The sequence below is a fragment of the Podarcis tiliguerta genome (assembly GCF_965153285.1).
Source record: "Podarcis tiliguerta genome assembly, chromosome: 5".
NCBI lineage: Eukaryota > Metazoa > Chordata > Lepidosauria > Squamata > Lacertidae > Podarcis > Podarcis tiliguerta.
This window is the reverse complement of record NC_139538.1, coordinates 63,881,620-64,004,129: the sequence shown is the minus strand read 5'-3', so window position 1 is coordinate 64,004,129 and position 122,510 is coordinate 63,881,620. Positions and strand designations below refer to the sequence as shown.

Sequence of the window (122,510 nt, the reverse complement as noted above, 5' to 3'; positions counted from 1 at the left end):
ATACCACTGGTCTACATCTGCTAGACTACATCTGGAGGGCTACTCCTGGCTACTCCATATTACTCCACTAATAATGAAAACACTGGTTTAACTACAGTGGTCTTACTATTGTATGAAAATTGTCAGCCTTGCAGTTTGCAAATGGCAAGCTAATTTCAATTTAATATAGTTTATTATTATGTAATTTTGCACAGTCTTCAGTCTCTTTTGTTGACATTCCCGAAAAGAGAGTTGTGTGACTCATCTTGTCGTGTTCTGTAAAGTGGGTGGGGGAAAATGATGGGGGAGCTGTTACCAAACCAAACAAAAACTGGCTTGGAGGATTCTATTTCATCCCACTTGAGAGGCAAACAGTTCATTATAAAGCTCATACAGCTTTATTATTCCCGGACATTCCACTTTTACGGGACTTTAAATTTACACTGTGCTTTGCAAACACAGATTAAGATGTGTTCTTTACCCTGAAGAGCTTGCTATATAAATAGCTGCTGCTAAAGGTGACTTGTAAGAGAAAATCCTGAGTTGATACAATTTTGCCCCTAGCAGAGTTAATTTTTTTTAAAGGCAAGTATGTGTAGGAAGTCCCTACACTGTACATCTGATTTAATGTTTGTTCTACTGTTTCATGGTTTTGCACCTAATGTCCAGCACAGGCTGAGCTGTTGGATGATAATATATTTAAACTGAGACAAACATTAAGTAGGCCTAGAAATTAAAGCCATTTGCCTTTGTTAATGTGGGTACTGAGACAGATTTCAAGTGGCGAGCTATATAGCCCATTATAGGTCTCTGAAGTATTTGCTTTCTCGCTATACCTCAGTTTTCTTAACTATCAGTTAACGGTCTTCAGCTGCTGGTTTGGAACATGCTACCTAGCATGGCTTGCACTGGTAGCATTGTTCCATCATTTTTGTTTTGGGATTTAGTTTTTATATAGGGAAATAATTGGGAGGTAAAAAGCAGGGAAGACAGGTGTACATAGCAATAATTGGGTTACATATTTTGGCCTAACAGTGATTTTGAAAAGGCTGAAAGGCTGAAGCAAGCACTAGGAGGTTACTTAACTTTTACATCCTCACTGTAGATGTGCTGAGTTTTTGCAAAGAATGAAAAAAATGTAGCACTTACACAGATGAGCCAAGCACCTAGTGTAGGCCAGTTTCATTCTATTGCAGTAATCATATACAACCATTGAGGAGGATGTGGAGTGCATTCCACCTCCCTCTGAAACCAGCTGGTTGTTTGGAGCTAGTTATAAATGATGTCCCAGAACTGCCTTGCTTGAGCTGTGATGTCAACATGCTGTGTTACTGCAAAGAAAATCAGACAGTACGGCTGTGAGTAGGGGCTTCCCCTCTTCAAACACTTCAAAAATGTTTGTAGACAAAAATATGCAAACGGGACACCAGAGGCCTCATCTGTGACCAGCTTGTTCTGTTCTTGCCCCCTCCTTAGTTCCTGCCCCGTAACGATTCCTTGTTACCAAGGTGAAGCAATCTCCCCCTCCCAATCTTTTCTACCCTCGTGCAATCTGAGGCGTGCATTAAATGTGTCTCTAGAGGCTCCTAGATAGGAAATAACCTTGAAAATGCAAAACCATTTTTAATTAAAGCAGGTACAAATGATTTCAATGAATACACAATTGCTCTGCTGCTCCAGAGAAGCGGACACGGAGCAATGGATACAAACTACAAGAAAGAAGATTCCACCTAAACATTAGGAAGAACTTCCTGACAGTAAGAGCTGTTCGACAGTGGAATTTGCTGCCAAGGAGTGTGGTGGAGTCTCCTTCTTTGGAGGTCTTTAAGCAGAGGCTTGACAACCATATGTCAGGAGTGCTCTGATGGTGTTTCCTGCTTGGCAGGGGGTTGGACTCGATGACCCTTGTGGTCTCTTCCAACTCTATGATTCTATAATTCTCACAGTAAGCATCTGGAGGTAGAGAGGATGTAGGAGAACAATAGAGACCAAAGTATACCAACACCTCCCTAGGAATAGCTGAAGTTGCCTTAGAAAAAACAAAATGTATGTGAACATGCAATTATTTCCGAAATGCATGGTGATGAAGTTTCCAATTATGTTATGTACATGCCACAGTAATTTCACACGATATGTTCAAGGCACAGAAGTTGGAGTTGGATCTTCTCTTTGAACCTGTTATTACATGTAGCATCTACATGCAGTTCTCAAGAGCTTAAGTTTGTGGGCTTTCCCAAAAAATATTCTTAGAACTCTACTTACAAGTCCAATAAAGTTGGACTGTGAGCGAACTCAAATGTTATTGTCTAAACAATTCCTTTATAGCAATGATGTTTTGATGACAGTAGGAATGGACTTGGGGTATTAGTGCAATAATAAAGACTGGTGGACTGATACTCAGAATAGCTATTCTCCTCATGAGAGCATAATGCTATGAGTTTGTGGGTGCCAGACATCTATAATACATGGATCCAGGAAGTGTTAGAATTTAATCAGGGCTTGGGATGTTAAACTGGATGCCAGACCTTTTAAATCCCTGTATCCAAAAGTGCTAAAAATATAAACCAGGCAAGCTTCAGGCAATCTCCTAATGATGGGCCATTAAGAAAAGAGCAAAGGAAAAGTGATAGGCCATTAAGAGAGCAAAGGAGAGGGGGGACTCTGTGCTAGACACCAAATGAGTAGGGCCCTACCTCCAGCTTTTAAATAGCGAAAACAAACAGAGTTGAGAGTTGGCTGTAATGTGACCCAAAGGGAAAAAAGGTTACTGGCTGATGAAGGCAGAGAGCGCTGTGGCTGAATGCAAGGCTGCGGCTGTGGGAGAAACAAGACCCTTTTGAGGTGTTAATGCTGTGAACCCCTCCATTGCAGGCTTGGGCTGAATATATATGTAAATAAACCACATAACATAAAGACACCACAGTCTCCACTATGCCTCATTTCCAAAAGGAAACATGCACCCCGTGTAAGCATGGAACCTGGAATGCCTGGAATTCTGCACCGTTCGGGGATTGGAGTGGTGTGCAGCAATATTGTTGTCATACAAAGCAGTCTCATGGCATGGCATGGCATTCATAAATGGTGTAGCATCAACTTAAATACCTACTGTCCTAAAGGTTTCTCCTTCATTCTAAAGTGAAATAAGTCTGTGAAAGTAGTTACAATGAGATAGCTACTAATGTGCAAAATAAGGAAATAGATGCAATTCCACTTGTTTTATTTAGGAAACCACTGTGCTCTCCCCCTTTTATCGGAGCCCCAAGTGGAGTGGATTCCATAAGCAAACTATTAGCTGGTAGGAAGTTGCAACCATTATTATAAATGAATAAAATACATTTCTACATCTTTTGAAGAAAGGGGAGAAATTACAATCTTCATTACACTCTGATGTGAGTTTAGTAATAAAAATGGTAGGATAGTAATCAGGGTTTAAAAATAGTGCATGTTCTCTAGAGTGTTCTGTGAACCCTTTTAGAAGCACCTTAGCCTTTTTAAAATTCAAGTTAGTTTAAAAGCTTTTTGGGGATTTTTGATGAGGGAGTTCCTGGAAGGGAAGTAGGAAAACTAAAGTGTGCATATTAATGGTTCACAGCCACAGGTTATAACAGAATAACTAAAACGAGTAAAATCCAAGTGCTCATACTTTCTCATGATAGAAAGATACATTAAAATTCACTAAAGGCAGGAAAATTACCAAAGAACTAGCCAGGCCACCAGAGCACCAAGGCATGAGACAACCACTTAAGACAGGAACGTTGCAGAAAAGCTAATGAATTCTCCCCATCTGTCCTCACAAAGGGAGATGGTGAAGGACCATCAGCTGAAAAATGTTCATCAGCCTGAGGGGGGGGGGGGAGAGACTGTAAACTGATGCAAAGCAAAGTACTGTACAGTGCTGTAAAAGACACAAGATCTAGTTTGCTAAAAATTATCGCTTGGCAACCCTCAATCTGCAGCATGTGCAAGATAAAATTCCTCATAATACCATGGAATCCTAAGGAACTGATAAATATTTTAACGCCTTCTCTAGTCCACATAATGAAGAACATTTTTAAAGGTTGGGAAAGCAGAGGTGTGTGATCAGTTTTGCTTTTCGCTGTTGTTTGGCTTTGCGTATTTCCCCACCCCTTCGTGCAAGCACTGAAGCATAGCTTGGGTGCCCTAACAAGAGGTGGGTGGGGCCGACTGGGCCGGTGGCCCTGGGAATTTTGAGGAGCAGGACAGCGGCGGGGTGAGGGCGGGCGTTGTGTGCGCTCATTGCAACTGCGGTTTCCTCTTCCAAGGCAATAGGTGGCGCAGCAGCCCTGGCGACCGCTGCATCCGTTTCTTGCCATGCTTCGCTGTTAAAGACCAAGCTCAGACGGAAGCCATGGAGCTAAGGGTGGCTGCTGATAGTTCGCGCTGCGTTGCAGCCACCTGGGGGCCACCGCGTTCAGGGCTGCTCTTGGCACTTCCCTGTATTCGCCCCGCTGCTTTTGATCACTACTTGCTCTTGCACGATCGCCCCGACTGGCCTGGCCTGTCTCCTCTTTTCCTGCAGCCACTTGTGACCAGGGCGACTTTACTGTCAGTTTTTTGAGCGCCGAGTGACATCAGCAACTAGGCACGCAAAGCCACGAAAGGCAACCCTTCCCTGTTAAAAGTTTACAGGTGTCTACAGGACTGAGAAAGAACACTTTATTTTTTAAAGATCCAGCACCACGCAGGAGGATCCAATGCTCAGCTTTGCACATAATACGCCCCGGCTGAAAGGACGACGCAGCCACCCATTTCGCCCACCGCTTTCTATCGAATAATGCTGCTGAAGGAACCAGATTTCCAAGGCCCAATCTGTTAATTTTACCAACATTAAAGCACACACACGCACATAGCTGCAGACGTTATCAGGCGAAAACCGTTGCAAACTTGCACCTGCTGATTTCTACAAAAACCAAACTACTGCAAAAAGCGCAAGAGCAGGCGAGGTCAGGCTACCCCCCCCCCCCAGTCACTTTGGCTACCATATTTGCAAACGGCCCGGACTTCAGCGACAAGATTTGCAACGGCCAACATCTAATATCTCCAGTCCCTGTTACTAAAGTACAAAAAACCTGACCACTTAAGAAGAAGGAAAAAAGCCCCGTCGCTGCATAGGAGCGCGGTCGAGGCTGGCAGCAGCGGTGGTTAGGGAGACAGGGAAGCGGGAAGTCCCCCCGCTCCTAGCGCTCGTCACGTGACTCCGCAGGGAATTAGCTCGTCATTGAAATGAGGCAATAGTCTATTGTATCCTTCCGCCACTCAGTACGTGTGTGTGTGTGCGCGCGCGCTCTCCCTGTTCCTCCCGCCCTCCCCCCCCCCCTTTGATCGGTTATGTCTCGGCCAGACCCTTCCGTGTGAGAAGAGCCAAACCTCCTCTCGTTAGGCTCTATAAGGAACCCGGACGGCGGCGGTAGGGGGAGGGGGTTGTTACTTGGCCAGAGCGCGCAGCGAGCTCGCTGGAGCCGAGGAGGCGGTGATGTGGCGGTGGAGAACTAATTTTTTCGTACGCGGCGGCAGCAACGGCGGAAGGACCTAAGCGAGGAGTGGTGCCGTAGCTCCGATTCTCTTTCTCTCTCTCTGAGTCTCTCCCCCCCCCACCCGCTTCTTTCCCCCTCTCTCGTTGCCGTTCCCTCTTCTCCCTTCCCCCCTCCCTGCTTCCCTTCCCTCATTCTCCTCCTCCTCCACCCCCTCCTCTCGGAAACTGCAGCCATGATGGCAGTTTGAAGCTCAGGCGGTTGGCGCTGGGGCTCGGGAGCCACAGCCCAACGGCCGGGGAACGGTCGGACGAACTGACGGCAGTGACGCTCGTGGAAGCCGGGCGCGCGGCGGAGACGGCAGCAGCAGCGGCGACGACGACGACGCGGGAGCGGCGGTGTGAGGGAGGGGGGGGTGGCGCTCGCTCGCGGTGACAGAGATCTGGCGCTGAGGCGACGAGGGAGCGCGCTCGCCCCGATGGACTGAGGGAGAAGGAACTATAACGTCGGCAGCAGCAGAGAAAAGGAAAATGACACGGGGCAGCCTCCAGCCCCGCGCGCCCCTCAGGACCTGAGCTTGCTCTTTCCCTCTCCGCTTCCCTCCCTCCCTCCCTCCAGGCCCAGCCGCCTCCCCCTCCCTTTCCTTCCCCCCCTTTCCCCGCCTGCTGCCCCCCCCCCACCGGAGGTGCGAGCCAAAGGAGCACCGAAACTTTCAAGCCGGCCGCCTTACGCGGAAAAGCCTCAGCCTGCTCGCCTGCCCGCCCGCCCGGCCCCGGTTCACGCGGGGTGCGGTGCTCGGCGGGGGGCGCGGAGAGAAGGAAGCCAGCCGGGGGCCCAGAGCCCCTCCGCGGCCGCGGAGCTGCTGTCACCGTTTGTGCTGGAGCGCCGCCGTTCGAGCGAGAGGGAAAGGGAGCGCGGCGGCGGCGGCGGTTCCTCTTTCTCGCCCAGCAGCAGCAGCGCTAAGGAGACTCGGGGCCCCATTTCTCCCCCGCCGCCGCCGCGCTCAAGGTATAGCCTGCCTGAGCTGAGGGGAGCCGCGCCAGTGGCGGGAGCTGCAGCAGCGGCAGGAGGACTTTCCTTGCAGCAGCAGCAGCCGCCGCCGCCGCCTTCTGGCCAGGGCCCTTGTGCCGCTGCGGGGCCTTCGCCTGAACTGCCGCCGCAACCAGCAGCAGCGGGCCCTGTCCGCGGTGCCGCCGTCCTCGCAGCGCCCGAAGAAGGAGCAGCAGCAGCATCGCTTTCCAGCCGCCGCCGCGGCCGCCCTCTTCATCACCGGCGGCGGGGAGAGGTGGGGGAACAGCCTCCTCCGCCGAGGCTCCGAGCCATCTGCGCCCTGCAGCCGCCGCCGTGCCTATCCGCGCTGTTCCTGAGCGGCTCCCGGCTCCCAGACATGACCGCCATCATCAAAGAGATCGTCAGCAGGAACAAAAGGCGATACCAGGAGGATGGCTTCGATTTAGACCTGACCTGTATCCCAAATTTTGTGCAGGCCTAGCATGGCTGGGCCGGGGACGCTTTTCATTTTTTCTTCTTCCTTAAGGGAGGTGGAACCCATATGTCTTAAATTGCCCCCACCCTCCCTGTACTCCCCACCCCCACCCTCAGTCAAAGGGAGACCTGTGTCCCCCTGTCCCTCATCGCTTTCTCTCTCCCCATTAGGTAATACTTTCTTTCAAAAAAGCTGCTGTGATTCCCCCCTCGCCTCGCCTCCCCTCCCCCCCTCGCTGATTTGCAGCAGCTAGAATCTGGCAGGCTCAGGCCTAGGCCTGGCACTAAAAGGCAGAGATGAAATTCAAGTGGAAAGCAGTAGTGCACATACAGCTGTTGCATCAGAATTATGCAGCGATTATCTAGCATGTTTCTTTCAGTGTTTTTTGTATATTGCGATACATGGTGTAGTGCAGTCTAGGATTGCAGCTTCGTCTGTTTAAGACTTTACCAGTTACAGTGACAAAGATCTGGTTGGTTAGTTTGTAATGCCTTTTGTCTTCTGGAAAATGCTCCTTTTTGGAGTATATAAAATGCACACTAAGTCAATTTACAGTACTTAGTGTTGTTCCTTTTCTTGCTTGTAGAATGAGTAGATAGAGGGTTGTTCATAAGTTGCAATTTTTGTGTTTTATCATAGCTAGTAAAATAAGACGCCTAAATGATAATGCCACATAGATTAATGTTTTAAAGTATGATTGCAAAGAGTATTAGTGGTCATTTGGAATAAAATTATTGCGTGGCATTATCTAACATGCATTTAATGTGGGGTGTTACGTCCTACTTAAAAGTACCTACTAAGATTCAGACTATTACTGCAGTAACTATTTTCTGTTAAAGTGTTGGTGTGGTTGATGTACCCATGGTTGATGGCAGCATCACTTTAAATACATAGGGATGAGAAGACAATTTTCTGTAACAGTCCTAAAATACTGCATTGATAATATGACCCCAAAGCAGTTAGAACTGGGAAGTTGGTTCTTAACAAAACTTTCATCCAATAGTTTATGTTGCATCTTCAAATGCCTACATTGTTTAACATTGTGAATTCTTTCACCTCCCCCAATAGAAACAGCATGTTATAGGGAAGTGATTCTGTGTTAAATTGTAGCCTAGTAAATTTGAGAAACAATGAAAGTGGGAACACTTTTTCAGTACAGTATACCAGCATTAGGCTAATATATCTTCAGAAGGAATACTGATGAGATAGGTGGTTTTATGGGGTGGGAGGCTGTTAAATTTGTAAAGATTTTGTATTGAGAAGCTCTGTGGTCTTACTCTAGATTTCTCTAATTGGAATCTCAAGTGTTCAGAACTGCTTACCAAACGGTTTGTTTCATCTGCTTAACCCTTTGGTGGTCTTTCTAATCTTTTGAATGTTAGGTATTCTTAATTGGTGAAAGATACATATTCTTATAATAAAATACTTGTTTAAGGAACAAAACTTATTTTTTTTTTATTAGCTCAAATTACATTCCATCTTTCAATTAGTTTACCACATTTGCAGTACTTGTGTATGTTTCCTCAGAAGTACGGCTATGTTCAGTGGGCTTACTGCCAGGTAAATATGTATAGTATATTTGTGCTGCTGATATTGTAGCAAGCAATTCACACTGCATGAAAGTGATAACTTAATTATATCACTGATCATTTTAAATATATGAATAATAGAGCTGCTTTTACATGGTAAGATTTTTGATCATAGAGCAAGAAAATTCAAATTATCTTGCCACTGGTGTTTCTGCTAACAGCATTAAAAATATTTAAAAATGAAAACTAGTTAGTTCTTATTCCAATACATAATTGAAAGACAGCTCTTTTAACTCACAGTTGGACAGTGTGTGTGAAGTTGTAGCACGGAGAATCCAAAGGTTAAATATTTGATATTGGAACAGTAAAGTGTCACCAGTGTATTGGAGAATCCTCCAGACATTTAATAAGTTGAAATCTCTTCACACATCACAAGGTTAAAATGAATCTCTTAGGCCAGACACAGGCAGAAGTTAGATCAGAATCTACTGATAGATATTCTTGATCTACTGCAATAATCCAAAGATCTGAGTCTCAAATTGTTTAACAATAAGAACAACAAAGTGCCCCCCTCCCCAAATAAGTTGCTGACATAAGCAAACCTTTGGGTAACCAAGAATATATTTTTGTAGGAAGTAACTGAACTCATTTTTTGTTCTTTTGATCAGTAGCTGCTCAGAGACATCCTTTTCTTTAATTCTAAGTGAATGTCTTTTGTACCTGGCTCTAGTTGTTGGGTCTTGGAGTTAAGGTAAAAAATAAGTAGATTCTGCAAACCTGAGGTCTGCCCACCACTGTCTTAGGCTGCAATATTAGAGCTTGAGGTTGCAAACTTATCCCTGGGAATAAGCTTCGCTGAACACAGATTGCTTCCAAGGAAATATGTATAGTGTTATGTTGCATGTCCCATTGAACTTAGATGGGGTTATTTCTGAGAAAACATACCTATGGCTGTGCTGTTAGACAAACAAAAATAATCCAAACCATTTGTTAAGCCAATAGATTTTAAATTAAATCAAATCATATATAGAAATAACCTATTGGTAAGCATAGAAATATTGCACAAGGAATTTCTTAGTCATATATACAAAAAGCAATAAATGAAAATACCTATTTCAGAATTCCTCCTCTGGAATCAATTACCTAAGGATTGTAGTTGTGCTGTGGCATGGGTATTTCTTCCTCGGATGTAGCCTGGAAATATTTCACGTCTTCCATTTGTAGAAAATTGTACTTCCTACTTAACTTGATGAGACAAGTAATTATATGTCCTGTTCGCTAATATGAAAGACAGTGTACATGATCAAACAGAAGTTAGTTGCAGCTAATTGCAATCCTGTTCATACTTGGTTGAGCTTGTTTAAACTTGGGGAGACTTTACTTTTGAGTATACATGCTTAGAATTACGTATTGTAAATCCTCTTCCATTGCTTTCAGTGGAATGTAATAACTAATGTAATGGGGCTTACTCCCAGGTAAGTGGGCTTGGGAGACTTCAGTCCTAAACTCACGTACCTGTGAATAAGTCTCATTGAATTAAATGGAGCTTACTTCATAGTAGATATGATTAAGGCAGTGCTGTAGTTTGGATTTTGTAAATTTAGTTACCTAACTTTAATGAAAACAGAACGGGACGTCTTGATTTCTCAGACATAACTTCGTATATTTTAAATTCTGTCTCTGTAGTATATCTGTCTTTTCATCCTCTCTTTTTAGGAGGAGCATTGTTATCAAAATCTAAATTGCTGTACACTTCAAATACCCGATAAACGGAGTAATTGTGGATATTTTCATGGAAGTAAGATCTTCTGTGTTCAATGCAGTTTACATGTCCATGTGTTTAGGACTGCAGCCTAATATAGGTAGAATTTCTAATCTGAAAGATTGCATGCTTTTTAAAAATTAGCTGTTACTCTGTATATGATTACAATGTAAGTCATAGTATGTGAATAAGAGTGGATATTTGATCCTGAAAGAGGTAGTTTACCTTAATTTCCTTAAGATTTACATTTTATTTGCAAAAGGTGTAATTACTCTACTTTGCCAATTTGAAAGTCATTAAAATAGATAGTTAAGAGATTCTCTTATTGTGTGTACGTGTGAGATCATATAGTTTTGGTACATAGTGGTAAATTTAAATACCTGATTGATTCTTGTTGTAGTTCCTTTGAGTTTTCCTCGGTTCTTTCAAGTGATGTGGAATGGCATCCCCTTCAGCTGGAATTACTTAACTTGTGTTTTAGAAAGTTGTATATAGAATGTGCAGATTTGTAAAGTTATACAAGTTAAACATGAAGTTAACAATTAACAAGTGTTACTGTGTACACAGTTTAAGTCTCAACTTTTGGTCCTCTTTTCGTCAGTAATAGTTGTAGTACAAGCAGTACCTATATGATCTGTGTTTTAGTAGAAATTTTGAAATGGTGAGTAACCTATACATTAATTTGTACTGAAAATGGCATTGAATTTTTTCCTGATTGTGACTTTGTGAGTGTGTATAAGTTGGCCATTGCTCTGCCTAGATTAATATTGCTTGTTTGGACTGGCAGTGGCACCCCATGACCTCAGGAAGGTGTTTCTCAGCCTTACTGTTGAATGCACCTTTTAATTGGAGTTCTAGGTTTTGAACTTTGGGCCTTTATGAATGCAAAATGTGCTATATTCTGATGCTTGTGCATCCGTCTTTATAAACTTACTTCAAACTGCTTTTTAAAGTATCTCCTCCCATATTGAGGATAGATTAATCAGAGGCTTTATCTTAAGACGTAGGAGAAACAATGCATTTTTACAGCAATATTTTAAATCTCTTTAGATTCTGAACTGTGTTACAAATTACACATTTAATATCTGTAATTTACAAGTCAATCTGTGCACTCATAAGCATCTTCAGCATCTGTCAAGTAGCATGGAAAACAGCACTTTCTGTCCTTCCTGGTGGGTAAGGAGTACACTTCCCATGTCCCACTGAAAATAATTTTTTGGCATCTACAGTTTATTTTCACTAATTCTGACACAAAACCACTATTTCATAGTAATGATGCATATAATGGATACCTATAAATATCATGGTTTTCAGATATTGCATAGAAGTGCTTTAAAGGTGAGTCTACCCCAGGATTTCCCTATACCTATATTCCTAAGAGCTTAGGAATAAAATAAACATTTTAGTTTGCAAATGTCCAGATTATGGTGTGCAGAAAGTAGAATGGCTTACTCTGTCAGTAGTGTCCCTTGTTAACACAAGTGTTTCAAAGATGGAAAATTCGTAGAAATTCAGGGTGTTAACTGCACATTTTCATTTGCTGTCTTGGGTCTCAAATAATGTTTTACCTGCTTTGAGGTGAGCCAAGTACCACACAAAGTAGATGGTAATCTGCAATGGAGTGTACCTTGTCAGTTGGATTATATAACACAAACACATCATCTTTTCCATACTTTTTTAATTTAGTGAATATAATGCAGGCTTCTGGGAGACTGTTTCTCTATCTGGACTTCTTTCTGCCTCTGGGAATGCTCAGTGGCTTACTGTAGTTTTCCAGAGAGATGGAACTCCCTTGATTTTGTCTCTGTTTTTTCAGCGTAGGTTCAACAGGTAGTTACTCCCCCCCTCCAGTAGCAAAGCTTTCCATTTGAACTGACTGTTGGTCATGCAGTCTTGATAGGTGCATTTTGAGTGGTTGAGTGGTTGATTCTCATGTTTTTTTAGCCTTTAGAGACAGATCCTGCTTTTTGTCTTGGGAGTTTAGCTTCCCTCTGCATCATGAATGGTAAGGGTTTAGCTGGTTGCATCCTACCACAAAAGGCAAAATCAAAATGGCAACACTGCTGCTGTGCAGCTATGAACTGCTTTTTGGCTATAGTTGGCCAGCTGATTCAATAGGATTTTGTTTAACTTCAATAAGATTGTTTAACTTTTGTATTTGTGAAGATCATGAAATATTATTCTTAGTATGACAATTTTATCTTGCTTAAAGAATTCAAAATATTAAGGCCAATGATGAATGTAAATCAACCTATAAGTGTTGGTATTGTGGATTTAGGTTGGACCAGCCTAAAATGTAATTCCTGTGTAAAACGGATCCAGAAATAACCTGCCTTTTTATTGGACTGGCTAAATTGAATGCATGTTTCTGTCAATACTTGGCTATACTTTAGCAGTATAGAGTAGTATATAATCTGAGATAGATTAGGCTGAGAGAAAGACTTCCCCAAGGTCACCTAGTGACTTTTTTGAGTAAGAGATCTGAAGCTATGTCTTCTCTCCTGTAAGTCAAATATCCTTGCCACTAACTATACCACAATGACTTTTGTGATTGTAGTATGTCTTTTCTGACAGATAGGGTGCTATACAATCTGTTCCAGAATGAAAGGCAGGGTTTGAATGGAAGCAGTGTTTGGAAGACCTTTCCACTTTTGATGCTTATTTCCATGTATGCACTTGCACTTTCTTATGACAGGCACTTAAAATAGAAGACACAAGATTGCAGCATGGAGTGCTCCCATTCAGGGTGTCAGCCAAGCACCATGCTCTTTCTAGCCTACCGCTAGGATTTGTAACCCCCCCCCCCCCCCGCAACAATCAGTCTCTGCACTCTATAGCTGCTGAGCATGCTCAGTCGTTGTCCTGATTTTTGAGTACCCCCACCTTAGGGATTTCCTAATTTGCTTTTACTTCTACATAACTTGGTTCCCCCCCATGCCTGTTGATGCATCTCTCTGGAGTTTGTATGATCCTGTTTTTGCTATGTAAGGATATTCACTTTGAGAACTGGATTCATTCTGTGTTTGTTTGTGCTCACAGAGATAGACGCATACATATATGTCTTAAAACAAAATGCTTCAGATTGTAGATTTTTAGCTGCTCCATTTGTAAGATGTATCTAACTTAAAATACAGTCTCTCTCTCTCTCTCTCTCTCTCTCTCTCTCTCTCTCTCGGTGTGTGTGTGTGTGTATTACGCAAATATATGATGTAAATGAACAATATTGGTTCTGTAGATGAAGTTTCATCCAGAAGGGGTACACTGGTAAAGGCATTAGTTTTGTGGTGCCAAAGAAAATGGGGTGGGGAAGAAGAGTTCTGAATAGCAGAACCTTCCCATTTCTCCAGTGGTTGGGCAAACAAGGCTAAATAATGTTTCTAATCTGTACACTTCCTCTCAGAAAGGATGCGTCGTTTTCATAAAGTTCGACACTATGTACAATGTGCATTTACTCTTGGCAGCAAAGAAACCAGAAATAATTCTATTGTAAATCTGATATTTATCTGCATTTCCCACTAGTTCCTGAAAACTGCTGAATGCCTTTCCTATGGGCTTTGTGCTTAGCAACACTGGTCAGTGCAAATTAAGCACAGTTTCTCTTAATATTATGTGACTTGGCCCCCACTAACGCGGTTCTTGCAGAAGAATGTCATGTAGTCTTCTAACTCTAAGCTAACATAGCTTACAGAAGCATTGTGTCCCTTGGTATTCCTGCAGTGTATGGGTCCTTTGCTCACATTTTTTGTTGTATATTGTTACTAATACCTAAAAAGCAGTGGGGTTAAATACTTTAAAAAGGTACGGTAGTTTCAGTGCTATTTGAACAAAATTGTTTAGTTTGTCAGCAGCTGCACTTTGGAACTCCCTGCCTATTGAGATAAAGCAGGCACCTTCACCATACTCTTTGGCACCTGCTAATATCATTCCTGTTTAGACAAGGCTACTAAAATGCTTAGAAAGTTGAGATAATTTTAATCTGTTTTATTACTTTAACGTTTGTAGGTTTTAATGTAGGGTTGTAATTTTTTTCTTGATTTTACAGTTTTGTTTTCTGTAAAGCGCTTTGAGATTTTTTATAATCATACGTGTATAAATTTTTATGGAATGAATAAGTAAGTAAAATAAATAAATTGATTTCTTTGGTGCAATGAATACAGTCATCCCATGCCATATATTGGTATGTGAAAGCTGTTACTCATTTTTTATGCTTCTAATCCTCCTGGATTTTTATGAATTTGGTAATGTTCATATGACCCAATATAACAAGTTTCACGTAAAATGGGAATTTTATTCTTCTGCCATAGAAAAACCATTATGGGGGGCCCTGCTCCCTGGACAGGCTTTTTTGATGGGTAGATGCAGAATATGCATGAAATGTTTTTTCTGCTATGAAATAAATTAAGTCGGGTCATAAATGTTCTGAAAGTTGCGCCAGATGTTCATTGGGAAAAGAGCAGTGTTATAGTTTAAGACCATATATTTGACATCCTCAGTGGATTGTATTTTTTTGGATTAAAAAAATGCTTCTGTACCTATCTCAAGAACAATAATGATAGAATACAGTAATATTTTAATGCAGAAAAGTTTCCTTGTGGTAGTGCATATTTTTAGGGAAAGTAGTGATGACTCTGAAAAAAATATGCAAAAGGAATAATGAGTTATAAAATAGTTCTGGTTTGGCTTAAAAAGTGTATTTTTCCTGGCAGGCATTTTTTTTCTTTTTGCATGTGTGTGTTATGCACATATATATGAGTTATCAGTGGTTAATAACATCATACTGCTGCTTTGGTAAATATACAGTTCAGTAGCTTTAAGAAGACTTGATTGAAAATTCAGAGAAATGCCATTTTTGCAGTAAGAATCCATTACTATTTTGCTGTTTGTTTTAACAGGCCATTTGTGTGTTCCCCAACTAAATGAAAATGAGTCCTTAGTCTCTAGCAAATTTAAAATCCTTACATTGATAGGGCGACAGTAGAATAAAAACACATACAAGGGTGTTTTATTATGTCTTATTCACATGATGTATGCATAGAACTTTCCAACTGAGTGATTTTCAAAACAAGTAATGCCCAGAACTTTTTCCTCCCAGAAGTTGGTGTTTACATGCATGCACTAATGTTCTGGAATTTGATCTTTAAGGTTTTTAAGAATTTAGATTGAAATCTATACATGCACACTTGGGTATAAATATCAATGAACTCAGGGAGGTTTAGTGCCAAGTAAGTCTGCCATAAGATGTATTAGTTCAGTTAGAAAGTGGTGGTTCCTAACTAGTGCTGTCATTTTAAATTTGAATATAATGTAGGAGGGCCCACACTCTCCTACTTGCCTTTATCTCTTTACTTGGAAAATATTGCCATCAGAGTAAACTAATAAAGACTAGTTGCTGGGGGATGATGAACAGTAGGGGATGGCTGTTACCTGCATGACCTGGTAGTATGCTTTCTGGATGTATCTGACTAGGCAGTGTTAGAAGCAGGATGCTAAACTAGATTGATCTTTGTTCTCATCCAGCAAAGCTGTTCTTATTATATTATCAATCTTTTGCAGTTTATCTACATTGTTGTTGACTTCTGTTGCCCAGAATTGAACACAAATGAGATCTTCATCAGTGCTGAATAGAATGCTATGGTTATTCATTTGTATTTTAAAGACAGTATTGCTCTTAATGTGGTCTATAATGGCATTGCTATTTTGTTCCACTGCATCACATTGACTCATTCAGTTTATTCCCTATAAGCTGAAGTTTTTAGAAGTGCAGCTGTTCACCCAGTTAAATTTTTTCTCCCTCGTCTCCCCTGCCCACAGTATTGTATGTGTTTCTGTACAGTTCTTTGTTTTAAATATACAACTTTTTTGTTTTTATCATATTGCTGTTCACATTTTTCATAGATACATCTAACATTTTAGTGTTTGCAATCCCTTTATTTTGGATCCAACATGGTGTATGGTCATCTTCTGCTGTGTTGATTAAGAAATTGAAGAGAGAACTACCAGCACGGCTGGAAATCTCTTTACAATTTGATATTGATCTATTTTATTTCTTTGTGCAGTTTTTCAACAAATTATATCCCTCTTGCAATAGTTTGTTGTTTGTTTGCTACCCTCCCAAATAACTTTTCTGGTGTGGTTGTCATGAAGACGGAGATCAGAAGCCTCAGCATAGCTAAGATATATCAGTGGGTTATTCTCTACCTAATCCAGTCTGGCTTCTTAAAAAAGCAACTTCGTTTGGGTCAGTACAATTTATAACCATTGAATGCTAGTCACTCATATTCTTCTCTGTGCTTCGGTATGTGCTCCAATTTTAAAATGCAGAAGCCAGAATAATTTTTCTGCTTTCCTTTTAAAATAAAAAAGATGCACTTTACTTTTGCTCTGTAGCCTTTTGGGACCATGCCATTTTCCATGAGTTCACACACATAATTACTAGTGGTTCTGAGAGACCAGCGTAACTCCCATGGGATCCTTGAGTGAATGTCATCAGGACCTGCTGACTTGAATATGCTTACATTCTCCAATATTTCTTTGATTTCCTCTTTGGTTATTTATATACCATTTGATGGTAAAAAAACACCCTCAAAGCAGGGTGCAAAAAATAAAACAATAAAATTGAGAAAAATTCATAATCATACATAGAAAATTTAAAATACTAAAATAAATAAAAAATTACCTCACCTGTCTAAGTATCTCAGTAGGCTTGTCCAGCCAAGAGTGTTTTCAGCAGGTGACAAAAAGAGTATGGTGAAGAGTTATTTATTTATTTCATATATATCTATATATCTATATCTATCTATCTATCTATCTATCTATCTATCTATCATCTATCTATATATACACACTGCTTGATTGTTGAAAAAAAAATTCAAAGCAGTTTACAAAAAAGGTAAAACAATGACATTATTACTAAAAAATTATTATCATAATTTAAAACATACAAAAAGTTAAAAGCACAATAGAACAGACTAAAACAAATTAAAACTCATGATCTGTGACCTTTCCTCTCCCTTGGTCCCCCTCCCCATTGTGAAATACCCTATGATTTATTATTTTTTATAAATAGCTTTCCGTACATAATTAAGTCACATTGCACTGCATACCTTTTGCTTAATTCATATGACTTGGTACTTGGTTCTTTTGAAGCATTCCTTGGTACTTGGTTCTTTTGAATCATTCCTAGGCATTTGAGCAATGCTTTCTAGAAATTTGCTGCTGCTGGATGAGTTCTTTAGTAATTTGCATTCTACTAGAGAAGAAACAATATGGGGAAAACTAGGCTTTTGATTTTATCAAACCATGAGATACTAAGGAGGCAGGTTTTTAAATTAATGGCTGTACAGAGATGGCTGGTCTCCTTTCACAAGATACCTTTGAGGGGGGAAAGCTGTTCCTTGGCCTGCTCCTAGATCAGCATTCTCAGAGGTTAAGTGCACACTGATAATAAATCCTTTGGTGTCTTTTTCTGAAGAATTCTAGGAAGAAAATAGCATTGAATTCAATGGGAACTATTCTGAAATAGGTGTGGATAGGACACAAGTTTGTGTTTTCTGCAGGCCCTATGCTGTACTGTGTAGCTTCAACATAAGAGTATTGGTTTTGTATGTTTTACTTGGGACACCTCCAGCCAGAACGTAACTATATCTTGCTGTCAACTGCAGAGAGGTGGAGTAAGATCTCTCCTAAAATGCCAGGTATTTAAAAGTATGCAATGGCTGAGGCCTTTTACAAAGAGGTTTTTGCAGGGTTGATAAGTGCTGGAGAAAGAAATAGGGCATGTGACTAAGGGTGTGCACATATGATTTCTTCCTGGAGATTAATACTTGCATATTTAAGCTGGTCAGTCAGAACTTGTTGTTCCTGAAAGATGAGTTTATGTTTTCTGATGTCATGTTCCCCTCCTGCTCTGTTCATTGCTCTCCCATTCCATCACTTTGTACTAAAATGTTAGCAAAGAGGAATGCTGGACATCAGGTAGAATAGCAAAACCAAATTCACTGCCAATAGCTAATAAGCCATAAGTCTTCAACTATAGCTTGCTTCCATTTCTAAAACAGGCTTTTAACCTCTTTGCATTATAGCTATACAGCATAAAAAAAAATGTTAAGGCACACTGGGGTTATGCAGTGGCAATTATTTTTTCTTACTCTTCCAGGAGTGCTGATAAATTAATTATTTATTACATTAAACCTCCTAAAATTGATAGTAGTTTATTTGTAAATTGGAGATCAGTCCACATCTATAGGCTATATAAATCAGTGCTTCTCAAGCTATCTGATGTGGTGGACCTGTAAACCCTCCCCATTCAAATAAGCCAGGGACCAGTCCCTGAAGTGTCCCACCCAAACTGGGCTGTGGTAAGAGTCATCAGGGACCAGTAGCTGATGGCTTGCAAATCGACACCAGTCTGCAGTCCACCACATTGAGTAGGGCATGCATAAATGATATATAATATTTGGCAGTTGCTGATGTTTAGAGTCTAGGCATGGGGTTTCCAAACTATGGACCACCAATGGTCTGTGATCTTCATTCACGTGGTCTGGTATGTCCACCATTAAATATTCCTACTGATTTTTAATTGCAGTTTTATTGCTTCTTTTAAAAGAAACAAAAAAAAAATTATACAGTATATCTCATACACTCTCTACAACAGGCAGAAAAAAACATTAAACTGTCCACCAAGACCATCAGCTTTTTTCTAGTGTTCTTAGGGCGAGGGAGGTTGAAAACCACTGATTTAGACTTCTTATTGCAAAGGTAAGTCTCTGGTAGAAAAGTACAGTAGGTTGGAGTGATTCTTGGAAACCATCTAAATTTTAGCTGCTTCTTTTTTGGACCTTCCATTTTATACACAGCCCCACCTGGAGAAGAACAGCTGGGCAACTCTTGTGAGTGAAAAAACTGAAAAATCCTGCCTCCTGCCGTTGTTGCACTTCTATACACCCCCCCCCCCCCCCGGAAATCAGCAGTGACTAGATTTCTTGGACACTGGTTTGCTGCCATGATGTCTGGTTTGCTCCTTAGTCTATGTAAACATCTTAAGCAGCTTTGCAAATAATTACACAGGGAATGTTTGCCCGCCCTAACTAACCCTGTATACTTTGTGCTGCTGCTCCTTCATCCTTCCCCATCCTGCCTCTACTATTGTACCCCTACTATAAACGTGCCATCTTCTTGTTGCTGCGACACTTCACCATGAGCTTAAAAGTCAGGTTAATTGATAACTGGACTTTAGTATCAAATCTACATGGTTAGGATAGCTGGATTCGTAAGTCTTTAACACTTGTGGTTGAAAGAGATGGGTGATAGAATGTTGAGGTAGAACTGACAGGTAATAGAGCACTGTGCTGCAGTTTTTCCTAACTAGGTGAAACAGTATAGAACTGTGGTTGTTGGTATGTTTGCATGCCTGTGTTCTCTATTGCAGGCTTTTATATTAGTTGGCCCTTAAATATGAAAAAGGTAGAGAAGTGCAGCAATTAACTTTGACACCTGACTCCTAAAATAGCTTTTCAGGAATAGCAGCAATAGTGGATGGGTAGGGTGAGTAAGTATGATGCAACCTAAGACTGGGGACAGTGACTGGTTATCCCTTGCAAGTTGCAGACTGGATGGCTAGATAAAGTTTCTTTTGACTGTAGCCTTTGCTTATCTGTGCTTCCTTGTTAATGCAATTTAGTAAAATTGTTTCACTGGTCTTTCTCTTCATACCCACGGGTATTTGCAGTTGTCTCTCGAGGTCATAACTGCACTTTAGGTGTACCTATAGATAAAATATTTTTGAGTTCTAGTCTTCAGAAGTGTTTGTGCTACTCTTTCATGCATATACTCATTGGAAACTACAATGCTACTGTTAATCTTTCCTCCCACAATTTTTTGGAAAGCTTGATAAGTAGAAATTGGAATAATCTCTAGGAGTGTAATTTACGATAATAGATTTCACTGCTGAATATCTCATTGTGCAGAGGTGGTGAACACAAGGCATAGTGGGTTATGCTGCCCTCTTGTGCTGAAAGTCAGGAAACACATACCTTTGTCCATTAATAGCTCCCTTCCTCCTCTTGACCAGTCTGTTTCCTGTCTTGACCAGGAGCAGAGGTGTGTGTGTACTCCTCAGTTGCCTACTCCTCAGACTTGTGGTTAGTGTTTTAAATACATTTTGTCGGTGTGTGTGTGTGTGTGTGTGTGTGGGGCTGGTCTTTGTCTGATCTGTGTTTGTATTGCTTGCCAGAAGTCCCCCCTCCAGGTTTTACCTTACTGGTGTTTTCCGACAACATCATTTTTCTTCAGCTTTTATTATCTGACTTTCACCATCAGGTCCGAAGGGTGGGTTACAACAGTTTAAAATTCAACATTAAAACTGTTAAAACAAATGACACCTTTGATAGTACTTAGTTCTTGGTAGAATTTGAGTGACTTGGCTGAGGGTTTACACAGGGTGGTAGATGCAAGCTGAGATACTATGTATATATGGACAGTACAGTAATAAAGTAAGTATACTTTAAATGTAAGTTAAATTGGCTTTAATCGTTTCTTTGACAGATAGTCTTCTGGATAGTTTTTGAAGATGTCAGTACTTTAGAATCAAAGACAAATAGATGAGTCTTTCTATATTGTATAATTAAACCAAAAATAAGGTTTCTGGGTCTTATACTGCTCCTTTGTGTCCATTTAAATAGCAGTTTAAGATTAAGATTACTAGCACTGTGCAAGTTCTTATTGCATGACAATATTCTGCTATTGCCTGGAGGTTTGAGAAGATACTACTTTCTTTCACTGACTTTAAAGTGGGGCTTTGTTTCTGTTGCCCATTAGTGGTTCTCTTCCTCCTCTGATTGCAGGATGCTGAGCAGATATATCTATTCCAGTATTCTGGTTGTAGTTCAGGTACTGAGCCAGAAATGTTTTGGAGTATTTATTCCATTTTCTTTGTTTAAGTATGTAAACACATGTGAAGCCTCAAGATAATAATAGAGGCTGTCAAGGAAGGGAACTCCCCACAGTTCGTGGATTCCATGAAGTGTGTTGTCTTTTCCACCAATGCCAGAAGCTCCACAAGGAACTCTGATAGGCTTCTGAAGACAATTGCGCTAGAACATTACTTTCATTCAAGTGCTCAACTTTCAGAATTTCTTCCAGTGCTGATTGCTTATCTGACTCAAGACTTCACCTGTGCACTTTCACTTCTAGTTGCCTTAACAGTGCAGTTGGCTTATACTTTCAGTAGAATTCTGAAGTTTTCAGGTGACCCTGCAGTGCAGTGCTTAATGGGTTCTTCAGCAAGTAGTCAAATATCTGTCAGGTTCCATGCCTCTTTATCAGGGAGAGCTTAGTGCTGATTGCAAAGGAGTGAATCCTATACAGGTGACTCAACTTACACGGGGGTTACATTCCAGGGATAGTGCATAAAGCCAAAATCTCATATAGTCAAAACACATTTTGGGTTCAGTGGTAGGTGGGATTGCCAAAGTAATATTTTCCTGGACACCTGCCCTCTTTCTGCCTCCTTTTCAATTTTCTAAAAATAAAGAATTGCCTACTGTGTAAAGCTGAATGCGTGCAAGTTAAATGCACATAAGTTGTGAGTTACCTGTATAGTTAAGAAAACTTAACACTCTCTAGGCAGGCACCATTCTAGACCACTGCTCTGCACTCACCATAGGCATCAGGTCACCTTTTCACTTTTCCACCAATGCCACTATTGAGAAGAACATGTCTCAAGGTATACTTCTGCATTCCAATCTGCCTTGGCTGAATGTCTCTGCCTGGAAGTTGAATAGAAGGCTCCTAAAGGCCACCCACCTAAAGTGGTAGGTACTGTTCTGTCATCCAGGTATCCTTCCATGCTCTGCATTTATCATTCTGCATGATCAATCTTCCTAGACAGTGTAAAGAAGGTTAACTGCATTTAAAGAATCCTGGGATCACTGCAGCATCTTCATACTACCTTGTCAGCATTGCAGAAGTTGCCATCTGAGTTGTTAAAATCTGTGTCTTTGTTGTTTCTCAGATTGGTTTTTTTTAACCCCTAGTTGTCATCACTTCAGTCTGTCATGGTGGTTGTTCTTTGCACAAATTTGTCATTCATCTCATAAACATGCTTCCATTTTCAGCAGGAGCAGGAGCTTGTCCTTACAACCTGTTGCTTTCCAGCCTTGGAAAGGGCATGGTATTGTCTGGATGTGTGAAGAGCTTTGAGGTTTGCTTTGGGAACCAAACAGTTTAGGCAGTCAGAGGCTTTCTTTAACTTTTTTCAGCCAAAGTGGCAGGGGGAGCGTCCACCAGAGCAAGGTGAATAAAAGGCTATATTTTCCTTGCTTTCATATTCTCTGACATAGCCTTTCCCAACATTGAGTCCCCCAGATGTTGTGGGCTATGACTCCCATCAGCTTCATTCAGCATGGCTCAGTGGTCAGGGATGATGGGAATTGTAGTCTCAACAACATATGGGGACATAGGGTTGGGAAAGGTTACTCTAAATTACCTGTTCCATCTAACATTATGACTTACTCTGCAGATTGGTGGTAGTATCTGCAGTTTTTGCAAATAATACCCTACACAAAGTTTGTTGAATCTCCACATGGTCACATCCTAACCTTCTGAGAATGTTTGACAGTCTCTTGATGTGTGCAAGACTTTTTGATATTAATTTATTGTTCCTAACCTTTCAGACAATCTGATTTCTTGTTTGTTTCGTTTCACTCAGCTTCTCTGAAGAGAAAGTTGTTTAGCTGTACCCTGTCTCTCCTGCTTCTAGAGTTTAAGATGTATCAGCTCTCAGTAGCAAAAAATTCAGGCAGGGTGGTTCTAAGGACATGCCTAAAATAAATTCAATTTTGCAGCAACAAGAAGAATTGATATTGCCAAAGTTTTATCCCACTTCTCCATGAGTAGGCTTGGCATTCTTTAGATGCGTGAAGAGCTATTAGAGCATACGTTAATAGAACAAACTACTAAGGCAAACAAACTCTTTCCACCCTAACACCTTGGGATAGAAAGTAAGAAGCTACACCTTACTTAGTTAGGTGGATTAAAGTGTGCATCGCATTAGCTTATGAATCACTGAAGTTATTTGTGCCAGAACATCTCAGCATATTCAACCATGACAACTTCAGCAGCTTTTTTCAGCAAATGCGCTTTTTTGCAAGGTGTGCAGAGTGGCTATGCAGGCTACACCAACAGCATTCATTAGGCATTACAAAATTGATAAATGTTCTTCAGCAAAGGCAGCTTTGGGGAGGAAGTCCTCCAGCAGGTTATTTAATAGGCAACTGTCGCATGGTTCCCACTGAGAGGGTTTTAGCTTTAGTGCATCTCACCATACCATATATTAGCACCTCTAGAGAAGGAACCCTTGCTCTCACTTGAAAGGGGTTTCTCAGAGGCATTGAACACATGGTAGGTCCTTGAATTTTGGGGATGACTGGCAGGCTGTATAAATGCTTAATTCTGTGAACTGCCCTGAGATCTTATAATGAAGCGTGTTATATAAATTGAATGAATGAATGAATGTAGGGAGGATTGTTCTGCTTTCACAGTTGGAGGCAATATGCTTCTGAATACTAGTTGCTGGAACCTACAAAAGGGGAGAATATGCTTGTATTCAGGTCCAGCACAGGTTCTGGTCCCCCCCCCCCGGCAACTGATTGGCTACTGTTAGAACAGAATGCTGGATTAGATGGGCCATTGGCCTGATTCAGCAGACTCTTCTTATGTTCTTAGGTTTTCTCCTGTGCTGCATTGCTTTGGTGATTTGTTCTGTATATGAGTAATGAAAGAGACTGGTCAAGAGATGGAGGAGCAAGGAACAGAGAAAGGTCTGTGTTTTGTGTCTTTGGGCAAAAATGGGTAGCATAGCCCACCATGCCATCTGAGAAACGTATTTCAGGCAAAAAAAATGGTTCCTTTCCTTTGAGTAGGCTTAAGTGCTTATGCAAAGGTAATTTGATAGAGTACAGTATATCAGGCTAAATATATGATACTTTGCTTCTTTATTACAGTACTTACTGACAATCTAATGTTAACGTGAGGCTTCTATTTGTTTGCTGAATTTATGCTATTTCAATTCCTGGATGAGATGGCTATAAAAAGATCCAGTTTGAGAACATATCGAAAATTATCTGTAGTGTTACTTAAGAGGAATGTAGGCTGTGTGTAGCCTGTGATGGTTGAAATTATGCAAATGAGCCAGACTGGACTCTTGGCCTCATGTGCTTTCTCCACCCTCGCTTTATTTTTTAATATATATATACTAAAATAAAATTCTCAACATGGTTAAGTGTTGTAAAAAAACAACAACAACTTAAAAATTAGATCTTCTTTCCTAAATAGTAGGGCAAAGGAAGACCATATATTTGCTGGTTTGGATTAAATGGAACATCATGGCTACCTTACATCAGGAGGGCAGAGAGGGATCTCCCCTGTCAGCAAGGCTAAGGCCCAGGCATGTTAATGTCAGAACGTAGCTTACCATTATTTTTGAACTATACCTGTACTTAGATCATGTAAATTGCTTCAGTGGAATTAAGATTTCACTTTCTTTTATGTAAGTTCCCAATGAAGTGCAGAAATCAGCGAAAGACTGATTTAAAATCATATTATGTATAATCTGGTGAAAAGTGTAGAATAGAAGAACTTACTCTCTTTCTGGATGTCTTGCAAATTACTCCAACACAAAAGTTACTAGTGTACAAGATAGTGTACAGGTTGTTTTTTTTAAAGATAAAATCAGATAATTCTGCATTTACCTTGAAATGAATCTCATTTCTATCAAGCATACAATATGAAATTCTGTGTAGAAGATTTTTTTTTTAAAAAAAATTACTTCTGAGGACAAGGTGTTTGTGTATTTGTTTATTTACATAACACAGTTTGTGTGTGTCTATATGAATTATTGTTGCAAATTTTAAAAAATTAGCATGATCAACCAAACAACATGGATGCTTACCACTTGGATAAGTGCTATTTTGGTTTGTAATTACCTGTTTTGTTTACTTGCAGGTGCAAGTGAAGGTTTTTGCTTTTGTTTGGTTAGACTTGACTATGATATTGGGAAACAAGCCAACTTCAAAATATGGTTCACGATCCTGGCTTTGTTTCCTACCATGTATAATAATCACAATTCTCTGATTGGGTGAAATGAGTTGCTGTCATCAGTTTAAAATGAGTGGCATGCATGGAAAAGTGTTTTTGTTTTGTTACATTTATATCCTGCCTTTACACCAATGAGCTCAAGGTGTCCTACACAGGTCTCTCCCTTTCCATTTTATCTTTGCAACAGCCCTATGCTGTGGGTTAGGCTGTGAGGTAGGTGAGACCATAACTGGCCCAAGGTAATCCAGTGAGCATCATGGCTCAGTGGATATACTATACAGAAGGTTCTGGAGGTAACAGCTGGTATCTGTTGAGCAGGTACATTTTGCTGCAGATGATGGAAGGGCAAGTGTCAGTCTAGTTTGGTAGTTATGAACAATTATAACAATGAGAGTTTAACAAATTGTAAAACTTGGAGTACATAAAATAGTGTGAGCTGGATTTGAGTGCATTATTCTGGTGAGAGACAGGATGATGGCTTTTGGAGTAGAGACTAGATATTAACAAATCAGAACATTTTCTTTTTCCTGTGTTTATATTCAGATTTATATGTACCTTCACACATGTGTTGTGTGTGAGAGGCTTGGAGCCATATGATGCTGTGGTACAGGAACAGGAGATGTTCTATATCTCTTGGCAGCATATGCAGCTACCCAGTCTCTGAATACTCAGAGCTTGCCAAAGTAGCCCAAATGGACAGACTGCTTCTGTTTGTACTCCACAGATGGTCTGACTGGAGCAAGCTTGCAACTTGGGAGGTTCTGGTGAAGGGAAGGAAGCGCCCTGGATGTGGCGATTCTGTACCTCTTCAGTACAGTGGTGCCTCGCAAGACGAAATTAATTTGTTCTGCGAGTTTCTTCGTCTTGTGAATTTTTCGTCTTGCGAAGCACGGTTTCCCATAGGAAATGCATTGACGGTTTCCCATAGGAATGCATTGATGGTTTTAAGAAAAAGGCACAAGACGTTTTCGTCTTGCGAAGCAAGCCCATAGGGAAATTCGTCTTGCGAAGCAACTCAAAAAACTCTTTCGTCTTGCGAGTTTTTCGTCTTGCGAGGCATTCGTCTTGCGAGGTACCACTGTAATCTGATCCTTGCAAGGCTGTGTCTTGGCAGCTAGGAAACACTAGAGAGCAACTAAGTCAAACTTAGTGGTCAACTATGCATAAATCACTAGATCCATGGTGGCTGTTTTGATGATAGGGGCTGCACGGGTATGAAACAGTTTCTTGACCCTCAAGCTGAAGGGTAGACTAAATAAAATTGTGAGTTATATGACATGTAATACTGTTGTTACACTGCTTGATCTTTCAAAATGGTAGATATTAATTTCTCTCTATTGAAAACAAGAACATTCTGCTTCCAAGTAATTGTTAAGATTACATGTGAGCAATCCAAGGCCCTCAAAGACCTTCCCTATGGGTTGGCAAACCACTGCCTGTTGCCCCTCTGTACTCCCAGTCCTGTTCTTCTTAGCCTGCCAAACAGTTGTTTCCCTGATGGTGGAATATTAGAACCTTTTTCTCTATAGAAAGTGTCTGAAATGGTTGCTTAAATCCAGTCTCTATAGTTACTTGCTTGAAATATTTAACACTTTATGTACTATTTCACAATGTTACTCTGTAAATATTTCTCTTAACTTGACTATTCAGATATTTATCCAAATATAATTGCAATGGGTTTTCCTGCAGAAAGACTTGAAGGAGTATACAGAAACAATATTGATGACGTTGTGAGGTAAGAATTTGTGTCTGTACATCTTAATGTCATCTGGGAGTAAATGTATAAATATGAGATTTCTTGGGGACAAAATGTTACAAAATGTCTATGTTCCCTTCCACAGGGTTCCCCATTTCTGAGATTATCACATATTTTATTCAAATGAGAACTAAAACAATGTTTTAGTATCTTTTACAATGCAGTGTGTTTTTCTCTGCCAAATCTAAAACAAAAGCAAATATTAAGATTTGAAGTTTTAAGGTAATTAACTGAAGTATTACTTTTTTACATGACAATATATCGGCATTATGTTTAATCTAGCTAGTGCATTCATCGTTACTATTTTTATTTTTGTATAATTCTGCAGTTTGGTGTCAGTTCAGCAAATCTAGTACCTCTGAATTCATCTATGCACTTAATAGCCATATTGGGTAAGGCAGAAATTAGTTGACAAGTTTGGTTGTTAATTCTCCAGCTCTTCAGTGAATGTTTGCCTCTCTAATTTTAATCTCTGTTAGTATGTGAAGTCTGCGTATTAGGTGTAACATTAACAGATTCCAATCCCAATCCCATTCACTTTTTTTTCTAACCCCCTCCTTCCATGCCAGCCCACAGATAGCAGTTCAGACGCATACAATAGATGGAAGAAAGGGAGGGGGATGACAGAACAGGAATGACCTCATGATGATTTTATATAGTCTTGTTCCTTTTTTTGTAATTGTTTTGTGAAACTGTAATTCAAGTATTTGCCCTCCCAAAATTTTCCACTGTAAATGACTTCAAGGGTGACTATAACAATTTATTTTAGCATTATAATCTAAAAGCTGCAGAAAGGCAGCTACACAAAGTGCTGGTGATGGAGAAGTATCATATTTTAGTGCTGAAAGGTGAAACTCATCTAAAACCAGGGTAAATAAGATCAATGATTTAATAAAAACATTATTTTAAAAGAAAACCCACTTTTTTGGGGGGGGGGGAAATCATATTACATGTTAGACTAATATTAAATATGGATATAAGCATGTAAGTCCTATTACTAATCTTTAAGCTAAGTAGATGCTTCTATGAGATCAATTGAGTTAAAGGAGAATTTGATGATTTCTGAAATATGAAAGTCCATGCTCTATCTCCAACATAGGCATTTCATTTTCACCTGTTAAAAATGGGGGGGGGGGCAGTAGGAAAATGCAGTGCACTGGCATATGTATAAGCACTTGGAGCTCTTTGGATGTTGCAGTTGCATCTGTATATATAATTACAACCTTTCACGAAGTAGTTCAGGTGTTTCCACCTTCGTCTAATTTCTCATTACCTACCACAATCTCTAGCACATACCTCCTTCACATATCATATACACAAAATGTTCCTGGCCAATAAAGGTTAGGTGTTGATTGTGTGAGAAAAATGTATGGAGCAGAGCATCACGATAGCTTACTGAGCTTGCATGTCCTCATTGGTGGCTACTATGCAGTTCCCTAGATTTTTATTAGTTGTGGTTTGATATGCTGGTTATCTAATAGCTTTTCAATGGAGCACTTCTGTATATTTAGAAAGGAATAGCCACATATGAGTTAATTCTTTTTAAAAACTATTCTAAATTTTTTTTTACACAAAAAGTAAAGGTAAGAAAATTGCAAATATTAGCACAATACCCTTATTAACACCTTTAGTAGACCAACCAAAAAACAGCTCATATTAAAATATTTTGCAAGGTTTCAAGTTCTCCAGAACTCTTCATCAGACTACTTGGTGAAAGATGCAGTTGAGCAGGGGAGGGAGAAAATTTGGCTGCTATTGAAACCATAGAGTGAGTTTCTTGTCATATTTTTAACATGAAATGGTCAAGGAAATTGCAGATACTTAAGTGATATGCAGGTATCAGGGTTTTAAAAAAAGAGTTTTAGAGGTATTGATTCATAAAGGTAGGTGATGTTTTTGCAAGATGTATCTATCTAAATAAGTTGGTGAATTTTATCAGGGATGTTGGTTTCAGTGGCCTTTATTACCCCGTAAGTGAAAGAGCCATATCAAAAGTGGCATAGTGCCAATAACTGTAATGCTTTCTGCTTAAGGTTTGGACCAGGGGTCAGCAAACTTTTTCAGCAGGGGACAAGTCAACTGTCCCTCAGACCTTGTGGGGGCCGAACTATATTTTTTGGGGGGGAAATGAACAAATTCCTATGCCCCACAAATAAACCAGAGATGCATTTTAAATAAAAGCACACATTCTACTCATGTAGAAACACTAGCAGGCCCCACGAATAACCCAGAGATGCATTTTAAATAAAAAGACACATTCTACTCATGTAGAAACATGCTGATTCCCGGGCCATCCGCAGGCCGGAAGGCGATTGGGCCGTATCTGGCCCCCGGGCCTTAGTTTGCCTACCCATGGTTTGGACCCTTGCTAAATTCTTGTTTGCTTCCTCACTGTGACCTTGCTTTGTTCCCTGTTTTGTGAGAGCAGAGTACTGGGGAATTGTGCAAAAGTGAAAGTGTCCATAGAACAATAGGCAGTGTTTTTCATTGGTTATGCAATGAGTAGGGATTGATTATATGAGATTAAGGCTTGCACTTTCTCCGTTGCATTTATTTTGCAAGTTATTTGGAATTGGGCAATTAGTGTAGTTGTGATTAACTTTCATTTAGCTGCTTTAGTTTTCCTCATCTAAATTGAGGTTGAATCCCTTATTCTGAGGCAGATTCTATGAAATCTAAAATTAAATGCCAAAATTAAAGAGTACTAATTCTTACCCTTGCATAGAACAATAAGGCCATCTTTAGAACAACATCTGCTTCAGTTTCTCAATAAAAATGCTTTGAGGAGTAAACTGCAATTTTAATTTCACACACTTTCCCACATTAGTAATTGTGAGGAAATATTTGTGCAAATTAAGGACAGCAGCAATAGTAGGTACTACATACACATCAAAATTGATATCAACATTTAGTTTGAGATAGATATGTCTTATCGAGCAACTATGTAAAATAATGATGTCAAATATATGTTTGTGTGACTTGTGTGTGTTTTTCTTTAAGGTTTTTGGATTCAAAACATAAAAACCATTACAAGATATACAATCTGTAAGTATACTTCTTACATATACTGACCCAAATATTTCTAACAGAGGAAGTTAAGTTCCTTTTTATTTGAGAGGTAGATCTCAAAGATATTCAACAGACTTAAACATTAAAAAATGCTGAATGTAAGCATCGTGAACTTATTTTGTAAGGGTGGTGGTATGGTGCAGTTTAATGTTACTTGGGCTGTTTTAAATAACATGGTAGAATGTCTTCCTTGCAGCTTGTAACCTTATGATAAAGTGAAATTATTCAGGCAGCTTTTGTTGATTTGATGACATCGTCACATTGAAGCAAAATTGTTATGTGTTTCATTAAACTTTTTGTGGAAAGCCTTAGTTTGCTATTCTCAGGCTACATTTTATATATTGAATTCTTTCAGATTTTGCTATATAGTTAAATTTCATGTCAAGGATCCTAGGGCTTATAGTAAACTAGAAAGAAACAGATGTATGAGTAACATTTTTATCAATTAAAATATATATTTATATAAAGAAAAACATTGTATAAGAATGTCAACATCCACACTTGATACTTATGTTCCAAATTTGATTTTTAATCAACTGAACAGTTGATTTTTTAAAATCCAGAACAGTTTACTATTTTTAAAAAGTTATAATGTTTTTCAAGCTGTTAAATGTTTAGGATTTTTAATAAAAGAAATGATGTAACATTTCTTGATGTAACAGCTAGAGCAAAGAAAACCGATAAAAAGAGCAGCTGCCATCAGTTGCCCATTAAAAACAACAACATAAATTTACATTCATATGGGAGAAAGTGATCCCTGAAGTACCTAAGGTCAAAATCATTTGAATTGTGCCTGGGAACTCAGTAGGACCCAATAAAACTTTTTCAACCCAGATGTAATATGATCAGACCAACATGTCTCAGTCTTGTTCTAATAGTGTCAAGTGGTTTCCATTGAAACAGCTGGTAAAATAGAGGGGGGAAACTCAGTTTTAGCAGCAGTTTCAATGCAAACCACTCGGTGCTACAGAAGCAGCAAAGCTGCTTATGCTGCATTTCTCAGGTGCCTGACAAACAGCTGGCTGTCGGGCACTTGAGAAGTACTATCCAGCTACATTATGTGGGCATGACAACCTACCTGTCACCCATCTTTTGTCATAATGAGATCAGATTGACAGGTTGATTGTCATGCCCCTCCGTCAAAGTTAGCTGGCAGTTTGGGGTTAGCTAAAGAGCTGGCCCATTGGGCCAAAAAGGTTTTCCACCCTATGTTACAGGAATAAGCCTACACAAGCTTCAGACTTGTACTGTTCCTGTCTGTCTTCCTAGTTTCTGCATGCACAGAGAAAATTGAAAGCTTTCCCTCTAGAACTAATCACAGTGACATCCAAATTCTGCAAAATGATTGGTTTTAACTAAGAATATCAGTGGCAAAGCTTTCTTCCTTTTTTGTGTTACAGGTTCATGTTATTGTTCAAGTCTGTAATATCTGTTACTTCTCCAGAATGTAACTCATTAATAGTAATTCAATTTGGTGGAATAATCTGCTTGGTATTTTGATTTGCTGAGCTTCTTTTTGTTTTAACTTCACCTATTTCTACTGGCTTTAAATGTTTTACCTATGTGGTACTTAGGACTGTCACTTGGATACTGTACATGGTGAACTTTTAAATACCTTTTTAAAAACTCCGTGGTAGATTCAAAATGTTGCATTTCATAGGCTTCCTTAAATGTAATATATACAACTTGCAATGGAAGCATTTTTTACAACTCCAACCATATTAGCTTTAGAAGAAATTGCACACTTTTCAGTAACTGGCTTCATGACAGCTGTGGTATTGATCTAGCACAGGGATCAGCAACCCAGTAGGTGTCCCAGACTCAGAGCTTTCATTTTTTTAAAAAAAGTCTAGCCCTCCTAGAGGAAAAATTGTGGAGCAAAATGTGCAGGTATCTTTAAAGTAATTAGTGTGGCTACCTCAACACCCCCCCCCCCCGGTATTGAGAAATGCTCCCTGTTACTAAACAGTAACAGCATCTCTCTCTTTCTCTGTGTATGTGGTCTCCAGAATCAGAAATCAGGACCAGCAGCATATAGCTGACTTCCCGTGATGAGCATGTCAGGGGTGGTGTTGTCTCTCTAATGGGTTATGCGATGCTCCTTCCATGACTGCCATAATTGGTGCTCCCAGCACTCTCAAAAATGTGCCTTTCGCCAGGGCAGATTTCAATCTAAAATTCAGAAATAGCTTGCTGGCCAGTTGAGAATGTTACCATTATAGAGCAGTTTACCAGCAGCCTGTTGATTGCGGTTGGAGGACGGAATACAGCATTTAGTTTTTGGGGACCAAATATATACATTGGGTTTTGTAAACCTATGGGGTACTATTAAATTCACAGTACCATTTGAAGTGATCTTAAGGAAATTGAAAAAGTTGTCTAGAAAGTATTGTTTTTACCCTCTATGCTCCTCTTTTACAAGAAATTTAAAGAACTAGTTTTGTGCTGAGTATCTGTAGACATAATGAGTACCTAATACATAGCAGTCTGCAGGGTCACATAGACCCACAGGAACATCTGTGTATGGTTTCCAGTTTTCTCAGTCATTCCAGTAGGGATAGAATTGATCCCCAAAACTGTAGGAAAGAAAAAAAGGAACATTTCACTAAATAAAGGAGTATTCTAAAATATCATATGGCAATATAATAGAAAGGGAACCTCTATCTAAATCTGTCTTCATAACAACTTTTTGAAGTAGGCTTATTAGGCCAGGAGTTGGTGGTCTGACAGAGCATGAAGGTCACCCATTGAGCTTCATGAGAGCATGGAAATGTGGATTTGGTTCTCTCCGATCCAGGTCTGATGCCTCACTGTTACAGACTCACCCTCCGTTCCATATCTGTGGACTTACATGCACCACATATTTATTTACATGGCTTGAAGAACATCTGAAACTTCTGGTTAAACATATATATTAAGCTTAATGGAAGTGTTGTTTCTAATATGGATATAGTATTAGTTAAAAATGTATTTGAAAATGATAAATTTTCTCCCTGGTAAGTAGTTTTGTTGAACTTGTAGTTAATGTATTGCAACTTTTATTTCAGATGTGCTGAAAGACATTATGACACCGCCAAATTTAACTGCAGAGGTATGCCTGTTCTTTCATATTATTTCTCCTAAACTAAGAAGCAAAATGGATTGCAAGTGATTAGAGAGGAATGTTGCTAATATAGCAAGCCACAGATTTCCTATTAGTTTGATATCCAGTAATTTCTGTGTTGGCCCCAGACAGTAAATAATGATTAGGAAAGGAATTTATCTTTTCAGTGAATCAATTTTTCCTGTTCTATATCATTCAATATTTATTTGGAAGAGACTTGTACTTGGCAAGGACTGGCATTCATATGTATGGATACTAAGTACAATGTCTGTCATTTGCATAAAGCACTGTGTTTTCTCAGGTGTCAGTCACCTGATGTCATTATGACATCAAATGATTACTTGTGGGTCCTGCCCACCTGTCAAGTTGATCCGCGGAATGGAGGAAGATAAAAATCTGGCATACCCAGCCAAAAAGGAGCCCCACCCCACCCTGTGTTAAACGGTAGTGCAGACTTTTTGGATATAATAGTAAGGCTATAACAGGCTGCTCTACGTACTGCAGTCTCTTTATAAATTTTTTATAATATAAATTACTGATTTTTAGTTTGCTCTGTTTCATTCCACAACTAAATTATGACACACCAAACTCTGTGTAGGCCACGAACAGCATATATTAGCCCACGTGTGACTTAATTTTTTGCTGCCTTACTGGGATTTCCAAACACTTGGCAGGTCATAATAAATGCCTGATGGGCTGCATTTGCCATGGTATGTGACAAATTGCACAAGCCTGTATAGATGACTGCTTATGTAATTTGTATACTGTAAATCCTATAATGATTAAAACATCTAATATTGATATGTTAGATTTAACAGTAATCTGACTCTTGACTAATCAGTACACTCTGTTTTATAGTTGCACAGTATCCTTTTGAAGACCATAATCCGCCGCAGCTGGAGCTTATCAAACCTTTTTGTGAAGATCTTGACCAATGGCTTAGTGAAGATGGCAGTCATGTTGCAGCAATCCACTGTAAAGCTGGAAAGGGACGAACTGGTGTAATGATTTGTGCATATTTGTTACATCGAGGAAGATTTCAGAAGGCACAAGAAGCCCTAGATTTCTATGGGGAAGTAAGGACCAGAGATAAAAAGGTAAGAAACTTGATTTTACTTCATATTCATTATGCCTTTATTTGTAAATCACTGGTGGGTGTTTTTTTTGTTTGTTTGCTTTTTTGACATGCTTATGTTTATGCCATGAATGTACAGTAATTCTAAAAATGGTACCATTTTAAAAGATTTTTTTCTTCCACAAATGTAGTCAGCAATCTTTGCCAATAAAAAAATAAATGTTTTAGCTTCTACCTCCACCACAATAGTGCATAGTATGAAGAATGCAAAAAAAACTAACTGACTTAGACTTGTATCCTGCTGTGTCCTAGGCACTTAGCGATTTACCCAAAAGCACAGATACTTATTCCTTAAGACCCACAAGAGAGAGGAGGAATGCATGCCTCTTTGTAGAAGGCAACTGACACCCATACTTTTATAGGTACTTACATTCCAAATGCTTAAATTTTCAAAATAACTGCTACCCAATTTTTACACAGAACACTCAATCAAAATATCTTATTTGGCTAAATGTTGCATTCCTATTTGTAACAGTTTGTAATGCCATTATTTCAAATCCCCACTGTATGCTTGCGCAGTATTTTAAAAGAGAGTGTTCTCAGTTGCATTCAACTAACTTCAAATTGCCTTTCACTAACCTTTGCCAACTGTTTGTTAGAAATGCTACAGGGAGAGACTGGGGGAGAGGAAACTCAGTCTTAGGTATGGGCAAAATAAAAAAATTCCTTCCAGTAGCTCCACCGGGAGCCAATGCAGCTGGAAAAGCACTGGGTGAATATGTTCCCATGGCAGAGACCCTGTGAGGAGCCTCGCTGCAGCATTCTGCACCCGCTGGAGTTCCTGGGATAGCTTCAAGGGCAGCCCCACGTAGAGCGAATTACAGTAGTCAAGCCTGGAGGTGACCGTTGCATGGATCACTGTGGCCAGGTCGGGGCGGGAAAGGTAAGGGACCAACTGCTTGATGCGGCGAAGGTGGAAAAATGTCGCCTTGGCTGTTGCTGTAACTTGCGCCTCCATGGAAAGGGAGGCGTCAAGTATTTAGTTTCAATCTGCTCCCACGAAACCATCCAGCCACAGCTTCCAAACATCTGGTCAGTGTGTCAGGGATCGAGTATGGCCATCCATCAGCAGATAGAGCTGAGTGTCATCAGCATATTGGTGACAACCCAGCCCAAAGCTACAGATAAATCTGGGCAAGGGGGCGCATAAAGATGTTAAAAAGCATCGGGGAGAGGATTGCGCCCTGTGGCACTCCACACACCAAGGGGTGGTGCGACTGTTGGGATACTGCCAGGGAGACAATGTCCATCATGTCTCCACGTCATCTCCGTTGCGATCCATCGATCTCCCGTAGATACAGTATCAGCAATTAGCGACACGAGCTCCAGAAATAGCTTGCCACATTCCAGAGCTGATGCACGCTCTATCAGCAGAATTCACACAGCGAAAGATGCACACAGGAGAGCATTATTTACAAGTTTATTCAGCGTTGGTCAGAACAAAGAAAACATGACTGCCTGCTTTGGTGTCTCAGGCACAGAGAGAAAACGAAAGCAAAGACACAACAGAAACATCCTGTGAACAGGAAATACGCAGGCTGTGACACAAACATCCTGCTCCCTTTTAAGGTGGAACGGAAATATCCTAACAGCGACAACTCCCTTCCCAGTGCCACCCTCTGTCCCCGACCAGAGATAAAAGAGCACAGCCATTTATGGACTATGCCTGTATCCCCACATCGGCGAGGCGGTGGTACAAAAGATCATGATCGACCATGTCAAAGGCTGCTGACAAATCTAAAAGAATCAGCAGTCCTGACCCACCTTGATCCAGTTGTCTGCGGAGATAATCTGTTAGGGCGACCAGAGCCGTCTTGGTCCCAAAACCAGGACGGAATCTGGACTGAAATGGATCTAAAGCCGATGTTTTGTCCAGAAACCAACTGCTCTCTCAATTACCTTACCCAGATATGGGAGATTTGAAACTGGGCGGTAATTGGATAGATCTAAAGGATCTAGTGAAGTTTTCTTTAAGAGCGGACACACCATTGCTTCCTTCAGCTCCCCTGGGAATATCCCTGTGTCAAGGGACAAATTGATAATTTCAACTAGGGGGGTCCCCGCAATATTTGGGCACGCTCTAATCAGCCAAGACGGGCACGGATCGAGGAGGCACGCGGTGGGCCTACCAGCTTGGAGGAGTCTATCCACATCAGCAGGGAATATCCAATCGAAATGTTCTAACACTGGACCCGAAGACAGTTGAGGGGCCTCCAGTTCTGTCACTGTATCTAAATTGTCAGGGAGGTCACGGCGGAGCAACAGGACTTTCTCCACAAAAAAGCTCGCAAATGCCTCACAGCTGTGGTGTTTGAATCTCTTAGTTCACCTTTTCATCAACATAGTGGCTTTCATCTTGCTTCTGTAATAATTGAGACCTTACTTTAGAAATTTTTTATTAATTGTTTTCATCGTTTATACCCTGCCATTTAGCCAGAAGGGCTCTCAAAGCAACTTACAAAATCAGTTCTAAGACATGCTGCAAATGCAGTAGTAAATTCTCAGAGTCATTTACATGGCATCTGCTTGGGAGAGGATCCTGTTGTTGACACAAGTAAGAATGGTGAAACTCACCCAGAAAGCTTAACGTTTATTGGACAAATGCTTTTAGGCTATCATGTGGTCGCACTTTCTTTGTGTTCAAGACCCTCTCGCATTCTCTTCTGATGGACACTCATTCTGTGTTGTTCATGCAAGCTATAGGGTCCACTTCTTCAAAGACTTTTCATCTGTCCTCTAAGTTGTCATGCAAGCCTTCCACTTTTAAGATGATTAGCTTTAAATTTTTGGCATTGAGATATTTTACGTTTTATATCTTGGCATTGAGATATTTTTTTTCTAGATCTGAAGCTATAGAATCTTCCTTCTTTGTTATTTCTAATTCCATGGCCGCTAAATCTCCCTTGATAGCAAATACAAGGTTACTTTCAAATGCTTATGATTTGGGAAATGGCATCTGGCTCTACAGTAGTTGGTTGCATTGAGTTTGTAATTTCTTCTTTGAAGATATATCTCCTCGAATAAAAACAACTTTATTTCTGTCCTATCAGGAATTTATGTTGGAATTTATGATTCTCCTCCTCCACGTGTTATCCTTATGACTGAGACATAGGCTGATAGTGAGTAGCCCAAGGTCACCCAGGGAGCTTCATAGTTGTGTGGTGATTTTAACGCTGGTCTCCTACATCCTAGTCCATTTATTATCCTTCCATGTTCTAGAAAGGCAAAGAAGTGAATACATTGGGGTGGGGATTATATTATCAGTAGGGCTGAAAGTTTAGGGTGTGACCTTTTTTAGGGTGTGACCTTTGATAGAGGCACCTTTAAACAGTTTAGGCTCTGGTCCTATCTGGGAGCCATCCCCATGAAATTTAGTCGGTTTACTTCTGAGCAATGTATGGTTATTGTGACATTAACACACACTCAAAATTGTGACAGCAGGGATCCCTTCTAAATGAAGATTGGACACTTTTCAGTTTGGCTAGGCACTAAGTACCATATGTAACTGCAATGCTTTAGTGTCCACACCTTTGCAAAAGAGGATGGGATAAAACCAAATGGCCCTGCCCATGTGACCTTATTGGCGTCACCTACATCACCTCTTTGGTCATGTTATGTAACCATTGCAGTTAAACACTTCTCTTTCAAGTCCATTATTTTCAATACACCTCTCACTTCTTATTTCTCCACCTTTCATGTTTGGTGGAGGGGAGTGTGGATATACTTATTAATGCTTGAAAACTTTCCACCCACAAGGTTTGCTTATCTAAGTGCAAACTGCTCTTTCTCTCTGGATTTCTTGATTATTTTCCTCCTAGGGTGCCTCTATGTATAGTACTTAGTAGTGAATCAGATTGATCTTTGATCAAAGTACATGCACTGGCAGTTTGGGCTTCAGATTTGCCTCTGGACAAGATGCTGTGGTTGATATGCCATAGTGAAAAACTTTCTTGTCATATTTAATTTGAGTACCACACCTGGAGTTTGCTCTTCCATCAGTCATAAGTAAACTCTTGGAACCTATGGTTAAGATAGGGTACAAATTGTGACCCTACAATATTGTTGCTTTGGCACTTACTTCAGCCAGTCATATTAGTGAATTTTCAGCTTTGTATGTTAACTCGTAAAGGTAAAGGGACTCCTGACCATTAGGTCCAGTTGTTACTGACTCGGGGGTTGCAGCGCTCATCTCGCTTTATTGGTCGAGGGAGCCGGCATACAGCTTCCGGGTCATGTGGCCAGCATGACTAAGCCGCTTCTGGTGAACCAGAGCAGTGCACGGAAACGCCGTTTACCTTCCCGCCAGAGTGGTACCTAATTATCTACTTGCGCTTTGACGTGCTTTCGAACTGCTAGGTTGGGACGAGCAGGGACCGAGCAACGGATTCGAACAGCCGACTTTCCGATCAGCAAGTCGTAGCCTCTGTGGTTTAACCCACAGCGCCACCTGCATCCCATGTTAACTCTTACCTGCTTTTAATCCACTAATTCCATGATTTCCAGCAACAGTTACTCACAACGTTTTTCTTCCTCTAAGGTTTCTGGGGAAGAACATGCTGTTGTGCTTGAACTTGCAGAAAGTTTTAGCCATCAGTATTGATAGAATCAGATCCTCCCTTAAATTTCACTCCCTCTTTATTGCTTACGGCAATGGCAAAACTTAACACTTTTGATTGTAAATACTGTAGAGTTTGGAAACTAGCATATGTTCCTACATAGGGATATCAGCTCAATTTTAACATCCAAAACTGCTTGTGCCACTAACATGCCTAATTGCTTATATCTGAAATATCTTTCCACTTGTTATTATCTTTACTGGTTGATCAGCTTTATTTGGTTCTAGACAACATTTTTGCATCTTGATAGACCTGCCTGTACTGTATCTGATCAGTACAGAGGTAGTTGTAAGCATCTTTGAAGTTTGGGTGCTGCAGTACTTTGTTCTTAGAGTATAGAACTTGCATGGTTGCTTCTTGTATCAATTCGGTATTATTTGGACATGGTTACTTTCCATTAGCAAGTTGAGAGACCTAGGCTGGTAGGGCATGGTCTGGTGTGTGAAATAGCAGTGCTTGATCGTCATAGTATATCAATCTTTATAGAGCTGCTGAGAGGTGGAAAAGCAGTAACCCTATTCAGATTCACCTTGAAAAACATGAGGCATCATGGTGCTAGTGTTCTTGTACAAAGTCTTACATTAATTGCACTAGCATTATAAAATCCAAGGAGCCGTATTTAATTACCCATGATCTCTGAGCAAGCAAGGGCTTCCGGAGGTAACTGGAGTTCTTTAACTTTCTCTTCTTCCATAGCATTGCAGCCTATGAAGAATACGGGCTTCTCCACTGCAATATATTTCGGAGGATAACAGGGTTAATCCTCCAAGCTACCTTTCTTAATAGGATGCATACCTGGAAGCTCTTTAATTCTCTCCACCTTCCCATCCCCTGGTAGCTCTGAACTTCGCAACTATTTCTTTTCACATGGGGTCCAGTAACATTTTTATGCTTTCACTTAGGTCCCTGTTCTCTGTAGTGCTAGTTCAATACATTTCCTGTTGATCTTGCTCATGGGAGGGGAGGGGAGGAATAGGATATGTATGTATTTGGTATTGTGACATAAGGAATTTATTGTAAATACAGTTTTTTGCTTGGAGCCTTGAGGTTTTTGCAGAATTGAGCTGCTTTTTAAAGTGCCTAAAAAGGTTCAGAATTAATCTTGCTTTAGTAGGCTGAACATCAAAACAAATGGAAAATCTCTGAATGTTACAGGTATCAATATTTTTCTCTTCATTTGGAATGCAGAATTGAGGGTACCTTGCTGGAGTTGGATTGTGTATATACCCTCAGAAGTGGATGATTAAGTCAGTGTTATCAGAGTTGATTTGTCATTTTCAGTACATTAATGTACTGCTATTTAGTGGTTTTTTACAGGTGATATCCCTGGTTCAACATTCTGGCTTGAGGTTTTTTTTGTCTGAAGTTTTAGTGTTGCATTTATGTTTGGGGACAACAACAATGACTTACAGCTTGAAAAAGAAATCAGTTACATGTGAAGAAGAATCTGGAGGATAGAAATGTTACGAACTGTGGAAGTTAATGAGATAAATTTTCCAGTGATTTTTGTTTCATTTGGATGCAGTTTGGCAAGAGTGAGTCTGAACACTTTACGTAACTATACCTGAATGTATTGATGCTCAGCACTGGTTAAGGTCAAAATGATTTTCTAAACGTTTATTGAATATATGTAAAATAATTCTTTACAGCTGAAAACGCTGGCAGCATTAAGATAAATTCAACAGTGTAAATAAGTCTTGAAGGAAGCAATAATGGAATACTGATTGCTATAGTTTTTGTAAAATATGCAGGGATTTAAGATATGTAAAATGAACCGTGGAAAGAGAAGAACGGAAGTCACTTATATCTTAAGGATTTAAAATGCGCATTTGAAATTGTAAAACAGAAAATTTAATAAAAACAAACAACATGATTTTCTAGTTTCTAATCTCAATAAATACCTTGTTTCATTTTGGGCTGAATAGAATCAACATTTGTTTTGAGTTGTACCATGTAAATGGCTTACAGTATTGAACAAACATGGCATAGATTACGAGAACTACCCCTTGTTTAAAATAAATTGTTTTCAGTATACCAAAATATTTTGTATGTGCTGCAAAGTTCGGTCATTAAAATATTTAGCTATATTCCAAACTTCTGAAAAATGACTGGTGTGTTTAGAAACTGGAAAAGAACATGTCTGTGAATAGAAAATTCTGAAAAATAGTTACTTTATTATAGAAGAAAAAGCCTCCATAGTTTACAATGCAGATGCTTTCATGTGCATGCAGATCAAAGTATAGTGCAGAATGGAAAAATAATGGAAAAATAATGCACAGTCCTGGTTTTTACGATTCTCAGTATTGGTTTGCAAAGGAAAAGGATAGTGGTTATACTATAACTTTCAGCTCTCATGATCAGAATTGGACCTGTACAAATAATCCATCCTATTGTCTGTGTGGAATATATATGAATTTAGGCCTACATTCAGATAAACTATGACAACTCAGCTGTGATTTCCATGACTAAAACAGTTGACTGCACTTTTATTTGTTTTAAGGACTGGTACTTATTTCCATACAATAACAGGAGCATGATGACTAGTGATAGTTGGTGATGTGTAGTCTGTTTTGAACAACTGAACTGGAACTTAATCTTCTGTATTAGTATTTTTATACATGGTAAATTAGAGAAAAGCAGAAGATCAGTGGAGTCTAGTAGAATAAATTAGTGTTATCTTGATGCTTTCTGTGGATACTTCCTGCTACCATTTAAAATATCAGAACTACAGGGCCTGCTGAAATTTCTCCTTCTGACTGTTTCTTATATTTCTACTTCTTATAATGAACTACTTATGTATTTTTGCATGTAACTTTGCTGCAATGGAAGACAGGACCTGGATAATCCACTATTTAATTAACTCCACCCAATGGACTAGAATGTGGTCTAAATCTCCCTTTTAGTCCATCTCAGCCAAAAGAAGGGAACTCACCCTGAAACTCACCTACAGGTGGTACTTAACACTATGGAAACAGGCGCTGATATGCCCAGGAACCTCACCAAAATGTTGGAGAGATTGCAGCTCCACAGGCACATACCTCCACATGTGGTGGGAATGCCCCCAAATCCAACTCTTCTGGACAGCAGTCCTACAAGAAATATGCCAAATAACTAAACCAGTTTTAGAACTCAACCCAGAACTGGCACTACAGAACACCTTCCAAGACCATAATGACCACTCACATTATACAGAGCTTATAACCCGTCTACTCTCAGCAGCCAGAAGCCTCATAGCCAGACACTGGAGAGACCTGTCGGGGGGAACATGGACCAGTGGTACCAAATCATATGGGAAACAGCTTTGCTAGAAAAGCTAACCAATAAACTGGATCTGACACGGGGACAAATAGAAGAGGGCGCCTTCACCCCGATATGGCTCCACTTCATCGCATACATAGCCCAGCAAGACAACAAGAACCCACTAACAGCAATACAAATCAACCTGGCTTACTTGACCCAGCAAGCCACCCCCCATGCAAACACACCCCATTGCAACTAATCACAGACCCTGGGCCTCCAAGGTCTCTCACTACCAAGGAAAAGTAACAAGTGAATAGAAAGATAACCTATCTAGTTGATGCTGACACAAAACCCAGCACATACACTGTAAAAAAATATAAATTTCACCACCACCCCTCCTCTCTCCGCTCTTCTTCCTGACCTTATACTGTTCTCAACACTAATATCTCATAACAAAGGTAAATGATCTGTAGAAAAGACTGTACAACTTGTAAAAAGAGACAAGACATGTACTTTTGTAAACCAAGAAAATCTTTAATAATAATAAAAACTAACTATTGTAGGCAACCAGTCTTTTATGCAGCATCATGGAAGTGAGTGACAGAATATGGAATTAAACTGTTATAAAAGATGAAGTTCAAGAAACATTGAATATATATAGAAAACCATTCCAAGATTTAATGGGAAAGCATTTACTGATAGCTTTTTTCTTTTCTTTTTGGTTACATTTAATTTTATAACATGCTACAGGCTTGCCAATGTTTAAGTGCTCTCATACTGTCTTTGAAGTGTACATATTAAGGAGCATAGGAATTAATTGAGAGATAAGATTCATATTCAGAAATCTATGAAAGTCAAGTAACAAAGCGTGAAAAATGGCATACATGATTAGCATTCTTGATCTTATATTTATTTATTTATTTATTTATTTAGGGAGTAACTATTCCCAGTCAGAGGCGCTATGTATATTACTATAGCTACCTGTTAAAGAATCATCTGGATTACAGACCAGTGGCCCTCCTGTTTCATAAGATGATGTTTGAAACTATTCCGATGTTTAGTGGCGGCACTTGCAGTAAGTATCTTTTCAAACATTTTTACTGTGGGAGGTTGTCTTCTAAAATTTGTATTTACATCTGTTCACTGTTGCTCTCATTTCATAACCACTTTAATATTGGCAGAGTTAGCCATGTCTATAGACTAAGGGTCAGAGTCAACTAGCCTGGTGCACAGTGGCAGCTAGTGTAAGGACTCATACTAGCACAATAGGGCTTTCCTCCTCTGTGCCCCCCACCTCCCTCAGATTGTCTCTGGAGGGTCAGGAGACACCTAAAACAGCACATGGGAGGAGAGGGGAGGCCATTTGTCTGGCAAGTAAAAATGCTTGTGTTGATGGAACTATCGTATTAGTACAACGTTGAATTCCATTTTCTCTCTTCCCTCCCTGCCTGCTAAAGAAATTGGCTGGAGTATTCATTTGTTCACCTAAATGCTTCATTACATTTTTTTTCCTGTCGCTTCTCCTTTCAAGTTTAGTTTGTAATTCAGAATGAATTATGAAATTCCCACTCTACATTCCATGTAAGAGGCACGCAGCCTAATCATATGCATGTTTAAGCTGCTCGAAAATAAGTACCAATGAGTTGAATAGAGCTTATTCCCACATATGTATGCATAGGATTGTTGTCTTGGTCAGCAAGCTTATTTTGCTTTTGCTCAAATTCTTGGACAGGCAAGGTAAGACCTTTCCATACTAGCCTTTAGTTCAAGCCATAAATTCTCATTACTGTATTTTCTGGTTTTTTAAAAACTTAACATCATATGATAATATACATAATTGGTGAGTAGCTTTACAGGTGAGAAGATGGGCTCTCAAGAGAGAAGCTTGCAGCTGTTTTGTTACTCCCTGGTCCTTTTTGCTGCTGCACCAAGCCTGGAATTGGCCTATTCTGTCGTCTGACCCATGGCTTATAGTTAAACTCTGTCCTCAGTAAGCACAAGCTGTGTTAGAATGGGAAAAGGAATGAGCTCCCCCGCCATATGGATGCTTGGCAGCAAGAATACCTAATTTTTAAGACACTCAGTATCTTTACACATGTAATTTGACAATTTGACAAGAGCTTAATTTGTTTCAACTCTATTATATTAACTGTTTGCATTAATTAAAACTTGTATGTGATCAAGTATATTCAACAAACTTTCTTCCCAGTTTAGAAAAGCATATCTGATTCTTAACAATACTTTGCTGCTATGAGTCTGAAGTGAACAAACTAGTTTGGCCTTCATATTGTCCCAGTAAGCCATAGCTTTGCTTGCCATTATGCAAACCAGGCCATTATGTTAAATCTGTGGTTCTGTTGAGTAGTTCTGTTCCTTGGTTGGCTAGACGTGTTCTAGCTAATTCAGCTGATTAAATTGCCAGTCACTTGCGTTCTAGTTGAGGCTCACTGTATAAACATTCTTCTATAGAAGGCTCTTAAGTAATCCAGTGCTAGATTGATGTATGTATTGAAAATGTCACTGTTCACAACAGACTTGACTTGGAAATGGTTGACTGCTTAGTATAACAACATTCATATTGATAGTCATGACTCAAACGCTTTAAAAATACTTGCTTCAAGTAAGTGTCCTTCTAATTCTGGACTTTAAGTTAATTTTAAACTGCTTGGCTATTTTTATCATGCAGATCCTCAGTTTGTGGTCTACCAACTTAAGGTAAAGATATTCACCTCCTCTTCAGGACCCCCAAGACGTGAAGACAAATACATGTACTTCGAATTCCCTCAGCCATTGCCAGTGTGTGGTGATATCAAGGTGGAATTCTTCCATAAGCAAAACAAGATGTTGAAAAAGGTGTGTTGGTTTTAATCTGAGAAAATATTGATTCCAACCCCCCCCCATTACTTGCAGTTCAGTCTGCTATTGGTGGCTTTACGCATTCTACCAAAGTGATAAGGAAGGAGATATGACTCATTTATGCTTTTCTTATCATTGCTTCTGGATATTGTGTGAAAGGGGACAATGTATATATGCCATCTGCCCACTTAGTATTGTATCAAATGTTATAGGAAGTCAGTGCAGATGACTGATTTCTGCTTTGTTTTCCATGACTTTACCTTAGAGATGTGGACTACCACATTTTGCGCTATCTGAAGTTTCCAAACCATCAGTTGCTGAAGTCTTTAACTTATATATTCATGAATGGTGGTTGTTGAGCCCAAATCAGAAAGAATGGCAACTTGCTAATTAGGTGGTTAAATGTTTCTAAATGCTTCAGTGGACCCACAAGTGCTTCAAGTCTGAGGGTCAAATCGAATATTATGGCAGGCTGCTGCTCACATGTCTGCCCTACTTATGTGTAAAGAATTAGGGTAAGATAGGTCTAATCTTAGCATAAAAGGGAACATGTTGGTACAGTCTTATCTTCTTTTGCTGTTATCATCTGAACAACCTTTTGTGAAAAATGAGATTGCAGGGCTGAAGCCCAAACATTGCAAGTGGTACCAGTAGTACTGGGCTTGTAAACCGGGGTTTCCCAGCCTTTTCCCACAGCTACAGTCCATTCCCCTTGCCACAGAAAAGCTGTTCTTTGTAGTCAGAGGATATTGGCATGAGATATTGCAATTTTACAAGCTTCTCTGCAGTAATCTCAAGAGGGACTTTGTTAAAGGTCTTACTGAAATCAAGATACACTACATCCACAGTGTTCCCCTGATCCACCTAGCTTGTAAATTTATTATTATTAATAATAATAATAATAATAATAATAATAATAATAATGAGATTTGTCTGGCATGACTTGTTTTTGAGAAACTGATGCTGGGTCTTAGTAATCACAGCATCCTTTTCTAAGTGCTCACAGACTGACCATTTAATTATTTGTACTACAACATTTCCTAGTATTGATGTCAAGCTGACCGGTTGGTAGTTAGTTTTTCAAACTACCAGTCAGCATTTCTTAACAGAAATGAGCAAAAACACTGAAACATAATTTCGTAGGACAAGGTTGGCTCAACTATACCCAGTTTTTCAGCCTGTGCTAATTGAGCTGCTTTGAACAAAAGTAACTTTTATTTTTGAACTGGCTTCAGATGTATTGCATTAACAGAATGTGTTCTGGGATGGAAGCAGCCCAGTTGCACTAGGTCATTGGGAGCACTTTTGAACTGTGCTTTGGTACAGTCGTACCACCTGCAAAGGAAGCTTTCTTTGCTGCTGGTTTTTGCACGATGAGAGTATTTTTTAAAAAGATGTTTCTATAATCGGCTTCAGCACAAATAGAATACAATTTGCATTTCTAGTAAGTTTCATTCCTATTTTTAGCAACCTCTTGTATCCTATATACCAGAGTGTCCTCTGCCACTGTAATAATGAGATATAGTTGCAGCCAACATCTTTCACCCAGATCATCAACAGTTATCCAAATCAGTAATTCCTAAATAATTCTGGAATCTAGTTATGTTGGTCTGCCTTTAGAGATTTGTGGACTTGCCTGGCTTTATGCCCTGAAAGCACAGATGAGTGTGCATTTAAGACATTAGAAGGTTATGATCCTGACTATCACAATGGTGTCTTAATACACATAACTACTTGGAATGTAATCTGCCCTCTTGCGCACATGATTACCTTGTATATATACAGGTGAAACTCGGAAAATGAGAATATTGTGGAAAAGCTCATTTATTTCAGTAATTCAACTTAAAAGGTGAAACTAATATATGAGATAGATTCATGACATACAAAGCGAGATATGTCAAGCCTTTATTTGTTGTAATTGTGATGTTTATGGCGTACAGCTGATGAAAACCCCAAATTAACAATCTCAGAAAATTAGAATATTAAATGAAATCAGCCTGGACTTAATGAAGCACAGTGGACCAACACCAGCTGATGACATGGCTCCCCAAATCAACACAGACTGTGAAAACTTCACATTGGACCTCAAGCATCTGGCATTGTGTGCCTCCCCATTCTTCCTCCAGATTCTGGGTCCTTGGTTTCCAAATGAGATGCAAAAGGTGCTCTCATCAGAAAAGAGATTTAGGGAGTCTTGTCATCTGCTGGTGTTGGTCTACTGTGCTTCATTAAGTCCAGGGTCAACGTAGCCGTCTACCAGGAGATTTTGGAGCACTTCATGGTTCCTTCCGCAGATGAGCTTTATGGGGATGCTGATTTCATTTCCCAGCAGGACTTTGTCACCTGCCCACACTGCCAAAAGTAGCAAAACCTGGTTCAATGCCCATGGGATTACTGTGCTTGATTGGCCAGCAAACTCGCCTGACCTGAACTCCATAGAAAATCTATGGGGCATCGCCAAGAGAAAGTTGAGAGACATGAGACCGAGCAATGCAGAAGAGCTGAAGGCTGCTATTGAAGCTTCCTGGTCTTCCATAACACCTCAGCAGTGCCACAGGCTGATAGCATTCATGCCACGCCACATTGAGGCAGTAATTGATGCAAAAGGGGCCCAAACCAAGTACTGAGTACATGTGCATGCTTCTACTTCTCAGAGGTCCAGTATTGCTCTATTTGCAGTCCTTGTTTTGCTGATTTCATTTAATATTCTAATTTTCTGAGATTGTTAATTTGGGGTTTTCATCAGCTGTACGCCATAAACATCACAATTACAACAAATAAAGGCTTGACATATCTCGCTTTGTATGTCATGAATCTATCTCATATATTAGTTTCACCTTTTAAGTTGAATTACTGAAATAAATGAATTTTTCCACAATATTCTAATTTTCCGAGTTTCACCTGTAGAAAAGCAGTACAAAAGACTTCTAAATCTTGCAGACACAATTTATTGAGCAGTTGTAGGTTGAGTAGGTGCTCGGTTTAGCAGCCTTTTCATAGAATCCGCAGACCAGGAAAGTAAATATAGAAGTGTAGAATCATTTCTGTTTTTTCTATGAACCTTTCAGTATAGAACTATGAAACATCTGACTAAAACAATCAGCACAAACGTTTTGGGAGGGACAGGATGGCAATAGCTTTCTAGTAGAGTGTAAGGCAACATCTTGTTCTTTATCTTCTTTAACATTACTGTAACAGCAAAGTTACTCCTTATAGAAACAATGTTTCTTGAATATGGCAACTTGTTATGCTTTCCTTGCACTGATGAAAAGCAGGTTGTCTCCTTTTTCAACTTAAAAGGCAGAATATACATGTGAGAAAACGAACAGTTTCTTATAGGAAGTATATCATGGAAAACATTTCTTGAAGGGAATTTGACTGTAGCAATGGATAATTTCAGTATCCCCATTGTGGTTAATTTTATTCCTCGGTTAATGGGTACTTTCGTTTCTTACCAATTGCAGCTACCACTAGCAGTGTCTAATCTACCATACAGACTTTCATGGATGTTTAACATCAGTAGACACACTTATCAGAGGTTGTGAATGTTTTGTTTTGTACTAGGCCTGTTTTAATTGTACTTGTACAGAGTGGTGGTACTTAGTTGACGTGATCCTTAATTGTTGGGAAGGCCTCTAATGAATTGTATCTGATGCTGCCATATCTTGTAACCTCCAGGCATGGATTATGAACCCTGGTTTATAGTGCTCGCTTTTTAATAATAGGATGATCATTACAGTCACTGCATTCTTTTTTAGCTCATGGTTGAATATGAGTGAGAGAAGACCTCAAATCTTCCTCCTTCCCTTCCAACTGCCATCCATACCTTTTTCTGCACCTATCCATTCACTTGACGGTGGTGGCTGCTGCAGCAGTAGCAAAGGAAGATCTATCTCTTCCTGATCCTCCAGTGACACTGGTGTCATGCTGTACCAGTAAACTATGTACCAGCACTTGTATAAAGTGGATATACAGCTTACCTTCTGCTGGAAAAATGAGGGAAGCTGAGGATGATGTGACCCCATCACAACCTCAATGCAATCATCACAAGTTCAGCTTATAATTACTCCTGAAATATGTGAAGCCACTTCTCAATTTTTAAGGAAGTGGGAGAGAAGAGGAAGAAAAAGTTCAGTTCCCCAGGCCAATAAAGAGATGGGGTGGGGTGGGGTTGTGTTAAAATTCTTGCCATGGTAGTTACAGTTAGGGGGACAGCATGCTCCTAATTCACATGTTTCATCTCATGATTTCGGCTGACCAGATTTCAGGATGTAACAGCTGTGTATACAGGTATACATAAATTCAGAGTGGGAAGAGCATGCAGCGAATTCTAACACATACAGCCTTCTCCCCAAGATTGGAATTAGGGGTAACCTCCCCAATTTTTCATATCCATTGTGTCATCTGTCCTCTTCTCAGAGAAGGCCTTATACGCAGCACTGATCATCTGGTCTTTGTGTCAGTTAGAAAGCTACTTATTATTGCAGTCAATTTTCAAGCGGTAAAAAAGAGGAGAAAAGATTTTGAAATTAAGCACTCAACAAAATTTTAATGAATAATCATGCTAGGCATTGGGGCAGCTCTACCAGAAACGAGGGCAGTGGAGGTATATGTGTCAATGCAGAAATGAAGATGGGGGAAAACTCTCCCCACCATAAAACTTCTTGTGTATCTGTGTATGTATTCGTGTAGCCAAATTTCAATAGAATATATTCATATTGTGCCATGTTTATGTTATGTTAAAACAAGTTTTTTCTTTTTGTCTCTAGGACAAAATGTTTCATTTCTGGGTAAATACATTCTTCATACCAGGACCAGAAGAAAATTCTGACAAAGTAGAAAACGGAAGTCTTCTTGGAGATCAGGAACTTGATGGGATTTTCAGTACAGAGCGTTCAGATAACGATAAGGAATATCTAATACTTACACTAACAAAAAATGATTTGGACAAGGCAAATAAAGACAAGGCAAATCGTTACTTTTCTCCAAACTTTAAGGTAGGTATATTCAAAGGCATCAAAGAAACTTGAAGTGTACTCAGAGAGATTGAAAGTATGCCATGCATAGTAAATCCGGGGTCTTATTGTACAGTGGTACCTCTGGTTATGAACTTAATTGGTTGCCGAGATCCGTTCTTAACATGAGGCGCGCTTTCGCTAATGGGGTTTTCTGCTGCTGCCGCGCGACTTCCACTCACATCTTGGGGCAAAGTTCACAACCAGGAGCATCTAATTCTGGGTGAGCGGAGCTCGTTACCCGAAGCGTTCGTAAGGAAGACGGTACACATCCCAAGGTTCCACTGTATACCTTAAGGGTAAATGTGTGACAACCCAGCAATGAATTTATTTATTTAAAATACTTTTAGCCCACTCTTCATCACAAGTGATCCCAGGGTATGGTACAAAAACACAACTTAAAAATAACATCCACCTGCCCAATAAATATAAAATGAGAGTGGCAGCTTCAGAATCAGTATCATAAGATTTCCAGCGGACTGCACTGCTTCCGGGTCATCTTCCAGGGCACCCCCATGTAAAGCATATTATAGTAATCTAACTGGGAGTTACTAGAGCATGAATTGCTCTGGCAATCCTACCTCTGAATATCAATAACAGGAAGATGTTCAAATTTGAGAGAATTTTGTGTTAAACTGTTTTATTTGTATGTTAAAACTACTATTACACTGACTTGTTTTCCTCTTTCATTTGTGTTATCCGTACCTGCATACAAATACAGCAAGCGCTGATTTTGGCAGAACCCAAGCTGAATTCTGTTAATTGATGTTTGGACTATAGTATGTGAGGGGGAAAAATAGCTTCCTTTTACAATTCTATTTCAGAAGCACACATTAAATAAGTACTTTGTTAGGCTTTTCTTAAGGTTTCCGGGATCTTGCTAAAATCTTTTGATAGAGTAGTTAGTGACCAGATCCTGAGTAGAATAACTGTTAGAATAACTACGAAGAAGCTAAAAATATGGGGCTTTGCCATATTAATAGAAGATTGAATCAGTCACTCTAGAAGAAATGAAAAATGTAAGATACTAATAAGCCTTGAAATTACTGGTGCTGCCTTAAAGATCCCCAGTTAATCACATAAAGTACTTGCTATTTGGGTTTCTGTCTAGTATTAATGCCTAGGTTGCGATAATATTCTGCATTCACTGTTCTCGTTCATAACAGTGCTGTGCATAGATGACCACACAAAGAACTACAGATGCAGGGAGCAACCTATTCCTTCTTTTCCAAGCAAATATGGACTGATATCTTTTGTCTTTTTTTCTAGGTGAAGCTATTTTTCACAAAAACAGTAGAAGAGCCATCAAACCCAGAGGCTAGCAGCTCAACTTCAGTAACACCGGATGTTAGTGATAATGAACCTGATCATTATAGGTATTCTGACACCACTGACTCTGATCCAGAGAATGAACCTTTTGATGAAGATCAGCATACGCAAATTACAAAAGTCTGAATATTTTTTTTATTTGGGAAAAAATACCACAAAGAAGAAAACTTGAATAAACTGAATTATGGACCTTTTGAAATGGCAATAGGACATTGTGTCACAATTATCAGTTGTAGGAACAGTTCTTTTCCTGACCAATCTCATTTTGCCCTATGAAGTCTCTGGGCTTGACACTTCTTGTCCAGTTGAAAAAAAAGGTTACGTAGCTATGTTGTGTATATACCTTTTCGTGTCAAGAGAACATTTAAACTTCAATTAGGAAAACACAAAGATGGCACTTTCCCATTTGATTCCAGTTTTATAAAAGTGGAGACAGATCTGATGTGTATACGTAGGGAATTTTCCTTTTGTGTTCTGTCACCAATTGAAGTGGCTGTAAAGCTCTTTCTAATACACAGGTTCACATCCTGCCCCTTTCTTTGCACTTATGTGGCAACAGATAAGTCTGCAGTTGGCTTGGAGAAGTAACGGGTTTTACTACATTCAAATGCATGTAATATGGGTAGGAGAGTGGAAAGAGAAGCTCAGAAAGGATTGTTTTGTGCTGGACCCTGGACTGTGTACCATTTCCAGCTTACTTACATGCACCTCTTTAGCATGCTACAGTAATAAATCCTGGACATTTGAGGAATCGCCGCTGTCACTGCTTGTTTGTGCATTTTATTTTTTTTAAAGCATAATGGTGCTAGAAAAGGCAGCTAGAGGGAGTGGTTCTGTATTAGGGGTACAGGAATGAACCTTCTACAGCATCTTAAAAGATCCACAAATGAAGGGATATGAAAATTTGGTTACATGTGAGACACCGTAACAATGACTTAACCATACAAATGTGGAGGCTGTCTACCAGAAATGGGCTTACACAGTTGTTTGTGTGTTACAGTTGCCATGCCCCCAGCTGTGGATGATAAATGTTGAAGTAATATTTTTTCTAAAAAAAGAAAATAAAAAAAATCCTTGTCTTTCAAACATTTGGAACTGCTATTTCGAATTTCATGGTGTAAAATCCCATTGGTTTATTGGAGTTAAACTTGTTTATTATTGTCCCATTTGAGTAAAAGAATTTGGAATAATCCATTTCCCCTAGTCCGTTAGCATTGATAACAAGGGTATATATGGTAACTAGTCAAGGCAGAACTCAGGCTGAATACCGAACAAAGGGGCAGCATGCTGCTTCAACATTCATTGGTAAATTTGCTCCCTTTTCTAATCTGTGTAGTTGCGTGCCTATAACTTCATATTATTTTTAGTGGAACTTGCGTGTAACTGCACAGGATCATAGCTTCCATCTATTACGTAAACTTTTTTCAAAGCTAATGTTCAGATTTCCTCAGATTCGATGCAGTTCTACAATACCATAGATGGACCTTATTGGCGAGAGGTGACAACCGTGTCACCGTTGACTTTCTCCTGCAACTTACGTTGAGCCTGATTTATGTTAAGACAATTTGAAAGCCACATTAGCCAACTAAAAAGTTTGTGCTTTAAAATGTTTGGATGTTGACAGTGTTCGGTGTCTTGTACAGTTCTACTGTGTAACATGGGAGGGTTAGATTGGAAATATTTCAGTGGCCTTTTGCACTGTTCTTCCTTTGGAATGTGAAGGTCTGAATGAGGGTTTGGATTTTGAATGTGTCAGTGGTTCTGAGAAGCCTTGCTTACGTTTTTATGGTATAGTCATTGGAAAAGGAAAATGGTATTATATATATATTATATATATAATATATATTATGCATACTCTCCTATACTTTATTTCAGCTACCATCCCCATAGAACATGGCAAGAATTACTATGACTGAAAGGTTTGAGTCCTAATTAAAACTTTATTTATGACAGTATTCATCATTTAGCTTGAAAATGCATTCTTGTAGGTAATTTCTTGAGTTTCTGGACTGTGTGCTTAAATTCTTGGATGTGCAGCAGCTTACATGTCTGAAATTACTTGAAGGCATCACTTTGACAGGAGCTTACTCTTAGGCCCTGTGCCATCCCTCATCATCTGTAGCCCCATTTAAAATAGTTTGTCACAGTAGTTAAAGGGCAGTTGTATAAAATAGCACCAAGGTTATATGCTGTGGCACAAATTGTAAACTGAAGGGATGTTTACATGCAGCATCAGTTGTTTTCAGCTTTAAGGAAAAAGAGTTTGGGGTGCCAGTGTGCAGTTCCATGTTTAAAATTCTAGCAAACGTGCAATATGTTAACGATGCCTGTGGTTGCCACAAAGTGCCTCGTTTACCTTTTTAAAATACTGTTAAAATGTGTCATGCATGCAGATGGAAGGGGTGGAACTGTGCACTAAAAGGAGGCTTTAACTGCAATGTTTGGTAGAGCTGCCTCTTTACTCCGCCAGTTCAAAATTCTCAGTCTGTTTTCATATAGAATATTATATATATATACATATATATATACACTAAGAAAAAAAGCCTGTTAAGCAGCCTTATTCTGATTCAGCCTCTTCAGATACTATTGTGCTGTGCAACAGTGGCTCTGTGTGTAATGCTATGCACCGAGGATACACAAAACAAGAAAATGACATGTACAGGATAATGTCTCATACAAATCAGATGTCCGTTTGTTATTGTGTTTAACAGCCCTTTATCGTAGTGTTAAAACTCCACTTAAAACTGATTAAAGTCTCATTCTTGTCACTGTGTTGGGTGTATTATTATATGGAAGCACATGGAATAAAATCACTTATATTTCAGTAAAATAATGAAAAGCACATGTGATTAAAAGCCCGGTGATTGCTTAATAGAGACGAACACGTCTCTATACCCAAATTTCATTGGGAGGAAAAATTGGTGGGTTTTTGACAATTTGTGATTAGACTAGTGTAGGAATATGAATATGACTACATAATTTGGTTTTGTATTTTTGAACTTCAGTATGGTGAACTTCTTTTTTTCTGGTGCATGAAAGAGGGCATAGCTTAGTGGGGTAAAGCTCAAGCATTGCATAATAAAGTTCTAGGTTAATACGGAGCATATCCTCAATGGCTGTTTTTAGTACTGTAGTTGCAAGGACGAGAAAAACCTGTTTGAGACCTTAGTGCTAAGAAAGACAGTGCTCTGCTAAATAGGCCATTGGTCTAAAATGGTTATTTGGCAGCTCCTTTATATCTGTGCAGATCTAGAACAATTAAACTATTCCTGTTCATTCTAATATACATCTAGCACAGGACAATTTGCACACCTAGCTATTTTCATGGTAAACTGTCAGCATGAATACGTAAATGAAACTTGAACATCTGGGATGGGTTAATTTTGTAGCTTTAAAAATATTACCACCAGAAACAAGTATTTATATCAACCTGTTCCTATGTAAGAAATCAAATGCTTTGATGCATTGTTTCAGAGGTGACTGCTACTGAACAATCAATTTTTTCCCATTGGTCCAGAAGGGTTTTTGTTGTTAGTTCTTTGTATTTAATGTGCTCAAAAGATAGCCTATTCAGATCTTAAAGTGGACACTATATATTGCTTTACCATTTTTTATAAAGCGTGAAGAAAGAAAACTATATGCTTTTGTTAAATTAGGCAAGATTGTCTAATTTCTAGCGTTGCCATGTTAGTGTTCATTTAATACCTTAAGTTGTGAAAAGCTGTATGGGGCAGAGATTGCTCCTAATTGTCCTAGACCTTTGTACAATACTTTCAGAATAATACGAATGTATGTCTAAAACCACAGAATAGTGTTAATGGAGGCTCAGAGCAGCCTTGTACTGTAACCGTTCCATGTTTACATGAAATGAAAACTGAAAAGTTGAGCCTTATGATACACTTACATTTCAGATTTTCTCCATTTTGTGATGCATAGTCCCAAAATCATGTTGGAGTGCTTGCTTATCTGTTGGTTTAAAAATCCCTAACCTTTCAGTTCTTTCCTACAAGTAGTCAAGCTTTTGATAGTAACACTTGAAGAAGAGAGAAAAAAGACCCATGTGTTGCTCATTATATATTACCTGATTTCCCCTTTCATCATATGGAAACATACATTCTAAATTGAATGAGGACACAACTGTCCTTTTCAGACACTCTGTAAGTTCCACCTTTAAAGTCACACCTCTCCTGCTTCCACTTCCACTGTGATGAATGTAATTCCCAGAGTATGGTCTGAAAGTGCATGAGCCTACCTTCCTCTAAAGCAAAGCAGGCCTTAGTCTGGATGGGTGGCTGCCTGGAAGCCGCATTTGGTTTGAATTTCATGAAAGAAGAAGCGGGATATAAATGTAAGAAAAATTAACAACTGCAGAATGCTCTATCAAGGTTCTAAACCCTGTAAGGAGCCTCCATCAGAAAAGATCCCCTGCTGCAGAAAGTATGCTTAGCACGGTGATGGGAGCAGGAGGAGGAACACAATTCTGGGGGTCTGGGCTAAAAACTTTGCCATTTCCACCGTGGTTTTCCTTCTGCATGCACATAATGTGTGAAGAGGGCTACATTGATGACACATTTATCTGAAGTTCTTGCATACTTTAAAAAAATGTTTTTATTTGGTTTTCATGGTACAGGAAGTACATTTTGAGAAAAGAATTGTTGCAACAGTAAACAAATAACTTGCCCCGATAAAATTACAGACTTTTCAAGTATAAAATACCGGTATGCAAAATTTATGAAATTAACTGGTAGTTAACCCAGTGTTGCTTGGGAATGATAAGAAACCAAAACAACACAACAGCCTCCAAGATTTATTAATGGATTGTTTAATTTGTTGATTTCTGGGCTATACACAAAGCCCAGGTCCGGGGTGTTTCAGAGGGGAGGGATCATGGCAGACTGAAGGTTTCTCATCGGCTTCTTATTGATGGACATAGTGTAGCCTTTGATGATAGCCAGACACACATTTGTCAGTTTTCACTTAAGAAAAGAAGTTGAAACGAAGGAATGGAACTGTTGCTTTAAAAAAATTGTTCTTTGTGAGATAGGGAGATTGCAAATTTTCCTGCCTTGTGGGTTGAGTGACAGGAGGCCAAGGACTATCATCTTGCCCAAACCATGCTGCAGTCCTATTATGGACACTGACCGCAAACACGTCCCTTTCTTAATTATCTTCGGAACAAGATAATTTACAACTCGGAAGTGTTTCTGCGTCTGCCAGTGAAAATTGGTAGGTTAACTGCTTTCTGGAATAAAGGAGAAGGAAAAAGCTACTGCTTATAGCGTCAAGTAAAAGTGACGAAAAGCTGGATTTATGGCGTGGAATGACAAAGTTTTAACCTGACAAGGGGAATCTATGCAGCTTGAAGTGGATTATTCTTTATTATTATTTTGGCAAATGTGTGTTTAGGAAATTGAAAGTTACTTTGCCAGCTGACACTATTCCTGGGAATGGAATATGCTTCTTTCAAAACGAGGCAGGTGCAAGCTGTGAAATTGTAGTGATGGAAGCTGTTTAGAGACAGAAGTACTATACCGTACTTTTCCGTGTATAAGACTAGGGTTTTTTTTACTTTAAAATAAGGTTAAAAATCTGGGGGCGTCTTATACACGGATAGTGCATATGCCCGTTTTCTAAATTTGGGGTCCCCCAAAGTAGAGGGCATCTTATACATGGGGGTGTATTATACACGGAAAAATATGGGGTATATAAAAATGCAGGGAAAGCATTAAAATTCAGAATATCACAAGAATGAAAAGGAAAAAAGGAGGCAGAAGGAAAAACGGTGGAAGAAAGGAAATCTTCAGGGTCCCTTCTTACTGTGGATATTCTTAAGCAGATGCCGACAGAGCAAACAAACTCTCTTAATGCAAAAACGGAGGTTTTAGAGGGGGAAAATAGATACAAATTTGACAAGATTAGAAGGAACAGTCAATGAAATGAGCAATGAAACTAAACCGGAGATGAATGAAATGGAAAAAGGGATCAGAAATGTTATAGATGCTCTAGATGATAAAGAACAGGTAGGACTGAGGGATGAAACTGGCAAAGCTAGAAGGAGCAACTGATCAGGTGGAAGAACCCAGTATACAAATGTATGGAGAAATGAAACTAAATGATAAAGCTGAGATTCTGGAAAAGAAAAATGAAGTTAAAAATGGAGAGATATTTTGATAACATGACATCTATGGAATTGAGGGAGGAAGAGTTTTACCTACGACTTGGGAGTGATCCCAGGGGATAGAGCTATTAAATCCCTGGTATTCTTTTTGGAAAAAGAATGGAAGAAATGCATATGGAAACTGAAAAGAGAAGGCTGGAAAAACATGGTGAATACAACAGGAAGTGGAAATTGACGATACAGAACTGAGTGTGGCCCAATGGATATGGAATATTGTCTTGGATATGTTCACAGCAGAGAGACTTATCAGCGCAGAGCAGGAAAGATTTATCATAATTTAACATAGAGGCATGGTTGCAGAAATGGTTGGTGGCAAAATTGTTATGTTTAATTAGAAACTATTAGAGGGACATATCAATATTATTAATTGGGGACCCTTTTTGTGCAATATTTGGGTTTGAAGATTGGGAAAATACTTTTTTATGGAAAGTGCAATAGTTGGATGTTGTCATGGAGCAAATGTTTTGAATAATTTTTTTTAATGTAACTGACAGATGTAGAATTGGAAGTCCCTTTTCTTTTCTCCTTTTTTCTTCCCCCCTTTTTTATTTTGCTGTATCAAAAAAAAGCTTTAATAAAAATTAGCAAAGTAATAATAATAATAAAGCCCAGGTCCAGATCAGTTTGGGAATGGGGCTAATGTTTCATTAGGGATTGGGGGACAATGCAACTGCAGCTTGTTTCCCCACCTCATGATGAACCGCAGAGAGCATAATGGTTCAATCCTGCTGGATGCTGGTATGCTGGCATGTTCACTGCAGGAACACATCAGCAAAGCAGTCCACTGCAGCCAACAGTCCTGCATAATTGGTGGGTCTCTCCTGCACTGCTGCTGCATGAGCTTGGCTCTTATGTTAGGTCTGCTTCCCCTCCCCTCTCTGCAACTAAGGTAGTTTCTTCTGTCAACCACAATTTTAGCAAATGCTGCAGTCCTACCTCTGTCTTGAGTAAACTTCATAATTTACTGACGTTGGGAATGTTCCATCAGACCTAATGAGAGATGTTGAGTTAGATAAGATGTAGTGAGTGAGTTCTAATGCCATTATTGTTTTACAGATAGCATTATTTTACTATAGAATCCCTTCTGTCTCATCTTAAAAATTCCTTTCTTTAGGTAGGAGTCTTACCTTTATACAGTGAAATCCCACACATACCTCAGCATCTTTCAGCCAGGCAAGCAAGGGGCATTGCCACAGTTCAAGGACGCATTCCAGCCAGAAAAAAGCCCTTGAAGGTACAGAGTAGGACCATGAGGGGCAAAGTCTAGGGATAGAGGGCATGGCCTGGAAAGAGTCCAGAGGGACATACTTCTGGGCCAGAAGTTCCCCACCACTCTGGTAAATGATCAACCTGAGTTGCTGTGCCCTCAGTTGATGCATTCAGTTGCATATGGAGGAGGCCATCTTGCCTCTTAAGGATTATATAAGCTGCTTTTCTTTTCTGTCCTTTTATATCCCATTCAGCTCTTCTCAGGTCAGAGGAAAAGGAAAACTTAGGCATCCTACCATCAGCTTTAGCAGACAGCATGTTGGATGCTTTTCTTGTCTTTGTAGTTTTGCTTTATTCATATACTGTTCCTTTACTCCTGATAATTATTGTTGTTGGATTGGATAGTTTGTACAATCAGCTTTCATTATTCATTTTAGAGGTTCACCATAATTGACAGATATTTGGGTGTATCTCTTGAGCGAAAGAACTGTCCACTCCAAGGTCCATAAATTCAGTTTGATTCAGTTTACATACTTTCGCTCGCCTAGCTCTTGAATTTGACCCCAGCATTAAAAGGGTTGAACAAAGCTGCATGAAATTGACTTAAATTCCTCTCATAAGTTGCAAAATATTTAATATGGGGGCGGGGGAAGAATAGTGGAAAAAGAGACTAATGAGCTATGCAAAATGAAAGTGACACACAGACGTGAGCAGAACTCCTTTTACTGTCTTCAAAATCTTTACTAGCTATAGCCTTCACCTTCATAAAAGTGATTTCTGAAAACACAAAGTTAGGCCACTGCAGCAGACGTAGAAACCTATGTAAACACATTTATTGCTATCTACCAGTTGCAAACTAAGGCTATGTATACCTTGCTACTTATACAGCATGCTTCTGCCACTGGTGTTTGATGCAAGAAACACATGATGTACTTGGTCACAGTCCAAAGGTCATAGAACGGTAAAATTGGAAAGGACCCTGAGGCTCATCTACTCCCAACCCCCTGCAATGCAGGAATCTCAACTAAAGCATCCATGGCAGATGGCCATCCAACCTCTGCTTAAAAACCTCCAATGAAGGAGAGTCCACCACCTTCTGAGGGAGTCTGTTCCACTGTCAAACAGCTCTTCTTATCAGAAAGTTCTTCCTGGTGCTTAGTCAGAATCTGCTTTCTTGTCACTTGAAGCCATTGGGTTGAGTCCTACCCTCCAAAGCAGGAGAAAACAAGCTTGCTCCATCTTCCATGTGACAGCCCTATAGACATTTGAAGATGGCTATCACATCTCCTTTCAGCCTCCTCTTATCCAGGCTAAACATACCAAACTTCCTCAACCGTTCCTCATAAGGCTTGGTTTCCAGACCCTTGATCATCTTGGGCACACGTTCCAGCATGTCAATATCTTTAAACTGTGGGGCCCAGAATTACACACTCTGTTCCAGGTGATGTCTCACTAAGTCAGAATAGAACAGTACTATTACTTCCCTTGATTGGGACACTATACTTCTGTTGATGCAGCCAAGAATAGCATTTGGATTGTTTTTGCGTGTTTTTGCTGCTGTATCAGGTTGTAGGCTCATGTTAAGCTTGTGATCTACTAAGACCCCTAGATCTTTTACATGTGTACTACTGGCAAGTCAGGCTTCCCCCGTCTTATATTTGTGCAGCTGGTTCTTCCTGTATAAATGTAGAACCTTACATTTGCCCCTATTGAAATTCATTTGGTTAGTTGCGGGGGGGGGGGGGTCACTTCTCCAACCTGTTAAGGTCATATTGAATCCTGATTCCACATTCTGTGGCAGTAGCTACCCCTCCTGTTTCCTGTCGTCTAGCAATTGGATGAGCATTCCCCCAATTCCTTCATCCAAATTGTTTATAAAAGCGCTAAACAACAGGCCCAGGACAGACCCCCTACAGCACCTCACTGGACACTTTTCCCCAGGATGATTAGGAACCATTTGTGAACACTTGTCAGCCAATGAACCAGCTACAAAACCACCTAACAGTAACCTCATCCTGCCCACATTTTGCCAGCTTCTTCACACAAATACCATGGGGGACTTTGTCAAAAAGCCTTACTGAAATCAAGATACACTATGTCCACAGCATTCCGCTGAATTGGAGTTCAGTGAAGGAAATAAATCAGGGAATGGGCATTGAGTGAAGGCCTCCCCACCTATGCTCTGGTGTGAACATCAGCATAAAAATGCAACTTGAAATGCAACGGGTGCCTTCGCTGCAGTTCAAGCTGCTAATGTGTACATAGTCAAACTGTCTGAAGAATCTCTTTCACAGAGATGCTGTGGAGAGAACAATATAATGCATTGTGGAACAATCATTTCCAATCCTCTGACTGCAAATGCACAAATGCCAGCTTACAGGTATTTTAGCATATCTCCCCTGTGGGCATAGTTTGGAGTTTCAAAGCTGTAAATGCTTTCCCCACCACATAAGCAGATAATTCAGAAAAGTAATCTGAAAGACCATAATCGTATTTCTGAGAATAATAAAATGATGAAAATTGCATCGCTTGAAGATCACATCTAGTTAGCAAGAGATCCTACTCTTTAACCTTATTTTTAAATCACTGCTTTTGCTATAGGAGTTGCAACCTTAAGGAGGTTGGGAAACGGTCCATGCTGAGTTAAGAGGGTTTGACATTTATTAACCCAGCTTTGTGCACATCTATTAGCAATTTGCTCCAAATAGCGTTTTGGGGGGGGGGGGCAACTTTGTACCTTGCATATGCTGTAATTTCCAACCAGTACAAAAGCAAGGCAGTATAACTCCGGGCAATCTAGAAGAAACCTCAAATCTCATCATGGCACATGGTAGGTTCAAAAGCAGCCTCAAATAAATTTTGAATAGTTTCTTGCTTGGCAACATTAGTCCAGCCCCAAAAAGAGTGACGGTAGTGCTTTTTATTAGTGGCTAAACATGCTTTAAAAGGGACGCGGGTGGCGCTGTGGGTTAAACCACAGAGCCTAGGACTTGCCGATCAGAAGGTCAGTGGTTCGAATCCCCGTGATGGGGTGAGCTCCCATTGCTTGGTCCGTGCTCCTGCCAACCTAGCAGTTCAAAAGCACGTTAAAGTGCAAGTAGATAAATAGGTACCGCTATGGCGGGAAGGTAAACGGCGTTTCCGTGTGCTGCTCTGGTTTGCCAGGAGCGGCTTAGTCATGCTGGCCACATGGAGCAGATCATTAAGCAAACAGTCTGTGAGCACCTAGAAAGGAATGCTGTGATCACCAATAGTCAGCATGGATTTCTGAAAAATAAGTCGTGTCAGACTAACCTGATCTCATTTTTTTGACAGAATTACAAGCCTGGTAGATGAAGGGAACGCAGTGGATGTAGCCTACCTTGATTTCAGCAAGGCATTCGACAAGGTGCCCCATGATATTCTTGTAAAGAAGCTGGTAAAATGCGGTCTTGACTATGCTACCACTCAGTGGATTTGTAACTAGCTGACTGACCGAACCCAAAGGGTGCTCATCAATGGTTCCTCTTCATCCTGGAGAAGAGTGACTAGTGGGGTGCCACAGGGCTATGTCTTTGGCCCGGTCTTATTCAACATCTTTATCAACGACTTGGATGATGGACTCAAGGGCATCCTGATCAAATTTGCAGATGACACCAAACTGGGAGGGGTGGCTAACACCCCAGAGGACAGGATCACACTTCAAAACGACCTTGACAGATTAGAGAACTGGGCCAAAACAAACAAGATGAACTTTAACAGGGAGAAATGTAAAGTATTGCACTTGGGCAAAAAAAATGAGAGGCACAAATACAAGATGGGTGACACCTGGCTTGAGAGCAGTACATGTGAAAAGGATCTAGGAGTCTTGGTTGACCACAAACTTGACATGAGCCAACAGTGTGACGCGGCAGCTAAAAAAGCCAATGCAATTCTGGGCTGCATCAATAGGAGTATAGCATCTGGATCAAGGGAAGTAATAGTGCCACTGTATTCTGCTCTGGTCAGACCTCACCTGGAGTACTGTGTCCAGTTCTGGGCACCACAGTTCAAGAAGGACACTGACTGGAACGTGTCCAGAGGAGGGCAACCAAAATGGTCAAAGGCCTGGAAACGATGCCTTATGAGGAACGGCTAAGGGAGCTGGGCATGTTTAGCCTGGAGAAGAGGAGGTTAAGGGGTGATATGATAGCCATGTTCAAATATATAAAAGGATGTCATATAGAGGAGGGAGAAAGGTTGTTTTCTGCTGCTCCAGAGAAGCGGTCACGGAGCAATGGATCCAAACTACAAGAAAGAAGATTCCACCTAAACATTAGGAAGAACTTCCTGACAGTAAGAGCTGTTCGACAGTGGAATTTGCTGCCAAGGAGTGTGGTGGAGTCTCCTTCTTTGGAGGTTTTTAAGCAGAGGCTTGACAACCATATGTCAGGAGTGCTCTGATGGTGTTTCCTGCTTGGCAGGGGGTTGGACTCGATGGGCCTTGTGGTCTATTTCAACTCTATGATTCTATGATTCTATGACCTGGAAGCTGTATGCCGGCTCCCTCGGCCAATAAAGTGAGATAAGCACAGCAACCCCAGAGTCGGCCACGACTGGACCTAATGGTCAGGGGTCCCTTTACCTTTACCTTTAAACATGCTTTGGAAACTGAAAAGTGCTTTTATTTTACACTTCTCAAATGATTACATTGTCTCACAAGCTCTTATTATCAATTAGGAACATGCATAAGAAGTGATAAACTTCTGTTTGTGGAGAGACTTTCATTTTAAAATATTTGAGTAGCTTTTTGACAGCATCTAAAATGATTCACCAGCAACAAAGTAAATCACAAATCCATAAGAGGTACAGGAAGCCTAGGAAGCTATTCCAGAGTTGGGGTGCCATCCCTGAAAAGGCCCCTTCCCCACTTAACCTACAAAAGGGGAAGGCCTTAGTGCACTGGGTTATGCACTAGATGTGCTGCTCTTCAGACTGTATCACTTCAAGAAAACTGAGGTTGCATTTCCCCCATGTTGACAGGAGGGAGAGTTTTCTGAATAGCATGTGTTGATAGCTGATTTGGTTTTTGAGACAGGGCCAGCCCCTAACATTGGGCAGAGTAAAGTGCCATAAACTGGAGGGTGGGGATGCCAAAACCTATATGTACCCCATGGCCTTCCCTGTGCCCTGTAAGGTAGTGTCTCCCTTAGGTATGATGGATGGTGTCACTTCTACACCGCTAATGGAAAATTCAGCTGCCAATCCAGATGTAGAATGGGAAAGGTGACGTCTGTCCCTTTGCCTCAGGTGGTATAATGTATTTCTCTGAGGCCAAGTGTGTTGTGTTCAATACCACATATACATTTTCTTTCGGGTTACTTCTCACAAGAGAGGAAAGGCACTAACCCTTTGAGAATATTGATGTATTTTAGGATTCAGGCCGGTTTTATGCTTGAGTTACAAGGGTTTTTAAAAAATAATTAAAAAGCCAAGAAAAATGGCAATGGCGGTGACCCTGACCTAACCAACTCTAGTATCCCAGCTCACTCACTGAAGACACTTCATGGAATGCATCTGTTCCCAAGATCTTGCTTGTCCTTGTCCCTATTTTTGTTGTTGCTCAGAATAGATAATGTTCTGTTTCCTCAGTACTGCGAACTTGCTTGTCTGGCAAGAGGATTCAAGTATGGCAAGCTTTCCATAGTTTTAAATTAGCTGTTGTTTGTTTTGTTTTTTAAGTTGAAAGTGGTTATTTGAGATGGGCCTAGCGAATGTATGCAGGCAATTTCGGACAAGATATTAGAGTTACGACCTGTAAATTAGATTTAAGGGTGTGGGAGGGGGAAAGAGCAAAAATTGACTGGAATGAATGCTAGCAGGCAGGTTTTTATTGGAGGCAGATTGGGGTATGTGGGAAAATGCCTTTTTGACCAGGAAAGATGAAAACAAATGAATAAACAAAACAAATGCCTCAAAACCAAATAGTACACAGTAGATCAAAGGCAGAGTCATTTAGGAATGCAAGTGAGTCCTTACCCAGCCTTTAATGGAGAGAGAAGTGCTGGCTTGAGATTGGTCAGCATGGATTTCCCCCCATCTTCTTTGATGTTGTGCTTAGAGTGGGTTCAGTACTCCTAAGTCATTCTAAAACCATTCTTTATTATTAAGATATTGAGAAATATCCCCTTACTAGCCAACATATTTAAAGATCTCATTGATATGTACCAAGGGCAAATGTGCCTACATACACATACAGAGAAATCACAAATGCATGGAAATTAGATCAGAAAGATTAAAATATTTAAAAGCCAAGTAAATAAGGGGAAATAAAGTATACAGGTAGACATAATGATTTTGCTTCATCTATAAATGTGCTAAATTTCTCTATCAAGCTGTTTGTACATTGTGCATCTATTCTAAAATATGCAAGTTTATTTTAAAAAGACTCCAAGTATGCCCGTAGCAATATGAAGTATGAATAGTTCTGACTGATTTCCAGTGAGCACCAATAGACTGTCTAGTTGAGATTAGCAAATCTGTAAACAGTTCTAAACACTTCTGAGGGTGGGTCTTTTAAAAAGTCACATGAAGACAAGCCATTCTTGACCCTTGAAGAATTGGCCTTGTGTTTTGAGAACAGCATTGTTTGCTTTCAGGGTCCGCCAACCATTCTGGGCCCATGGGCCCATTTGCACTGTGGAGAAACATTTGGGCATACTTCACACACCACAAGCTACACTCATTGGCTACAACAGAATGTTTCTTTCAATTTCAGTAGGGGGAGGTACCCTTTGGGTGCCATGGAAGGCCTGCTGCATGTTGCAAACCTTGTATTAAAAGTAATGTCTCTACCTCAGTCACATGGGTTGGAACCTCAAACCTTATATGGTAGGGTTGCTACCTTGGCACTGGATGCAAATCTTCCATTCTCTCTTGAAGAGTGTTTGTGGCTCTTTCCAAACACCTCATCTCCTGGCCCAGAGGTTTTATCATTCCCACAACAGTATGCAGAAGGTCCCTTCTTCAATCCCTGGCATCTCCAGTTACAAGGATCAGTTAGTAGGTTTATGGACCAAACAGTCAAACCTGGTATAAGGCAGCTTCTGATGCACCTACAGAAGTGAGGGGAATGTTGAGTATCTGGTAGGGGGAGACCCATAGCTAGCTGGGCGCATTTGTCCACAATGGCTCACAAGTGGCATGCGTTGCCCTCTTTGGAAATATACCTCATCAACTAAAAATATCTAAAGGGCAGACTCGAATGACCTTTCATCCCCTTTTCCTTTTTTGCTTTATGGCATGATTTTCTCGTAAGAATATTGAGGCACAAGGTCTCTCAGTGTCACCATAATATTCAAACGCCTGGCTCATCCAAGACTTAATGGAACATTTGCTCTCAATAAAGATGTCACAGGTGGAGGATACTTTTATTTTTACATAATTTACTTGTAAAGGGAATCTTTCTATTAATCAGATTATTTCTTTGGAACTGCCCTGCACCTTTCTACTTTTGTCCTTCCAATAATTTTTTATTCTTTGTTTTTCTTATTTTTGTTATGTTTACACTTCTTAACAAAATCAATATAGTGTTAAGTGGAAAACACAGACACACAAGATTTGTGGGCATCCTTCACTGAGTACAGCAGCCATGCATATTGTTTTCGTTAGAAAAGTGAATTGCTAAGGATTCCTTGTGGGAAAGTACCTTGTAAGACACTGTGAAACTTGCACACGGGCAAGTAACGTGGTCTGATAAATTGTGGTGCCATTATTGGCAAGGCTGTGGTAGTGTGGTAAAAAGTAAAGAGTTTTGTTCTGCTGTCATGGAATCCAGAAGAGCTGACCGGCCGTTTGTCATGGCAGAAGTTTTTTGGAAACATACTATTTCCCCACCCCTGCTCAAGTAGGAGAGAAAAATAAAGGCAACTCTGCCTTAAAGGAATGGAGTTTTCTCTGTTTTTGTCATACTCTTAATATGTACTGTTCTTTGTCTAATATTCTAATTAACTAGACCCATGTTTTTATTACTACATTTTGAGTCTTCCCTTGGGTAATGACTTATGTTGAGTTCAGGCCTTGTGGGCTGCAGTAAAATGAGTTGTTAGGATTGCATAATAACACACTTTGCACACTGTGTGTTCAGATCAGTTTACGTGGGAGGTGAGGAGAGAAGAATGGAGGGGAAAGTGGTGGAGTGAGGGAGAGGAAATAAGGTGATGGAGATAAAGGGAACGGCCTCCTCCCTTTGGGCTTTGGCCCCACCTACTTTTGGGTGAGGCCTGACTCACACCAGCACACAGCACAATACCCCCAGAGAATGTGGGCCAGATGAGAAAAAAAGAAAGAAAGCCAAAAGAGAGTTTGCAAGAAGCAAAGTGAAGAAGCCATAAATGTGAGCAAAAGCAATTTTGTGGATTGAGATGCGTGCATATAAATAAATTCTGGGGTGGTGCTTGTTCACACCTCTGTTCAAGCCCAGCTATGGCCCTGTGTATTCCATTGAACTTCCCTAAGACTTCCTGCATTTTGGAACCAACCCATAGACCTTCTGGGCAAACCTGGGCTTTATAACAGTCATGTGGGGAAAACCATGACCTCAATCCACAGGATTATTGTATGGACAAATTTTCACACGTTGGAAGTATATTGTTTGAAATTAAATCCCATGGAAATGACTAAGATCTCCCAAATAACTTCTTTAGGATGGGAGTGTAAAGAGTGCCATAGCAATGGCTAGTAATGTATAGACGTGTGCTGGAGCAGAGATAGGGAACATGTGGCCCTCCAAATAGTGTTACACTCCATTGCCGATCAGGTCCAGCCGCCGTGACCAGTGATGGTTAGGGATAATGAGAGCTGCAGTCTAACAATAACAGGAGGGCTACCTGTTCCTCACCTCTGCGTTAGATGGATGGTGAATGCACAGGAGGTCCTCCTTCTTGGCCCACCAACCAAGGTGGCATTGTTGTGCTTGCACTACAACTTTTTGCAGTATGTCCACTGACATTAGAGCGCCGAGCCTTCCATTCTTTCTAGTCATCCTATCTGATCATGCTTCACATCAAAGGACTCCTTGTACAAAGTACTACTTTTTTAAAAAACAAAAACAAAACAAAGCAGGCTTCTCTGTTTTCTCCAAGCAGTTCTTGGCTCTTAGCCTGCCTAACTTTTGCAATGAGTTTAAGCAACATCTGCTCTGCCCATTAAAGTGATTTTTCCTTGCACTGGCCTCGAGCCTATGTCTTTGCTGCAACTCATTAACAGCAATTTCCTTCCCAAACCTAAGAGTTCACTGAACTCCAAATTGTATTGTAGTCCCACACATCTATATCATGAAATGCATGAGATTTCTGTATAACCAATCCCGGCTCCATGTTTCTATGTGCCTTGGCCAGCGGAGTATTAGGGGGCCCACATGACATGCCTGGCATTTGGCTAAGGCGCTGGTGCTTCAGAAGTGGTAGCAGGCAATTATGCAGCATGGACCTCTTCTCCTGTGGCACAGCTGGCATTAATTACCAGCGAAGGGACTGCCAGTCAGTGGGCTACATTTATGTTCTTCCATTTTAAAAAGGGTCATGTTTCTGGTACCATTTGAAAAGGCCAGTGGGGTAACAGAGTCATCTAAGAGTGACTGATCATAGTGATGAATCAGCAGAGAGATTTCAAAGTCCCTCTTGTTGCCATTGGCTTAGCTGCTCTGATGTCACAGATGCACGGTAAGCTAGGCTGGAACCAAGAGGCTTGCTCTCTGGAGGGTGTTTGACAGGGACAGATGTTTCCATGATTCTCCAAGTTAGTGTGTGCTGCATGCCAATTCCAGATTTAGGGCTAGTTTCCATGTGTGCATGCTTGGTGTCCTAATTTCTCTGACACTTCTGAGCCTATACTGGCTTAGGAGCTGTGTGTTAAAATAGCAGGAGTGGACAGAAGACTGGCCACTACCAATTATCCAAGCATAGTGCTGCCTGACACTTTAAACTATGGAGCTAGAACAACAAGTGCCCAGCCTGTGTCCTGAACTCAGAGATCATGGCAGCACCCCTAATTTAGAACCAGCCTTCAAGCTGTGGCTACCACACCACTGAATTTCCTGGTTTTGCTCATGCTGTCGTTATGTGCTGCTCACTTCCTATATTCTGGTATCTTAGGTTGATGGCACAGTCACAGAGGTGCAACTGGAATTTGGCAGCTACTGTAGGAGCAGATGAGTTTCTCTTAATAGTTTGCATGTGTGAGGCAGAACTCTACCCCAGGAGCTCATTTGCCTCTCAGTATTCCCCCCACCAACTGAATATCTGGCTCTGGAGCACAGTTTTTAACTTGAAGCATTCTATGTTAACATCTCTTATGTCTGGGGCAATTTTTTAGCATTGTGTCTCAATTGCTTGATCCTGGCGACAGCTCGTCCCGTGCTGACCACTTAAAAGTTCACTGAGAGGCAACTGGTATTGTAAGAGGAGCCAGTCATCAGCTGGAGGCTCCAGGCACAAAGTGGGTCAGATTTTACAAATTCCCCACTATCCTCCTTATCAGTTCATCAGTTTTACAGCTAACCACACGTGGTTGCAGTTACTTTGCAAGAAGCAACTGCAGGACAATGCTCACATGAAACTGCCTTATACTGAGTCAGAGTGTGCAGTCATTAACCATCTACTCTGACGGGGAGGAGGCCTGCTAAGTCTCCGGCCCTGCAATATGGGGCCTTTTAAGCAGAGATGCTGGATATGTAGACCAGATCCAGACGCTTTTGGAAGAAACTGATTTTCTGGATCCATTTCAATTGGGGTTTAGGTCCGGTTTTGGCACAGAAACTCCTTTGGTCGCCCTGTATGATGACTTCTGTTGAGAGAAGAAGAGTTTGGATTTGATATCCCGCCTTTCACTCCCTTTAAGGAGTCTCAAAGCGGCTAACATTCTCCTTTCCCTTCCTCCCCCACAACAAACACTCTGTGAGGTGAGAGGGGCTGAGAGACTTCAAAGAAGTGTGACTGGCCCAAAGTCACTCAGCAGCTGCATGTGGAGGAGCGGAGACGCAAACCCGGTTCCCCAGATTACGAGACTACCGCTCTTAACCACTACACCACACTGGCAAGAGACAAGAGAAACATTCTTCTCAACCCTGTTAATTCTCTGTACCATTGACCATGATATACTTCTGGAGTGGCTGTCCAAATTAGGGGTGGGTGGCAGCACTGGATGGTCATTCCCAGAGGGTGTTGCTTCGGGAATGCTTTTCAGCCCCGTGAAACCTTCAGTGTGGGGTCCCGCAGGGCTCAATCCTATCCCCTACATTGTGTAACATCTACATGAAACCGCTGGGTGGGGTTATCTGGAGGTTTGAAGTACAGTGGTGCCCCGCAAGACGAATGCCTCGCAAGACGGAAAACCCGCAAGACGAAAGGGTTTTCCGTTTTTCAATGCGCTTCGCAGGATGAATTTCTCTATGGGCTTGCTTCGCAAGACGAAAATGTCTTGCGATTCCTGGGGGGGTTTTTCCCGCTCCCCACCCCCTTTTTCTAAGGCACTAAGCTGCTAATAGCCTTTTAGCAGCTAATCCGCTAATTCCTTAAGCCTTTAATAGCCGCTAATAGCCGCTAAACCGCTAATAGCGCTAATCCGCTAATCCGCTAATGGGCTTGCTTCGCAAGACGAAAAAACCGCTAGACGAAGAGACTCACGGAACGGATTAATTTCGTCTTGCGAGGCACCATTGTATGTTGTCAGCAGTATGCTGATGACATTCAGCTCTATTTCCCCTTTACATCTGCAGGTGAGGCAGTGGAAGTGCTCGACAAGTGTCTTGACTTGGTAATGGACTGAATGAGAGCCAACAAACTGAATCCAGATAAGACTGAGGCACTGTTAGTGGGTGGGAGATCACCTGTTCTTGGTGGGGTTACACTTCCTCTGAAGGTGCATGTTCATAGCTTGGGGGTACTTCTAGATCCTTTGTTGTTGCTCGAGGCTCAGGTGGCCTCAGTGGCCTGGAGTGCCTTCCATCAGCTTCGGCTGGTGGCCCAGCTACGCCCCTATCTGGCCAGGGATAGCCTAACTACTGTTGTCTATGCTCTGGTAACCTCAAGGTTAGATTAATGCAATGTGTTATACATAGGGCTGCCTCTGAAGACAGTTCGGAATCTACAGCTAGTGCTGAATTCAGTGGGCAGGTTGCTCATCGGAGCAAGACGGTTTGAGCATATTACACCAATCCTGGTCTGACTGCACTGGCTATCAATTAGTTTCTGGGCCCAATTCAAAGTGCTGGTCTTGACCTATAAAGCATTAAACAGCTCCGGACCACAATACCTCAAGGACTGCCTTTTTCCATATGAACCCAACTGGACCCTGAGATCATCTTCTAAGGCCCTCCTTTGTGTGCCTCCTCCTTGAATGGTCAGGAGGGTGGTAACACGAGAATGGGCCTTCTCTGCAGTGACTCCTCATCTGTGGAATGCTATCCCCAGGGAAGTTCGCCTGCCGCCTTCATTATACACCTTTAGGTGCCAGGCAAAAACATTCCTTTTTAACCAGGCCTTTGGTTGATTTGATTGACATCCTATGGCCTTTTAAAATGTGGATTTTTTTTGGGGGGGTATTGGGTTGTTTTTATTTTGGTTATGTATTTTGTGGTTTTACATTTTGATTTTATTCTGTGAACTGCCCTGAGACCTCTGGTTGTAGGGTGGTATATAAATTCTAATAATAATAATAATAATAATAATAATAATAATAATAATAATAATAATAAGACCCTGAGCTTTCTGCATACAAAGCACATGCTTTTCTATTAGTATTTGAGTCATCTCTGTTTAGCAAGCAGTGAAAAGTGAATAAAGAGCTGCAGCCGACAAGCCCCAGGTGATGAATCTGTTGTTGGGCTCTATGAGGCTTCAACCCAATTTAAAGAAGTGTTAATCAATCAGAAGAGGTTTAGTTAATTAACCTATTGATTTAAATTTTGCATATGGGTATAAGTATTTCTGATGCATACTTCTTTCTTAGTTTGTAGCACCAGGTTATCTCAAAAGAGGCATTCTTTTGGTCTGTGAGAGATGTGCGAATAATGTCTCTTTCAACATGGTGTTGCGTTCTTGCCTTTGTACCTTTCAGGATCCAAAAAGGAGGCAAACCAACTGTAAAACCTTCTTAACTATTTACATTATTAATAAGTAGTCATTAATGAAGGTTAAAAATAGACAGGACTGCTGCAGGTTGTTGGACTAGATGACCCTCTGGGATCCCTTCCAACTCTAAGATTCTGTAATGTTTGATCACACAACTAAGAGGCTGCAAGTAAAATTACACAGCAGTACTATTTAGGCACAACCCTCTTAAAATGATAGTGTCTTCACAGAGGCTATTAATTAAAAAACAAACAAACCAATTCATGAGGGACACTTATTTTGTTAATTAAATGTTTTGGATCAACTGGATCTCAGCATTTAATTGATTAAGCTATGGTTCACCACCCTTTTTTTGGACAAGTGGATATATCTGGAATTTTGAGAAAGTGCTGTGGGTGCTGGTCACAAAAGGGCTGCCATGGGGATGAGCCACAACATAAAATGTCTGCCATGGTGTGTGTGTGTCATAACCCCAAATGTCTGCTATGGGGGACAGCAGAATAACACAAAATGGCCGCCACATTTCAAAAGAAAAGGAAAAAGAGCAGAGACACAAAAAAGTGTGAGTAATCGTGTCTTCTTCACGGAGGGCATGTGTTGCGGTGAGATCACTGAGACTGACCTCACTGTGTGGGTGGGATCATTTGGATAGCCACAACAACCCGATTGGGTCCCTCGATTGCTGGGGTAATTCTGGCCAATGGGGTTGAGAGAATTGGCAACCGGGGGACCTATTTATACCACTGCATGTTGTGTCGAGCTTTCTCTTTTCGCTTCGTGCATCGGATCACCCGCCCACCCTCCCTATATTTAGGGTTCATTATGACCTTGCTATGCCATTGTGGGTTGTCTGCTTTTGGGGCAGGGGCCCAGTAGGAATTTTCCCATTTGGCTGATTGGCTGGTGCCACTTGGGTTTCTCCTGCTGCGTAGCAAATCGTCACAACTTTGTAAGGTTTGGCGGTTAGGCATGGGTTCAAGGTATGGTGAGGGAAGGTTGTCACACCTGTCCCTCCCAGTGTGCGATAGGGTATTCCATTAAAGGAATCCAGGTGCTTGCCATGCTTTTGTCCGATCCCTTTCCAGGGGTTAGGGCCACGCCAGAGCACCTGGGAGCATTTTGAGGTGAGGTTGTGTCTGTGGTAGGACCAATGCTCCCCCAGTATGTTTACCCTTACTGACTTCTGCCAGTTGTCAGTGCTGCCCTGCCGGCAGTGTAGGTGCAGCTAGTCAAACCAATGCCTAACCCTAACCCTAACCCTAACCCTAACCACTCACATTCTGTAATCAATAAAGTTGTGGCCAAAATTATGCCAATAACCTTAAACTAATATTGATGTCAACTGTGTCTTTCTTTGCGACGTCTTGGGGGTCTTCATACGCAATGCATACACCCACCCATGTAAAAAAGGCATCTACATCAGTCATCCCTATGCTCACTTGCAGAAAGAAGTTCTTTGCAACTCTCCTCTGTTCAGAACAGCAGGGAGAGTACCTGTCAAGTCCTGGCATCCAGTGAAATGTGGACATGCTTAAGGAGCACGTTTAAGGAAAGAAAGGCCATGCCGGAACAAACAGGAAGTGAGCAGGAGGTGCAAACAGCCTCTCGTGCATGGCGAATTATTGAGGTGATAGTTACTGAGACCAGGGCTACGTTTCTAGGAAAAGAGGTGCCAGAAATCACCACGAACTCCTCCCTTAATGTCACGAACTGGCAGGACAATGGGGAGGAAGAAGAGAATCCCAGCCATGGGTGTAGCCAGGACTGGGACATGCCGGAGCAAGCTGGGGATGGGGAAGGAGAGGTTGGTGTAGGAAGTACAGGGTGATGGAGGACGATAATGGGATGGGGGGGGGGTGTCAGTGCACAGGAACTGGAGCAGCAGGACCCATCACAAGAGCCAGAGGGGCTCTGAGGCATAGGGAGCAGCAGACAGGGCACTCCAGTACATTGAGGCAGGCAAGGGCCCACAGCCCAGCTCCCTAGCTGGCCAGGTGGGTCTCACTAGCTCTGGGAGGAAGTGTGTGATTCCTCAGTTGGAGTAGGCTTGGAACAGGTGAGGGTCATATGCCTCGTCAAGCCCAGATGCTGCAATCAGCAGGCAAAGTGCAAAAGGGAAGCAGAGCTGAGGTGCTGTGTCTGCTCAATGGCCCATGTTGAAGGACTTCAGCTTGGGCGTGCCAGGATCTCTGCGGGACTTTGGACATGTGGATTTAACCCTGGACTGGACCTACTGACTTGCTGCCAGGTAGGCTAGAGGTTCTGGACACTTTTAGAATGGAAATGGTGCCTACCTGAGAGGTGGAAAAAGAAGCCCTTTTGTGGGCCAAATTCCAAGAGACTGCGATCTACTCACAAAATTAAAAACTGGCAGTGATCTACCCCTGTTTTTTAGGGGTTCAGGTCAAAGTTGTTGAGCTTTTTAGGGGGAGGGGAAAGCCCTGTTTTTAGGGGGTTCGGGAGGCATACATTCCTTAGCCAAACAATGTGGTCTGAGGCTTTGCCGTTTCATACTGAATGTGAAGGACAGGCAGTTTGGATGTTCTTACAAAACTAGCACGGTGGGGGAAGTTTCTAATGTAACCCTTTTCAGGCCATTGGGCAGAGTGAGACAGTTGCCTCAGGCATCAGGAGTGAGGACTTGTGGGATAGAGCAGTCTGTACCCCTTAATTCAGCCTGCATCCCTCAAATGCAATGGAGGAGGACAGTCTCCCAACACCAGATACAGGTGCCAAACTGGTCTCCTTCTAATAATAATAATAATAATAATAATATCTTTATTGTCATTGCCCCCTTCGGGGACAACGAAATTACTTGGTTGCTCCATAAAAACACTAATTAAAAAATATAGTAAAATACAGCAAAGGAGATTTGATGACTTTCAAAGTCCGGTCTTCCCATTCAGGGCCGAGATCGCTCTGGAGAAGAAGCTGTTCTTAAGACGGCTCGTTCTAGTCTTCATCGTCCTGTATCTCCGTCCCGACGGCAAGAGGTCGAAGAGACAGTGACCAGGATGCGATGGATCTTTTACTATGTCCAGTGCCTTCCTATGGCACCTTGTGGCATAAATCTGCTCTAAGGTGGAAAGTGGGCAGCCAACAATGCTCTCTGCTGCCTTCACAACCCTGCGTAACCCCATCCTGTCCTAGGTAGTACAGCTTCCGTACCACACACATAGGCCATAAGTAAGCACGCTCTCAATGGCACAGTGATAGAAGGCAAGCAGCAGTTTCTGCGGAAGATGGTTTTTCCTTAGTATTCTCAAAAAATACAGTCTCTGCTGCGCCTTCTTCACAAGCCCCCTTGTGTTGACACTCCAGGACAGATCCTCTTGTAATTCAATGCCCAAAAATCTGAACGTTGTTACCCTCTCCACACAGACAACGTTCTAAAGGGGAAGGAGGAGGATGCCATCCTGCCCTTCTCCCCAGGCATCTTGGGTGAGCCTAGGTGGAAAGGATTTATGTGGGGGACAATTTACACTTGATCCTCCACCAGTGGCAGCATAAAATGCCAAGAAATATAACATGAAGAAATATAACATGAAACATAACTCAGCCAAGAAATATAACATGAAGCCTTTGCTTCTCAGTTTTTAGATCATGGAGTCCACAAGAAACCCAAGGTGCACAGAAGTCCATGCTTTTTATCCTCCCTCCCCCTCTGTTCTATAAAATCTTTCACATGTTATTTTGTTCTGCCCACGCTTTGCTTGCGGACAGGGATGTTTTCAAGCCTATTATGTGTTAATGTTTACGAACCTTCCAGTGCTGTAAGCTTTTGGCATGGGTCTGATAACAGGAATAAAACTTTGTTAAAGTGACAGTGTTCATCTTAAACCTTTTGCCCCGAGTTTCTAAAGGGTTGTGCGTTTGCTCAACCATCTGCTGTTGAGATTCTTACTTTGCAGTTTGTTTTTGGGGGGTGGGTGGGTTGGGGGAATTCATAATTATGAATGAGCTGGCAAGTCACCGTTTTGGAAGGACAGATAAATGTTCTGAAGGCTCCTGCCATATTCACTGGAGAGGGTGGGGGGGGGGGAATGGGAAGGAATAGACAATTCAGTAGGGCACAATAATCTGGACTCTTGGTAAGCTTGTGGAAGCCCCATGGGTAGGGCTGAAGCCACCCCAGCAGCCAGCTGTGGAGCCAAACAACAAGCATGGGAAGATGCCAAACAGATGCTGCTTTCAGAAAAATGCATGCCAGAATCTGACATCTGTTTGTGGTCTTGGTGGCTTGCTCTTGCGCTAGAACAGACCCGGTGAGGAAAAATTGAGGGCAGAATGTTCCTCCCGACAGCTTATAAGGCACCGTTCACTGTCTTGAGTTGTGCCACTGGGTATTAGGGGCATACTTCTGTGGGGTTTGATGCCAGTTTTTGTTGGGAGCTGCTGGAGTGGTTAGAGAAACGCACACGTTCTCGCTGCCCTTTCTCCCTCTCTTTCTGGATGCGGTGTGTTGTTTTTAGCTTTTGCAAAAAGAGGAACAGGGAAGGGAGGGAAAGATACGCATGATATAAATTAGGTAGGCTTTAAGGAGTGACTGGGGACTACATAAAACTTTGCAAATACTGTGCTATCCATATCTTGGCCTAGTTGAGGAATAATCTTGCCAGCACACCTCGGCTGTGTGTTAAGGTCTCGGAGTCCTTTGCTGAACTTTCAAATGCTATCTTAAGCAATGAGTGTAAAAGAAATAAGAACAATGGGATTTTCACGCTGTGCAGTAGGGACCATGTATTTATCTAAGACGGCTGTGAATGTGATGCCAAAGCAACAACTATTACCTGGTTGCCCTCTGTATGGAGGTGGCAGTGGAATGTGCTGCTCTATGCTGGCCACGCAAGGTCACTTCTGCCATTAGACTATAAGGCACAGAGTGATTTACACACTCATCCACCATCCATAAAGGATTAGACTTGCACAAGCTGGATCTCCAAATGTGCTTTTTTTTATGTGTGTGTGTTTTATTATGTTTTTATTATCTTTGCTTGTCTGTCAAAATCTGTTTGCTCATTTGTTTTTTCCCTCCCCTCCCCCCTTTTTGGCTATAACTTGTACTTGGTTGACCAATAAACTTTGGAATTGAGATCTTCAAATGCACAGCTGTGCACATGGAGTCCTCACCTCCTCACATTTACTCTTTTTTAAAAAATAAAATAAAATAGAATGTACTAAAGAAAACTTAACAAGTAGGAAAATTCCCAGGAAATAGAAAATATAGACTGTAAGAAAGTATCTCCAATATTAAACAGATTTAGAGAAAAAGACTTATTTGCATATGTGAATCCAATTTATTCTTCACCTTTATAAAATGAATGGCATCCTGCAAAAAGTCTGTTTGCTTCTTACCATCTCTTAATAGCACAATCCTATATGTGTCTACTCAGAAGTAAGTCTTATTGAGTTCAGTAGGGCTTACTCCCAGGTAAGAAGGTATAGCATTGCCACATAAATGTGTATATTTTATTACTTTTTCTACATTTTGGCAATACACCGTGTTATGGCTGAGCAATGTTTCAACCAAGGAAGTTATTTTATGTCTTTTATTTCATTTAAAATACTCCTGAACTACCCCTTCATTAAAATATTCCAGAGCACAATACTTAAAAAGCTTCAAATAAACAAATCAGAATGTGCCTTTTTACTAGCTATGGTGACCTTTGTGACAAATTCCAGACCATTTTAAGATGCTTGGAATACACAGATCCATGCGTATTGTCCCGAGGAAAAAATAAAGGGTCTAGGACAGATAAATGGAACCTGTGGCCCTCCAGCTATTGTTGAACTACAAATCCCATCAGCCAGTAGTTAGGGATTATGAGAGTTGCAACTCAACTATATCTGGGGCGGGGGGGGGGGGGGTCAGAGGTTCCCAAACCTCCCCTGCTAGAAGCATTGCATTTCCTACCATTTGACTAACAATGAATAAAACCTTTCCCCCATCTGGATCATGTACACTAATGTGGAAAGTCTGTATTTGATCCACTGTCACTTACATTATTACTCTGATATTCATACATGGTGCTGGTTTTGGCTTCTTTTGTCAAAATGCACTGCCAAATACTTTTAGGGATTAATATCTCTAATATTTCCACTCCCCTCACCCCCACTCCGGCCACCATTTGACTGTGAAATAGTTGTTATTATGGAGATGAATACTCTGCCTCTGTATTTAAATGATCCCCAAGGCAGTTTAAGGCAGATTATGCCATTCAATATAAAGCTATTAACTTGTCTTGATGGAGGACAGTTAAGGGAGATGGTGAAGGAACATGACATTAAAACTCCCCCACCAACCTTCTGTTGTTCCTGGCCTTATGGAGCTTTCTACAAGTCCAGGGCAAATGCCCGCAAACACACCCCACCATAAAACAACTCGATGAATTAATCCCAAAGCACTGATATATGATGACAAGATATTTATATATTTTAGTGCACAGCCCCTTTCCTGTTTCTGTGTAAGATTCCAATTGTTTCAAAGCTGTTGGAGTCTCTTAAACACTTCACATGTAATATTATGCAAGTGTTGCCTATAAACTGTCAGCTCTTCAGCAGGGCTGGATTAACCACATTGCTGAATAAACTATAGCTGAGGGCCCAAGTCTTCAGGAAGAGGGACATAAATTAGTATCCCTGGGAATTTAGCATTTCACTTTGAGGCTTAAAAGAAAAAGAAAGAGAAAACCCTCTTCACAATCTTAAAAACTAAAGGCCGGATACTTTTAAAAGAAGGCTAGTATCCCCAGAAAGCGATGTCCAGCACTGGTTAGTGCACCTGTGAGGTGCAAGTGCAGAATTACAGACCCCACAACCACCTCAAGTGAGGATTGCTGTGGACAGCACAATTTCCCTTCTCACTCCTCATAATATGAACAACTAACTGCCAAAGCATATCCCACACCTTGCTTGTAACAATCATCCTGGCGGTCGCAATCCTCTCTTCGAATATTTATCTTTTCACAATTAAAACTGTGCTCCAGCATTCTTTCTCTAGTGTTCTCAAAGGTACACAGATCAGTACTTTCATCTGCGGCATGACTAGGGAGTGCCCTGTTGGGAGCATCTGTTTCCCCCCCCCAAAAAAAATAGTCACAGAGGTGGGGGGATTTGGACTGGGGCAATGGCATAAGGGAAAGGAGAGTCTAACTTTTATTCCCCACAGTCCAAACCTACCCCAAGTATTGCTATTAGCTGTGGAGGTGGGATGTATGAGCTGAAAAGCTGAAGGACAGTGCAAACAGCTGCACCTCCCATTTTTCACAATGAAGGAGCAGCCAATCATTACACACACACACACACACACACACACATTATCCCACCCCCCTTCTCATTTGTACATCACCCTGAGAACCCTAGTTATGGAACACCTCAGAAATGCCACAAATAAATAAGGAAGCTGCACAGTGTTTTGCATGAGACTGATGAAAAAAGGATAAGGTTGGGTAGTATCATCATCACACAATGGGAAACTCTCCCACAATTATGCCACAGCAGAAACTTGGATTGGGCTTGGGCCTTCCACTATAGCTTATTCAGCATTGTGGTTAATCCAACCCCTTTGAGGAGTAGACATTATGAAACACATCTTGCGTTTTCCTTAGCTGTGGGTTGCCAAGGCTCTAGTCACTACAAGCCCTAATCGCTTGGAACGGTCTACTTAATTATAATCAAGATCAAATGTAGCCCCTTCAAAATTACGTTTACTTACAGATTCAGTCATTTGGCAAGCATTTATTTGGTGTTAGATGAGCAGCGTGTGCGAATTGAACATGTTATTTGGGATAATAGATGCTGCATGGATGCAATAGACTAGGATTGTGTTTCTGCTGCAGCTATGTGCTTAGGCACGTAGTGTCTAAATTTACACTTGCAGAACTAGAGCCCAAATAAGCAATAAAATAAAATTTTCTGTTGTGGAAAGGAAACGGACATACTTGCGTAGATAATTCGAATGAAATCTGTGCTGTAATGGAGATGAATGGGCAATTTCAAACAGATGCAGAAGGATAGCAGAGGGTGGTTTTGTCTGTCATTGGCAACCAACTTATTCTGGATGACTCCTGCAGCTTTAGGATGAATGAATACCTTGTTTTGAAATGCTGATCCTAAAGCAGTGGCCATACACCTACGTATGCTCATGTTACACTAGAGGCAATTTCAGTTTGTCCCTAAGACAGTCTCACCTCTAGTGAATTACTGTAAGCCAGAGGTGTGTTCCAACAGCCACAATAGTCTTGGGTTGCAGTATTAAAGTAATTGAGTTGTGCCTTTTTCGACTAATTATTAATACAGCATCAGCTTTCATAGGTTATACTTTACCACTTCAGATGGAAAAGTTGAATAGCTGGCAGCAAATGGTACAGGGCAATTAAAGGGATGTTAACTCTGAATAATCCGATTTTTAAAAGAACATATAATGGTTCAGCAAGGCTGCAATCCCCTACACACTTACTTGGCACTTACTCAGTAGGACTTACTTCCGAGTAGACAGTCTGAGTTGGATGGTGCTGCAAGTCTTTTTTAATGGGAGGAAAAAATGCAGTCCCATTTCAAGCCTGCCTTACACAGTCAAAAGTGGTTTCTGAACTACTTCTGGAGGTACACACTGAAAGTGGAAGGAAAAGAATAGGGCACATGAAGAAAAAGACACAGAGATGAAGAGCAGGAGAAATAGGCAGAAAAGGGCAGTGTCACGAAAGCCTATTGGTGTGATTAATTTTTTAAAGAAGTTTTCAATATGTTGCTATTTACTTTCTAATAGCCTTTTGTTTCTCCTGACTTTGGAAATGATGGAGGATCAGGGCAAATGTCCTGTTCTCAGGGAGCACTTTAAACATACGCCAAGGAAGCCTGAGTATTACAGAGAACTTTGGTAAACACTGTAGGGCACACTCTGCAATTACACATGGCAGAAGCCAGAAAGCGATACTATTGCCATGAACTGAGAGTTCACTCTAAAAGGCACAACACATTCTCTCGTGACTGCGCATCCCTGAGGAGGACAAGTAATGACGGGCACTGGTCAAGCTGACGCTCAGGGCAGCTTTCTGCTGCTCTTGATCTTCTCCTCAGGGGAACCTGAATAAGGTTCAGTGGCGCCCCAATGTTCCCTGAACTACTGCTGTGCGCATGACTTGCCCTTCAAGTTCGTGTTTTGGACGGCTTGAAGCCTACAGTTATTCTTGGCCACGATCCCTCAAAAGACTGTCTACACTGTGTGTCTTTCAAATAGTAGACCGGATCTGCTTGTGAATGATACTTCCCTTGTGTTTGTTGACATTTGTGCCAGATTTAGGTTGTGGTATCATACTATGTTCTTCTCAAATCCCCTCCTGCCTATATAGGTCAGCCAAATTATTATTCCATCCAAGGCAAGGTCTGTTTTAGTTTTAAAGCTGCTTCTGCAGGTCATGGAAAGTTTGCAAAAAGATAAAAATAAGAATGATTTAAAATGTATTTTGATTTCCTTTGTGCTTTCATAGCACCTATTTTATTATGGCACTTCTCTTCCGTGTGCAGCTTTATATTATGGAATAGTATTGAAAACTTTAAAATCACTAGGCTGCTTATAATGCTGTCGAGCAAAGATGAATTTTCTGATTTGGTTTTCCATTTGGAAATATACATACGTTTATCATTTATCCTCATTTTTATCAGAGCAACTGATAAAGGTGAAAGCCAAAACGTTTTGCTATAAGATTTTAAAATTTGTTTGGTTAGTCACTGCAACAAATACATGGTTTTAGTGATCAACTGCATGATACCAAGATGCAGAACAAACTTGTCCGACGCTTTCATCACTATCTATGTAAGAAAAGGAGGGGAGGTGACAGCATGGGTTGTAGTCTGCCTAGTGAGAAGGACAGGAGGCAAGCTAGCCAGCTAACCCAGGAATATCCAATGTGGTGGTGCCCTACAGATGTTTTGAACTATATCTTCCACTGGTCCCACCCAGCATAGGCCATAGTCAGAGATTATGGGAGTTGTGGTCCACCACATCTAAAGAGCACCATGTTGGCTACTGTAGAGCTAACCTAGCACCATCTATGATTCTCACTGGATGTCACCAACTGGATGTTGCTAGTTCTTGCATGCCTCCACTAAAGTCAGGATGGGCAATAGGTTTCTATCTGCTAGCCTTCACTGGAAGGGAGGCACACCACCAGTGAATGGCTTCTTCTGCAGCAGACCCAAATGAGTGGTAAGCTTCCACTGGTGGTTCTCCCACTGGCAACAGAGTCCAGACAGTGTAGTCATTTGTAGCCCCACTAATTCTCCAAAGGGTTTGATCCTTGGGCCCCTTGGCTATGCTAGCCTGGAGCTGGCACAGCAGATATTTTCTTAAAAAAACAACAACACTGCCACTTTCCTCCCTGGCTGATAGATGCAGTGCTGGTTCTGTCATTTGGTCCCTCCCAGGCCCTCAGTTTGGATTGCTATGCTTCTGTATTAGTGTACTAAGACAATTAGGCTGAGGTGAAGAAAAAAAAAAGGCATCAGGCCAAGGGAAAACAAACCAAGTTTTTATTAAATATTTTGAAAAGCAGCAATTAAACTGATTACTATTAAAGTTGCAGTTAAGATATTTCTGGGTGGAGAAGTCAAAAGCAGTTCTAGCAATTAACCATAAGCACAGTTGGGATATGGAAAAATGCATCCCCTGAAACCTGGGCTAGTGTTTTCATATTTAAGCCAAGGTTTAGCAATGTCAGCCCATCCCACTCCACTGATATAGTGCAGCTTCCAGCTTCTTTTTGTTCCTGGAGTCCAGTTTTTCTGCAGCACTCACCATTTTGACATCTTCTGATTTCTAGTTCATTTTCTCTCCCGAATTCCCCAGCAACAGATTGGAGAACTGGGCCAAAACTAACGAAATGATTTCAGTAAGGACAAATGTTAGGTTCTGTACTCAAGCAGGAATAACTAGTTGCACAAATATAAGATGGGGGATACCTGGTTTTACCAGCAGTCCACATGAAAATGATACATATTGGTAAAATTATATATGACTTTATTACCAGCTGTCCATATGCACACTGCAGCAAGTAAATCGTAGCCTGGCTGAGAGGACAAGCTGACTTCTGTTCTGTCCAGGTTCTTCCTTCTGCCACAGAGAGAAGCAGCACAAAGAACCTGCTGCTGACTGTTTTCCTCCAGAGATTCTTTTCTCCAGTTGCTCATCTTTTACTTGACCTTTATTCTTTCTCTATCTTCCCTCCTTTTGAGTGTTTTAGTTGACCCTGTCCCTTCTCTCCTGTACATCTCTGGTGCCGTCTGTTGCTGCAATTTCTGTAATTCATTTTTGGGGATGGGTGGCAATTAAATGGATATAAAACTTTTATAAGTGTGTGGTGTAGATATGAGGTCTTGGATGTTCAGTCAGCGTAATGTTGTCTGTTCATCATAGCCACATGTACAGCTGCCTTCTCTCTCTTATCTCTTGTATTAAGATCCCACACACCTTGTCATCAAATCATGATGCTATTCAGTTGAACTTGCTTCCAAGTTAGAAAACCCCAAGACTGCGGACTTAATTGACAAACATTGATCTGATCTGTATCATAAACTTTAGCCAAACTAATTATTCTTGAGTTGGGGATTTAAAGCCAAATAGAAATAGGTACCATCAGAGGGACCATAAAGCAACCTTAATCAATTGAAGTAATGGTATAATCTGCATTATGGATGTTTTGAGTTTTGGCCTTGACTCCCTTTTTATTTTCCTTCTAATGTCCTAAAGCTCCCTAACCAGTAGTAGCTATAATCACATTTTCTACTGCTTACACCAGGGTTCCTACTGCTGCAGCTACTGCTCCCAAATCAGTGCCATTGGCCTCAGTCCCACCCGAAGGATGAAGGCAAGGCTCTTGAATCCTCTAGCTGCCTGATGTGAGAAAAGCCCTGCTGGATCAGACCAAAGGTCTATCTAGCCCACTATTCTGTTCTTGAAATGGCCAGCCAGGTGCCTACTGGAAGACAATAAGCGGCATATGAACACACTAATAACATAACAAGAGCCAATGGCCCATCTACTCCAGCATTCTGTTCTCACAGTGGTCAACTGGATGCTGGTGGGAAACCCATGAGCAGAATCTGAGCACAAGAGCCCTCTCTCCTTCTGTGTTCTCCAGCAACTGCTATTCAGAAGTATTACTGTCTCTACCTGTGAGGGCAGAGCGTAGCCCTTGTTGCCAGTAGTCCCCAATAGCTTTTTCCTCTCTGAATTTGTCCAATCCTCTTTTAAAGCCATCTAAGTTAGTGGCCACCATTGCCTCCCCTGGGAGCAAGAAATACTTCCCTGAGCAACTGGCATTCAGAGTCATACTACCACTGATTCTCATCATGACTAGTAGTCACTGACAGCTTTGTCCTCCATTTAATTTGTCTAATCCAGGCACAGGCAAACTCGGCCCTCCAGATGTTTGGGGACTACAACTCCCATGATCCCTAGCTAGCAGGACCAGTGGTCAGGGATGATGGGAGTTGTAGTCCCCAAACATCTGGAGGGCTGAGTTTGCCTATGACTGGTCTAATCCCTTTCAGGCTGACAAATAATGAGTGGTCCAAGGTCACTCAGTGAGTTTCATGGCTATGTGGATATTTTAACCCAGGCCAGTCTGCTCATAGCTTAACAAACTAGTCTGTAATTAAAGTAGTGCTGATGTTTTTTGTCCTTGCTACTTGCTAAAAAGTAGCACTAGAAAAGCTTTGGGAGCTGCCATGTCTGGTTTCAGCTTCTCTCCAGTGCTGACCAGTCATGTCTCTATGTCTCCAGCTGCATGTCTAGCAACTAGTAGGTGTCAAAGTCTACAGAGATGGCATTCTCTAGCCATTAATGCCCATCCTTAGTTATTACCTAAACAAGAGCCTGATGATCCACTCTTCACTTGGCACTATGCAACAGGATTATCTTTACAATACTTTGGTCCTAGTTCCAAGTACAGCTAAGGCTCTAGTTCAGAATTAATATGTAGTAGATGCATTGCTTCCAGAAGGAAAGCTGTTTTGCTTTAGGAGCATACAACAAGTTCTGTCATTGTAAGGATAAAAATTCTATAGATTATAGGAGTTGCATCTGTAGGGCTAATAACTTGAAACTTGGCAGACATGATCCACCTGTTCAAATCTAGAAAAGTGCTAATTTTCAATCCAAATCCAGCAAATCAAGTGCTGAAAATGACAGCCTCTCCCACCCCACCCCCAAGTTTTTAAGAAAGTATATTCTGCATTTCTTTTCAGTTTTGGTGAAAACTAATAATGCGCTTTATTCGGGCTTGAACCAACATGAGATAGTTTTAACTCCAATCTTAAACTAGGAGGTTGTTGTGGTTTTTTTAAAAAAAATAAACAAATAGAATATTCACACTTAATTTTTTTTTTAAAGTTTGCTATTTGGGTGTGTATAGTGAGCTGCTCTTTCCCTGGAAAAGTTTTAAATCCAAAGGCTTATAGGTAAGAGGTTTTTTACCCGATGCCTTCGCCCCACAGCCCTGCTCTGATCTTTCTCCATCACTTTGTTGGCTCTCTCTGTTGCAGTTCAGATATGCCCAAACAGAGATCTAGTTTGTGGCCGTGGCCGGGGTGGGGGCTGGATTCAGAAACAGCAATTCAGTTCTTTGATTTTAAAAACACTAAGGAAGTGCTGATTCTAAAACCCCCAAGATATCATATGCTCTAGCTTGTTTAAAGACCTGCCAGGATGCTCAAGGGAGAACCACATACACAATGCAGAGCATGCACACACCAATTAACTGCTTATCCAAGATACATCTGCATATACACTAAGGGCCCGGGCCCAGACTAGAATCTCTCACAGCTGCTTATGCAGAAGACAGGTTCGGTCTATTCTTTTTCCATTTGACAGTACATAATTTCTTGCGAGATTCCATCCAGCCGAGAACATTAGTGACTCCTTAGGCTATTTGAAAACCAATGTTTTGCATCAATGTTCAGATTGAGTTTGATGTTATCATTCCCACTGGATAGCTATGTACAACTCTTCATTTTTAAAACAGCTTGTCGCGATCAAATGCATGCAAAGGAAGGAGATGAAGAAACTGCAGTCTCCTCCCCTTCAAACAAAAATTAGCAGAAATGAAATATTAGTGCTTTAAAAGAAACTGCAGGATCTCCTGCAAAAAAAAAAGAGTATAAATGAAATATTAATGCTTTTAAAACTCTTAAATGTGTTCTTTCTCTCTCTTTCTCAATAAACTTCAACTTAAGTTACACTGCATTATAATACATTAAGAGACCAAAACAAGCTGCATGTTGTGTCTCAGACAAATATATAAGAACAGGCCAACACCACCTTGTCACTAGACAAGGTGTGGGGAACCACTGGCCCCCTAGATGTGTTGGATTCCAACACCCATCATCCCCAGCCAACAAGCCAGTGGACAGGATGATGGGAATTGCAGTCCAACTCCACGTGGAAGGCTTCCCATCGCTGCTCTAGAACAACAAAATTTATTCAGGCTTACTTTCTTTTCAACAGTATGGAGTAACTATTACCACTCTCTCTGGCATCCTGCAATTGGTATCTGGTATCCTACATTGTGTGTTCTAGATAGTACACAACAGATAGTATATATGATTAAATCAAGAAATATATTTCCCCCTTACTGAATTGTTTTGAACATCCAGCTTGCGGAACAGTTTTGTGTAACCTAAAAGCTCACATTCAGCATACTTTGACTTAAGAGCCAAAGCTGGAAACCCCCAATTTCAGTGAGGAAAGATGCGTCTCTCTCTCTCTCCCTTTGAAGCCAGTAGGAGCTAAATATGCTTATTTAACTTTATAATTAAAACACTGAACTTTGGGTTGTTCTAATAAATATATCATTTTACTATACCTTTTGTTGATCTGTATGAAAACTGAGACTTCTGGTGAACTGGAAATTTTCTTGAATGATAAAAGCACTTTAAAAACAACAACGAGTTAAGCAAAATAATTGATTTCAGTAGGATTATGCTGGATTAAACTGAAGCATCTCAGCTGAGTGTTTAGTTGGCTGGGCTGTGTCACACTTCAGTGTTAGGTTATCTTGACCTCTTCATTTTTGAATCTTAACTCTTAGGGCTTGATTATATATAAAAATAGCTAAATAGTGACTGGCGCCACAGTCCTGTGCAACTTCATTAGCAGATAGGCTTACAACCATCTGCTCGCAAGCTTGCAACGATGTCGTAATAACAAGGAAAGTTTCCAGAGCAGAGAAATCTCATATCAGTTGCAAATATTTTTAAAAAAACCATAATTTAGTGTTGTGTTTGTATCTATTTCTATTGCGGCTATATACATGTATTAAATTATTAGTATTACTAGTAGTATTCCCGCTTTCGGGACACAGGAAGCTAGCTTATACCAAATCAGTCCATTATTCCATCTAGCTCACTATTCCTCCCCCCCCCCACACACATTGACTGGCAGTGCCCCTCCAGGGCTGCAGTCAGGGTTCTCTCCTAACCTTGGCTGGAGATGCTAGGGGTTGACCCTGAGAGCTTTTCATGTAAAGCAGATATTTGGCCACTGAGCCAATGCCTTTCCTAAAGTGAAGTCAGTCATTTGCACTGCATACTGGTTTCATATTGTTCTCTCTCAACCACATGGGCTGAAGTGGCATACTCAAGTGTAGCATGGGGGTTCAGAGCCCATATATATATATATATATATATAAATAAAAGGTTGGTTCAGACCCTCAGCCTGCAAGGAATCTTACAGCAAAACAAAAGGGGCGGGTGCCTCTCGTCAGGGTAGGATGCTGTGGGTATTTTGCATGTACATCTACACATAAAAGGTAAAGGTAAAGGTACCCCTGCCTATACGGGCCCGTCTTGACAGACTCTAGGGTTGTGCGCTCATCTCATTCTAGAGGCCGGGAGCCAGCGCTGTCTGCAGACACTTCCGGGTCACGTGGCCAGTGTGACAAGCTGCATCTGGTGAGCCAGTGCAGCACACGGAACACCGTTTACCTTCCCGCTGGTAAGCAGTCCCTATTTATCTACTTGCACCCGCGGGTGCTTTCGAACTGCTAGGTTGGCAGGCGCTGGGACAAAGCGACGGGAGCGCACCCCGCCACGGGGATTCGAACTGCCGACCTTTTGGTCGGCAAGTCCTAGGCGCTGAGGCTTTTACCCACAGCGCCACCCGCGTCCCATACATCTACACATGAGTAGTGTCAATTCAGGCAATCCTCTCCATCATACAGGTGACTCTCAACTGATGCTGGGCTTACATTCTGGGAAGAGCGTGTAAAGCCAACATTGTGTATCGTCAAAACATATCTGGTTCAATGGTGGGTGGGATTGCCAAAGTCTGTTTTTTCTTGCACACACACACCTCCTTTCTGGACCCTTATTAATTGTTTATTTATTTATTATTTTTGCCAAGCGTGTAAAGCTGAATCCACACAAGTTGAATGTGTGTTAAGCTGCAAGTTACCTACGCTCCCAGAGTTTTGGTTCTTCCTGTGGAGGCATGGCTTTAGAGGCTCCATACAGGAATCCTAACTGATTCCAATATATAATTGGCTCAAAATAATTGAGTCTAACCTCCTGTTGAAATGTAAGGATATTTTGCACTTCAACAAGTGGAGCCTGCAGCAAAATGCTGCAGTGGGAATTGGCGTTCCAGCGTATTAGACAGTCCATCTACTCCAACATCCTAGAGTCCACCCCTTTTACTCCAAGGATCTGCTGAGAAATGGGCCACTTAATTTGACTTCTTAGCAAACCATAGCTCATGAGAAAGTCTGTTTAAGGAGGGTTCTTAAGGAGGGAAATGGTTAACTGACTAATCATGGTTGTTGTTTTACCACACAGAGCCTTTCAACACACTTGCAGGTAACATGTACTTAGTCCCTGAGTTAATATGGCCTCCAAATGAGCCTACCTGCTTACTCAGCTCCTCACTTAGCTTTATGCTCCCCTTCCTCTCATCTGATGTAAGGCAGGTGATCACACAGGCTAGGTAGGGACTTTTCGGTGATTGCTCCCACACAGCCATGAAACCAAAGATGTTCACTTAGGTATGTAGCATGAAGCTTCATATCTATCTGTTATCTGATAAGTGCCCTTGGAATGGAGAGAGGCATTGGCACTAATGGGGAATCCCACTGGCAAGGCTCCTAGTCTCATGGTATGTGTGAGAAATCTCCAGTTCCCTTGAAATAAGGCTTCACTCCTATATGCTGCCTTTCCAGTAAGTCACCCTCCGTGCCAGCAATTAAGTAACAGCACAAAACCTAGATATGTACTTACACGCTGCATATCTAAGAAATGTCTAGTTTGTCCCTAGAACTCCCTTTTCCTGGAAAGGTTGTCTGGCTCTGTGACTCATCACTTAGTTCTTGGGTCTTGATGTGTCATGAAGATAATTCTGCCCTGCTGCCCCCTGGGCATTTAGACTGAGTTATGAAGAACTGAAAATACCCTGATGCTGCTTGATTTAATTTGTCTGCTTATTTGAAGTACACACGCACCACTTTTCAGGTGCACAGCTTCCAAAACAGTCTAAAAACTGTGAAATGGTGTTGTCTCAAAGTACAACTAAACATAATTGCAACAGAAGACCATTTTAAAAGCCAGGTAAACCCATCTGTTGTAATAAATATTCTGGGAAAATGAAGGGTTTCAGCTTACTGCTGAAAAGATAACTGCATACCCTCTAACATCTCTCCAATGAACATAGGGACGCCTTAAGGAAAAGTGGGGCATTCCAGGATCAAATCAGAAACCAGGATGGCTTCTGTAAATCCAGGACTGTCCCTGGAAAATGGGGACACTTGGAGGTTCTGTAATCGAGGAGGTTCCAGTTGAACTTAGTTGGGGTGTAAGTTCCAAAGTTGGAGCCCCACATCAGAAAAGGCCTGACTTTGTATATAATTATCAAGATTTTGGCTGTATTTAGTATTACATTTGTGTTATGTTCTAGTTGTGGTGTTTCACTATATAGTAACCTTGAATATGTGTGTCTGTAAGCTTATATCCAGTTACCTGGAAATAACTTCATCAATATCAGTAGGACACACTTCTGAGTAGACGCATGTAGGCTTGCACTATAAGTGATCAAAACTAGGATATAAAATCGTAAACAAAAAGCAATGCAGGGTAGGGATTGGACGGGGGACAGGACAGGTAGCCTGCCTAGTTTCATTTCAAAGGGAAGTACAATCATCATGCCAGGGATGAAAGCTATTTGCAGAACACTTTTTACTTGACTGAAGTGAAGACATAGGATAAACATGAAGGCCAACAAGTGGGCGTACTAATCAAAGTGGAAAAGGGATCGGGATGAGAAATGGTAGGGGCTTACACACTTCAATTCTCTGAGCAGTGAAAACACCAGGGGTCCAGTGGGTGCTCAGGGTTTTGTTTCCCTTTGAAATAAGGTTGTGAAAAGTTTTTGGCATTTTATGATACAGGATTGATTTACACACAAATATAGGCAGGTTTCACAACATTAACCCCCCAACATGTACTGTTGCTCCATCAAATTTCTAGGGGAAATGCTAGCCCTGTCATATTGCTTACAGAGAGCAGCTCAGCTGTCTCTCTCCTTTCCTCTGCCTCAACTCAGTCTACCCCCCAAACAAGTGAAGGTTGCTTGCTTTGATCTTTCTCACAGGTATATCTCCTCTCCCTAGGACAGTGGGAAGGAGTTTTCTCCTTGTACCACCTATTTTGTATTCAGCTATTTTCTGGCTCTCTATAGTCTTTTGCAGGCCTTGAGAGGTATTGTCTTAGAGATACCCACACTGAAATCAGAGAGTTGGAAAGGATCCCAAGGTATCGCCTAGAACAATCTTTTATGAACAGATATATACAACAAAGGGTGAATTTTTGACATGCTCTGAAGCAAGAGGACTTGGCAATGATCTGGTTGTTGGATGAAAGGAAGGAGAAGGAACTGAAGAATCTGAGAAAGATGAAATCTCTAATGGTGTGAGGAAGAATATTTACAGACCTAAGAAGAAGGCTGCAATCTGATGCACATCTACTTGGGTATAAGCCCCACTGAAATCCCCTAAACAGGAGTAGAGATTTCTACTGGAGAGCTCCCAGCACCTCACAAACTCACAAACCACTCTTGGGGACAAAGCCACGACAAATAAAACATGTATACTGTTTGAAGTTTTTGAGGGGCCAAGGATCTCCTAAGCTTCTGGGTGCCAGATCTTCCTCATAATTCCTGGATTTAGTAAAAGTAGAATTAATCAAGCACTGAAATCCCGGGGCACTGTTTATGCTAATGAGCAGGCCAGCCTGGTAGAGCTTGCTGAACATGGATTGTTAGGAGGGCAAAAGAAGATGATGGTCAGTCATTAACCCATCAGTGAAAGCCATCAAGAAAGCAAGAGACTCTCGGACACAGAGCAGGGAGACCCTGTCCTGAGACCTGGGTAATTAGCAAAAGATAATACCAGAGTTGGGAGAGGGAAGTTTCCAGAACTGCAGTGGGTGATAAAGTAAACAAACAGGAAAAAAGAGCCCCTTTTGCAAGCTGGTGGGAGGTGGGCAGAGCACAAGGCAATCAGTCAGTTTTATGCTTCAGGGAGGGTCAGACATGATGTTTGGGGCCTCTTGGAATCTGAGGCTGCAGCAACAGGAGGAACAGGACCCTCTAGGGATGTGAATGCTCTGCACTCTCTCCATCTTGTTGTATATATGTGTAAATAAACCATATATCATAAAGAGACCAAAGTCTCTGCTGGACCCCTGGAATCTTGCACTGCTGTGGAAATAGGGGTGGCATGTAACAATACAATTAATGCCGCTTTGTAGTGCAGCTACAAATGAGCAATTTGGGTTCAGAGGAAAAGTTCAAAGCCCCACATAACCCCACACATCAAAGCTTATGTGGGAACCCGATCATTCATTACTTACGTTCAGATCCCCAAACTATTCATTCTGGAATAGCCCCACTGAGATCCAGCCTGTTTCTTTCTCCTGCCCCCCTACATTCCCTGCTTCTTTTGTTGAAAATATCTCTCACAAATGCAGCATTTGACTTCATTATGTCAAACTCGCTTTAATTTGGCCAGGGTGTAGGAGGCTGTAATGGTGGTTTTGGAAGGGCCAGGGGCGTTTTCCTTGCCATCTGTTATTTTTAATCCACTTGTTTATTATTGTCAGGCTCATCTTTCTCCCCCTCTCCTTCTTTTTGCCACCACTTTTCTTCCTTATTTTTCTGTTCCCTCATGTATAAACTTTTTAAATAAAAAAAACCCCCCTCACACCATTAAAATGCGTTAATCTCTCACATTCTGAACTGAACACAAGCATCTGAAAGATTCACATCTTGTATCCAAAGCCATGCCCCCCCCCATACTTTTCTCCAAAGCCCCTTGGCTAAACCTATCCTTGCAAAACCCAGAAAAGTGAAGAGGTTCCGTCAGAGCAAACTGCCTCTCGTGAGTTTGCAGAGCACTGTTCACATGCGGTTGTAGAAAAGTCATGTGACTGTGCAAAAGGAATTTACACTTTAACCTTCAGATTTCTAGCTGGCATGTTTCGCCCTGACTCGTAAGGCACAAGAGCGCTTTTGTTTACCATGAAATTTCATGGATCTGCTTTAGCCGAAAGAAGGATATCCCTATGTTTGGGAGGCTGCAGGAAAGGCCAAATTCTATGTATAAAAGTCTACTCCAGTTGGGCTGTTGGGGGCTTTAGAAGCCATTCTCATGACTCCAGAGGGCCATGCATTTAAATGCGCCGGGGGGGGGGGGATCTCCTGCAGGTATTTCATCTTGATTTATTTCTATTATTATTATTAGTATTGCATTTATATCTCAACTTCCCACAAGGGCGTGCATATGATTCTCTCCCTGCACCCTCATCATCACAACCACCCTGTGAGGCAACTGGCTACCCAACAAGCTACATGCCCTATGCTCTAACCACTGCACCACACTGGCTCTCTGTTTTGATCTCTCTTATACATTTGAACTGGCATACAGCCTTTTACCTCAATGTGCATTGCTGCCCTTTCCCTTGCTGCTGTGCCTGGGCAACAGAAGACATTCTGGACCACATGGGAACAGGGCCTCCTTATGCAGAAGCCACCTTTCACTAACTCGGGTTACCACTCGCTTCTGAAACGAGCAGCTTTGGATGTGACTTCAGGCACAAGAAGGTGCAGTACATACCCTCCAACATTTCTCTGATAAAAATAGGGATGTCCTAAGGAAACACGGGATATTCTGGGATCAAATCAGAAACCAGGCTGGCTTCTGTAAATCTGGGATTGTCCCTGGAAAATGGGGGCACTTGGAGGGTCTTGGCAGTGATGCTGCAACTCCTGTACACATGAAGTAACATATTTGAATCTGCAGTCACAATTCTCTTAGTAGATAATTACATTGCACCCGCAATTCTGTAGTAATTACCAGTTTCACATATTTGTGTTACGCAATTAAAGTACTCTGTTTTGAACCAATCATTCCTGATAATTGATCATGCTGGCTGGGGCTGATGGGAGTTGTAGTCCAACAACACCCGAGGACCTAAGGTTAGAAAAAGCTGTTCTGGGCTATGAATAGATGAGTCCAACCAGATCTTACAGAGAATTCTGTAAGGAAGAACACCAGTCTGCATGTATCTGTGAGCAAAGACAGTACTCTACAATAAACCTCTTCAGACAACAACCACAGCTTTAGTCCTGGTTCTTATTCCTAGGAGTCTACCCACTCACCCCAGGCCTCTAAACAGCACAGCAGCAGGTCCTCTTTTTCAATTTCAGGTACGATCATGGGGTTCATCTCTCAGTTTACACATTGTGTCCTTAGCACCACCGTCCATTTGGGTGATACTAGCAGCCTTTGGGCTTATTGTCCAGTTGGCTTGCCTCTCACCAGTTTGGATCTTGGTTTACTCAGGGGCCTTTGTAACGATAGAAGTGTATCTGTCGATGTTTGACATTCCAGAGAGGAAAATTCCCATGACCTTGAGGTTGCTGCCATATATCAAACTCACCCCTCCCTGATCCATAACAGGATTATTGTAAGACTCACTAGGGTAATGGATATAAAACACTTCTACTATGTAAGTGCTATGTATTATTAGTATCTGTTGCCTCTGCACTTGTAAACTAAGCCATGAGCTCAATAAACAAGCTCTTTGGGCTGGAACACTCCTTGTACTTTTCCTTTACCACCACATTTTCTGTAGTTCTAATGAGCTCGCTCGCCATACTCAGTCAAATCCATCATTCTCGCATTTTCTTTTTCAAGGAGTGTAACACTGAGAAGTTCTACACATCACGTTTTGTGTGTGTATCGGTTTCATTATGGACTCGCTCTGCACTCTTTAGATTTCCTTTGCTTTCCAAACCGCACTCATCGTGAGCCAGTACTCGCCAATCCCTGCCAAGACTTTTGATGGTGTCGACTGTGACTAATGTATCTTCCTGCTGTTCCATGTAGTATCTTCCTCAAAGCATTTGCAACCTGCTTCTGATAGGTTATCAGTCTGCTGCATAGATAACCACTTGTAACATGGACATTTCATCTACCTTCCTGACCCCTCTCATCATTATACCTGTGCGTGAGTGTGTCTACCTATCTTTCTATCACGGCAACTCCAGAAATTCTGGATGGGGATGGTTGCAGATAAGGGGAGTGAAAGGTTAGCAGATGCGGGGAGTAAGGATTTGCTCTGTACATTAAATATACATATGCCGTGACTCGCACCTGGGAGGGCAAATTGGGTAATGGGAAATATTTGGGGGGTGGAGGGCTCAGTAACCCCTTGTTACTTCTTGGTGTTCCCCCACTGATCTAAGTGCTGTTGAAGCCAATAATTACCTGCAGGATATCTGCAGGGTTGCCACTGCTCATAGAAATGTACATGCTCAGACCAACACCTGAGACCTTACTGTACCTGTGGCCCACCTCCCCAGGCCACTTATCATAACACGGGCGGACAATAGTGAGATGTCCTTTTCAGCTGCTGCTTTCAATGGGGAGGTCCATTTTGACCTTTTCACTTCTTGCACTTTTCACATTAGGCAGGCACCTTCAAAATACTGTTATAGATGCTTGTGGAAAACCTCTAGGTTTTAGCAGGCCTATCCAGACACATTTGGTTTCATCTGCTTTTACACTTGTTGTAATGTTTTATTGTTTGGAAATATTTTTAAGATTCTTTCAAATTCTTCCTAAATATGTGCTTACTGCCCTACACTACTTTGGGAGGCAGGGCAATACAGTCTCAAGGGGACTTCCATACAAATTATTTTTCTACAGAGGAGTAAGAAAACATGAATAAGAAATCAATAATTGGGCCTTCTTGGGGACTACCCATCTCAGGGAATATATTTTTCATGTCATAATCTTTTCTTTTCTTTTTGGGAAAAAAATATCCAATTGTTTTGAAAAATATCCAATTGTTTGCTGTTTGCGTGCTGACATCCCCACTTTCCAGTAGACCTTGCACTAATAAAATACTATGTACTGAATGCTGTTGCCTCACATTCTTTCCATTCTTTCTTTTTCTTTCTTTTTGGGAGTGAGTCAGAGTGCAAAGATTCTTGGACAAGCTGAAAAGAAAGAGATCTGTCTAATTTCCATGGGCACACAGAGTACCCGCATCTGGACAAAGTTAGCAGCAGGCAGAAACTGCATGCAGCATTTAAATATCAGCACATGAAGTCTCCATTTCTTGACCATATGAGGCCTTTGTGTCAGACCAAATTTTTAAAAAGTTCAACTTATTATTAAAAGAGGCTCCTTGGCCACTAAAAGTCTAGTCACCCTCAGAGAGATTGATAAAAGAAAAAGAAGAAAAGGGTGGAATCCATTCACCTGGCAATTACAGTAGCTGGAGTTTTCGTTGTCGTTAAACTGACTTGTTCACATCTGGGCAATGAAGCTTTGTCCAGTATATTCCAGGCCAGGTCTCCAGAAAGCAAGGAATTATTTCTCCCATTTTTTGAGAGAGACTCTTTGGATCTGAGTGATTTATACAATTATGTTATTTTTGGAAGTCCCGTATGGGACCGTTGCAAAGGGAAATGTATCACGGATGATCTTCAAGTTTTTCCTTGACAGGTCTTAGACTTCACTTTATGCAGCTAGATCAATAACATCCACCATTAAGAACCAGAACTGTGAGAAAGTGCCAGGTCCAGATGGATCCCCTGCAGAGAGGGATGAAAGATGTGGTTAAATTGTTATTCCGTGCTGCTCCTCAACATATGTTGAAGCCCTGGCATGTAAGCTCTTCCCACCTACACTTTATGAGGTCTACATGCCAATGAATCACACTGAAGACCTCCCAGCCCTGCTTCTTACAGATCAATGCCCCTCTAGAAAAAGAAGCTAATGAAAAGAAAGGCCATCTTATCTCTGGATGTTTCAAAACGGAGCAAGGGATCTTTAGGAATGGCCAGATTTGTGTTTCTATCACCCCTCACGCCATTTTTAAACTGGGTGCACCATATGGAGATACACCAGGTGCCAAAGAGCTCGAGGAATACACAGGATGTCATTGCTTCTGGTGGGGGAGAATGCTAAGGTATGAGGCAAAAGCATTGCCGAAATGCCATTTCCCTACCACACAAAGACACCATTTGATTCCCTGGCAGGAAGTCCAGCAGTACCTTTAAGCAACTGGGAGGAGGAAACTCAGGGAAGCAGAGAAATGTGCAGGAGGGAGGGAGCTGAAGCAGGGTTTGTATGAATGGGGAGGATGGAGCTCTGAACCCAATTTCCCACCCAATAGAATACTTCCTGCAGCGAGGAGAATTACAGTGGTACCTCGGGTTACGAACTTAATTCGTTCTGGATGTCCATTCTTAACTGAAACCGTTCTTAACCTGAGGTACCCCTTCAGCTAATGGGCCTCCCGCTGCCACTGTGCCCCCAGTGCGCGATTTCTGTTCTCATCCTGGGGCAAAGTTATTAATCCGAGGTACTACTTCCGGGTTAGCAGAGTCTGTAACCTGGAGTGTTTGTAACCCGAGGTACCGCTGTATCTCCTAGCAGTTGAACGGTAAGGGGAATTGTCTGTGGCAGCCAATCCATTCTTCCAAGTCAAATCCCCCCCATAAGAGACTTCTCAGAGCCCCTACAACTAGGAACTTCAGGTTTGAGTAGAGAAGGTATAGGACCAACCCAGATTGGTTTTTCTTTTCTTTTCCCGGGAGTGCAGCAGCATTGGCACAATCGTAGCACATTAGTGGTAAATTTATGCTGGACTGGCCACACCTCATTCCACTTTGAGTTGTCCTGTTATGCTTCCCCAGTGTTACTGCTTTATTGCCATCTGGAGGGGCACTCTTGCACTAAAACAGGGATATCTGTAGTGTACAAAGCTACAGGATTTCAGCAGGAGGTTATAGGACGTGCACCGACTGGAAACGAAGCAGCATCTCTGATACTTTTGCGCATACACAGAGTTTTGAAAGTGGAATCCCATATGACTGCCTGATTCTATGAAAGCACAAATAATAATGAATGCACCATAAAGATGACATCTGGGGCATGGTGGAGGACTGTATTGATTTATTCTTGGAGCTGGTATCACTGAGCCATGAGCTTGGCTTGGAGGGTGGAGTGGAAGGTTGGAAGTATGGGAAATGCCTTCCTCTTTGCCAACCAGTAGCATTTTGGCAGCTGCTTAACGCTTGCTACCATCATTGCCGAGAAGCATATTCCAGTTCCCCCACCCACCCAAGTAGTCACATGGGGATTTAACCAATGGTTTTTATTAATTGGCGCCTACTTTGCACCAGCAGAAATAAACTCAGGAAAAGCATTTGTATACATACACCAGGTCTTTTTTTTTTTAAGTGAAAAGAGTCAAAGTACGATTTGAGTAAACTCTCAAAGTGAAAGCCTATAGTCTTTGCTCCCATTAACTTCCATTTATGCAGCCGATTATCCTGTTTATAATAATGTATAAATAAAAAACCTCTTTGATTGCATTTCACTTTTCAAGCAGTATCAGAGGCAGGGATAGGCTTGAAAAGAGCCTAGTCCAGGTGGTTGAAAAGTTTTGTTTTGTTGCTTTAGTGGTTAAAACACATGCACACCCCAGCTCTTCACCAATGGATTAATAACTCCCGAGACCTGCTTTGCAGAAGAAAACTTCCTTAACCATCATTATTAGGATGTTAACATTTTGGATCAGCTTATGCAAGACATTTTTAACAGAGTTGGAGAGGAAGTTTATGTTAGATGTTTATAGTGGAGGCATACTATTAAGGACACCCAGTCATTAATGTTATTACTTAGGCACTGACATAGGGGTTCAGTGCCTTGATTGGTTTTCTAGCCTGATAGAAGATGACAAAATGGCTGCTATCCTTCACCAAATCCATGGCAGTCCAGGATCCTGGGCATAGCGGTCAAGTGTCCCTTATTTGAAGGGACAGTCCCTTATTCCAGCGCCATGTCCCGCTGCTGTCCCTTATTGATGGATGTCCCTTAAATGATGTCCCTTAAATTTCAAAGGAAGCAGCTCCTCTCCCTCCTTCCCTGCCGGCCAGGGAGGAGAGAGGTGCCAACTGTGTTGCTTGGCTGTGTTGCTCACCCAATAAGAAGTCTAATAACGACTGGGGGGTGGAGCTTGCATGCCTTGTGTGTGGCTAGTTAATGCAAGCTGAGTGGTTTTTTGAATGCTGGACGCCATTTTGTTGCACGTGCTGCTGCAAACTTTGCAGTGCAAAGCCAGGCCGGGGAGCCATCTTAAGTTGAGGCTGCATAGCCCTTGTGGTGCATGTGATTCAGATTCTACTCAGTTGAACCTCTGGTTACAAAGTTGGTTGGACAGTGTTCTCGAGCTACCAGCATGAGTTTGACCAGACTGCAGGAGGACAGGAAGACTGGAGTGCCTGGAACAGGTGAGGCTGCAGGTTCCTTATTTTGGCTGCTGGTCCCTTATTTTCAAGGCTGCTGGTCCCTTATTTTCAAGGCTGCTGGTCCCTTATTTTCAAATCTGTAAGTTGACAGCTATGATCCTGGGAAGGTCTTATTCAGTCTGCAGTCTCCATCTTGGAACTGAGTCTACAAGTTGACTTTGTGGCTACAACATTATGTTTCCTACCTTGAACTCCCCACCCCCCAATTTAATTAAATAAGAGTAATAAAGGGCTGGTTCTCTTCTGGAAAACCCACTGGAACTCCCAGTCCTCTTATAGATGGCTTCTTGAGCAAGGCTTCCCCTTCAGAGCAGGACTGCAGAGCTGCTTCTTAGCATTTGGGACACTTTACCATAAGCACTCGTGTAGGAGGCAAGGCAGAGAGTCCTCAAATGCATCCAGTCTTGTGAGATCCTAATCCGCTTCTCTGACTTTATCAGAACATTTTCTTGAGAGATACTTAACCTTTCTAAGAAACAGATCATAAAACGTCTGGTAAGTCTTGCTCAACTCTGCCTCTTTAAAATAGCCGTGGTACAAATCATAGCCTATAAAGAACACAGGAGATAAGAAGTGAACTGCAGAGGCTTCCAAGAAACTCAGCTGGTGAGATGTGAAAACACGAAGGGAGAATAGCTAAAGCAAGGGAATGAAAGATGTGTGTATTCAGAACAACCTTATTTTACCCTTTCGACCGTGCATTTAGTGCATGTCATGTTGGGACAGTGTCCGTTACCATTTGTGGAGCAGATTTGAGGTAGGATTAGCAGTACCCAGGAAGTGATTTGTAGAGCAGACTAATGAACATACAAGGAAAGAAGGGAGCCAAAGGAAGAAGGGGAAGCAGAGGGGAGAAAGAAACATCTTTGGCGTGATGTTCAGTATTGTTGCAGACCAGACTCAGGACATTAACATACAGCATCAAAATTGATTAGAATGCTGGGCTTAGGAGCCAATCAGGGCCTAGGTGAGCCCATAAAGGAAAGGGACACATAAAGAAAAGGTTGCAGTGCACCAGAATTTCTCCAATGGCCATTTGGAAGAGCAATGCAACCTCCATCCTTTATGCTGGCCTGTGGGAGGTAGGGTAGGGTAGTGGGGTCTCTTCACCCAACTGTGCTGGGCTCCACTGGCCTCCAGCTGGCTGCCAGCTATGATGTGATGTTTCCAGAAATGTTTCCAGCAGATCTTGACTGGTGGCATCCAGTAGAAAGCCCCACCACCACCACCAAAAAAACCCAGGCTTTCTGGGGCCAGGGAGGAGAAATGATTGAGCTGCCGTAGTTCTCACCGGATCCCAAATTTGCCCCACTGTCATCTATTCGGGCCTGATCACTGCACCAGCTCCAGTCTGGCACAAAGAGCTGCCTGTTCCCAACTTTTGTCCCAGTTGCCATGTGTGACGGGCCAGTGGCCTTGCCGCTTTGTAAAATCCCACCAAGCCGGTATGATAAATTAGGATTGCTCCCTCAAGCTCTACCACCATGAACCTACTTTCTCTGTATAAGCTTGCACCTGTCATTTTATTCTTTGGATAAAAAAATGGTCTTAAGCTGTCTCAATGGGAGCGGCTGGGACTGGTGGAAGCTAGAGCACTGTGTGCAACACATAGCCTGGCTGTGGTATCTAAGTAAGCCGCCTGCTCTCTGATGCTGTTGAAGATGCTTCACTAGTAGCAGTGGTGAAGTAAAACTGCTTGCCTGTCTAGTTGGCTTCTGTATGTAGAAATGGGAGGGGGCACCATGTTTGCTCTTCCTCTCCCTCACATGGCAAAATGCTTTCAGATGGCCACGGAGACCTAAGGTGCTGTGAGCTATTCAAGGAATTCAAAGTGTGAGAAACAAATAAATGAAGTTGATTTTACACATTATTTATCATTTCATTTATGCATCTCTTCCTATGAAGCACCTCAATGCAATTTTTGAACACACTTAACGCGTACAGAAAAACACTTAAAGCAATTACGTGCACACACATAGAAAACAAATCCAGCACATATCCTGCTTGGGACACAAAAAATAAAATAAAATATTGTTTTAGAAGACTTGTTGGAAGAGGTAAGTCTTCAGCAAATGCCAGAAAAAAATACAACAGACATGGGGCTTGTCTGATATGTAATGGGGAAGAGTTCAAAAGGGTTAGGTAATGCCACACTCAAGACCCAATTCTGAGATTGTGTGGGACGGACCTCTCGAGAAGGTGGAATCTGCAGGGCACAGAGATTTGTTTCATATTTAAGGGATAAGATAATACCATGTGGAACAAGTATAAGTTCAGCTCCTGAGCCACAATGTGAATGGAAGTCCTTAAAGTACAGTAATAATTCCACAAACACCCAGTAGAACAAGAGTTGAGAACTTCAGTTACACCCAGAGAAAGAATCTTCTGGTTCCTGCCTGGGCACAACTAACAACCACACTAACAAACAGGCTTGAAACTTAAACTGAACTAAAGCAATTGCTTTGCCCTAAGGGGCCGTGTCAAAATTCCAAACAGTACAGTTAAGGAATATCCCCAAATTCCAAATGCCAACAACAGATATTCCTCATGTTGTGATGCAAGCAATCCCTGAATGGTCTTTTCCAAGTGGTGGTGTTTATCCAGAGATGAATACTACAGGCTGCAGCCATTTGGCACAAGGTGCTCTCATTGACATGGGCTACTCTGAAAATCTGTGTCCAAAACAAGTTTATGAGTAAAATGCTCAAGCTGCTGCCAGATCCTTTGTAGCGTCAGCTGTTTGAAATATTGGGAAGGTGATGATGCCTTGCTTTATATGGTCCTATCCGCACTGTGCAATAGGAATACTGTATTGTAAGCAAATGCTCCGTTATCACTTAATGGTGCCTACAGATAAAATTATTTTAGTTGATTAATTGCCTGCCTTTTATTTCAGAGAATTGTTTCAAATCACATTTAAATAAATCACTGTACTATACAAATCTCAATATAGGTGATTTTTATGTAGAGTAAAGAAAGTATGAGATCCTAAGCCTCATTTATTAGAGGGAAAGGCAATCTTTAGTTTAAAATTTGACCTCACCAAATAAATAACAGCACAATCCTTTGCATGTTTATTTAGAAATAAGTTCCAGTGTATTCAGTGAGGTTGACTCCTAGGTAAGCATGATTAATCCAGCTTTACTTAATTATCTACCAATTCCAATTGATTAACATTTGGGATTTCAAACCCTCTTTATTAAACATTAACTGGGATGTAGAAGAACACAGTTTCTTTTACAAAGGAGGTATACATAGGAGGCAGATAGGAACCATCTCTACTGTTAGAGAGCTTTGTTTTTCAACAAGCCTTTAAACGGATTTCCCCTACCCCCCCATACAGTATTTGTATTGGATTTGAAATTGTTGGTGATTTTATTGTTAATTGCTTCAAGATGCTTTCATGGGAAACAATGTGTGCTTGTGTGCACACACGCGCGCGCATACACACACACACACACACACACACACACACACACATATACTGAAATCAAGCAACTCCCACAGGCTCAATAAAATATTTCACCAGATCTTTAACATTTTCATGAGAGGCCCTTCTCTACTTCCAGATATGGGGAGACATTTGTAATGTTATGAAACAAAAAGGGCCTCCTTTGTGGTGGCACCCCACTGTTTCTGAACTCCTTTCCCCTCTGTTGGCACTCGTTCTTTTTCCAGGTCGAGATACATTTATCTGCTCAGGTCTTTGAGGACTGTTAACCTATGGAAACTGGTGCAATTGTGTAGTGTTGTGGAAATGTTAGAGATTGTTTAATAAATGTTGTGTCAATGATGCTGTCACAGCCAGACCCTGAGTGAGCTTCCTGGCAACCCAGAAACCAATCAGGGCTGGGTGTAGTGTCATCCAATCAGAAGCTGGTAGGGAGTTAGTTCTTCTATCAAGTAGGGCTTATCGATCAGTGAGTGTTTTCCAAGTTAGGGCTGATGGGGATCAGTTTTGAACCTGGTTAGGGCTGAGTTAGGGCTTTGCTAGACTGGGCAACCCAGATTGTTTCTCTCAGGGGAAAGTAAAGACCCTAGAAGTGGCTGGGGGGTATTCTAATCGTGGTGTAAGACCAATAGCCATTATATGAGGAATTTGTCTAATTAGAGACAGGTTTCAAGTGTGAATTTTAAGAAAGTTATTAGCTATCTCTGTAAAGAGTGTTTGCTTGAAATGAAGTGTTGGAGTGTAAATAAGTGAAGTTGTTCTAGTTCTAGTTCTAGTTCTAGTTCTAGTTCTAGTTCTAGTTCCAAAAGTGCCAAAGCATAGCCTCTGAGTCAAGGATAAGTCGTCACAAGTTTCCCTTTCACACAATTGCCATACCTTGCTGCTGATTATCAAGAAATGCTACCACATACAGTTAATAACAGACTTCTCAAGTGTTCTGACAGGGAGAGTCCAATTTTTAAAAACCACACAAAAATCTATTACCTCACTCCCATCTGCGGATGCCGCAGAAGCTCCTGTCTGTTGTAACTGAGTTTTTTGTTTTATGTTGTGATTTCACGCTGTTAAGCCCATCCTGGGTTTGACAGCAATGAAGGGTAGGCTAGAAATTTATTAAATAACAAATAAATAAACACATAACAGCCATGTTAGAGCTATAGAGCAAAAGCAAGACCTCTTAATAATAGGAATGCAACATAACCACATGAATACACACTGGCAACAGAAATGTAGTTATAAAATGCCATTAAACAGGAGGCATGAAAGAAAGTCAAATGCAAATTAATTCCAGGCAGTCAAAACATTATTATATAACTTCATCCCAATAAGGTCTTGAGAATCCAAATGTGGAATGCATTATATCAAGAAAGGAAATACTCCAAATATAACTCCAAGAGCACTATCTAGCCAAAATTAGGCATTTTTAAAGTCCCATTGACTTTGGTGAGAGACTTAAGCATTGAACACAGTTGACATTTGATTGGCTTGTGGGGCAGATATGCCAGGATCACCCTCAGCATCAGGCACAGAAACACGTGCCCATATCAGGCACATAAAACAACAAGAAGAAATCCAGCAGGTGTCAAATACTAGCAAGTCATAGCTGAACATAATCCTTAAAACTTTCAGATGGCTGGTGACTTCTGACTCACACAAAATTAGTCAATTTTATCATCTCTACAATTTGCCAAATTCTTTTAAAGCAATCATAAAAATGATGGTATCATTTTACTTCTCTCTAGCTAGCTGAACTTGCCGTTCTGGTTGCACAACATAGTTCAGATCATGTCATTCCAGGACAGTAACCTGGTTGAGTAGAAACCAGCCAAAATTCTGTTTTTCATATGTATGTATTCTTGTTGATGTCTTCCCACCCCTAATTTCCCATTTATAAAATCATATTTCATGCTATATTGAAGTTTTCCATTTCTGACAGAAGCTCTTTCAAATACTTTTCAGGATGACACAAAAATTGCAGGTGACCCTGTGGTCCATTTAAGAAAAACAATAGCAATCTAAATGTGATGGAGGGTAATACCTTGATTATGACTATTCAAATATCTCAAATTAGCGAGCAAGCTCTTGGTATGTTTTCACCCAGCATGATTTAGTTAAGTTTGCATAACTCCTCTTGCATTCTAGCTTGAGATTGTTACAATTGTCCAAGAGGCTGATTCTGAAAAAGCTAGAAAGACAAAACAGGCTGAGATATGGATCGTTGGTCTCATGGGGGAGGAATTTGTTCACATTTAAATGCAAATGTATCTATTGTGCACATCCTGAAACCATATATGAACCAAAACATAGCTAGTCTCTCAAATCCACATTTTCCCCAATTTTGCACCAAAAATAAAAAAGTGTACAAAAAGTATGTTACAGAAAGGTCTGTACAAATATGCCCGTGTTAGTGAAAACAGCATGCAAAAATGCATTTTACTGGGGAAATTGCTTAAAAAATGTGTATATTAGAAGAAACGTACTCAAAAATACTTACACATTTTAATGCAAACTTTAAGAAAAGTTTTTAAACTGCCGAGGGCAAGCTGAACTTAAGGATGAAAAAGTTAGAAATGGAGAGGAACCAAAACTGACAATTTTTTTGTCAGGTCATAGCCCTTGCAGTCAATGAGATACTGATTTACATGAAACGGGAGAAACTAGCTATATCTGAAGATACTTGGCAGGGCTTTCTTGACCTCTTCAGGAATTAAGAGGGCGTGTTGGTCTTCTGCTTACACTGAGTGGCTAACTGAGAATATCAGACATTCCCTTCTCCCTTTTTTGGTGCTGTTACTATTATTTTATCATAATTATATTTCTCTCTTCCCTCTTGCTTCTCTTTCACTATTTGTTTGCTAATTTAGTCAGTTGTGCCTTTTGAGGCTTGAGCATTCTAGGGATAGGACTTTCAGAGGGTGGAAGAATACTTAAAGGTCTTTACCGGGATAGCCAACATGGTCTCCTCCAGACATTTTGAACTACAGCTTCCACCAACCTCTACTATTGGCCATGCTTGCTGAGGCTGATGGGAGTTGTAGTTCAAACATATGGAGGGCACCATGTTAGCTCTTCTCTAAAGAAGGCATGGGTGCACTTGGGGTGGGAAGAGTTGAAATTTCCATGTGGACCAAACACCTTTGGAATAGAAGTTATTTTATTGTACTGCCTCATTTCAGATAATAAAAAGGCCATAGTTGAAGGGAAGCTTCATGGGGAAAGATGTGGTCCTTAGATTTCCTGGCCCCAAGTTGTTTAACATCCAGCCTGAAGAAGCATTATGGGGAACTTCAAAACTTGCTCAGTACTTTAAGACATTTATTTGGCCCTGATAAATGTACTTTATTTATTCAGGTACCTTTGGATATGGACGTCATATGTTAACAAGTTTCTGCTAGTCCCAGGGAAATTATGCTTGGGCAGTGATGTTCAGTCAGATTGCGTGATACTTGAAATCCATATAGAAGCCAGGAGCTCTACTACTATCGGATTTGAAGTAGGTTGAATTATGCGTCTCCGCTAATTATCAACTGAAGCATCTTTATTTACATATTTTGCACACGTGGTCTGATTTCAACAAATCTTCCTTTTTAACATTTGTTTCTTGGAGGAAAATAAAAGTGGGTTTCCCTATGTTTGGTAAATAGGCCACATTTTAGTTAGCCCAATTATGTTAATCGCTTACGGGAAGCAATTCGTTTGAAGCTGTGGTTTGAAACTTGTAAGATTGCATTAGATAATATCAAATGCCCTTTAAAAAGCATGTGCCCTGCTTTGACTTGTAATCCTGAAGATGAGCAAGCAAACTCAACAGTGTGGGCATGAAATGCAAATAATAGGGTTGCTGCTTCCCTGCCAAAGGAGCTGGCTGGGAGTATGGTGCCTGCCAATCTGTGGCTCACAAACAACATGTAGCTTATGGTCCTTCTGATTCAACTTACACTCCCTTGACTTTGAATTTGAGCTGGTGCTCTTTGGAAATTGGTGCCAGTCCCATGGAGAAAGGACTAGTGGTTTTCTGAGTCTGCAAAGAGGCAAACTGGAAGAGGGCAATAGTTATTGTTTGTACTCAGATAGGAATGTGTGTTTGCTTTCTCAGTCCTAGGCAGTGCTTGGAAAGTTAATTTTAAAAAGGAAGTAGTTCCATTTCCAGTTCACCTTCTTCAAAAAGGAATTAGTTTCACTTTAATTCACCTCCTCCAAAAGGGAACTAGATAAATTCACAGTCTTGGTGCTTGGCAATCTTTGTCAGCCGTCAGAATTTTACAAATTGCCCTGCTAAAGTATAAAAAATACAGGAAGAAGAAGAAGATACCAACACACACAGTGTTAGGTGAATAATTGGGCCCCACAGTGGTTTAGGGGTATGTTGCTGAGTTTGGAATAAGAGGTATTGGTGGTGGCCAAATTTTCTTCCAGACTCCAGATACAGGCCACTAGTTATTTATTTGTGGTCTTTAAATCCCACCCTTTCCCTCCAAGGAGCTCAGGGTGGTGCATGTGGCTATCCCGTTCCATATTAAATCCCCACCACAACCCTGTGTGGGAGGTTAGGCTGAGCAGCAGTGACTGGGCCAAGACCCCCACTGAGCTCCATGGCCTTGTGGGGATTTGAACCCTGGTCTCCCAGGTCCTAGTCTGACACTCCAACCACTACACCATGATCTCTCCCTGCAACGGGTGGGTGGTTTGTGACCATTTGCTGCTGCTTGAACTCACTGGTGCACTGCCACTCTCTGCTCAGCTACAATTCCCACGCATGAAACAATAACAACAATAAAAAATTCCCACCCACATGGCATACAGGCACAGGCTTGCTGGCCTTGCCACCTACTGCTGATCAGTTGCCTCACCACCACATGTATCCTCCCTGCTGCTGCTGCTTCTGTGAGCTTCAAGTTGCTGCAGGCAGTAGATGCAATAGAATGCGCCTCCTTCAGGCATGGTGCTTATCTCGCCAATATCACTCCAAGTACTGGAGAACATTCCACCAACAGGGAGCCACTGCTGAAAAGGCCCATTTTCCCCATAGCTACCCTCTGCACTTCATTTGGAGGGACCATTCAGAGCAAGGCCTCCAAAGATCACCTAAGGACACAGTTAGAGATACATATGGGAAGAGGTGTTCCTTTGGATAGGAATGGCTACCTTATGGCACTCCAGATGTTGTTGAACTCCCATCTTCCCTGAATGTTGACTATGCTATCTGGGGCTGATGGGTGTTAGAAGAATAAGAGGGGATAACTGTTATTGTGGCTGGTTGCATCTCCAGTGACAATGATGGATCCACGAGCTGAAGACCCCCAGACCATGAACATGATTCTTTAAGGTGGGTGAACTAGATCCAACTGGCAGGTTGGATCTTTTTCTTGCCCTGCCCTAAATAGGTGAAGTTTGACAGATGGGTGGGGTCATCCACCTGTCAGTCACTGGTGTCACAATGACATGAGGTGACCTGTTTTTGGACATGTGGCCACTCAGCTGAAGCTGGTGGAGGAAGCAACTACCCCATCTGGGTGGAGGAGCCCCTCCTAACAGTGGCATTGTCTTATGTGGATTGAGCTTCAGTTTGCACTTCATGGCATCTAGGTACAAGATAAAAATTAAACAAATAGCCCCCCCCCAATTGAAAGAACTATTTAAACCATTTCTAGAGATTTACAGTGCTATGTCATAAATGGTTGGATCGCACCTTCGTCTAGTCCCGTGACCTCAGCCAGGCACTGGTCTAGCATTTTCTTCCACTTCACCAGAGCCAGATGAATAAGAGAAATAGAATTGCTTCCATGCCATCTGCATGCTGATGGCAAAGGGCTTCAAACCCCTGGAGAACCTCGCTCAGCAATTTCCAGTAGATATTGTACAGCATAGGGTAGAGCGTGCAACCCTACAGAATCCCAAAGCACAAATCCCACCTTCTCCTGACTATTCACAACAAAGAATAACAAGTCCACATTTTAAAGAGCTCTGTTATTCCTATTTTTAAAAATTCATTTAATAAAAAAAGCTTCTGTTAAACCTGAAAGACGTTCTCCTCTGCTTTGCATAAGCCCCCAGAATGACCCAGACCTTGCTTTCAAGTTGCCAGCATCACACTGAATTCTGACACCAGTTCCACCCAGTTGTGCAACAGCCCCCCTGTCTGTGTATGTGAAGTCAAAAGTGGCTTGGAAACATTCATGGGAAAGTCTATTGACTCTATATTTCAGAATAATGAATCCTTGGAGGCAACACCAAAAAAGAAGAAAGGAAAAAATCCCCAGCAGACTTCATGTCCTTGGCTACATGACTGCAAGCAAGCTGTAATAAAGCTAAACAAACAAACAATACTACATGGGATGATCCAAAGGCAGCGTTCTTGACTGAATGGCAGATTAGTAGTTGGCTTTTGGAACTCCTATTTGCGTTCTTATTGGATTAATTGCATTAGTGCTTCTTGAAATTCTTGCCTACCCAACCAATTACCCAGTTCGACAACTTTGCTCCCAAGGCTGGAACTAGATATTATGAGAGGCTTGTGGTGCTGATGCCAAAAGCAGCAGCCCTGCATCTCCTCCCTCTCTCCCACCATAAATAAACCTAATAAAAAAGATCTATGCATGACTCAATGTCATTGCACGGAGTTTCTTTGTTCCTGCAAGTGGCAGAGAATGGGTTGCTCACCAGTATCCTTTCAGCTGCCTTCTGGACCAGCTAAAGCTTCCAAGGATATTCTAAAAGTAGCCTAATGTAGAGCATGTGGCAACCAAGGCATGACCAAAGCTGACCTCAGGAATGGGTGCGGCAGGCTCACTAGCTTTAAGCACCCCTGACCCACAGCCACCACTGATCATGCGACTGTAAATCCGAGCCCAGTAGCAACACCCCCCACCCAATGGTGAAGCTGCTTCTTCATGGGGAGTTCTATGCCATTCAGAGCAGGTTACATTCCTACTCCAGGGTCCAAATGCTTTCTGACCAATGACGCTTATGTCTTGTCCTGAAGGATTAAGTTCGCCCATATCCAATCCATTACTGATTCCAAGCATTGATTCATAAGATTTGCAGCTTCCTTGATATTGTTTACTGTTTGCTTGTTTTGGCAATTGGTATATTGCTTAGCCACAGGAGATCAAACACAATAAAAACAAAAACAAGAGAAAACTATAAAATATGAATTCTGTTAAAAGGCCTTCTATATTATTATTACTTTTAATGTCTTCAGTTAAGTATCAGAAGTTCAGTTGAGAGGGGTCCTGTCTGACCTCAACTGGAAGGAAATTCCACAATTACAAAAGGAGAGAGATGTCCCTAATAAGAAGATGGAACACAGCACACCCCAAATCCCCAGATGATCTATCCCAGCAATTCCATGCAAATATTAAATAACATGGGGATGGGATTGAGCCCTGTGGGACACAAGAAGCCAATGGCCTTAGGCACTTGGGCCGGCCAGCCCATGAGGCAAGCTGAGGCAACCACCTTGGGTAGGAGGAACCACAGGGGTAGCAGATCCAGCCTCCAAGGAATGCGTCACCAGCAACAGCTGTGGCACTCTCCCTGGACGAAAGATTTGCTGCCTCCTCGGCAGCCCTCCCCCGAGTGCTGTCCCCACAATGGCCTCTCAGCAAATAGGGGATGCTGCTGATCTCCTCCCAACCCTAGGAAGGAAATGGCAGGGGATGCCTTCTGGGGTTCCCTGGGCTCTGTAATTTAGAGCACCTCCTTATTGGCTTTAGATTTCAGCTTCAACTGTCAGGTAATATTGAATTAAACCCTGATGTAGATCTTTGCTCATCCATTCTTCCCTGAGCAGGGAGGGCGCCATTTTGTGTTTTGCCTCAGGTATCAAAATGTCTTGGGCTGGCTCTGCTAGGGGGTGAGCAAGAAACCCACCCAACACTATATCCTGGAACCGACCCTCAAGAGAGGCCTGAAACTGTCAGAAAGCAGCTCCTTCTAACCCCATCCTTGTAAGATGGTCTGGAAAAATATCACAGTCAATGTTTTCTCTAATGCCCTTTACCCAACCAGGTGGGAGCCACCGGCTTGTGGTGGGATCCCATGCAGCTTTGGTAGTGTGTTTTTTCTTGATCGCAGGACAGAAACTCATTGAAGCATAGTGACGCTTACGCTACTTAATAGTGATGCTGTGAAGCTAAGCAAGAACCAGGAGTTATTTTGTTGTCAGACGAAGGACTCTGTGTGCATCTGTGTAGTCAGAACAGAATGTAAACTTCCAGCACCGCCACATGTTATGTATCATTTTGGGCAGTAATAGTATCTGAAATGAAGGAGCATGATAAAACACACACACACACATGGCTGGCCTTGGGAATGGTGATCTGTTCCATATGGTCACCACATATGAAAAGCTAAAAATAATACGGAAAACCTCACTGCTGACTCATCTGAATTATGCTCCATGAAGGATGGGAATCAGACAGAAGAGATAGCCTTGCTTGTGTAGCTCAGGGGGCAAAATGGGTGAAATGTTTGTTGTAAGCAGGTCCCTCCAACGAGGTCTAGTGAGTTGCCTCCTGACCCTCCTGACCAGCTGCAGGCAGACTCTTTAAGCTCCTGGCTGTGGATTTCCCCCAGCATTCTGAGTTACTTATGGTAGCCAACTGGGAGAATGGCTATGTAGGGAAAGTGACAAATCATGTTTGCTTTTTTCCAGCTAGCCTTTTAAATTGGGGGGTGTTTGTTTGCACAGCTTTAGTCTCCTGAGATCTCTGGGAAGAGGAAGTAAAGCTAAGAGATCATCTGCAGTAATGGGACAGGGGTAAGGGAGAAACAAAGAGATAATATTTTTCAGTGATAGCACACCAAAAAGAAATTTCTGACCTTTGAACAAGTTTTAGAAGCTGGGGGTGCTGGATTTCTTCCAGTAACACCCATGTTCTATAAACAGCTTCATCCAGAATTTTACTTTTTGAAGCAAAGCTAATTCAGAGAGATCAAATCCCACTTCCCTTTATGCCTCCTTCCAAAAGGGCTCTCATTAGGCTATAATATAATTTTCTGCTATTTGATTTTTTCAGCATCTGATTTTTTTAGGTGTCTCTTTTTGAAAGAAAACTAAGGCATCCCATTCTTGCCAAGGCATTGCACTCGTTCTGCACAGGTGACAATAAATATTTAAGGTGACACAAATGCAGCTTTATTTTTGGGGAGGAGGGGAGAGTCAATGCTGGTTTATTCTTCTCAGCAGACAGCTGAATGACAAAGCACACCTTCCCTTCTCCTTAATAACAAAATATCACATTGGTGAAATGACACGAACAAGTTGTGGGGTAAAGCAAAATGGTATCATCACATCCACATTCTGATGCCTGTTTCTTTGAAGAATTATGGTGTCTTGCTGTGGAACTCTGACCTTTTCCATTTGCAGACTGGCTAACACGGCTGTCCCTCTCCCACAAGGCTGACACAGCTAGAAATGCACCCAGAATAGAACAATCGTAACATTCTACTTGTTTTCTGTTAAGGGCCATATCAGCCATGGCTTTAGGTGGCTTGTGGAACCCGGGGCCTTGGTTTAATAGATTGTGGTGGGGTGATGCCTTCTATTTTTGTTGGTTGTCCTTGTTCATATCAAGGAAATATGACCAAGTATACATGTGGAAACAATCACTTTGCAGCTATCAGCTTGACCTTCCAAAACACCCCTCTTCCTGCTTTCTCTCTTTCTGAGAGGCCTTGTAAGACAAAGATATTTCAGTCCCAGAGGGGGCAGCAAGAAATGTTTGCTGTAGGTGGCTTCTGGACTAGATATAGGCTTGAAACTGATCCAAAAGAAGGATCCATAAATAGTAAAAAGAAGAAGTGTTTCTGTATTTGATGAAGCTGCTACTTCCAATATTTTTTGCTATTGGATATATATATATATATATATATATATATATGCAGGTTTTGGTGTCCTCGGGTGTCTTCCCGTGTAAAAGTTGGGGTGTCTAGGCGACGTTTCGACGAGGTCTCACTCGTCATCTTCAGGCTGGTGCTTTCGGCTTCTTGTTACTGGAACAGAGCAGGATCTCAGTGTTTGAGTTCCTATAAATACTGTTGAGGAGGTGTGGTGTATAGCCTCCAATGTTCTGGGCAGAGAGGAGGTTCCCAGGCTAGTGTGCCTTTTCTTCTTTTGTTCCTTAATTACTTGAGGGATATCTTGAGTGATTTCTTGAGTGATTTCCTGAATCCCACTTAGGTGGGTCATTAGGTGTGGATTAGTTGCTAAAGCCTTCGTGTCTTGAACTCTTGAACTTTGTGAAGAGTTTTTCTGAGAAGATGGCTGTACTGCACTTGGTTGTGCTCTGGCTTGGCTTCGTGTGTAGGGGCGAGCTGTGGTTTTGTGGCCTGTGCCAGCCAGATCTGTGTAGGGATTGCAGGGGGGTGCAGCATCCGGAGGTGCCACCCTGGTTTGGCTACTGGATGGTGTCTGTAATTTATCTGTGGAGAGGGTCTGGGTTTGGGTCTGGTGTGGTTGATTGGTGATGGCGTTCTGTGTGCCTCTGGATCTGGTGTCAGATTTTGTGGGGAGGGCTAATTTCCAGATGTCTGGCAAGCGGGATGTGTCGTCACGCTTGTTCATGTTGTGAGGGTGTTTCTCTATCTCGATGGCTTCCATGATTATTCTCTTGTGGTGATGTTCCATGTTAAAGAGCAATTTGGAATCTGCAAAATTAATTTCGTGTCCTGTTTCTTTCATGTGTTGGAAAAGAGAGGAAGTTTTTTCTTCTTTTTTGACGGCATTCTTGTGTTCTGCGATACGTGCATTTATTCGTCTGTTTGTTTGTCCAATGTACAAACAAACAGACGAATAAATGCACGTATCGCAGAACACAAGAATGCCGTCAAAAAAGAAGAAAAAACTTCCTCTCTTTTCCAACACATGAAAGAAACAGGACACGAAATTAATTTTGCAGATTCCAAATTGCTCTTTAACATGGAACATCACCACAAGAGAATAATCATGGAAGCCATCGAGATAGAGAAACACCCTCACAACATGAACAAGCGTGACGACACATCCCGCTTGCCAGACATCTGGAAATTAGCCCTCCCCACAAAATCTGACACCAGATCCAGAGGCACACAGAACGCCATCACCAATCAACCACACCAGACCCAAACCCAGACCCTCTCCACAGATAAATTACAGACACCATCCAGTAGCCAAACCAGGGTGGCACCTCCGGATGCTGCACCCCCCTGCAATCCCTACACAGATCTGGCTGGCACAGGCCACAAAACCACAGCTCGCCCCTACACACGAAGCCAAGCCAGAGCACAACCAAGTGCAGTACAGCCATCTTCTCAGAAAAACTCTTCACAAAGTTCAAGAGTTCAAGACACGAAGGCTTTAGCAACTAATCCACACCTAATGACCCACCTAAGTGGGATTCAGGAAATCACTCAAGAAATCACTCAAGATATCCCTCAAGTAATTAAGGAACAAAAGAAGAAAAGGCACACTAGCCTGGGAACCTCCTCTCTGCCCAGAACATTGGAGGCTATACACCACACCTCCTCAACAGTATTTATAGGAACTCAAACACTGAGATCCTGCTCTGTTCCAGTAACAAGAAGCCGAAAGCACCAGCCTGAAGATGACGAGTGAGACCTCGTCGAAACGTCGCCTAGACACCCCAACTTTTACACGGGAAGACACCCGAGGACACCAAAACCTGCATTCCTGTACCCGTGAAAATCTACGAAAGCATATATATATATATATATATGAGAGATACTCATTGGCAATCACTGCATCCAGACTTGTCTGCAGACCAACCATGCCTAATATCATACCATGTATATAGATATAAATGCATTATGCTGTGCTGCTAGGACATTTCTGAGACATTTCTGAGAGCCAAGTGTGGTGTAGTGGTTAGGAGCGGTAGTCTCGTAATCTGGGGAACCAGGTTCGCGTCTCTGCTCCTCCACATGCAGCTGCTGGGTGACCTTGGGCCAGTCACACTTTTCTGAAGTCTCTCAGCTCCACTCACCTCACAGAGTGTTTGTTGTGGGGGAGGAAGGGAAAGGAGAATGTTAGCCACTTTGAGACTCCTTAAAGGGAGTGAAAGGCGGGATATCAAATCCAAATTCTGCTTCTTCTTCTTCAGCCCTATGTTCTGCAGTGGCATATACTGGTGTCAGTGTTGGCCCACCTGAGGTCTTGTAGGAACATTTCTGATTTTGTAGGAAGATTTATGATAAAGGCATGTGTGTGCGCGTGCCAACAGTCATTTGACTCATCGCTGTATGCGAAAACATTTGAGAAAACGCTGACCCCTGTGTTAACTCCAGCCACGCCTGCAGCTCATGACAAGCTTGTCATGTGCACATTCCGCCACATGTGGGATTCCGTTTTTGTCATACCATTGCAAACCACCCTAAATGTGGGTTACCGGTAGCATGACCAAAGCTGAATCCTGAATACAGTTACAGGTTGGAAGTGGTTGAAATCATGTGGCAATTTTTATGAAACTGGGTCACCCACAGCACGCTCATAAAAGAATCCCATGGACTTGGGAAGCTGCCTTCTACAGCAAGAGCCACTAGCCGTTGTTTGTTTTAAACCAAGTTTGCACAAAGCCAAGATTCTTTGAAATGGAAAGTCCTCTGCAGGAGTCTGAGGTCTGATGTTTTTCCAAGGCAGCTTCCTATGTTCCTATCTTCCTCAGGCTGAAGACTGGGGGTGCAGCGATGCGGGGTGCACACGTGACATCACATGTGCACCATGAACCGTGTGCCTGTGATGTCACATCACGCAGCCTCGTCAGGGGAGGCGTGTCATTGGGAGGAGGCCTTGCAGCCATTGAAGCTGTGCGGCGCTGGGCAACTCCTCCTGTCTCATGCTCAAGAGCAGCCTGCCTTTGATGCTGTGCCGCACTAAGCTCAGTGGCTCAGCTTTCTCCACCCACTCAATATTGTGGGGGCTGGCGACACCTCTTCCCCCTAGAGTCGGCATATCTGTTGTGTATTTTGTGTTCTCATTTTGTATTTTTATGTTGTGAACTGCCCTGGGACCTTCGGATGAAGGGCAGTATGCAAGTTGTCTGTCTGTCTATCCATCTATTGTCGCCATCTATTATGACTGCTTTTTTGAAGTTTGTCTGTATCAGCTTAGACCCGTGGATTCCCTGCTTTCTCCTTGATGTAGCTGAGAAGAGATACAAGTGCAACATGCTAGACATGTGACTAGTCGGAGCATACCTAAAACTATTAAAAAGCATTACTGAGGAGGCAGTAAGGGAGGCGAGAGAAGCTTATGCTCTTAATAAGTTTGATTTTGTTTTTTAATGAACCATTTCTGGGAGGTAAAATGAATCGATCCTCTGTTAGCTGATTTAAAAGCTAGTTGTGGGGATGAGGACGAATGTGGACAAATTGACCTGGTTGCTGAAGAAATACACGGCTTCCGTTTACATGTAAAATCCATGACTTCTCCCTCTGCCTAAGTTTACTTCTAGTAAAGAGGAGGATGCACGGGCTCTTGATGGAGCCTGGATGCAGGACTTCTCATGCGTGGAGAGGCACACCCACTACCCCTTTGCACACCGGCCTCCAAGTGCAAATAAAAGGGCAAGGGGGATTCACTTTTTCAGTACTCTCTGGTGATGTCTAGAAACAAGTAATAAACACATAACAAAGGACAGATGATGGCACCACCACCTACTCATCACCACACTTGCTTTTTCGTGTCATGCTTTGATGGCACTTAGCACATTAATAAATCATAGCCATCTGTAAAACTGTTCTTGGGAAAGGAGGCTGCAGTTTTGTTCTAAGTTCAGTTTTGTTCTACGGTTTCTCTCTTGGGTTGGCAGGGCTGCAACTTCCTTTCTTCTTCCTGTTGCAGCACGCAAGTCACCTGAGAAATATGCCTTTTTGTGTTGGTTTTAAAAGTACTGTTCCTTCTCCAGCCTAGGAGTAGAGACTAGCAGCAGAAGCCGCCGAGAGAAGCCTGCTTTTCAGGCGTAGCAAAAGCAGAAATTTCCGAGGGCAAAGTGCCTTGCATTCTCTCTTTAGAATATAAGATGGGTTACACCTCAAAGCTGCAGGGCTGACTACAATTAGCAAGTCCATTCTCTAGGCTGGTGGTTTTGCCAGCCCTTTCTTAAGGAAGCCCTGGAACGCATTGTGATACCCTACAAAACCCCAGCCCTCTCTCCCTGTCCCAGACCCACCCCACAAGGTGAAAACGGATAACAAGTAATCTGGTTAACAATTGGATCAAAGGAACACAGGATGTGGCCTATACTGACAATATTGAGGTTGGCGAACCAGTGGCCTATACTGAGCTAGGCCACTGGTTCGCCAACCTCAGTATGTCTACAAGGACTGGCAGCAGTTCTCCAGGGCTGCAAGTCAACGGTCTCTCCCAGCCCGATGTGGAGATGCCAGAGATTGAACATGCAAAGCAGATGCTCAGCCACTGAGCCATGTGGCAGTTCCCCCAGAGCAATTTGCATAATGCAAAGTCAACATCGATAATTATATCTTGGGTATGCTTCCAATATCATGAACCAAACGTAAACTCAAAGCATGGTGGGCACTAACATTTTGGCCACTCCTGGGGGATGCTAGTGGAGCCCAGAAGCATAGCTGGAAAACATTGCTCTAGGCATAGAGAATACCTTGCTGGAAAAGTTGCCACATATACCAGTGTGGCTGGCAAGTCTTTGTAACTCCCCCTTCCAAATCCCCATTACTAGGCCATTACAGTATATAAACCATTAGACTAATGTATGCTGCCGTCATTGCCGTTCATGGAAAGTGAGAAAGGGCTCTTTATTGTATAGTTTTACTCAAGAAGGCTGCTGGATTGCTGGCATTTAAATTTGAGGAGAGAGAGAGAGAGAGGGATAGGGAACAATGAAGCTTTTTACAGAGTCAAGATTTATATGAATACAAGTAGACATTTAAGAAGTGCTCCAGATACGAGGTCTGCCTCCCTACCTCCTCCAACTGCATTTCTAGGCTGTTATCACAGACATGACACTTAAGAGCCTTGCGGACAATAGAAATTAACCCAAAAACAAACCTCCAATGTGGCAGAGTTAAGGTTGCTCTCTGCATTATCTTTCAGAACTGAGATGGATGATAAGCAAAATAAACCCAAGCTAAGTAAGGGGAAATGATTTGCATGATCATCCTTGCCACGGGTTGGAGATGTTCTTGTAAGTTTAATGCATGCTGATTGGTCTCCGAGTGCAGTGTTGCTTGGGATCTGCAACAGAGCCCCTGTTGACGCATAACAATTTAAGATGTGTTGAGATGGCAGCTTCTTGAGCTTGCTGCTTGGCGGTGCCATCAATAATTAGGCTAGGTATGCTGTGGTGTGGTGCAGTGATGGTTCAGTCCCCAATAAGGTAGAACTTGAGTGTAGCTACATAGCAGTTTCCTATGTTCTCAGTTCATGGGAGAATTTGTATAAAGCTATTCATACCCTGAAAAAGGAGGCACATTTCACAAACTGCCCACAAAGTTGTCGTCATCTGTACCTGTTGGGTCTAAGGGACTGGACTGAAGGGGGAAAGATTGAGGAATGGTGGAGGTTGCCTCCCCCTTCTCCTGGAGCTTCCTGAGGAGAGGAAGACAGCCTTGAACTACAGCAGTAGTTTGAGGAAGGTCACAGCTCAGAGACAGGTGAACAGAAGAGTTGGGAGGTGTTGGAAGAAGGGAGGGGGGAAGACAGAGACAGGGGAGAAAGAGACAGAGCAGTCAGCTGACAGGTTATCACTGGAGAGTATTTCTGACCCTCCTTCTCCCAGAACATTGAGGGCACAAGAGCAAAGGTCTCAGAGACAATTACCGTAAACAGAAGTGCTGTTGGTAGGAAGGGAGGCAGGAGGAGCTCAGTTGGAGCAACAACATCAAGGGAGGCAGCCTGCACTCTTTGTCTCCTGCTGTGATGATTGAATAAACTCATTAGTAAGAACTCTTTGTTTTTATCTGCTCCTTGCGGCCACCAGGGGAGGGAGAGAATTCCCCAGAGTCTGACACATATTTTAGGGGGTAAAGCAACAAGACAACCATCAAGGTATTAGGGGCATCGGCACTGTTTGCAATGCAGTTAGTTAGTGCAACCCTAGCTTTTGATAGCTAAGTCTGAGCCAACGTATCTATTTCACTTGATAAATATTAGAAAATATGCTTTATTTTCCTACTCATCACCAAATAAGTTCACCCTCTTACCAGCCCACTGTTACCACATACTCCTAATGAAGCCCTTTATCCTGGAACCTGTCATTTAAATGGCAGGTGCGTTTTGTTTCGGTACTCTTCGACTTCCTAGAATGCACAGCGCAAGTTCTCTCTGTCCCTTCTTTATTCTGCAGGTCTATTCTTGTTCCGTCCACTTTCCTCCCCACCGCACCTCTCCCACTCTCTTCACAGGACGGGAGCTGGAACTCCAATGGCAGCCACAGTTTAAATCTGTGGTGCTAGATCTTCCACCTAGCGGCATCTGACAAACTGCAGAGACGCCTGCGACACGAGAGCAATTATCGCACAAAAATACCCGTCTCTGCAGCGTCCACCCCTCTAGGCAAGTCTAGGCAAGACTGTTAATCAGTGAAGTTTTGGTAAATGTTAATTTGGCATTTTTCTCCTAATTGCAATGTTGTACCGAGAAATAATGCAACATCTGAAGCCTCTGTGGCGCTTGAGGAGCGCCCATCAACCCAACACCGCTTTTCACTCGGTTTTATTACAGCAGCTTGAGTCACCATCTGTCATCATGGCTGTTGGAAGTGTATATGTTGCTGTACTAACACAACCTGCTTATATACACAAATCGAGACCTGTGAAAATCTTTCCACCGTTTGTGTGTTTTGTCCCTTCTCTCTCTCTCTCTCTCTCTCTCTCTCTCTCTCTCTCTCTCTGTAGTTTACATTTTACCCACCCTCTTGTCTTTTTTTTTTTTTTTTTTTTTGCAGTATGAATTACAAAGAACACTCTTTTGATTTTTAAAATCGCTTCTCTGCTTTTCAGCAAAGCTTCCTTTTCTTTGAAAATAAAGACAACATCTTTTTGGTTTTTTTAAATTGCTTTTCAATTTTTTAAAATAAAAAAGGAAATACATACATAAAGGTAAGCATGTTCCTATAAGAAGCTACTTCTACATATGTGATTTACTTCTAAAAAATTCCTTACCGAACTGTAAGAAGTATCAACAATTGCTAATCAGTTTGATTTCTTTTCCATTTTTAGAGCTTTTCTTTGGTTTCTACCTTTGGGCAGAGCAGGGCAGCTGGAGGAGAGGGAAGTTGAAGGAAAGAGCTGTGTGCATGCCAGGCAATCTGTTATGTGCCCCCAAAGCTCACCTGTTGCCCTCAGGTGCTGCGTAGGCAGCCACTGTTGAAGTCTGATTCAATATCAGCCTGGTTGGCTCCTTCATGTAGAATTGGGGGTGGGTGACATCTTATCAGCAAATGTCTTCGGCGCAGCTCTGTCAACTGTTGCTGCAGCCCTTCTGTTCAATCTGGAACCACTCATATGATGGTGAACAGCAACTCTGGAGTGCCTTTTCAGACATGGGTCTATTGAGCCAACATGAAAGATACCTGATACTGCTGCACATCTTCTGACCGTTGGCTTGAGCAGAGGGGCAATTGGGGAAGTAGGCGTGTTCTTTGCACCCGACTCTAGGACGATTCACAGCACAGAGATGGAAGGATCTGTCCATTTCAGTTCCGTGCCAAGGCCCCATGACCCGCAGTTCCCTAGAAGTTAATAAACACATGGACCTGAGTATTTAGGTTTATGGGTTCAAATAGGCCACAACTTAATTGGTTACAGAAGTGAGCGGTTTGGCTTAGGCATTGGGTGAAGCCAGGCTATATCTCGACTCCCTCCCATCTGCAGGGAGTCCAACTAAGGGTAAACCACCAATAGGGGAGCCCTATGACTTGCATCGAATAGGGGCACCCTGAGGGGTCCCCGTTGGGGTCGTGGCAACCACAAACTGAGTGCAGCTCAGCACTGTCTAGCTCAATATTATCTACACTAATGGGAAGGACACCCCAAAAGTTGTTGAGCTTTTTTTTAGACCAACCCCAAAGTTGTTTTTACAAAAAATGCCAAAATTGAAGTGATATTTTGATTGACTTGCCTAAGATCCAGGACAAAGCACTGCCTTTTGGAAATTCCCCCTGGATGTCAATGCCACATTTGAAGGTCCCTAGGTAAGGCTGGCCTTTGTAACCTTAGGAGATAGTTTTTCTCTCCACCAGGATTGGAACCCATCAAATATGAACCTAGCCTTTAAACTATTGAGCAGAGGCCATCAAATCAGTTTTTTAAAAATCATAAATCACATCCAATCAGTCTGGGAGATGTTTCTTTAAACCGTTTCTTTAAAAGAGATACACAAAGAGGAGGCATGTCAGTGCTCTTTGCAGTAAGCGAGAATATCTGAGTTGAACTCGTATCACTTGAGCCTTTAGTCTCTGTCCCAATCATTTCATCGAAACCAAATTAAAGGCAAGAGCATTGGCAGGGGGCCAGAAGGACAGAATTTGCAAGAAAGTGAAAAGCTATTCCTGAAAGATTAGGCGACTATCAATCATTTCCTGCAACAATTTCCCCAAGACACTTAATGTTAATTCATACACGAAGCAGCAACATCAAGCAACAGAGCCCCGAGGAAAGTCTTTGCACGATGTCATTTGCACATCTGCAATAAGCAACTGATCCCCCCCCCACTCCCTCGCTTCATAGTCATTTTCTCTTTCTTTCGTTCCAAAGGGTAATGCTGGATAATGGTCAACTGTTCACCTTTTGCAAAATGAGAGCCTGGGCTCCCATTTGTCAAATGAAAAGAATAAAACTTGTGGATGCATTTTAATGAGGTGTATAAATAGCAACTAACAATCTATTATGCCTGTAAGGCTGAAGTACATTGATACACACACACACACACACACACACACACACACTAAAGCATGGATGAACTCCGAGTCTTCTGCTAGTAATGGCCAATTGGGAATAAGAGTTATTTCTCTATAACAGATGTGGAGATTAAAGTTCACTGGAAGAGCATTCTCACAGCGAGCTCAGCATGTATTATTCTGTAAGAAGACCAAGACTAGTCCTTCAAGAGACTGTGGAACAACTAATTTCATTATTCAGAGGAAATGAGAGGGAGGGGGAACAGGGAAAGGAGGGGATTAACTCTTTCATATTCATTTTTTCCCTTTTTTTGTTTCTCTCTGTTTCCCTCCTTTTTGAGATCTGCTGTACATGTTTCTCATTAGAGGCAAGAAAGAGTGTGGTGCTCATATGGACACAACACACATGTAGGGGTCTGCTCATCAACTTTTGTCATCAGCATAAAAATTCATTTCAAACAGATGTTCTTTCTAAAATTACCAGTTTTACTGGGCACAAAGCTTGGCTTCCCGGGGATTGAATCCTGTGGGCCGATAATAAATCAAGCCATGCCACTTGGGTTGCTGTCTGTAAACAATTACCGCCAATCCCATCCCGCTATTTCTCCCAACCTTTTGAGCAATAGAATAGACAGCAGTCACAGGGGCTGCAAGACCTTTTCTTTTTGCTAACGGGTGATGAGGGAAATGATGCAGATTTGAAGAAAGGGGGATATATAAAGATTTTAAGTAAGCTGTTTGCCCCAAAGGGCCAAACTAGAGGTGAAGGTTTGTCATAAAGCTTGCCTTTGTGCAACTTTCTTCAAAACTAGAAATAGTGCCATTTTCTATCCCCCCGCATTCTAACTGGGACCATGGAAAGAATCAATGGTTAATGGTTCTGATCCAATTCTGCCCCCTGCTCCCCGGCTATTTTAAAAATCAGCTGTGTGAGGGCAAACATTTTGGTCTGCATTTTAATTCTGTACTTGGCCAGGGAACTCTGAAGCACCAGTTTAAAAGCAAGTCTCTGTTAAAGCCAGCTCTTAAAACACCAACAACATGGTTATCTTTTCTATGCAGCTGCTTCCCATATCACATGGGCAACGTGAGGAATGGGCAAACCACATAGAAGGTGGCACAGCTACCCATGCCGATTGCCCTGACTTTTTGAGGAGGGGTGGTACTGGTGCAGGAAGTAAAACCACTCTTATTTATTAACTCAAATGTGCATATCTAATCTTTCAGTTGCAGATACCCACCCAAGGTGGCCCACAAATTAACGCTTAGGAATATCCTGCAACACCTTGATATTCGACTCCAAAAAGCAGAAGAAACCATTTATTTATTTATTTAAAATATTCATCAGAAAATCTCGAAAATCTCAAAAAACAGATAGCA

At 41.6% G+C, this 122,510-nt stretch overlaps 1 protein-coding gene and 2 long non-coding RNA genes across 3 annotated transcripts; 2 read left to right on the top strand and 1 right to left on the bottom strand.

Annotated features, from left to right (window-relative positions):
* The first annotated feature begins 5,236 nt into the window (after window positions 1–5,236).
* On the top strand, window positions 5,237–54,228 carry PTEN (phosphatase and tensin homolog). The gene is made up of 9 exons (XM_083443739.1): window positions 5,237–6,937; window positions 26,992–27,076; window positions 30,098–30,142; window positions 33,214–33,257; window positions 34,128–34,366; window positions 43,194–43,335; window positions 44,947–45,113; window positions 49,886–50,113; window positions 51,401–54,228. Exons 1-9 carry the CDS (start codon window positions 6,859–6,861, stop codon window positions 51,584–51,586), a joined length of 1,215 nt encoding a protein of 404 aa, XP_083299865.1. The 5' UTR covers window positions 5,237–6,858; the 3' UTR covers window positions 51,587–54,228.
* Window positions 9,567–16,977, bottom strand: LOC310679057. The gene is made up of 2 exons (XR_014512105.1): window positions 10,629–16,977; window positions 9,567–9,764 (listed from the first exon to the last, which is right to left on the bottom strand). It is a non-coding gene; the product is annotated as an uncharacterized lncRNA (long non-coding RNA).
* An 18,609-nt stretch (window positions 54,229–72,837) lies between the features above and the next one.
* On the top strand, window positions 72,838–113,964 carry LOC310679048. The gene is made up of 3 exons (XR_014512094.1): window positions 72,838–72,849; window positions 112,439–112,665; window positions 113,382–113,964. It is a non-coding gene; the product is annotated as an uncharacterized lncRNA (long non-coding RNA).
* The last annotated feature ends 8,546 nt before the right edge of the window (window positions 113,965–122,510 follow it).

What these genes read in the sequence shown, in the direction of transcription:
- PTEN (XM_083443739.1), top strand. Translation starts at nt 6,859, where the DNA reads ATGACCGCCATCATCAAAGAGATCGTCAGCAGGAACAAAAGGCGATAC. An exon ending in CTTCGATTTAGACCTGACCT is followed by an intron (nt 6,938 to 26,991) that starts GTATCCCAAATT and finishes TTGACTATTCAG; the next exon opens with ATATTTATCCAAATATAATT. An exon ending in TAAGGACCAGAGATAAAAAG is followed by an intron (nt 34,367 to 43,193) that starts GTAAGAAACTTG and finishes TTATTTATTTAG; the next exon opens with GGAGTAACTATTCCCAGTCA.